The sequence below is a fragment of the Mus caroli genome, unplaced genomic scaffold (genome assembly GCF_978045245.1).
Source record: "Mus caroli unplaced genomic scaffold, Mus_caroli_1 scaffold_15, whole genome shotgun sequence".
Taxonomy (NCBI): domain Eukaryota; kingdom Metazoa; phylum Chordata; class Mammalia; order Rodentia; family Muridae; genus Mus; species Mus caroli.
In genome coordinates, this window is record NW_028227270.1 from 57712078 (window position 1) to 57828597 (window position 116520).

The window sequence follows — 116520 nt, forward strand, 5'->3', positions numbered from 1 at the left end:
ATATAAAGGATATTGAAGTTTGTAGTTCTTTCTCTTTCTCTTCTTCCCACATACTGGCCAGCAAGGTCTTTTAATTTTTCTAGCATTAAGGCTCCATCTTTGGAATTCTGATAAATGCTGAAGACCAGCTGAGACATATAGGTTCTACTGTTTTCTTCAAATCTCCGTTGGTACAGTCATTGATTTACTAGTGGGGCCACATTCTGTGAGCCATTCTAATCTATCCACTTTCTGCATACTTATAGAAATCCATGCTCTGAGTTCTGTTCATCTGGAAAACCTTTACTAATACAGATAATGCTTTTTCACCTTCTCAGGTAGGAAGATGTGCTGGCTAACAATAGTGCTCCATAGTGATTGGCATCCATCCCCTGCTTTTCTCCCAGGGTTGTCTGGAGTCTCATCTGTAGCAATTGCATATTAGCTGCGGTTTTCCTGATGTCAGTGTAAAATGAGAGAAGCAAACATCATATTTTATGACCCAAAAATCTCTCTTTAATTGTAATTATCCTTGGAACCTATAGTTCATTCTGCTCCAAGTTGAATACTGTTTTGTGCAAGGCGTGGCTCTTGATTCCTTGGTGGAGGGTGGAATGGAGTGAGGAGGAGGAGAACAGACGGCGGCCTTGGAGGAGCAGGAAGAAGAAATTCCTGCTGAGTTCTGGATGACAGAAAGATAGACTATTGTAGGACAGAACTGAAAGAAAGTCTTGCAGATCTGAAAAGCGTTAGCTCCTGGATAAGAAACCCGAGCTGGGAAGCCCTAAGCTGTGCGCCTTTAACGCACTCTAACCCAAAGGGAGGTGGTCATGTCAATCAAGTCTCACTAACCAATCAGAGCCTCCATATAGGCCGGGCTAAAGAAGTAGAGGCGTGTTCTCCCCTGCTCTCCTTTCCTTTGCGTTGCAAGCAGGTTGAAAGCTTGGTTTGATGTGTTTTGATCTCTGCTGACAGGGGCCTTAGGGAACTGCCAGCGATCTACAAGGTGGCGACATGGTGAGTGTGTGACCACTGCCCTTAACCTGAAGGAGCAGGGAGTTAAGCAGCTGGAGTCGGGGTGATGGGATGCAGGGGACCAGCCCTGGCCATTCTTGGTTCCTCTTCAGGCAGTGGAGGGGGAAGAGTGTCTGAGGTGACAAGACTTGGTTTTCAGAGATGTTTGGGGTTACTGTTTAGTATTAAGACCTTTGCCTATCTTAAGTCTCAGTCGCTTGGCAGCTGAAGCTGACCTGCCTGAGTTCCTCTGAGGCAAGGCTGGACGCTGCTATCTCCAGTATTTAGAGTCTCCTCTTAAAACAGCAGGGGATTAAGTGAGTAGCCTTTGTTCTCTCTTCACAGAAACTGGGCTGCTCTAACTTCCAGCTGCTAGTTGAAGTCACAGGAAGAAAAGCGGGACACTTTTAAATATCTCTTTAATCTTTATTTTCAAGTTCTTCTAAAAAGATTCCTATGAAAGTTCTCCAAGGAAAGGGAGTGGGTGATTAAGTAAAGGAGTCATTGCTAGAGCCTTTCCCTCTTGTCCAGATGCCTCTTGCTTGCTAAGCTTGGGGGAAGTTTGGAGCAATAAACTTCTCTTAAACCAGGAGAAGAGAGTCACCCTCACAGAAGGAAAGACTTTTACACAAGCAAATATGGATAAACTCACATAAATTCATAATACAAATTCATACACTTTTGAGAGGTTAGTTTGATCCAATGTATGTTGAATTTCCAACTAGAGGGGACTCCTTTGCAGATGTGTCCAATCCACTTGCACAGTTACTTCAGCTCAGAGTGTTGAGAAGCTGTGTGTTAGGTTGTATCTCTCGGCAGCAAACATTGCACATAGGGGTGAGATCAAACTGTATCTTCTTTTTTTCGGTGCTTTTTGTTTTTTGTTTTGTTTTGTGTTGTTTTGTTTTTGGATTTTTTTTGAGACAGGGTTCCTCTGTATAGCTCTTGCTGGCCTGGAACTCACTCTGTAGACCAGGCTGGCCTCGAACTGAGAAACCCGCCTGCCTCTTCCTCCCAAATGCTGGGATTAAATGTTGGGATTAGTGCGCCACCACTGCCTGGCCTAACTTTATCTTCTTTTTTTTGTTTGTTTGTTTTTTTTGTTTTTTTTTTTGTTTTTTGTTTTTTTTTTGTTTTTTGAGACAGGGTTTCTCTGTGTAGCCTTGGCTGTCCTGGCACTCACTTTGTAGACCAGGCTGGCCTCGAACTCAGAAATCCGCCTGCCTCTGCCTCCCAAGTGCTGGGATTAAAGGTGTGCGCCACCACGCCCGGCCCTAACTTTATCTTATGTCATTATCTCTGCCAGGGAATAGCCTGCAATTTTTCAAAATCACTCTCCTTTACCAATAACCAGACCAGCGCCAAATGGTTTCTCAGCTCTCTCCTTTATAGAAGATTCTGATGCTAGGAATATTTGCTCAAAGGCGCATACATCCTGCTATCTATTATACTTTTAATATGTATTATACATTGAAGTGTGCTGAGTGAGTCAAAGTCAGCTGGGTGTCTGTTTCAGACCCTGTCTCAAACACAGGAAATAATCAAAATTGTATTTGTGATAGGCTTGCAGACTCCAGTTTTTTTTTTTTTTCTTTTACAAATTAATATTAAGGTTAAAATTAGATTCCAAGTTAAAAGTCACCTTTTTTTTTTTTTTTTTTTGTGACTTGTTCTTTATTTGTAGTTTTGTGGTTTCCACATCAGAAATGGATTCCAGAGTTCCTGGTATGTTCTGTTTACTGTGTGATAGTGAAGTAAGTTACTATCTGAAAAAGATTCCACTTTTGTAAGCACATGCTATGTACCTAGGCCTTGAGCTTGACTATAAAAGCACTCCCCTGCTTTTTAATAAATCGATTTCTCTTTATTCAAATTACGGCCTGCTCACTGCCTTCCTCCCAGTCACCCCCTGCCCCCATAATTCTTCCTCCAGTCCCCCTTCCCTTTCTACTCTGAGTGGATGGGCCACATTGTATTACCTAGATTTCCTAGTACAATGTATTTCGTAGGACTCATGTAATATCTTGGTTTCACAGTAAGTTCAAATTTTTATTCAGATTCTTGATTGCCTGGTGTGTGGACCCAAAAAATGGGCCTGTCAGATTGATTACCTCAGTGTTCATTCTTTTTTTTTTTTTTTTAAGATTTATTTATTATTATACATGAGTATACTGTAGCTGTCTTCAGACACACCAGAAGAGGGCATCAGATCTCAGTACTGGTGGTTGTGAGCCACCATGTGGTTGCTGGTATTTGAACCCAGGACCTTAGGAAGAACAGTCAGTGCTCTTACCTGATGAGCCATCTCGCCAGCCCTCAGTGTTCATTCTTAATATTACATACTGTCAAAGCAGTGAAGTTATCTACTTCCTTTTGTCCTCTCTTTCTGGGCTGTGACTACATAACTTTTCAAAGTTCCTGAACTAGAATTCTGAGCATTGAAGGTGTATAATGTGTGCCTTCAGCACACTCCAACCCTAAGGAGCATGCTTATATCACTCAAGAATCACTGGCCGGGCTGGTGAGATGGCTCAGTGGGTAAGAGCACCCGACAGCTCTTAGCTCTTCTGAAGGTCCGGAGTTCAAATCCCAGCAACCACATGGTGGCTCACAACCATCCGTAATGATCTGACTCCCTCTTCTGGAGTGTCTGAAGACAACGACAGTGTACTTACATATAATAAATAAATAAATAAATAAATAAATAAATAAATAAATAAATAAAATCTAAAAAAAAAAAAAAGAATCACTGGCCAATCAGGGCGTCCGGGCAGGCCAATCAGGAGAATAGGAGGGTTCTTCTGAGTACTTTCTGCCATAATGGAGGTTCAGGTCTATGCTAACCTGAAAGAGCAGGGGCATGAACCATTGAAGCTGGGGAAGTGGGCACTTTCGTTGGTTGGCTGAGAACCAGTGGTCAGATGTGCTGAGCTATCTCTCCTGCCCCAAGTTAAACACTTTAAAAAGTTGCCTTGGATGAATGGATGGATGGGTGATTGGATGGGTGGTTGGATGGGTGGTTGGATGGGTGGGTGGGGCAGAACCTTCAAACAGTCTTATTCTGAGGTTAGAAAAGATCAGCAGGCATATTCATATTAGAACCTTAACTACAGTGCTGTTAGTTGATGTTTCCTTGATATTTTCTGTATTTGTGTTCTCTGTCCTTTATGTATGGGAGAGCTGTGGCATGGATCTATCTTTTAAAACTCTTTTCTAGATCTTACATTATGGACTAGAAGATAGTTTTGCTCTGTAAATCTCCATCAGCCTCAGTGGCTAAACTTGCAAGGTCCTGTCCCCCAGTAAATTGTTCAAAGTATAACTTGGGGGCTGAACCTAAAAGGACTTATTGATGACATCATATGTGGAATTCATACTGTTTCCTAGGCTGGGTCTTCTTTGGGCATCAGCCCGAGCTGAATAAGTGATCTCTCCCTGGGAAAGATGTTAATTCCACACCAGCTGTACCTCCAGGCTTTAAATAATGTTTCTGAGATAAGCTTTCCTATGTTGAGTCAGGTAGCATTCATTCCACTCTGTTTTTTCCCAGGACAATGACATTGTTCTCCTATTGACTAAACCAACTAAATACTTAAGTCTAAATCACTACCACCATTGTGTTTTTAAATTACTTGCTGAGTCATGTATGTAATCAACTTTTTTATTACAGTAAGAGGAACAGGATTTGCATGACGGGCATGGCTTCTGCATTCACACCAGAAGAGAAGGGATTTTATGCGATCCCTACTGGGGACACAGTGTAGGCAATCAGCTGCTGGAGTTGCCATTATGAACAAGACCTGATTATGGCAGGGAGGTGATTTTTAATTGTGGATCATGTATTAATCACGTTCTGTGATGAAGACAGCCTATATTTTGGGTGTTTGATTTGTGAATGTCAGTTAAGCCAATGAGTATTCAATTTGCACGTAGGGCACTGTTCTACAGATACATGTGCAATCTTCCCTGACATCATTACGTCAGCTCAGGAACTGAAACCCAGGCCAGTGGGTGTAGTTGCGTGTGTCAAGATACAGGTGTGAGCAGCTACGAGTCCACATAGAGAGGCCAGTTCAATAGTGTTCATTAATGCTATTCCTGATGGGAGGGTATGGGCAGCTCGTTTTGAATGTCAGTATGGCTATGCGGTTTTTTTTAGAAATATTTAAGTTTGAAAATAATCAAGTGAGTTCCAGGACAGCCAGAGCTATACAGAGAAACCCTGTCTTGAAAAGCCAAAAAAAAAAAAAAAAAAAAAAAAAAAGCAGCATAGAGTAGAATTGCTGATGGAAAAGACTTTCCAGTGATAAGAAAATGGGAAGTCACATTTAGTTGAGGGAGGGACTGCCTCCTAAACACCCACAGAGAAGTAGTATGGTAACCAAGCATCTGAGAGACTAGGATGCTGGGATACACAGGATTGTTCATCAGGATTGTGGGGGAAATATTGCTCCAGGTCATAACAAAGGAGACAACCCTGATTAACAAATAGGCCCTTTCCCAGGTCACAGACCAGCCCTTTAACAAGCTGTTCAATGAAGTATTGCAGGCTCACAACCAACACTAAAGCCTGGTGTCCCATAAAGGACCATTTTTCTTCTTGATAAAGCATAGTTCTGCCACATGGTCAAGACATCTGTCAACACCATTTGGAAAGGAAAAACACTGTTGTGGTGAGGACTGTCCTGATCAAGCAAGGCTATCCCTGAGGCCTTCATAGATGGAGAATGACATAGCCTCCTCTCAAACTCAGCAACATTCTTGGTTGGGCCTCTAACAGCCTGGGGCCTAGGCCTTGGGATCCTTGCCTAAGGCCATGAGGTATTGACAAAGAAACATAGAAAAAGATCTCCTTCTCTAAAACCAGGTATATTGTTGGAATAGCTGGTAATGGTCTGGGTCCAGAGCCTGTGGAGAGGGGTGGTTTCTTATCCTGAGAATCTAATAGTTCCTACCACATAGGGCTGATGATGTCAATCACAAACCACCGTAGGCAGGCACAGTAATATTGATGAGATTACTTGTGCTCTCCTTGAGCAGCAGTGTTTGATTAGATTCTTCCTTTGTCCCATTGTATGCTAGTTTCCGCTGACAGAATTTAGAAGGTGTGACAGTCCAAAGATTGTCTTGAGGATCAAAAGAGACTTTGGACATTTGAACACTGTGTATGCTGTTGAAGATTTTACGGGTCCATGAAGTGAGAATAAATGCATTTTTATCAAGGAATGACCATGAGCCTATAGTGACCAAGGTCAGAGCATAATAAGGTGTTCAAAGAGGTTCCAGATAGAATGTTGGCTCTAAACTCTTCTTGGTGTTCTTCCTTTTTGAGAATATGGAGGCTTTTGTAAAAAGAGTCTTACTAGATGCATTTCCTTTTTGACATGGAATTTAAGTGTCTATAGACTTAATCCATTTCCTCTTTTTTCTGTTTATTGGGTTTTGATTGAAATTCATCCTTCAGCTTCCTTTTCATATCCTTCCTTCCTTTCATGCTTTCCCCATAGTCGACTCTGTCTTTAAATTGCCTAAGATGCAGTGGAAGCAATAGCTAGCTAGGCAGTGTTAAGTTATTTGCCTAATGTTTTCATTCTTTATTTTTGTTTTCTGTCTTTGAAGATAATTTTTCTTTGTCGCCCTACCTAGTAGGCCTGTATACCAGCCAGGCCTGGAACATAGAGATCAAATTGATTCTGACTTCAAATGTTGGGACCAAATGTGGGCCAAATAGCCTGGCCTGTTTTATTGACAGATGGGCCTGTAATGTGTGTGTATTTGTATGTGTGATGTCAAGCATATGCTTTTGTGCTGAGCTTTATCCACCTCCTGGTTTTTGAAGTTTCACAGACATTACCATCCTATTTTCCAGCATGGCATGTATGCATGGCATTAATACTGCTTAGACTTCTCAGTCATTGGATGACAGGTGCTGACCTTTCTACCTGTTGTGTTTGTAGTGACTTATGTTGGGAAGACTATGAGTCTTTTGCCTGTATGCACAAATATATACCTCATGTGTGCCCATTCCTCACAATAGTCAAAAGATGGCCTGAGACCTCCTGAAAGTGGAATAATGGATAGCTGCGGAACCCCTGTAAATATAGGGAACTGAGCTCACTCTTTGTAGGACCAGCAAGAGCTCTTCATGTTGCACCTAGTTTTTATTTTTTTGTTTTTGTTTTTTTTGTTTTTTTTTTTGTTTTTTTTCGAGACAAGGTTTCTCTGTGTAGCCTTTGCTGTCCTGGAACTCACTCTGTAGACCAGGCTGGCCTCGAACTCAGAAATCCGCCTGCCTCTGCCTCCCGAGTGCTGGGATTAAAGGCGTGCGCCACCACGCCCGGCTGCACCTAGTTTTTAAACTACCCTTCTTAAGCTCTGGACAGGCTGGGCAGTGGTGATACATGCTTTTAATTGTCGCATTTGGGAGACAGAGGCAGGCGACTTTCTGAGTTCAAGGCAGCTGATCTATAGAGTGAGTTCCAGACAGCCAGGTCTATACAGAGAAACCCTATCTCGGAAACAAAACACAACAAAACAAAAAGATCTGGATGAAAGTCTTACGCGTGCTCATGCACACACACCCACACACATGCACATACATACACACATTAATATTTTTACCTTGCCTTGTGGCTCAGTGTCTTGCCTTTTCCAGCCTCCCACAACTAGTGTGTCCTTTCCTTTAGTCCTTGATCAACCCTCTCAATCTGCCCTCAGCTTTGTTGCCCACTTACCTTTTCCTTGCACAACACCCTAATTCTGCTGTCAACTTAGTTGTATTTTGAACCTCCCACCTGGGGAAGTGGCCAATGATCACTCACTGGGGATCACACATGGCTGGTGACTGTCTTTTCCTCTAAAGCATGATAGATCTCCCTTTCCTGCCCCATGCCTCTCTTTCCTCTCCTTCGGGAATCTGGCAGTCCTTCCACCCATGCATTGACTGCTGTCAACCATACTGATTGATCAAAAGCCAAGTAAAGACAAGGACCTTCAGAGTTTAGAGGCAGAGTCCCAGTCTTAGCATTAGAACCATGCCCTAAACTTTATTGCTGAGTTACCTCTCCTACCATATGTTGTTTACCTCTAATCAACATTAGTGTTGCCAATATTTTCTTATGTCCAAGTGGAACTGTTAAACCATATATTCCCTTTTGGTAATATCTTATTAATGTTATAGTATGAACTGGTGTACCTCAGGTTCTGGAAGTTGAATACAGAACTGTATTTTATGTATCACTCTCAAAAGAGTTTAAGTAAAGGGTTGGAGAGATGGCTTAGCAGGTAAGAGAATTAACTGCTCTTCCAAAGATCCTGAGTCCAATTCCCAGCAACCACATAGTCGTTCACAACCATCTGTAATGGGATCTGATGCCCTATTCTGATATGTCTGAAGAAAGCTACAGTCACATATACATGAAATAAATAAATAAAATATATTTTTTAAATAAGAACTTAAATAAAAGCACATAAGTTCATTCTATATTTCTGGTTTGGTTGGTTAATTATGGCAGGAGATACAGGGTCTTACTATGTATCTTTGGCTGTCTAGAACCAATTGTATATATCACACTGACATCCATCTCAATGTTATACTTCTGCTTATGTCTCCTGACTGCATTGTTAGAGGCATAAACCAATAGACTCAGCATGTTTATTGATTTATATATATATTAATTGTTAATACAATTTCTTTGGTGTGTGCTAAACAATATTGTTCTTGTAGAGCTTGTCTCTGTATATGTGTAATTGAACATTCTTTGAAAAGGCTACATCCTATTTAAAGGGTTGAGAAATGACAGGGGTGACAGGGCTGGAGAGATGCCTCAGCGCTTAAGAACACTGATTGTTCTTACAGAGGTCCTGAGTTTAATCCCAGCAACCACATGGTGGTTCACAACCACCTGTAATAGCTATCCAATGCCCTCATCTTGAGTGTCTGAAGATAGCAACAGTATACTCACATATATGAAATATATAACTCTTAAAAGAAGAAAAAAAGAAATGACAGGGGCGAACCTTATTATTAAGTTTCCTTCTGATATGACTTGGTTGTTACAGTAGAACTTGGGTGTGAGTAAATAAGTGGGACAGGCCCCAGAATTATATGAACACATTGCCTATGAAGAATAGATGCCCGATGTTGTTTCTATTGTGCTTTCCTTTATACACGTTTATGGGATGCTCTAGAATGCAGTGACATATGAGGACGTGCATGTGAACTTCACTCAAGAGGAGTGGGCTCTGCTGGATCCTTCTCAGAAGAAGCTCTACAAAGATGTCATGTTGGATACCTACAAGAACCTCAATGCTATAGGTAAATTTGTGACTTCCCTTTCCTGTTTTAAAATTCAAGAAAACAGTTTTTTCTTTTGATGCACTTCTGTAGTTTCAATAAAAATGAAGGAAGGATTTGGTGAATAAATCATGCATGACTATAAGGTTCACTGAAGATAGTAACTTACATTTTGCTAAATCTTAAGGCATACTTTTTCTGTTTTAGGCTTTAATTGGGAAGCCCAAAATATTGAAGAATATTGTCAAAGTTCTAGAAGACACAGAAGGTAATTTTCATGTGCAAGCTCATACAAATCTGCCTCTAAAGATATGTTAATGTGTGCTGAAAACTGATAAGAAAAGGAACAGTGTAAATTAGCACAGCTTTAAGTGTATTGATGATTGTTACATTCCAACAAAACCATCCTCTTTAAAATCCTGTATCTGATTTTTTGCAAGGCCTTCCTTTAAGAAAGAGGACAAGCGCTCGGCGTGTTGGTTCACACCTGTAATCCCAGCACTCGGGAGGCAGAGGCAGGCAGATTTCTGAGTTCGAGACCAGCCTGGTCTACAAAGTGAGTTCCAGGACAGCCAGGGCTGTACAGAGAAACCCTGTCTCAAAATCCAAAAACAGAAAAAAAAAAAAAAAAAAAAAAAAAAGAAGAAGACAAGGAAACAATGCCTTAATGTATAGTGCTACATAGTACAACTGCCAGTCTCTTTCTGCTTACTTTGGAAAAGCTACACAAATTGAATAGTTGATAAATATGTGTCCTAAAGCTTCTAAGAAGCAATAGTCTATATTTAAACTGGTTGTACTCATTTATATGCAGTGTCAGTGCTAAGTTTAGTTAGAAGGGCAGCAGTTGGGAGGTGAGTAGGAGGTTTTGCAGTAACTTTAATTCATATTTCATATGTCTATGAGAACAATGAGTCAAACTTTGTGAATGCAAACTTCAACATTTTATTTATTGGACTTCCTTTCATAAGTATATAATATTTTATAATGGATACATACCATGTATACCAAACAGATATCCCAAAAAACTATGTCTGTCTGTCTTTCTCTCTCTCTCTCTCTTTCCCTCGCTTTCCTAAAAGTATTAGAAGATATATAGTGGGTTGCAGTTATAGAGTAGACTTTTTGAACATAATATAAGTTAACAGTTCATTACATTTCCAAGTTTGTTGGCAATACATCAGCAACCCCATTCTGTTGAAAATTCTCTTGAGTCCTAGGGATATAGAAATGCTCCTATTTCTCCTGGTTCACTTTGCAAATATACTATGAGCCACAGTTCAATAAAATTTGGAATACACTTAGTGCGTTAAAGCTCTGAATTCCTCCACTTTTCTTCAAGTATGGGAACAACGTTTTATAGAAAAAGAATACGTAAAACTGAGCCATGTAATCAATATTCATACCCTCTCAGGTGTCTCTGACAATGAAAAACAACCCATAATGAAGGGGAACAGCATTAATGTAAGCAAAGTGATAAAAGGTCTGATGTCTCTTTACATTTAGACAAATAGTAATATTAAATCCTAGAGATGAAAGTATTCTGGGACTTCAGAGATGGCTCAACAGTTAAGACCACCAACTGCCCTTCTGAAGGTCCTGAGTTCAAATCTCAGCAACCACATGGTGGCTAACAACCATCCGTAATGAGATCTGACTCCCTCTTCTGGAGTCTCAGAAGACAGGACAGCTACAGTGTACTTTTATATAATTAGTAAACAAACAAACAAACAAACAAACAAACAGAAAAACAAGAAGAATGTATTCATCCATGTGGTAAAGCTCTCACATGTGCCAATTCTCTTCTCAGGTGTGAAAGGAGTCAGAGTGCAGAGAAACCCTCTGAATATACTCAACGTGGTAAAGCCTTTGCTTTACATGATCACAGTCATGCTCAAGGGTATGAAAGGATTCATACAGAAAAGATACCCTCTGAAGATATTCACTGTGTCGAAGACTTTTTACCTTATACAAGTCTCCAAGTACATAAAAGAACACAAAGTGGACAGAAACCCTATGAATGTAATCAGTGTGGTAAAGGGTTTAGAACGCCTAGTTGTGTTAAAAGGCATGAAACAATTCATACTGGAGAGAAACCCTACAAATGTAATCAATGTGATAAAGCCTTTTCACATAAACATAGTCTCCAAAGACATATAAGAATGCATACTGGAGAAAAACCCTACAAATGTAATCAATGTGATAAAGCCTTTTCCCAATACGGTCATCTCCAAATTCATAGAAGCACACATACTGGAGAGAAACCCTTCAAATGTGATGAATGTGATAAAGCCTTTTCAAAACACTTTCACCTCCAAAATCATAAAAGAACACATACTGGAGAGAAGTCTTACAAATGTCATCAATGTAACAAAGCCTTTTCACAACACAGTAATCTTCACATTCATAGAAGAAGACATACTGGAGAGAAACCCTACAAATGTAATCAATGTGATAAAGCCTTTTCCCAATTTGGTCCACTCCAAATTCATAGAGAAACACATACTGGAGAGAAACCCTACAAATGTAATCAATGTGATAAAGCCTTCTCCCAGAAACGTAGTCTCCAAACACATATAAGAATACATACTGGAGAAAAACCCTACAAATGTAATCAATGTGATAAAGCCTTTTCCCAATACGGTCATCTCTATATTCATAGAAGAATACATATTGGATAGAAACCTTTCAAATGTATTGAATGTGATAAACCGTTTTCAAAACAATTTTGCTTCCAAAATAATAAAAGAACACATACTGGAGAGAAGCCATACAAATGTAATCAATGTGACAGCCTTTTCGCAACACAGTTATCTTCAAATTCATAGAAGAAGACATACAGGAGAGAAACCCTTCAAATGTAATCAATGTGATAAAGCCTTTTCTGAGAATCGTCATCTCCAAACACATACAAGGATACATTCTGGAGAAAAACCCTACTAATGTAATCAATGTGATAAAGCCTTTTCCCAATACAGTAATCTCCACATTCATAGAAGAACACATACTGGAGAGAAACCCTAGAAATGTAATGAATGTGATAGAGCCTTTTCCCAATATATTCATCTCCAAATTCATAGAAGTACACATATAAGAGAGAAACCCTTCAAATGTAATGAATGTGATAAAAGCTTTTCAAAACACTTACCTTCAAAATCATAAAAGAACACGTACTGGAGAGAAGCCTTACAAATGTAATCAAAGTGACAAAGCCTTTCACAACACAGTTATCTTTAAATTCATAGAAGAAGATATACAGGAGATAAATCCTACAAATGGAATTAGTGTGACAAAGCCTTTTCCCAACCTTGTAACCTCCAATCTGTAGAAGAATTTATACTGGAGTGAAATCTTATGAATGTAATGAATGTGACAAGCCTTTTCCCATCATTATAATCTACAAATTCATAAAGTATCCTGTCCCGCAGGATTCAGTTATTCGAGGGTGCGAGGGGAACCACAAACCTGGAAGGAGATGGGAGCAAGAAAAAGAAGAGTAGGAGACCAGGAAGGGTACCTATCGAGGTCTCGTTTATTGTGCTGAGGTGCCTTCTTTTTAAAGCATACATCGTGGGGAATATGGGAGGGGTCGAGGGAGAACTATACAAAGAACAAAGAAGTGGGCATCTGCTGACATGGGGGCCGAAGTCAGGCGCCAGGCAGTGGGCACTCTGCATCTTATCTCTGGAACATAGATCCTCCTTAACAGCCTTGGGTGTCAGGCTGGACTCATGTCCTTGGATGCCATGGGAACTCAGGAAGAGATAGGAAAGAGGGGACTGTTATTCAGTTTTTACAGCCTCAGGTGCCAGTAATGGAATAGGGAGGAAGGGGAGTGATAACCAGTTCTTAGCTCGAGGCCATTTGCCCTGTTAGGGAGATTGTGAAGGGCTCACGTTCTCATGGGATTGTCTCTGACATCTCCCCCTTCTGAATTAAATTTAATAAGGCCACACTTAACTGAGGTGATCAAATAATTTTCTCATCCTTAGATGAGTGGGCATTACCATGGCTGGGGGGACATTGACCGGATTCCTCCCGTGGGTGCTGTCACAGACCCACACTTGTGGCTCTTGGTATCTTTTGGGGAGGGGAGGCAGAGCCTTAGAAAAATTCTTTACTTGTAATTGAAACTAGATACCAACCTCGTCTAAACCGGGTTTGTCTCTCAGGAAACTCAGAAACGGTCTATTTGGACCTTCCCCTGCAATACTTAGTTTGCACCAATGTTGGGCCCATACTGGATTTGTATTTATCTCGAACCAGCATGCACAATTCTGAGTTTTGTGCAGCTCCCGTCGGAGAATTGTCAACCTCAGACTCAGTAAGGCCTTTATAAGAATTATGCCAATTGTAACACCATAATTTGTGGCTCTCAATCTATACTAGGAGCTGGAGGTCACCCTTCTCTGTCCCTATTGTCTCCAAAGCCTGAGGAACCAAGGGGACTCTGCATTAGCAGCAAGGGTGGAAAACTGGAGACGAGTCGTTTCTGCCTCGATGGGAGGAGGATCTTCTCCGTCTGAGTCCTGGATATCCAGCTGATGGTAGTGGACTGCAACCGGCTTACTTAAAGCAGCTTCAATCTGTGACTTAACAAAACTGGTTAATTTTCTAAAGGCCCAGGGGCCAAAAGACAAAAGCAGCAAAATACCCAAGAAAGGTCCCAAAAGTGTGGGAAGCAAGGTGGTGACCCAAGGAGAAGTAGAAAACCAATTTTTATACCAATATTCTTGTTTCTCTCTGTTGCGTTTTCTCTCTTCTATACTAGCTCTAACTTTGTCTATGCTATCTTGATCTAAGCCAGTCTTGTCAGAGTAAAAACAACATTCTTTTAATACCTGAAATTTCTGTCTTTGTAGCCTTAATATTTGTTATATCCTGTCTTATTGTTGAGACCACTACTTTTAAGACATTAACCTTTGCCTCCAAATTTTTTATCTACAATAAGTTGCTAATATTCTTATACATATCAATAACAAAATGACCAGTATGCAGCTGTTGATCTAAAGCTGTGGTAGATATTGAAGTTAAAATTGCAATTAAAGCAGTAAATCCTAAAATTGCTCATTTGACCTTTTCTAAGTTTGCATTCCCGGATTTTTAAACTAAGGATCATTTCTTAACTCTAACAGGCAGCAAAATATAAGCAGGTCTCTTTAACAAAATCACAACAGCAGATTCCTTATCTAAATTAGGATCTACACAATTAGTTAATTGACAACAATTACAATGAATATGAAAAGACTTGTCAAGATTGGTGATCTTAACTCTTAAAATTATCTAACAATAGAGCATATAGTTAAGGTACAAAAGCTTTCACAGTTATAGGGGAGTTGGCCTGAATGGCCAAAAACAGTGTCTCTGATGAAATCTTGTTAAATACACTGTAGCAGTCTCTCTGCTTCATGAGTCCTCATTTATAGTTGTCCTCAAATTGACACCAGGTTGGTTCTCCTTGCTGTAGCCCATGGTGAAGATAGGAAGTTTCTTCATCTTGTTTGCAAGTGGCTGCTCTCCCTGATTCCTCTTTCTCTGTGCACTCAACACAGCTTTCTTGTCATCACTGCAAGGGCACTCATGAACTCACAGGTCAGTCTGTCACACGAATCATTCTGGAAGCTAGCATGCTTCTGCAGCATTCTGTGGATAAAACAGAAACACTGTCCCCTTTCCCCCATAATAACCTTCGGTTCAGGATCATGCCATGTGTCAATGAGTGGATCCTTTTCATCTCACCTAGACATGATTATGTCTAGTTTTAAGATACTATAAGGCATTTATTAACTTCTTTGACATCTAAATTTCAAAATTCTTAAAAATAAAAGTATGATTTAAATAATGTGCATGGGGGTATAATTTCTCCACTTTTTTGTTTTAAGAAGATAGAGTTTTTAAAGTTATATAATACCTTGTCTTTGAGAATTATAAAGTTGTTGACAAAACCACTTAAATACTGGACTGTTATAGTCGGTTTTAATATAACATGGACAGTGACTAATTACACTTTCAATTGTTTTTCTTGAAGAGAGATTGTAACTAGAATGCTTGAAAAGTTATAGTCACATTGTATAATTTATTTATTTATTAATCAGAAATAAGAGAAAGTTTTAAAGTTGTCTCTGTAAATAACTATCTTCTAGGGAAAAACAGCTTGAGTAGTGAGTCTAAAACCCAAATAATTATAAGGATCCTGAGTTTGTATCTTTTTAGGAGCTATCTGTAATCTTGATCAGTTAAAGCTTTATGTAAACCTCTATAACACAAAGCAAATCTTGGGGGTCTTTTCCAGGCAACCCAGGACAATTTCTTAACTGCCCAAAAACAATCTTCTTAAAGGAACAGTATTTTTTCTTATAAGTTGCATAAGCAATTGTAAGCTCTGAGATATAATATTGACTATTAATATACAACTTAAAGTTTGATTGTTCAACATTTTAAAACACCATCTGCAGTACACAGTTTAATTATCTGTGCTGAAACAGGAGAAAACTCAAAAGAATAAGCGTGTGATTCAATTCACATATACTTTTCTCTCATATAAAGGCTATTTTTTAAACACAGTAAATGGGATGCATGCATGCATGAATTTATAGAAGATATTGGAGCATGCATGAAAATAATTTTTTTAACTATCTTAGGATAATGATTATCAATTTTACTTAATATGATGGTATGCAATAGATCAAACATCAATATTCTGCAATAACCAAATTAATGGCTGTTTGGAATAAGGAACAGACACTTATACATATAAGCAAACTCTGTACACTCTAACTTTATATAAAGTAGGCAAGTCAAATCGCAATGTCTTGATAAATTCCACAGCCTGATTGACCTTTTATAAACTTTGAATTTAAATTTTATTTAGAACAACATCTGGCTAGGTCTGTAACAAGGCTCTAAGAAGTGACACACAAGCCATGCTGAGGCTGCTTCTCTCTGAGCTCGGCCTCAACCCAAATGTAAACTTTTCTCAATCTGAACACTCTGCCAGAGTCCTGGCCCAACGATTATCCCTATGTTGAAGTATCTTTAAAGACCTGTTTTCTTGTGTTTGTTCATGTTGTTTAGAATGACTCTAACCCGGAGTTCTCAATTTTAAGCTAACTTTCTGTTACAAGCAAAAGGCTGCCTGCCCCTTTAAGAGCTCCGTTTGCAATCGGCCCTCAGCAGGGCTTTTTCAGCTATACTTGACTCCCAGCCACAGTGCTTATCAGTTTATGCTGTACAAACTGAGACTGCTTTTTAAACAAGTTAAACTAAATCAAAGGATGGACAGCCAGCAGATAGTTTTAACCATTTATAATTTTTTCAACATGAAACACAGAACAACAATCATTTAAACAACCAAACAGAAACAAATATGAATTGACAGACATATGGACAATTTGGTGCACCAAAAACATACAATAGACAGACAGGGAATAGAACTTGATGTCTCAAAGGGACCCAGATATCCTAACCAGAGCTAAGAATATCTCTATAGGAGCCAGAGAGGAAGCAGGACGTCTCCTATTTTCCTTTTGTCCCTAGGAGAGCTCTGAAATAGCTTACTTTCATTTTTTCTCTTTTTTACTAAAAGATCCCAAACAGGGGATAACTGCTTTTTTGAAAATTATTTTCTCTCTCTCATGTTCAGACTCTAATTTTTTATTTCTTTCTTCTGGGAATTTTGCCAGAGAAGGGAGAGGAGGCACAGTGGCTGCTTCTGATATTTCAATAAGAAAAGACAGTTGCAGGGACTGCATCGGGACCCAAATTACCTAGTTTATCATTTAAATCTCTACCTACCTTTCACCATTTTTTACAGTCTATCTCTGCTTCATCTATAATAAACCATGGACATACCTGGTCTATGAAAATAAAAAGTCTATCTAATCATTCTTTTTAACTCGTACTCCTCTTTCCCTGAGAGCTATCTTTAAACCTTTGATGAAGGCTGCCTCTTTAGATAGCTTATTTCCCATAACCTGAAGTGGAGATGACTCAACTCACGAAGGACTTCTTGCTCTTCCGTGAGCAGCGGAAGGTGTCCTTCACTACTTCTAAATTCTTGGGGTCGCTAAGAACTTCTCTGCAACTTCCACCGATTAGGAATTACTATTTAGACCTCGCCCCACGTTGGGTGCCACTTATTCTGTCCCGCGGGATTCAGTTATTCGTGGGTGCGAGGGGAACCACAAACCTGGAAGGAGATGGAAGGAAGAAAAAGAAGAGTAGGAGACCAGGAAGGGTACCTATCGAGGTCTCATTTATTATGCTGAGGTGCCTTCTTTTTAAAGCATACATCGCGGGGAATATGGGAGGGGTCAAGGGAGAATTCTACAAAGAACAAAGAAGTGGGCATCTGCTGACATGGGGGCTGAAGTCAGGCGCCAGGCAGTGGGCACTCTGCATCTTTTATCTGGAACATAGATCCTCCTTAACAGGCTTGGGTGTCAGGCTGGGCTCATGTCCTTGGATGTCATGGGAACTCAGGAAGAGATAGGAAAGAGGGGACTGTTATTCAGCTTTTACAGCCTCAGGTGCCAGGAACAGAATAGGGAGGAAGGGGGTGATAACTAGCTCTTAGCACTAGGCCATTTGGCCTGTTAGGGAGATTGTGAAGGGCTCACTTTCTCATGGGATGGTCTCTGACAATGAAGGACATACTAGAGAGAAACCTTACAAGTGTAGTCAGTGTGTGAAAGTCTTTTCAAAACATGGTCTCTTCAAAAGAATAAAAGAATACATACTAGAGGGAAAAGCTACAAAGGAAATGGATGTGAGCAACCTTTTTCAACACCATCATTTCTGAATGTATAAGTGAACATACTGAAGAGAAAGACTGTGAATGTGATCATAGTCTAAATCATCATGAACACATTTGTAGGGGCCAGAATCCTTCTGAGTATAAGCAATGTGGTAAAACCTATGCTGTGCAAAGTTATCTCCTAATGCAGGAAGAAGCACATACAGGAGAGAGAGAAAGAGAGAGAGAGAGAGAGAGAGACAGAGACAGAGACAGAGAGACAGAGAGACAGAGAGAGAGAGACAGAGAGAGACAGAGACAGAGAGAGACAGACAGAGAGAGAGACAGAGAGAGAGACAAAGAGAGAGACAGAGAGAGCTAGACATGACTTGATGAAGTAAACTCTGAAATTCAACCACTGTGACATATTTTCTCCAGCAGGCAGACATTTCCTACATCTCCCAAAATGACACTACTAACTGAGACGTATTGATTTCTCTGCCATCCATCCTCTATGCTTGCTTTTTGTTATATAAGCCAACTCATGATGTGGATAAGCGTTAGATGCCACAAACCCTGGGTTATAGTAGTCAATGTTTATAGAAGAAGAACATCATGAGTAAAATTTTCTTGCTCATCATTTTCTTTTAATTTTATTTATGTGGTTTGCCTGCATCTTTGGGTGACTATGTGCATATCTATGCTGATTTCCAAGATTATTAAGTTTTTGTATCTTCTTATGGCAGAAGATACAGGAAAATGTCCAAACCTGACTCTGTCCCTGGGAATGAAGTTTTCTTTTTTTTTTTTTTTTTTCGTTTTTCGAGACAGGGTTTCTCTGTGTAGCCTTGGCTGTCCTGGCACTCACTTTGTAGACCAGGCTGGCCTCGAACTCAGAAATCCGCCTGCCTCTGCCTCCCAAGTGCTGGGATTAAAGGCATGCACCATTGTTCAGAGCTATTAAGACAACACAATTGTCCTGATCTCTGAATTGGGCCTCTCCCCCCGAGAAGAAAAGGGGTCAAAAGCGGGCCACCAACACACCGATTCCGAGAACAACCACAGAATGTTCCAGCCCTAAGTCATCGGTGATGTCCTGACCACACCCTGATACCACCAAGTTCCTGCTTCCCCCTGTAACTGCCTAAAGAATGTGCAATTCTATTGCCCCACCCCTCCCAATGATAAGTACTTCTCCTTTTGCTTGTATTGCCCCACCCCTCCCGCTGATAAGTATCTGTACTTCCCCTTTTGCTTGTGCATTTAAACCATGGGCCTGGCTAATACATTGGGGTCTTGATGCAATTCAGAACGTTTCCGTGTCGTTATTCGCACAAGACCCTTGTCTCTCTCTACCCCCCATTTGGTTCTTAGGAGAAGGTCCCCTCGAGACCCTCGAATAACTGGATCTGCTGGACGGGTCACACCATCACCACCTGGCTCAAAGGTAGACTTCTATTTTTATTCTACAGATGGTAAAACTGAGGGTCACAGAGTTAAGTGACTTCTGAATATACTTAATTGGAACTGTTCATCCTTCACATGCTGTAATTCTAATGCATTAGTAATTGAAGTAGAAGCCACCTAAACCAGCCATGGTTGCACATGCCTATATTCATGGTGCTTACAGAGTGAGGACACCAGGATTTCATAGACATCCAAGTTAAAAGTGGTCAACAGGGTGTGTTGCAAGGTCCAGAGAGCCAAGGCAGACTGTGATTCTCTCAGGACAGTAGCAATAGTCTTCCTTGCAGCTCCAGAAGTTGGGGGTCATGACACCAGTAAGTGTTATCTGAGATGTTTACCACTCTAAGATTTCTCTTCTTCATGTTTTTTTGCACAGGATATCCTAGGTCACTTCAATGGCAGATTCTCCCAAGAGTCAAAAAATTATCCTCAGGCTGGGATGAGCTTCCTCATGGCATATTCAATGCAAACTATTCATCCCTGAAAAAACAAATACACAGTCAAGGGAAATGCACACAGCAGGTTTTCTTCATGTATTTGTGAATTATTTTTCATCCTTAACAAAGAAGATATTGGAACACTTTTGGGAATGGATAAAGAATACAAAATGAAGAAGAAAATAATGCAATATTTTTACTTAACATGTACAAAAGTACAATTTAAATAAGCACCTTGTCAGACAGACAGCCTAGCAGTTAACATAAACTGGATATTGTTACAGTAGACAGAGGTTCCATTCCCCAAACTACCTGGTTGTTAACTATTATTGGGAAGTATTTGCTGTTGCCTTCTGTTCTCAAACACATGCATGCAAAATAAAATTAAAATACATATAAAATAAAATTTAAAAAGTATAGCTCAAAAACCTGGAATTCTCCACACTGAAGACTTTGCCATGAGATAGACAGCCGTCGGGCTAGTTGGAATGTAACTCTTTCTTGTCCTGAACTGATGCGTCCATTGCCTTCCTCTGAACCAGCTCGCTCAGGAGGGAAAGATGCTTTTCTTTGAGGTTAGAGTAGCTCTGCAGAATTGTTCATGTAAGAGCAGCAACCTCAGTACTGTAAGGTGACTTTTCCAATATTCTCTATTTGTGTTTTGTGTTCCTTGTGTGTGAGAATTGTGGCACTGATACATCTTTTAACTCAATCTTTGAAATCCTACTTTATGGTTAAAATGTGGACTTGAGTTATAAATCTCCATGTATCTCTGTGGCTAGACTTGCAGACTCCTTTCCCTATTGCTGTGGTTCAAAGGATAACCTGGGTCCTAAACCTTAAAAAGAATTAAAATGGATCTTGAGTGTCAGGGAGATAAACAGCGGGGGGTTCTTTAAGCACGATGTCTCACTGGGCACAGGATCCCAAGGCTTGTGGCATTGGGGGGGGGTGGTACTTGGACTAAGAGTCCTTCTGGGACCAAGTTCCTGGCGGGCCCCTCGCGGCCAGGGCGTGGGCGGTGCCCCCCCTCCCCCGGAGGAGCTGCCGGTGCCCCCTCCCCTTGGATGTGGCTGAACTGAAGCACACACGCAGGAGACTCTGCAGGATCCGAGGCCCTGAGCATAGGATCAGTGAACTCTAGAGCCTGAAGAATTTGTGGTAGAAAAAGTACTGGACCATCGTGAAGTGAACGGGAAGGTGGAGTATTTCCTGAAGTGGAAGGGGTTCATAGTGATTGGCATCCATCCCCTGCTTTTCTCCCAGTGTTGTCTGGAGTCTCATCTGTAGCAATTGCATATTGGCTGCGGTTTTCCTGATGTCAGTGTAAAATGAGAGAAGCAAACATCATATTTTATGACCCAAAAATCTCTCTTTAATTGTAATTATCCTTGGAACCTATAGTTCATTCTGCTCCAAGTTGAATACTGTACTGTGCAAGGTGTGGCTCTTGATTCCTTGGTGGAGGATGGGACAGAGCGAGGAGGAGGAGAACAGGCGGCGGCCTTGGAGGAGCAGGAAGAAGAAATTCCTGCTGAGTTCTGGACGACAGAATATCAGATAGACTATTGGAGGACAGGAGTGAAAGAAAGTCTTGCAGATCTGAAAAGGGTCAGCTCCTGGATGAGAAACCCAAGCTGGGAAGCCCTATGCTGTGCGCCTTTAACGCACTCTAACCCTAAGGGAGGTGGTCATGTCAATCAAGTCTCACTAACCAATCAGGTCCTCTGGATTGGCCCGCCAATAGAAGTAGAGGCGTGTTCTTCCGTGTACCTTGTTTCCCCTGCTCTCCGTTCCTCTCCGTTGTGAGCAGGCTGAAAGTTTGGTCTGATGTGTTTTGATCTCTGCTGCCAGGGGCCTTAGGGAATTGCCAGCGATCTACGACGTGGCGACATGGTGAGTGTGTGACCACTGCTCTTAACCGGAAGGAGCAGGGAGCTAAGCAGCTGGAGTCGGGGTGATGGGATACAGGGGACCAGCCCTGGCCGTTCTTGGATTCTCTTGAGGCAGCGGAGGGGGAAGAGTTTCTGAGGTGACAAGACTTGGTTTTCAGAGATGTTTAGGGTTACTGTTTAGTATTAAGACGTTTGCCTATCTTAAGTCTCAGTCGCGTTGCAGCCCAGGCTGACCTGCCTGAGTTCCTCTGAGGCAAGGCTGGAGGCTGCAATCTCTGGTATTTAGAGCCTCCTCTAAAAACAGCAGGGGATTAAGTGAGTAGCCATTGTTCTATCTCTACAGAAACTGGGCTGCTCTAACTTCCAGCCTGCTAGTTGAAGTCACAGCAAGAAAAGTGGGACACTTTTAAACATGTCTTTAATCTTTATTTCCAAGTTTTTCTAAAAAGTTTCCTATGAAAGTTCTCTAAGGAAAGGGAGTGGGTGACTAAGTAAAGGAGTCATTGCTAGAGCCTTTCCCTCTTGTCCAGATGCCTCTTGCTTGCTAATCTTGGGGGAAGTTTGGAGCAATAAACTTACTTAAACCAGGAGAAGAGAGCCACCCTCACAGAAGGAAAGACTTTTACACAAGCAAATATGGATAAACTCACATAAATTCATAATACAAATTCTTATACTTTTGGGAGGTTAGTTTAATCCAATGTATGTTGAATTTCCAACTAGAGGGGACTCCTTTGCAGATATGTCCAATCCACTTGCACAGTTACTTCAGCTCAGAGTGTTGAGAAGCTGTGTGTTAGGTTACGTCTCTCGGCTGCTAACATTGCACATAGGGGTGAGATCTAACTGTATCTTCTTATGCTGTTCTCTCTGCCAGGGAATGGCCTGCACTTTTTCAAGATCACTCTCCTAATAACCAGACCAATGCCAAATGGCTTCTCAGCTCTCTCTTCTATAGAAGATTCTGATGCTAGGAATCTTTTCTCAAAGGCTCATACATCCTGCTATCTATAATACTTTTAATATGTATGATACATTGTAGTGTGATTAGGGAATCAAAGTCAGCTGGGCAACTGAATTAGACCCAGTCTCAAACACAGGAAATAATCAGGAATGTATTTGTGATAGGCTTGCAGACTCCAGTTTTTCTTTCTTTAACAAATTAATCTTAATGTTACAGTTCTATTCCAACTTAAAAGTCACCTTTTTTTTTTTTTTTTTTTTTGACTTGTTCTTTATTTGTAGTTTTGTGATTTCAACATCAGAAATGGATTCCAGTTTTCCTGGTATGTTCTGTTAACTGTGATAGTGAACTAAGTTACTATTAAAAGAGGAAAATTGCTGAACTCTTCCTGAACTCTTCACCCCAGAGTACACTCCTGAACTCTTCACCCCAGAGTCCGACCCCCTCCCAACTGAAAACTGTTCCAAGAACATTTTTTAGATAAGGGTCTCCTGGAACAAACCTAGTCCTACCCCTCCTAACTGAGGACTGTTCCAAGAACATTTTTGAGATAAGGGCCTCCTGGTACTACCCCAGAATGTTCCAATAGATCGGGTACATTGCCAAATATAGGACACGACCCCTTGGTGACGCAAACTTGTACTTTTCCTGCCCCACTCCTCCCCTTGGCTTTTTTTCTATATAAGCCTGTGAAAAATTTGGGTCGGGGTCGAATCTCCTCTACACCATGCTTGGTGTATGAGTTTCTGCCCCAGAGCTCTGGTTTATGTGCTTTTTATGTGCTTTCTTGTTGTTGCTTTATTAAATCTTACTCTCTACATCTTAAGTTCGGTCTCAGTGTCTTCTTGGGTACGCGGCTGTCCCGAGGCTTGAGTGAGGGTCTGCCCTCCGGGGGTCTTTCACTATCTGAAAAAGATTCCACTTTTGTAAGTACATGCTATGTACCTAGGCCTTGAGCTTGACTATGAAAGCACTCCCCTCCTTTTTAATAAATCGATTTCTCTTTATTCAATTTATATCCTTCTCACTGCCTTCCTCCCAGTCACCCCCATCCCTCAATTCTTCCCCTAGCTCCCCCTCCCCTTCTCCTCTGAGTAGATGGGCCACATTGTATTACCTAGATTTGGTGGAATCATGTAGTATCTTGGTTTCACAGTTCAAATTTTTATTCAGATTCTTGATTGCCTAGTGTGTGGACCCAAAAAATGGGCCAGTCAGACTCTTGTCAATGGTCTAAAATTGATTGCCTCACTGTTCATTCGTAATATTATGTACTGTCAAAGCAGGGAAGTTATCTACTTCCTTTTGTCCTGTCCCTTTCTGGGCTGTGACTACACTACTTTCAAAGTTGCTGAACTAGAATAAGTAAAATTATTTACCACATTCACTCAAGTGCTTTTGGGGAGGTCACCCATGAGGTTGTTGTAACATTGGTAGTAGATACTAACGTTTGCTCTGTGTGTGACAATCCATTCACAGAGATTGTTTGGCTGTTCCTGTCTTCCTTCTGTTACTCCTGTTCATCTTGGAATAAGCTCTCACCTGGTGATAGGTAGCTTTCTGAAGCAATGTATAGAATGGGACTCCTATCATCTAAGTGCCTCACTGTTTATACAAATATCAGGCTGTGCTTGATCATACTTTTCAAGGAAGTCTGCTCGTTCGGAGCAGTTTTGCCTTGTTTTGTTATTCATATTTCCACAAATTACTTTGAGATGTTGTTTTGAGAGATTATATCTACTACATCTTGGGACCGTCCTCCATCTTAAAGAAAAGAAAAAAAAAGGCTGACAACTTGACCTACAGGAGTACCCATGTCCCACCCGTGTACCAGCAAGGACCCCACTGTTTATCCTTGGCCAGAGTTCCTCCCTCGCTACTTCCAAGCAACAGTTAATCAAAGATAGTCTGATTGTTTCAGATGTACTTTCAGACTTATGGTGATTGTATATGGTCTTGCCTTAGCACCCACCTGTTGGCTTACAATAGTTATTCTAATAGATATTTGTCAGACTGGACATCCTCCTTCACCCCCTCACTCTGTTTATTTTCCTATAAAATCTTGTCCTGCTGAGATTTGGGGCTCATCCACCTTTCCTTCCTGTCCTACTGTGTCAGAGTTGGGTTGGAGGAGAACCCAAGCCTGAGTTGTGATTAAGCGGCCCTTATTCTCTTACATCAGAAATGCCTCCTTGGTGGTTTTTGGGGTTAAGGTCCTGTGCTTTCTGGCACAGGAACTCCAAGGCCACCAGGACCCAACACAGTAGGTCTCAATGCCAGTAATGTCTGTGTCTATGTGCCTGTGTGGTACCACAATAATTCTATTCTAAATAATTCTCTACTTCTGTTCTGAAGAAGCCTAAAACTTTATATTTCATGGAAGAAATGACAAAAGAGGATGTGGAATCTCGCTGCAGCAGATGTGCTGGTTCCTCATAGCCATGGGGCCTTGAGAGATGTTCCAAAGACCCCAGTGAACAGAACGTGCCTGGTGTTAATTTCTGGAAAAGACTGAGTGGATATAGAACTTCGTCATATGGTGTCTTGTTCATTTTTGATCTTTGTCACTTCTGTCCACTCCTTTTTCTGTTTTTTCTTAAGGGGCAACTTTGATTTTGAGGGACTGACAATGTTGAGATTAGAAAACCCACCCATTTGACTTAACTTCCCTCCTGGACCTCCCCTATTCTTTATGGGGCTGAGAGTCCCAGGCTGCAGAACAATAGTATGAACTAACCAGTACCCCCAGAGCTCCCTGGGACTAAATCACCAGTCAAAGAAAACACCTGGTGGGACTCCTGGCTCCCCTTACGTATGTAGAATAGGATGGCCTTGTAGGTCATTACTGGGAGGAGAGGCCCTTAGTTCTGTGCAGGTTCTGTGCCCCAATATAGGGGAATGCCAGGGCTAGGAAGTGGTAGTGGGTAGGTTGATGAGCAGGGGGAGAGGTGATAGGGGATTTTTAGAGGGGAAACTAGGAAAGGTAAATAAAGAAGATAACTAATTAAAAAAAGATTTTTTAGATAATTATTAATTGTGTAGAGTTATTTCCTTATCAAAACACATATTAATGCTAGAGCAGCTGTATTTCCAGCCTAGAAATATGTTTTTAGAAAAGTTTTCCCACACATACTCCAGTGTTCTTGATCCCAGTTGCTGCTCCTGGGTGAATGACATTGTTTTCTTGATTAAGCTAGCTAAATTCTTAAATGAACTGCCTGCACCACCACTGAGTTTTAAACTTATCAGTTTGAGTCATGTCATCAACTTTCCACTGCAGTAAGGGGGAAAGGATTTGCATGTGGAGCATGGCTTCTGCCTTCAGACCAGAGTGGGACAAGATTCTTGTGTAATTCACGGAGAGAAATAGTGCAAGCAAACAACCGTTAGCTTCACTGTCTTAGTCACAGTTTGTATTCCTCCACAAACATCATGACTGAGACGCAAACTGGCCAGCTTCTTAGAGTACATGCCCATAAGGCCCATTTAAACTTTTAAACAATATTTTGTGATTATACTTATGGCATTTCCACCATCCATCTTCTGCCTCCAAATCCTTCCATAGGCGACTCATTGTTTATCATCTAAGACCTCTTTTTGCTTGAACAATCGTTACTGTTTAAATGTGACCTATGTCTGCCTGCAGGACTTTCCAGCTATGATTTGAGTTAATGACTGAAATGGACTAATGGAGGGTAATAGAATGCACACACAAGGTACTCTGTCCCTTGATTGAATAAGAAGATGTTTTCTGGGAGAGTGGAAGAATTTTTTAATAACTCCAAATTTCCCAGACTAGGGCCCTGTCTGCCCCTATTGTGGAAGTACAGGGCTAGGTAGGTCTGTGCTGTCTGAGTCATTTGTTCTCTGTTCATGCAGTAGCCATGTTGCTTTTGTCCTGAGGTACAGCTGAGTGACTCTAGGTTGTGATGAATTCTGGGGAGACCTAGTCATTAGAAGCAACATTAAAAGGGACGTTGTGGAATCCTGCTGGGATTCTCCTGTGATGCAGCACGAGTGGTCTGTGAGGTAGACCACAAGCAATAGTGTGCTGAGTGTGGCAGCAACTGTTTGGGACAGGAAATTCCATGACCAGGAAGAGCAGGTAGGCTGAGCTATCAGAATCTGTTCTGCAGGGACTGGGATGGACTGTGAGTCAGACAATGGTTCTATTCGTACATGTGGTGAACTGAGCAGAAACCCTTGGCCTCTCAGCCTTCCTGAGATTGGATTTCCTGGGGAGAGAGAGGTTCTGCAGTCCTGGCAGTGGGAAACTAGGGTGATTATAAAATTACTATACAGTGTTCACACTTAGACATTGTTTTGTCGATGTAGTGGAAAGGCAATTCTACAGAATAAATTTCTGTTTTCTAGGGTTTCTGACCATTGCATTCCACAGACATGTTTGTGTGATAAATTTTACAAATAATTTCAAAACTGAGACATGAGGTGTTGGGGATCAGGCTTGGAAGAAAGATCAGTAGTAGCTGGAGGGTGAGAAATATAACAGATTAGGGTCCAATTTGAGTCATTATTGTGGACATTGAGAAGTCTGTGGTGTTTTAATTTTCTACACATAAAGTCTTTGGTGACACTGATGAAGTTCACATTTCACCTCTCAGTTGCCTTAGGTTCTTGGTGAAAGCTTTACTAAACTGAGGTGCTGTTTTTTGCATTTCAAATGCTGTCCCATCCTAGATCTCCCCTCCTTGTCATAGAGACCTTTTCCATTGCTTCTTCTGGCCCCAGGTATCTTCCCCCCTTTGCTCATCAAGTCTTCCCCAGATTAGGTGCATCAGATCCCACATCAGGCTACAGGTTTAGGGACAGCCCCTGCTGCTGGGGGCGTACCAGCTTTTGGGGGTTTACAGCTCAGGTGGGTGGGACCCAGCATTGCATGAGGGGCCAAAAGACTGATGATCTCTGGCCTTGTATCTTTCTCCAATTTTACTGGATGCCATCAGCTAATGGCTTCTAGAGACTTGACACTCTCTTGCTCATATTGTGGCTGAAAATGGCTAGCTTCTTTCCTCTTTATCTCGCTGTGCTTTCTTTTTACTTTATAAAACTCTATGCTTTATTAATTGCTGTATCTTCACTTTATAACTCTGTATTACTATTGTGTGCTTTATTAAGCCCTGAAAACTTAACTCCTTCTCAACTTTATGACTGTCCTGTGCTTCATGCCGTGCTGGGGAATCTTAACTCTTTCTTACAATCTTGTGGTAAAATCTAAATTCTTTCTCATTAGTCTGTGGTACATTAAGTGCTGGAGAAACTATTCTTTTTTTTTTTTTTTTTTTTTTTTGGTTTTTTCGAGACAGGGTTTCTCTGTGTAGCCCTGGCTCTCCTGGAACTCACTTTTTAGACCAGGCTGGCCTCGAACTCAGAAATCCACCTGCCTCTTCCTCCCAAGTGCTGGGATTAAAGGCATGCGCCACCATGCCCAGCTCAAAACTATTCTTTTTTTTTTTTTATTTATATTTTTTTATTTTTTGGTTTTTTCGAGACAGGGTTTCTCTGTGTAGCCCTGGCTGTCCTGGCACTCATTTTGTAGACCAGGCTGGCCTCGAACTCAGAAATCCGCCTGCCTCTGCCTCCCGAGTGCTGGGATTAAAGGCGTGCACCACCACGCCCGGCTCAAAACTATTCTTTATTAACTCTTTTTCTCTGCTATGTCTTAGCATTGCTATAAACTTAATTCTTTATTATTTCTACATAAATAAACACTAATATCTGGGGATTAAAAGCTGCTGGTTAGCCTGGGGAGTATTAAATACAAGTTTTTATTGCTAGAAGCTACTTTCTGGTCAGGGAGTTTGTTAACTCTCTTCAAGAGAGAGAGAAGAGGAGAGGAGAGGAAAGGAGTCACTCACACAGACACATATACACTGGGCAAAGTGGAAAATAGCTACACCCATATATTTGGATGAAGGATGGATGAATAGATCGATGTATGGATGTGGGAAGCCACATGTGCCGTTGTAGAGTGGTGCAGGCTTCTGCTGGCCACCACGCATAAGTTTGAGCAAACGACCAATGCTTACTTATGCAGTAAAGTTTTTCACCAAAACACTGCCTGGCCCGGGCATGATAATGAGGCTCTGCAAAGTACTAAGAGAATAACCAATCAGATGTGAGACATGCAAATGAGGTATGCTAATGAGGTTCTGTGAGATACTGAGAGAAAGTAGCCAATCAGATGAGGAACATGCAAATGAGGTATAGTGCATAACCAATCCGGGTGTGAGACACTCCTCTCCTAGGCCTATATAAGCAGCACCAGTTCTGGGCTCGGGGTCTATTCGCCTCTACAATCTAGCTCTCCCAATAAACGTGTGTCGAAGGATCCTGTTGCAGCTTCGTTCTTGGACGCCCGCAAGAGATGGATGGATGGACGGATGGGTGGGTGGGTGAGTCAGAACCTTCAAACAGTCTTATTCTGAGGTTAGAGAAGGTCAGCAGACATGATTACGTTAGAACCATAACCACAGTGCTATTAGGTGATGTGTCCTTGATATTTTCTCTATTTGTGTTCTCTGTCCTTTATGTATGTGTGAGTTGTGGCATGGATCTATCTTTTAAAAGTCTTTTCTAAGCTGGGTAGTGGTGGCACACGCCTTTAATTTCAGTACTTGATAGGCAGAGGCAGGGAGATTTCTGAGATCAAGGCTAGCCTGGTCTACAAATTGAGATCCAGGACAGCCAGGGCTATACAGAGAAACCCTGTCTTGAAAATACAAAACAAAACTAAACAAAAAAACAAATAACAACAAGGCCGGGCGTGGTGGTGCATGCCTTTAATCCCAGCACTCGGGAGGCAGAGGCAGGCGGATTTCTGAGTTCGAGGCCAGCCTGGTCTACAGAGTGAGTTCCAGGGCTACACAGAGAAACCCTGTCTCAAAAACCAAAACAAACAAACAAACAAAAAATAACAAAACAAAAATAACAACAAAACCTTTTTTCTAGATCTTACATTATGGACTAGAAGATAGTTTTGCTCTGTAAATCTCCATCAGCCTCAGTGACTTGCAATGTCCTGTCCCCCAGTAAATTATTCAGAGTGTAACCTGGGGGCTGATCCTACAAGGACTTATTGATGACATCATATGTGGAATTCATACTGTTTCCTAGGCTGGGTCTTATTTGGGCATCAGCCAGAGGTGAATAAGTGATCTCTCCCTGGGAAAGATGTTAATCCACACCAGGTGTACCTGCAGGCTTTAAATAATGATTCTGAGATAAGCTTTCCTATGTTGAGTCAGGTAGCATTCATTTCCCTCTGTTTTTTCCCAGGACTTTGACATTGTTCTCCTATTGACTAAACCAACTAAATACTTAAGTCTAAATCACTACCACCACTGTGTTTTTAAATTACTTGCTGAGTCATGTATGTAATCAACTTTTGTATTACAGTGAGAGGAACAGGATTTGCATGACGGGCATGGCTTCTGCATTCACCCCAGAAGATAAGGGAGTTTATTGCGATCCCTACTGGGGAAACAGTGTAGGCAATCAACTGCTGGAGTCGCCATTATGAACAAGACCTGATTATGTCAGGGAGGTGATTTTTTTTTTTTTTTGGTTTTTCGAGACAGGGTTTCTCTGTATAACCCTGGCTGTCCTGGAGCTCACTTTGTAGACCAGGCTGGCCTCGAACTCAGAAATCCGCCTGCCTCTGCCTCCTGAGTGCTGGGATTAAAGGCGTGCGCCACCACGCCCGGCTAGGGAGGTGATTTTTAATTGTGGATCATGTATTAATCACGTTCTGTGATGAAGACAGCCTATATTTTGGGTGTTTGATTTGTGAATGTCAGTTAAGCCAGTGAGTATTCAATTTGCACGTAGGGCACTGTTCTACAGATACATGTGCAATCTTCCCTGACATCATTACGTCAGCTCAGGAACTGAAACCCAGGCCAGTGGGTGTAGTTGCGTGTGTCAAGATACAGGTGTCAGCAGCTAGGAGTCCACATAGAGGCCAGTTCAATAGTGTTCATTAATGCTATTCCTGATATGAGGGTATGGGCGGCTCGTTTTGAATGTCAGTATGTCTATGCAGTTTTTCAATTTTATTTAAGTTTGGAAAAAAAAATCAATTATTGAGAGGCAGGTGGATTTCTGAGTTCGAGGCCACCCTGGTCTACAGAGCGAGTTCCAGTACAGCTGAGACTATAGAGAGATACCCTGTGTACTGGCTATTTTTGTGTCAACTTGACACAGCTGAGTTATCACAGAGAAAGGAGCTTCAGTTGAGGAAATGCCTCCATGAGATCCAACTGTAAGGCATTTTCTCAATTAGTGATCAAGGGAGAAGGGCCCCTGTGGGTGGGATCATCCCTGGGCTGGTAGTCTTGGGTTCTATAAGAGAGTAGGCTGAGTAAGCCAGGGGAGGCAAGCCAGTAAAGAACATCCCTCCATGGCCTCTGCATCAGCTCCTGCTTTCTGACCTGCTTGAGTTCCAGTCCTGACTTCCTTTGGTGATGAACAGCAGTATGGAAGTGTAAGCCGAATAAACCCTTTCCTCCCCAACTTGCTTCTTGGTCATGATGTTTGTGCAGGAATAGAAACCCTGACCAAGACACCCTGTCTCAAAAAAAAAAAAAAAAAAAATCCTGGGCTTGGTGGTGCACGCCTTTTTTTTTTTTTTTTTTTTAATATTTTTAATTAGGTATTTTCCTCATTTACATTTCCAATGCTATCCCAAAAGTTCCCCATACCCTCCCTCCCACTCCCACTTTTTGGCCCTGGCGTTCCCCTGTACTGGGGCATATAAAGTTTACATGACCAATGGGCCTCTCTTTCCAGTGATGGCCGACTAGGCCATCTTTTGATACATATGCAGCTAGGGACAAAAGCTTCAGGGTACTGGTTAGTTCATGTTGTTGTTCCACTTAGAGGGTTGCAGTTCCCTTTAGCTCCTTGGGGACTTTCTCTAGCTCCTCCATTGGGGGCCCTGTGATCCGTCCAATAGCTGACTGTGAGCATCCACTTCTGTGTTTGCTAGGCCCCGGCATAGTCTCACAAAAGACAGATATATGAGGGTCCTTTCAGAAAAATCTTTCTAGTGTATGTAATGGTGTCAGCGTTTGGAAGCTGATCATGGGATGGATCCCTGGATTTGGCAGTCTTTAGATGGTCCATCCTTTCGTCACAGCTCCAAACTTTGTCTCTGTAACTCCTTCCATGGGTGTTTTGTTCCCAATTCTAAGAAGGGGCACAGTGTCCAGACTTCGGTCTTCGTTCTTCTTGAGTTTCATGTGTTTCTCAAATTGTATCTTATTTCTTGGGTGTTCTAAGTTTCTGGGCTAATATCCACTTATCAGTGAGTACATATTATTTGAGTTCTTCTGTGATTGGGTTACCTCACTCAGGATGATGCCCTCCAGGTCCATCCATTTGCCTAGGAATTTCATAAATTTATTCTTTTTAATAGCTGACTAGTACTCCATTGTGTAAATGTACCACATTTTCTGTTTCCATTCCTCTGTTGAGGGGCATCTGGGTTTTTTCCAGCTTCTGGCTATTATAAATAAGGCTGCTATGAACATAGTGGAGCATGTATCTTTCTTACCAGTTGGAACATCTTCTGGATATATGCCCAGGAGAGGTATTGCGGGATCCTCTAGTAATACTATGTCCAATTTTCTGAGGAACCGCCAGACTGATTTCTTGAGTGGTTGTACAAGCTTGCAGTCCCACCAACAATGGAGGAGTGTTCCTCTTTCTCCACATCCTTGCCAGCATCTGCTGTCACCTGAATTTTTTATCTTAGCCATTCTGACTGGTGTGAAATGGAATCTCAGGATGTTTTGATTTGCATTTCCCTGATGATTAAGGTTGCTGAACATTTTTTCAGGTGCTTCTCAGCCATTCGGTATTCCTCAAGTGAGAATTCTTTGTTTAGCTCTGAGCCCTAATTTTTACTGGGGTTATTTGATTTTCTGGCGTTTACCTTCTTGAGTTCTTTTTTTTTTTTTTTTTTATATATTTTTATTACATATTTTCCTCAATTACATTTCCAATACTATCCCAAAAGTCCCCCATAGCGCCCCCCACTTCCCTACCCACCCATTCCCATTCTTTTGGCCCTGGCATTCCCCTATATTGGGGCATATAAAGTTTGCAAGTCCAATGGGCCTCTCTTTCCATTGATGGCCGACTAGGCCATCTTTCGATACATATGCAGCTAGAGACAAGAGCTCCAGGGTTCTGGTTAGTACATCATGTTGTTCCAACAATAGGGTTGCAGATCCCTTTAGCTCCTTGGGTACTTTCTCTAGCTTCTCCATTGGGAGCCCTGTGATACATCCAATAGCTGACTGTGAACATCCACTCCTGTGTTTGCTAGGCCCCGGCATCGTCTCACAAGAGACAGCTATATTTGGGTCCTTTCAGCAAAATCTTGCTAGTGTATGCAATGGTGTCAGCGTTTAGAAGCTGATTATGGGATGGATCCCTGGATACAGCAGTCTCTAAATGGTCCATCCTTTCATCACAGCTACGAACTTTGTCTCTGTAACTCCTTCCCTGGGTGTTTTGTTCCCAATTCTAAGAAGGTGCACAGTGTCCACACTTTGGTCTTCATTCTTCTTGAGTTTCATGCGTTTATCAAATTGTATCTTATATCTTGGGTGTCCTAAGTTTTGGGCTAATATCCACTTATCAATGAATACATATTGTGTGAGTTCTTTTGTGATTGTGTTACTTCACTCAAGATGATGCCCTCCAGGTCCATCCATTTGGCTAGGAATTTCATAAATTCATTCTTTTTAATAGCTGAGTAGTACTCCATTGTGTAAATGTACCATAATTTCTGTATCCATTCCTCTGTTGAGGGACATCTGGGTTCTTTCCAGCTTCTGGCTATTATAAATAGGGCTGCTATGAACATAGTGGAGCATGTGTCTTTTTTACCGGTTGGGACATCTTCTGGATATATGCCCAGGAGAGGTATTGCTGGATCCTCCGGTAGTACTATGTCCAATTTTCTGAGGAACCGCCAGACTGATTTCCAGAGTGGTTGTACAAGCTTGCAATCCCACCAACAATGGAGGAGTGTTCCTCTTTCTCCACATCCTCGCCAGCATCTGCTGTCACCTGAATTTTTGATCTTAGCCATTCTGACTGGTGTGAGGTGGAATCTCAGGGTTGTTTTGATTTGCATTTCCCTGATGATTAAGGATGTTGAACATTTTTTCAGGTGCTTCTCTGCCATTCGGTATTCCTCAGGTGAGAATTCTTTGTTCAGTTCTGAGCCCCATTTTTTAATGGGGTTATTTGACTTTCTGGAGTCCACTTTCTTGAGTTCTTTATATATATTGGATATTAGTCCCTTATCTGATTTAGGATAGGTGAAGATCCTTTCCCAATCTGTTGGTGGTTTTTTTGTCTTATTGATGGTGTCTTTAGCCTTGCAGAAGCTTTGTAGTTTCATGAGGTCCCACTTGTCAATTCTCGATCTTACAGCACAAGCCATTACTGTTCTATTCAGGAATTTTTTGAGTTCTTTATATATATTGGATATTAGTCCCCTATCTGATTTGGGATAGGTAAAGATCCTTTCCCAATCTGTTGGTGGACATTTTGTCTTATTGTCAGTGTCTTTTGCCTTACAGAAGCTTTGCAGTTTCATGAGGTCCCATTTGTCAATTCTCGATCTTACAGCACAAGCCATTGATGTGCTAATCCGGAATTTTTCCCCTGTGCCCATGTCTTCGAGGATTTTCCCCACTTTCTCCTCTATAAGTTTCAGTGTCTCTGGTTTTATGTGGAGCTCCTTGATACACTTAGATTTGACCTTAGTACAAGGAGATAGGAATGGATCAATTCGCATTCTTCTTTCTACATGATAACCACCAGTTGTGCCAGCACCATTTGTTGAAAATGCTGTGTTTTTTCCAGTGAATGGTTTTAGCTCCCTTGTCAAAGATCAAGTGACCATAGGTGTGTGGGTTCATTTCTGGGTCTTCAATTCTATTCCATTGGTCTACTTGTCTATCGCTATACCAGTACCATGCAGTTTTTAATCACAATTACTCTGTAATATAGCTTTAGGTAAGGCATGGTGATCCGACCAGAGGTTCTTTTATCCTTGAGAAGAGTTTTTGCTATCCTAGGTTTTTTTGTTGTTCCAGATGAATTTGCAGATTGCTCTTTCTAATTTGTTGAAGAATTGAGTTGGAATTTTGATGGGGATTGCATTAAATCTGTAGATTGCTTTTGGCAAGCTAGCCATTTTTACAATGTTGATCCTGCCAAACCATGAGCATGGGAGAACTTTCCATCTTCTGAGATCTTCCTTTATTTCTTTCTTCAGAGACTTGAAGCTCTTATCATACAGATCTTTCACTTCCTTAGTTAGAGTTATGCCAAGGTATTTTATATTATTTGTGACTATTGGAAGGGTGTTGTTTCCTTCATTTCTTTCTCAGCCTGTTCATTCTTTGTGTAGAGAAAGGCCATTGACTTTTTTGAGTTAATTTTATATCCAGCTACTTCACCGAAGCTGTTTATCAGGTTTACGAGTTCTCTGGTGGAACTTCTAGGGTCACTTATATATACTGTCATATCATCTGCAAAAAGTGATAATTTGAATTCTTCCTTTCCAATTTGCATCCCCTTGATCTCCTTTTGGGTTCGAATTGCTCTGACTAGGACTTCAAGTACAATGTTGAATAGGGAGGGAGAAAGTGGGCAGCTCTATCTAGTCCCTGATTTTAGTGGGATTGCTTCCAGGTTCTCACCATTTACTTTGATGTTGGCTACTGGTTTGCTGTAGATTGCTTTTATCATGTTTAGGTATGGGCCTTGAATTCCTGATCTTTCCAAGACTTTTATCATGAATGGGTGTTGGATTTTGTCAAATGCTTTCTCATCATCTAATGAGATGATCATGTGGTTTTTGTCTTTGAGTTTGTTTATATAGTGGATTACATTGATGGATTTCCGTATATTAAACCATCCCTGCATCCCTGGAATAAAACCTACTTTGTCAGGATGAATGATTGTTTTAATGTGTTCTTGAATTCGGTTAGCGAGAATTTTATTGAGTATTTTTTGCATCGATATTCATAAGGGAAATTGGTCTGAAGTTTTCTATCTTTCTTGGATCTTCCTGTGGTTTAGGTATCAGAGTAATTGTGGCTTCATAGAATGAGTTGGGTAAAGTACCTTCTACTTCTATTTTGTGGAATAGTTTGTGCAGAACTGGAATTAGATCTTGTTTGAAGGTCTGATAGAACTCTGCACTAACCCCATCTGGTCCTGGGCTTTTTTTGGCTGGGAGACTATTAATGACTGCTTCTATTTCTTTAGGGGATATGGGACTGTTTAGATCGTTAACTTGATCCTGATTTAACTTTGGTACCTGGTATCTGTCTAGTAATAATAATACCTGGTATTTCTCCATTTTGTCCAGGTTTTCCAGTTTTGTTGAGTATAGCCTTTTGTAGAAGGATCTGATGGTGTTTTGGATTTCTTCAGGATCTGTTGTTATGTCTCCCTTTTCATTTCTGATTTTGTTAATTAGGATACTGTTCCTGTGCCCGCTAGTGAGTATGGCTAAGGGTTTATCTATCTTGTTGATTTCCTCAAAGAACCAGCTCCTCGTTTGGTTGATTCTTTGAATAGTTCTTCTTGTTTCCACTTGGTTGATTTCGCTCCTGAGTTTGGTTATTTCCTGCATTCTACTCCTCTTGGGTGAATTTGCTTTTTTTGTTTTAGAGCTTTTAGGTGTGTTGTCAAGCTTCTAGTGTGTGCTCTCTCTAGTTTCTTTTTGGAGGCACTCAGAGCTATGAGTTTCCCTCTTAGGAATGCTTTCATTGTGTCCCATAAGTTTGGGTATGTTGTGGCTTCATTTTCATTAAACTCTAAAAAGTCTTTAATTTCTTTCTTTATTCCTTTCTTGACCAAGGTATCATTGAGAAGAGTGTTTTTCAGTTTCCATGTGAATGTTGGCTATCCATTGTTTATGTCGTTATTGAAGATCAGCCTTAGTCCATGGTGGTCTGATAGGATGCATGGGACAATTTCAATATTTTTGTATCTGTGGCGGCCTTTTTTGTGACCAATTATATGGTCAATTTTGGTGATCATACCATGAGAACAAGGTATATCTTTTTGTTTTAGGATAAAAATGTTCTGTAGATATCTGTTAAGTCCATTTGTTTCATAACTTCTGTTAGTTTCACTGTGTCCATGTTTAGTTTTTGTTTCCACGATCTGCCCATTGATGAAAGTGGTGTGTTGAAGTCTCCCACTATTATTGTGTGAGGTGCATTGTGTGCTTTGAGCTTTACTAAAGTTTCTTTAATGAATGTAGCTGCCCTTTCATTTGGAGCATAGATATTCAGAATTGAGAGTTCCTCTTGGAGGATTTTACCTTTGATGAGTATGAAGTGTTCCTCCTTGTCTTTTTTGATAACTTTGGGTTGGAAGGAAGTTGATTTTATTCGATATTAGAATGGGTACTCCAGCTTGTTTCTTAAGACCATTTGCTTGGAAAATTGTTTTCCAGCCTTTCACTCTGAGGTAGTGTCTGTCTTTTTCCCTGAGATGGGTTTCCTGTAAGCAGCAAAATGTTGGGTCCTGTTTGTGTAGCCAGTCTGTTAGTCTATGTCTTTTTATTGGGGAATTGACTCCATTAATATTAAGAGACATTAAGGAAAAGTAATTGTTGCTTCCTATTATTTTTGTTGTTAGAGTTGGCATTCTGTTCTTGTGGCTGTCTTCTTTTAGGTTTGTTGAAGGATTACTTTCTTGATTTTTCTAGGGCGTGGTTTTCGTCCTTGTATTGTTGTTTTTTTTTTTTTTTTTTTTTCTGTTATCCTTTGAAGGGCTGGATTCGTGGAAAGATTATGTGTGAATTTGGTTCTGTTGTGGAATACTTTGGTTTCTCCATCTATGATAATTGAGAGTTTGGCTGGGTATAGTAGCCTGGGCTGGCATTTGTGCTCTCTTAGTGTCTCTATAACATCTGTCAAGGATCTTCTGTCTTTCATAGTCTCTGGTAAAAAGTCTGGTGTAATTCTGATAGGCCTGCCTTTATATGTTACTTGACCTTTTTCCCTTACTGCTTTTAAAATTCTATCTTTATTTCGTGCATTTGTTGTTCTGATTATTATGTTTCTGGAGGAATTTCTTTTCTGGTCCAGTCTATTTGGAGTTCTGTAGGCTTCTTGTATGTTCATGGGCATGTCTTTCTTTAGGTTTGGGAAATTTTCTTCTATAATTTTGTTGAAGATATTTGCTGGCCCTTTAAGTTGAAAATCTTCATTCTCATCAACTCCTATCATCTGTAGGTTTGGTCTTCTTGTTGTGTCCTGGATTTCCTGGATGTTTTGAGTTAGGATCTTTTTGTGTTTTTTATTTTCTTTGATTGTTGTTCTCTATGGAATCTTCTGCACCTGAGATTCTCTCTTCCATCTCTTGTATTCTGTTGTTGATGCTCGCATCTATGGTTCCAGATTTCTTTCCTAGGATTTCTATCTCCAGAGTTGCCTCACTTTGGGTTTTCTTTATTGTGTCTACTTCCCTTTTTAGGTCTTGGATGGTTTTATTCAATTCCATCACCTGTTTCGTCGTGATTTCCTGCAATCCTTTAAGGAATGTTTGTGTTTCCTCTTTAAGGTCTTCTACCTGTTTAGCTGTGTTCTCCTCTATTTCTTTAAGTGAGTTATTAAAGTCCTTCTTGATGTCCTCTACCATCATCATGAGATATGCTTTTAAATCCGGGTCTATCTTTTCGGGTGTGTTGGGGTGCCCAGGACTGGGCTTGGTGGGAGTGCTGCATTCTGATGATGGTGAGTGGTATTGGTTTCTGTTAGTAAGATTCTTACGTTTGCCTTTCTCCATCTGGCAATCTCTGGAGTTAGTTGTTTTAGTTGTCTCTGGTTAGAGATTGTTCCTGTCCGGATTCTGTTAGCCTCTATCAGCAGACATGCGAGACTAGCTCTCTCCTCTGAGTTTCAGTGGTCAGAGCACTCTCTGCAAGCAAGCTCTCCTCTTACAGGGAAGGTGCACAGATATCTGCCTTTCGGACTTCCCTCCTGGACGAAGATGATGGCCCAATACAGGACCTGTCCCAGAAGCTGTGTTGCTTCAGCCTGTCACAGAGCTGTTAGCTTCTGTAGTCCTCACTCTCACCTGCACAGACTAGTCTCATAGGGATCCGGGAACCAAGATGGCTCCCGCTGATGCTCAGGCAAATCCCTCCCAGCCGGGCGGACACCTATCCTCTGGCAGGACAGGTGCCCAGATGTCTGGAGCCTGAAAAGGGGGCTGTCTCAGAAGCTCTGTGGCTCCTGCTTGTCCCAGAAGCTGTTAGCTTCAGTAGTCCACACTCTCACCTCTGCAGACCAGTCTCAGTGGAGTCCCAGATCCAAGATGTCTCCCGCCCATGGTGCACGCCTTTAATCCCAGCACTTGGGAGGCAGAGGCAGGCAGATTTCTGAGTTTGAGGACAGCCTGGTCTATAGCGTGAGTTCCAGGACACCCAGGGTTATACAGAGAAACCCTATCTTCAAAAACCAAAAACCAAAAACCAAAAACCAAAACCAAAACAAAACAAACAAACAACTACTGGTTCCCTTTTCAATGTAATTTCTGTAAATTCATTACTGCTCTGATCTGTTACTATTTGCAATTCTGTGGTGTTTCCCACGTATAAAAATTTCTTTTATTTTATTACAAGGGCAGTTTAGGACAAGGTCTCTTGATGCCTAGGCTGGCTCAAGCTATGTAATTGATAACTGCTTTGAACATCTGGTCCTGTCCCTAAGACCACATGATGGGAAGACAGTGCTGCATCTCTTCTAGCCTAGGCTTTGAAGGGGAAAATTTCCCTGGTTTGGCAGTACTTGACCTTAGCAATGAGAAGTGAGGTAATCAATTTGACCTGGTCGATAATCACCTTGACTGGCCATTACTCTGGCTGCAGAAAAGGCAGTCATGAATCTGGATAAAGAACTGAACTTATTGTCAACTGTAATTAACACTACTTCAAGTAATTCAAATTACTGTATTAAAACAAGTTGACTTAGCTAAAACTGGAACAGTTGGGCATTGTGAAAGTGGTGTTTGTTTGTTTGTTTGTTTGTTTTTTCTTGACAGGGTTTCTCTGTGTAGCCCTGGCTGTCCTGGAACTCACTCTTTAGACCAGGCTGGCCTCCAACTCAGTAATCCGCCTGCCTCTGCTTCCCAAGTGCTCGGATTAAAGGCGTGCACCACCATGCCCAGCTAGGGAGAACCCTTCTTCCTTCTGGAGCTTTTGAATTGACAAAAACAGTCTTTAATCTAGGCTACAGCTTCTGGCAGCATCCTACATTTATAAAGGATATTGAAGATGCTCTCTCCTTCTCTTTTTATGCTTGCCATACTGTGGCAAGAGAGATCAGTTGATTTTTCTACCATTAGAGGTTCCATCTTTGGAATTATGGTATATGAGGAAGGCCAGTTGAGACATACAGGCACTACTATATCCTTCAACTTTCCATTGGTATGCAGTTATTGGTTTCCTAGTTGGACTACATTCTGTGAGCCATTCTTTTTTTTTTTTTTAAAGATTTATTTATTTATTACATGTAAGTACACTGTAGCTGTCTTCAGACACTCCAGAAGAGGGCGCCAGATCTCGTTACGGATGGTTGTGAGCCACCATGTGGTTGCTGGGATTAGAACTCTGGACCTTCGGAAGAGCAGTCGGGTGCTCTTACCCACTGAGCCATCTCTCCAGCCCGAGCCATTCTTATATATCCACTTTCTACATACATAGAGAGATCCACACTATCTGTTCTGTTCAAGTGGAAAACCTTTACTAATAAAGATATTTGTTTTGTCTTTTTCTCTACACACAGCAGGTAAGTATAAGGGCAGTAGAAGACTCAGCAGTAGGGATAGCCATGATTATTGCGTTTCAGATAACAGTTACTAGGGATGGTCCACGTGCCTCTACCCTGGCCCTATAACTCACATCTAAACACTGAGCTTCAGGTTCTCTGAACTAATTCATTCACTTCTTTGTTAATTTAAATTTTTGTTGTTATTAATCTATGTAAGTCTTTTATTGCGTGAAAAAACTCTGTGACCTGGGCAGGTCACTTAGGAAGCATTTTTCTTGGGGTGATCTGAGTTTAGATACCACCACCCATGTTTACTACCTGCAACTCCAGATCCAGGGGGTCTAACACCCTCCTCTCTGGTGTGCCACTCGCACATACATGGAAAACATCCTCTCTCACAAAAAATCATACACATGAACATAGGGACAGACATGTCTTCAAAGGTGCTAATATCTTATAATGCAAGGTAACCAAATCAAGCAAGCTTATGTGTATAATAGAAATCATACAGTGTTTTTTAACCTGGTATTTTATATTTTTTTAGAGTTTCCATTTCATAAATGTAGTACACACTTTTATAATTTTATATTATCAGAATGCTTAATCTCTTCAGTTGTTTGGATTAGCCTTCATTCCCAATCCATCTCATATTATTGTCAAAGCAGACGATAGGAATGAACAGGAAGAGTGCTGCCCACTGAGTTTGTAATTTTCATTCTGATTATAATCTTGCAGTTCTTATTTAAATGACCATGTTAGATTCAGAGGCCTGTTTATGTTTCCTTTTTACAGTGCTGCCGTCTATGTTGTATGATTCGTTAATTATAATCTAACTATACTGTTGTTTCTCTAGGAAATAATAAACCTTCACCTCTTTTCTTCTTCTTCTGATAATTTACTATCAGTTCCTTGAGTTTTTGCTGGTTTGGGAACTTTCTGTGGAGAAACAGTGTTAGCTTTCTCTTCTTGACCTAAAAAGGTTGCTTCTCCTCCTCTCTTGGAAAATCTGTGTTTTCCAGTCCTTGCAGTCATCAATGTTTGGAATTTTAATCCTTCAGCGACTGATTTGGTATAGGGGTTTTTAAATTATTTTCATATATTATTGTCTCTGTCTCCTAAGTTACTTAATTTGTCAGCATTTCAGAGCCTACAATCATTTAAGAGAACTACAGTTGAGGCAGTACACAGTCAGAATGGTTGTTTGCTAACTTGGTGAGAGATTGTGGCATTGACCCTTGACTAGTGAAGGTTCATCCACTGAGTGTGGAAGAATCGCTAAGTGAGTAGGCCTTCCCTGGATGAGCAAGAGAGAAAGCCAGGAAACAATATTTACTCATGGTTTTTGCTTTTATACTTGAAGTTGGTTTTCTATCATAAGATTCCCAAATAATGGAAGGAGGTTTTTGTTTTTTTTTTTTAATAGGATATTTTGTGTATTTCAAATACATAAAACATTTCAAATGTTATATCTGTTGCCCATTTCCCCTCTGGAACCCCCTTTTCCCATACTCCCTCTTCCTGCTTCTATGAGGATACTGCCCCTTCCACCCTCCCACTCCCATTTCACCGCTCTGGCATTCCACTACACTGGGGCATGGAGCCTTCACAGGACCAACGGCTTCTCCTCCTATTAATGCCATACAATTCCATCCTCTGCTCCACATAGGGCTGGAGCCGTGGGTGCCAACATTTGTATTCTTTGTTTGGTGGTTTAGTTCCTAGGAGTTCTGAGGTATCTGGTTGGTTGATATTGTTGTTCTTCCTATGGGGTTGCAAACCCCTTCAACTGTTTCAGTCCTTTCTCTAACTCCTCCATTGTGGTCCTTGTGCTCAGTCCAGTCGTTGGCTGTGATCATCTGCCTCTGTATTTGTCAGGCTGTGGCATTGCCTCTAAGGAGACAGGTATAATAGGCTACTGTCAGCAAGCATTTCTTGACATGCACAGTAGTGTCTGGGTTTGGTGTCTGTATAGGGGATGTATAGCTGGGTTCTCAGGTAGTACTATGTCCAATTTTCTGAAGAAACTTGAGACTGACTTCCAGAATGGTTGTACCAGCTTGCAATCCCACCAACAATGGAGGAGTATTCCTCTTTTGCCAAATCCTCACCAACATCTGCTGTCACTTCAAATTTTGATCTTAGCCGTTCTGACTGGTGTGAGGTGGAATCTCAGGGTTGTGTTGATTTGCATTTCCATGATGACTAAGGATGTTGACTATTTTTTAGGTGCTTCTCATCCACTGAATATTCCTCAGTTGAGAATTCTTTGTTTAGCTATGGACTCTATTTTTTTTTTTTTTTTTTTTTTGGTTTTTCGAGACAGGGTTTCTCTGTGTAGCCCTGGCTGTCCTGGAAATCACTCTGTAGACCAGGCTTGCCTCTAACTCAGAAATTCACCTGCCTCTGCCACCCAAGTGCTGAGATTAAAAGCATGTGCCACCATGCCTGGTGGCTCTGACTGCATTGTTAAATGCATAAACCAGTAGACCCAGCATGCTTATTGATTTTTATATGTAGTAATTGTTAATATTAGTACAATTTCTTTGGTGTGTGCCAAACACTATTGCTCTTGTAGAGCTTTTCTCTTTATATGTGTAACTGACATTTTTACAAAAGGCTACATCCTCTTCAAAGGGCTGAGAAATGACAGGGGTGACAGGGCTAGAGAGATGCCTCAGCACTTAAGAAAATGATTGTTCATGCAGTGGTCCTGCGTTTAATTCCCAGCAACCACATGGTGGCTCACAACCAACTGTAATAGGGATCCAATGCCCTCATGTGGGAGTCTGAAAATAGCAACAGTGTACTCACATATATGAAATACATAACTCTTAAAAAAAGAAAAAAAGAAATGACAAGGGTGAACCTTATTATTAAGTTTCCTTCTGATATGACTTGGTAGTTTCGGTAGAACTTGGGTGTGAGTAAATAAGTGGGACAGGCCCCAGAATTATATGAATACATTGCCTATGAAGAATAGATGCCCGATGTTGTTCCTATTGTGCTTTCTTTTGTACACGTTTATGGGATGCTCTAGAATGCAGTGACTTATGAGGACGTGCATGTGAACTTCACTCAAGAGGAGTGGGCTCTGCTGAATCCTTCTCAGAAGAAGCTCTACAAAGATGTCATGCTGGAAACCTACAGGAACCTCAATGCTATAGGTAAGACTGTGAATTCCCTTTCCTGATTTAAAATTCAAGAAAACAATTTTTCTTTTGGTGCACTTCTGTAGTTTCAATAAAAATGAAGGAAGGATTTGGTGAATAAATCATGAATGACTAAAAGGTTCATTGAAGATAGTAACTTACATTTTGCTAAATTTCAAGGCATACATTTTCTGTTTTAGGCTTTAGTTGGGAAGCCCAAAATATTGAAGAACATTGTCAAAGTTCTGGAAGACACAGAAGGTAATTTTCATGTGCAAGCTCATACAAATCTGTCTCTAAAGATATGTTAATATGTGCTGAAAACTGATAAGAAAAGGAGCAGTGTAAATTAGCACAGCTTTAAGTGTATTGATGATTGTTACATCCCAACAAAACCATCGCCTTTAATGTCCTCTATCTGATTTTTTGCAAGACGTTCCTTTAAGAAAGAGGACAAGGAAACAATGCCTTCGTGTGTATCCCCATTTGAAACATAGCCCTATTGATGCTCCATAGTACAACTGCCAGTCTGTTTCTGCTTACTTTGGAAAAGCTACACAAATTGAATAGTTGATAAGTATGTGTCCAAAAGCTTCTAAGAAGCAAATAGTCTATATTTAAGCTGGTTGTACTCATTTTTTAGCACTGTCAGTGCTAAGTTTAGTTAGAAGGGCAGCATTTGGGAGGTGAGGAGGAGGTTTTTGTAGTAACCTAAATCCATATTTCACATGTCTGTGAGAACAATGAGTCAAACCTCGTGAATGCAAAATTCAACATTTTATGTATTGGACTTCCTTTCATAAGTATATAATATTTTATAATGGATACACACCATGTATACCAAACAGATATTCCAAAAAACCATGTCTGTCTTTCTTTCTCTCGATCTTATCTTTTGTCTCCTGTATCTATTAGAAGATATATAGTAGGTTGCAGTTATAGAGTAGACTTTTTGAACATAATACAAGTTAACAGTTAATTACATTTCCAAGTTTATTGGCAATACATCAGCAACGTCATTCTGGAGAAAATTCTCTTGAGTCCTAGGGATGTGGAAATGCTCCTATTTCTCCTGGTTCACTTTGCAAATATACTATGAGCCACCGTACAGTAAAATTTGGAATACACTTAGTGCGTTAAAGCTCTGAATTCCTCCACTTTTCTTCAAGTACGGGAAGAACATTTTATAGAAAAAGAAAACCTAAAACTGAGCCTTGTAATCAATGTTCATACCTTCTCATGTGTCTCTAACCATGAGAAACAACCCATAATGAAGGGGAACAGCATGAATGTAAGCAAAGGGATAAAAGGTCTGATGCCTCTTTACATTTAGACAAAGAGTAACATTAAATCCTAGAGATGAAAGTATTCTGGGACTTCAGTGATGGCTCAGCAGTTAAGAGCCCCAACTGCCCTTCTGAAGGTCCTGAGTTCAAATCTCAGCAACCACACGGTGGCTTACAACCATCCCTAATGAGATCTGACTTCCTCTTCTGGAGTGTCAGAAGACAGGACAGCTACAGTGTACTTACATATAATAAGTAAACAAACAAACAAACAAACAGAAAAACAAGAAGAATGTATTCATCCGTGGGGTAAAGCTTTCACATGTGCCAATTCTCTTCTCAGGTGTGAAAGAAGTCATAGTGCAGAGAAACCCTCTGAATATACTCAACCTGGTAAAGCCTTTGCTTTACATGCTCACAGTCATGCCCAAAGGCATGAAAGGATTCATACAGAAAAGATCCCCTCTGAAGTTATTCACTGTGTCGAAGACTTTTTACCGTACACAAGTCTCCAAGTACAGAAAAGAACACAAACTAGACAGACACCCTATGAATGTAATCAATTCAGTAAAGGATTTGCAATACCCAAAAGGCATGAAAGATTTCATACTGGAGAGAAACCCTACAAATGTAATCAGTGTGATAAATCCTTTTCACAACATAATCATCTTCAAAGTCATAGAAGAACACATACTAGAAAGAAACCCTACAAATGTAATCAATGTGATAAAGCCTTTTCTGTGACATGGCATCTCCAAAAACATATAAGGATACATACTGGAGAGAAACCCTACAAATGCAATCAATGTGATAAAGCCTTTTCTCAATACTTTACTCTTCAAACTCATAGAAGAACACATACCGGAGAGAAACCCTTCAAATGTAATCAATGTGATAAAGCCTTTTCTGTGAAATGTAATCTCCAAAAACATATAAGGATACATACTGGAGAGAAACCCTACAAATGTAATCAATGTGATAAAGCCTTTTCTGAGAAATATATTCTCCAAAAACATATAAGGATACATACTGGAGAGAAACCCTACAAATGTAATCAATGTGATAAAGCCTTTTCTGAGAAATATCAACTCCAAAAACATATAAAAATACATACTGGAGAAAAACCCTACAAATGTAATCAATGTGATAAAGCCTTTTCCCAATATTGTCATCTCTACATTCATAGAAGAACACATGCCGGAGAGAAACCCTACAAATGTAATCAATGTGATAAAGCCTTTTTTGAGAAATATACTCTCCAAAGACATATAAGGATACATACTGGAGAGAAACCCTACAAATGTAATCAATGTGATAAAGCCTTTTCTAAGAAATGTAGTCTCCAAAAACATATAAGGATACATACTGGAGAAAAACCCTACAAATGTAATCAATGTGATAAAGCCTTTTCCCAATACTGTCATCTCTACATTCATAGAAGAACACATGCCGATGAGAAACCCTACAAATGTAATCAATGTGATAAAACCTTTTCACAACACAGTACTCTTCAAACTCATAGAAGAGCACATACCTGAGAGAAACCCTTCAAATGTAATGAATGTGATAAAGCCTTTTCCCAATACAGTAATCTCCACATTCATAGAAAAACACATACTGGAGAAAAACCCTACATATGTAATCAATGTGATAAAGCCTTTTCCCAGCATTATAATCTACAAATTCATAAGAGAAGACATACTAGAGAGAAACCTTACAAGTGTATTCAGTGTGTGTAAACCTTTTCAAAACATTTTCATCTTCAAAAGAATAAAAGAATCCACACTGGAGAAAAAAGCTACGAAGGAATTGGATTGTGAGCACATTTTTTACAACGCCATCGTTTCTGAATGTATAAGTGAACGTACTGAAGAGAAAGACTATGAATGTGATCATAGTCTTAATCGTCATGAACATATTTGTAGGGGCCTGAATCCTTCTGAGTATAAGGAATGTGGAAAAATCTATGCCAGGCAGTTATCTCCTAATGCAGGAAGGAGCACATACTGGAGAGAGAGAAAGACAGAGAGATACAAACAGAGACCGTATAAATATACACAATGTGGTAAACCTTAGCATATCACAGTTATCTTTGAAAACCTAAAAGAGCACATGATACATCTCAGAATATATAAAAGAAGACACTGAAGAGAGAAACTGTGTGTGAATAATGTGGTAAGGCCTTTGCAGCTGACATTGATCTTATCATGTATAAATTAACACAGACTTACCACAAACCACATCATGTATAAATTAACACAGACTTGTAAGAAATCTCATAAAAATAAGGAATGTGGTAAAGCTTGTGTGTGGACCAGTTGTTTTTTTTTTTTTTTTTTTTTTCTTGAGAAAAATCCATGCTGCAGGGTAACCCTGTAAATGGAGCCACTGTGGAAACATTTTGTACATCACAGTATCTGTATGTGAGAGTAAAACCTTTAGCAAGTACTGGGTCGGCTAAAGTTTGCATGTCACAGAGAAACCCTGTCTCAATGAAACCAAGAGAGAGAGAGAGAGAGAGGGAGGAGGAGGAGGAGGAGAGAGAGAATGTGTTAGGACTAGACATGATTTGAGGAAGTAAACTCTGAAATTCAACCTCAGTGACATATTTTCTCCAGCAGGCAGATATTTCCTACATCTCCCCAAATGACACTACTAACTGAGAAGTATTGATTTCTCTGCCATCAATCCTCTATGCTTGCTTTTTGTTATATAAGCCAACTCATGATGAAGAAAAACTCTGGATAAGCCTTAGATGCCACAAACCCTGGGTTTGAGTAGTCAATGTTTATACAAGAATAACATCATGAATGAAATTTTCTTTGCTGGCCAACTTTGTTTAATTTTATTTATGGGGTTTGTCTGCATCTTTGGGTAAGTATGTGCATGTCTATGCTGATTTCCAAGATTATTAAGTTGTTGTATCTTCTTATAGCAGAAGATACACCAAGATGTCCAAACCTGACTTTGTCCCTGGGAATGAAATTTTCTTAATTACTTGGCCATGTCTCTAGCCATCTAAATAATTAAAGTGTTTTATATCATCATGATGTCAGGAAATAGAAAAGAATCTTATACAAGAGAAAACCCTATCTGTGTTGATGACCTTGTTATAGCCTGTAACATCACAGATGTTTTCCATATCAGGGACAACATCCTGTTTCTTCTCTTCCTCATCAGAGCCTTGAAGGAAGGAAATTATTTCCCATGGTCCCTCGAGTGTAGTAGTAGAGATCACCAACTGTGGTGGTGGATTTATTTTCAAACATTTGGAATACATATTAAAGTTTTTTCTATGTCTTTCTTTGTTTTTTTGGTTTTTTTTTGTTTTTTTTTGGTTTTTTTTTTTTTTGTTTTTTCGAGACAGGGTTTCTCTGTATAGTCCTGGCTGTCCTGGAACTCACTTTGTAGACCAGGCTGGCCTCGAACTCAGAAATCCGCCTGCCTCTGCCTCCCGAGTGCTGGGATTAAAGGCGTGCGCCACCATGCCCGGCTTCTATGTCTTTCAAATCCATTTACAGATGTTTATTATGCAGTCCTTGACTTCCTTCTGTGATTTCTGTTCAGCTTTAATCCCACTTTCTTGTTGATAGTTACTCTTCTACTGCAATGAAATGAACTGGATACTCATCTTCTAAATGGTCCATTGTTTATTTAAATATGAGGGCAGTGAGATCATACATTTCCAGAAAGGTTGCTGGTGAAAGCGTGGTGGGCGCTGCTTTGTGTTTCATTTTCTCGCAAATTCCACTGAGAGTTGGTTGTTGTGCATCCTAGCTTTGGTGTCAGTCATTAGTCAGGGTTATCCTTTACTCTTCTTCTTCTTCTTCTTTTTTTTTTTTTTTTTTTGGTTGTTCCAGACAGGGTTTCTCTGTATAGCCCTGGCTGTTCTGGACCTCACTTTGTAGACCAGGCTGGCCTCGAACTTAGAAAGCTACCTGCCTCAGCCTCCCAAGTGCTGGGATTAAAGGCGTGTGCCACCACGCCCGGCTTATCCTTTTACTCTTGATAGTTATGTGCCAGCCTTCTGAGTACAAGTCCAAAGATAGAAGATATATACTCAGAGGTTCCTGTTTTGTCAACACGCTTTAGTCATATTAAAATTAAAATGCTTCTTACATGAAAATAGAAAGAACAACAATACCTTAGGTATACACCCAAAGCATCCTATTCATCTATCTCATAGAAATTTAATAATTTAGAGTAGTCAGGAATCAACTACATGTCTCACACATAGATGGGCATGGTGCCAGATAACACTTTTTTTTGTTGTTGGCTTAATGAGGCTGAGTGGTTCAGCCTAGCTGGTTAGAGCAGTTAGGACACAGTCCCTAGTCTTAACACTATTAACATAAGTCTCCCATCATATGTAGATTTCCTGCCTAAAAGCCACTCTCTGCAAACTAAGAACAATATTATTTTGGTTTAGGATGGCATCTGTTATAATTCACCAATACTAGGATAGACTTCTATTTTTATTCTACAGATGGTAAAACTGAGGGTCACAGAGTTAAGTGACTTCTGAATCTACTTAATTGGAACTGTTCATCTTACACATGCTGTAATTCTAATGCATTAGTAATTGAAGTGGAAGCCACCTAAACCAGGTATGGTTGCACATGCCTATATTCATGGTGCTTACAGAGTGAGGACACCAGGATTTCACAGTCATCCAAGTTAAAAGTGGTCAACAGGGTGTGTTGCACGGTCCAGAGAGCCAAGGCAGACTATGATTGTCTCAGGGCAGTAGCCATAATCTTCCCTGCAGATCCAGAAGTTGGGGGTCATGACATCAGTAAATGTTATCTGAGATGCTTACCACTGTAAGTTTTATTCTTCATGTTTTTTGTGCAAGATATCCTAGGTCACTTCGGGATCAGATTCTCCCAGAAGTGAAAAAAATTCTCAGGCTGTGATGAGCTTCCTAATGGCATATCCAATGCAAATTATTCATCCCTGAAAAAACAATTATAGTCATATTTTAAATGCACCCAGCAGGTTTTCTTCATGTATTTGTGAATTATTTTTCATCCTTAACAAAGAAGATATTGGAACACATTTGGGAATGGATAAAGAATAGAAAATGAAGCAGAAAATAATGCAATATTTTTACTTAATATGTACAAAAGTACAATTTAAATAAGCACCTTGCCAGATAGACAGCCTAGCACTAAACATAAACTTGATATTGTTGCAGTAGACAGGAGTCCCATTTCCGAAACTACCTGATTGCTAACTATTATTATTGCGAAGTATTTGCTGTTGCCTTCTGGTCTCAGAGTATACAGAGCCCAGACACATGCATGCAAAATAAAATTAAACTACTTATAAAATAAAATTTAAAAATTATACCTCAAAAAACTGGAATTCTCCACACTGAAGTCTTTGCCATGAGATAGACAGTCTGGCTGGTTGGAATGTACCTCTTTCTTGTCCTGCATTGATGCGTCCATTGCCTTCCTCTGAACCAGCTTGCTAGCCCCATTCTTTTTTTTTTTTTTTTTTTTTTGAGACAGGGTTTCTCTGTGTAGCCGTGGCTGTCCTGGAACTCACTCTGTAGACCAGGCTGGCCTTGAACTCAGAAATCTGCCTGCCTCTGCCTCCCGAGTGCTGGGATTAAAGGTGTGTGCCACCACGCCTGGCTTGGATGTCCTCATTCTTAATAGCTGAGTAGTATTCCATTGTGTAAATGAACCACATTTTCTCTATCCATTCTTCTGTCGGGAGACATCTAGGTTGTTTCCAGCTTCTGGCTATCACAAATAAGGCAGCTATGAACATGGTGGAACATGTTCCTCTGTGGCATGGTTGGGGGCATCTTTTGGCTATATTCCCAAGAGTGTTATAGCTGGGTCTTCAGGTAGATCGATTTCCAATTTTCTGAGGAACTCCAGATTGATTTTCAGAGTTGTTGTACCAGTTTGCCATCTCACCAGCAATGGAGGAATGTTCCTCTTTATCCATATCCTTTCCAACATGTGTTGTCACCTGAGGTTTTGATCTTAGCCATTCTGACTGGTTAGGGTAAAATCTCAGGTTCCTTTTGATTTGCATTTCTCTAATCACTAAGGACTTTGAACCTTTCTTTATGTGTTTCTCAGCCATTCTAGATTCCTCAGTTGTGAATTCTCAGTTTAGTTCTATACCCCATATTTTGATTGGGTTGTTTGGTTTTAAGGTAATTATCTCCTTCAGTTCGTTATATATTTTAGATATTAGCCCTCTATCAGATGTGGGGTTAGTGAAGATTATTTCTCAATTAGTAGATATCTGATTTGTCTTTTCGACTATTTCCTTTGCCTTACAGAAGCTTTCCAGTTTTATGAGGTACCATTTATCAATTCTTGATCTTAGAGCATGAGCCATTGGAGTTCTGTTTAGGAAATTCCCCCCTGTGACACTGAGTTCATGGCTCTTTCCCACTTTCTCATCTCTTAGATTCAGTGTATCTGGTTTTATGTGGAAGTCCTTGATCCACATGGACTTGAGCTTTGTACAAGGTGACAAATATGGATCTATTTTCATTTTTTAAAAACAGATAGCCAGTTAGACCAGCACCATTTATGGAACATTCTTTCTTATTCCGTTGTTTATTTTTGGCATCTTTGTCAAAGATCAAGTGTCAGTAAGTGTGTGAATTTATTTCCTTTGTCTTCAAATCTACTCCATTGATCAACATGTCTGTTTCTGTACCAATACCATGCAGTTTTTATCACTATTGCTCTGTAGCAATGCTTGAGGTTTTCTATTTCCAGGTTTGCCTCTATTTGTGTTTTCTTTATTGTTTCTCCTTCTAATTTTTTTCTTGGACCACTTTATGCAATCCCTTCACCTGTATGGTTGTGTTTTTCTGTATTTCTTTAAGGGATTTATTATTTCCTCTTTAAGGGCTCTTTCCTGTTTACCTGTGTTTTCCTGAATTTCTTTCAGTGAGTTATTTTTATTCTCCTTAAAGAAATCTATTTTGTTCATGAGATAGGATTTTAGGTTAGCTTCCTAATTTTCAGGTGTGTTGGTGTATTCAGGGCTTGTTTTGGGAGAATTGGGTTCTGATGGTGTCCACTTTTATTGGCTTCTGTTTCTTATGATCTTTTGCTTGCCTTTCTCCATCTGGTTATCCCTGGTGTTTGCTGGTCTGGGTGACTCTGTCTGCAGTCTGCTTCTTTTGTCCAAGGGTTTCTTCAAGTCTCCTGATAGGCCTGAGGCCCTTGCTGTAGCAGACCTCCTGTGGGATGTTCCAACTGGGATAGGGCATCTTCAGAGGGACAGAGAAGCTCTTGATCTGTTGCCCTGGCTGCACTAGATCTCCTGAGAGGACTTCAGACTATTGGGTCTTCAGAGGAGCAGTCCCACTGTTGTCCTGTGTGAAGCTGTTCTCCAGGGTGGCCAGTAGCCTGTGGTTTCTGTTTCCCTGTGTACAGCAGACCTCCAGGGAGGCTTTCAGTCTGTTGGGTCAGTTGCCCTGCATGCTATAGAGCCCCCAGGAGGTCTTCAGATGGTGGTGCCCAGTTGCCCTTTGTAGAGAGGAACCCCTGAGATCCCTTCCAGCTGTTGTGTATTCAGGGGATCACACAAGTTGGCTATCAGTTGCTCAGTTGCCCTGTGTGTAGCAGATCCCCTGGGATGCCTCAGGCTGTAGTGTCAGTTAGCCTGAGTGCTTTGGATCTCCTGGGATGTCTCTGGATGTGGTGTCAAAGACTTAAGTGAAACAGATCTCCTGGGATGCCTCAGGATATGTTGCCTTCAGGAGAGCAGACTAGCTGGTACTCTGTCCCTGCAGAAAGGACAGGATGAAGGGGAGATATTTTTTTTTCTTAATTAATCTTTGCATTGTGTATTGCATATTCCCCTCCCTCACAAGGCATATTAAGTCTAGAACAGCTGTATTTTCAGCCTTTTAGGAACATATTTCTGACAGGAGGTATATTGCCTCCCAGGGCCCTGATCCCAGTCTTTTGCTTCCCAGGACAATGGCCTTGGTTTCCTCTTGATTAAAGTTTCTAAATTCTTAAGTTAAAGAGTACTAGCACAACAACAGTTTTAAAATTACCCATTTGAGTCATGTAATGACCTGTCCATTGCAGTAACAGGGAACGGGTTTGCATGTGGAGCATGGCTTCTGGACTCAGACCAGAGTAGGAGGAACAGAGTCCTGTTTACAGTGCAGAGTGAAAGAGGGTAGGCAGTAGCTAGATCATAGACTAACTCAAGATAAAGGCACTCAGCTTCTCACCAATATGAAGGAGGACCTGATTTTCACAGGTAAGGTGACTTTGTAATTTACTAGCCTATGTTAATTTGTACATTGTAATATAAACACACAAGACTGGTGGATGTACAATTTGAAGTGTTTAGGTTGATCAGGGTTAGGGTTAGGATGTGGATATGTGCAGTCCTCATTGACATAGTTAGTCAGCTTAGATTTTTGAGACACAGGCCATTCATTGGCTGCAGCTGTGTGTGTCAGGTTACAGGACTCAGCAACTACCAATCCACATACGGCCAAGATCAAAAAGTATTTTGTTAATACCATGGCCTCTGCCAAGGAGTGCCTGTTCTTTTTTCAATGTCAATAAACCTATGTGTTATATATCTTCCCCCAAAGTCTATTTTTGGCATTAATTTATAAATTTCATTTTTCTAGAGAATCATAGACTAACCAACTTTAGCAAAGTGGTTGGATATAAAACTAACTTAAATCAGTAGCCTTCCCCTACTCAAAGGATACACAGGCTGGGATAGGAATTAGGGAAATGACACCCTTCACAGTAGTCACAAATAATATAAAATACCTTGGTGTAACACTAGCTTAGCAAGTGAAAGATTTGTAAAACTTTCAAGTCTCTGAAGAAAGAAATCAAAGAAAACCTCAGAAAAATGCAAAGATCCCCCATACTTGTGGATTGGCAAGATTAATAAAGTAAAAATGGCCATCTTTGTAAAAGTAATATACAGATTCAATACCGCCCCTTTCAAAATTCCTACTCAATTCTTCATAGAGTAAAAAAGCAACTTGAAATTCATTTGGAATAACAATAAACTCAGGCTCCTGAAAACTATTCTCAACAATAAAGAACTACTGGAAGAATCACCATCCCTGACCTCAAGCTGTAATGAAACTGCCTGGTATTGGTACAGTGACAGGCAGGAAGATCAAGGGAACCACCTTTGTAAGAATCAGCCACATAAAATTCCTTGTTCATTGAAACACTTGGTTTTAGGATTTCATCACAACAGATCTAGCTTGCTAGTCAGAAAAATAAAATGCTAAGTAAAACATGAATTTGCTGTTTGACAGAACCTAGAAATGTTGTCATTTCCATTTAGGTTGAAAATATAGGATCTTTAAATGGCAAAGACATTGAGATCTATATTTATCTTAATTGTCTGTCCTCATAGAACCCAGAAGATTGGCCTGTTACGAGTAATGCATACAAAGTAAAACAATGCCATAAGTTTTCAGTGGGAAAGAGACTCCATGAAAAATTGAGCTACAGGTCATTCGTGTGATATTTTGGACTTAAAACCTTCTCATTTTGACTATGCTCTGGGATATTGACTAAGGTAGGATTAAAAGTTAAGGGGCTGACTTCCTAGATTGAATAATAAATCTTTATGACAGTTATTACTAAAAACTCATTCACAAAAAAGTGAAATAACTCAACATGTGGGTTAGAAACAAAAGCAAATTTGTTGGGTATATAGAAGAATGTCAGGTAGTTTGAGATGGCCATCAAGTGGTGAAAGAAATACATAAATTGAAATGCAAGAACATTTTTTTAAATCACCATTAAAGAAAAGGTCTTTTGCTAGGCAGTGATAGCACACGCCTTTAATCCCACTTGGGAGGCAGAGGCAGGTAGATTTCTGAGTTTGGGACACCCAAGGCTACAAAGGCACACCCTGTCTCAAAAAAAAAGGGAAGGAAGGAAGGAAGGAAGAAGGAAGGAAGGAAGGAAGGAAGGAAGGAAGGAAGGAAGGAAGGAAAGAAAGGAAGAAAGAAAGGAAGAAAGAAAGGAAGGAAGGAAAGGTCGTCTTTCAATGGACTGGAAATCTTAAAATGTGCCATGAGAATAACACTCTTTCCTGCTAAGTCTCTAATTAATGGTGGGAGTAGTCAAATGATTCCTAGTCCCAGTAAATAACTTCATGAAAAACCTGCTACAACTGTGGTTCACCTCCAGTGGCGTCAATCCCAGTTTAGAAGCCAAACTCAGTATAACCACTTATGTCTTGTGAGTTCTGGAAACAAGAATGATGAAAAATCTTAGGTCAAAGATGCTTGATCTCTGCTTTCAGTTCAACATTGTTCCAGGTTTTGTCTTCCTAAGCATCAGACCCCCAATGTCAAAAAAATGGGTAAGTTCATTGCTTGAAGCTATGAGGATGAATACTTAGTTGCATTATCTGAACTCAGGATAGTTTTTTTGTTTGTTTGTTTGGTTTTGGTTTTGGTTTTTTGTTTGTTTGTTTTGGTTTTGGTTTGGTTTGGTTTGGTTTGGTTTGGTTTGGTTTTTCGAGACAGCGTTTCTCTGTATAGCTCTGGCTGTCCTGGAACTCACTTTGTAGACCAGGCTGGCCTCGAACTCAGAAATATGCCTGCCTCTGCCACCCAAGTGCTGGTATTAAAGGTGTGCACCACTGAACTCAGGATGTTGAGATACATAAGGGACGAGACATCTGCTATGGAGAGCTGCATATAGAGAGGAGAAGTAACAAACCCAACAGAACTAGGAGAAGTTGCCCCTTATAATTGAAGCCACATGTGTCTGAGACAGAGCAACAGGACTTGCTGATTTTCCTGCTGGCTTCTTGCTTTGCTCCATCTACCCACTGTACTCATTCCTGTCTATTGGAATGGGAAAGGGCATTCTGTGCCATTTTATGTTATGAAAATATAATTTGTTTTCAGAATTTAGAAGATGTGACAATCCAAAGATTGCCTTGAGGATCAAAAGAGACTTTGGACATTGGAACAGTGTATATGCTGTTGCAGATTTTAAGGGTCCATGAAGTCAGATTCAAGGCAATGTTATCATGGAATGACTGTGACCTGGTGGGTAGTTAGGTGCATCAAAGAGCTTCCAGATAGCATGTTGGCTTTAAACTTTTGTCTCTTTGTGGTGTCCTTCCTTGATGAGAATATGGACGTTTTTGTAGAAGAAGCCCTACTAGATGCTATTCCTTATTGAGATGGGATTTGAGTGTCTATTGGCTTAATCCATTTCCTCTTCTTTCTGTTTATTTGGTTTTGATTGAAAGTCATCCTGTAGCTTCCTTTAAATATCCTTCTTTCCTGTCATGCCTTCCCCATAATAGACTCTGTCTTTAAATTGCCTAAGATGCAGTGGAAGCAATAGTTAGCTAGTCAGTCTTAAGTTATTTTACTTAACTAATGTTTTCATACTTTATTTGTGTTTTCTGTTTTTGAAGATAATGTTTCTCTGTCGTCCTACCTAGTAGTCCTGTATGCCAACCAGGCCTTGAACATAGAGATCAAATTGATTCTGACTTCAAATGTTGGGACCAAGTGTGGGCCAACTAGCCTGGCCTTTTTTTATTGACAGATGGGCCTGTAATATATGTGTATTTCATATGTGTAATGTCAAGCATATGCTTTTGTGCTTAGCTTTATCCACCTCCTGGTTTTTGAAATTTTACAGACATTACCATCCTATTTCTCAGCATGGCATGTACGCATGGCATTAATACTGCTTAGACTTCTCAGTCATTGGATGACAGGTGCTGACCTTCTTTCTAGTTGTTGTTTTTGTTGTGACTTATGTTAGTAACACTATGAGTCTTTAGTCTGTATGCATGAATATACACCTCATGTGTGACCAGTCCTCACAGTAGACAAGAGATGGCCTGAGACCTCCTGAAAGTGGAACAAGGGAAAGCTGTGAAATCCCTATAAGTAGAGGGAATTGAGTTCACTCATTTTAGGAGCACCAAGAGTTCTTCATGTAGCATGTAGCCTTTTAACTACCTTGCCTTAAGTTCCAGACAGGCACACATCCAGCTCCTGCTCTGGATGCTTTGGATCAGCAGATGAAAGTCACACAAACAGAGACACATTAATATTTTTACCCTGCCTTATGGCTCAGTGGCTGGACTTTTCCAAGCTTCTCACAACTAGTGTGTCCTTTCCTTTACTCCTGGCTCAACACTCTATATCTCCTTAGAGATAGCTTAGTTATCTAGTTACCTTCTCCTTGCTTAACATCTTAAGCCAACCATCTGCTTAATTGTCCAGTTACCTTCTCCTTGCTCAACAAACTAAAGATGCTCTGAACTTAGTTGCATTTCTAATTTCCCATCTGGGGAAGCTGCCAATGAACACTCCAGTGGAAATCTCACATGACTGGTGACTCTCATTCCAAAGCTTGGCAAATATCTCTTTCCTGTATTCTGCTTCTCTTTCCTTACCTTTGGGAACCTGAAAGTCCAGCCTCTTTCACCCACCCATTGCCTGCTGTCATCTTTCTTTCTTTTCTTCTCTTTTTTTTTTTAAGACAGGATTTCTCTGTGTAGCCCAGCTGTCCTGGAACTCACTCTGTAGACCAGGCTGGCCTGGAATTCAGAAATCCACCTGCCTCTGCCTCCTGAGTGCTGGAATTAAAGAAGGAGTATGCCACCACGGCCCTGAAGGCTGCTGTTATCTTTATTGATTGATCAAAAAGCAATTGGGGAGAAGGACCTTTAGAGTTTACCTGCAGGTTCCCAATCAGAGCTTCAAAACAACCACATACATTTCACAGCTGAGCTATGTCTCCTGCCCTATGTTGTTTTCTTCCATCCAATTGTAACTCTTTAAACATATATTCCCTTTTGCTAACATCCCATTAACAATATGTATTGAGCCAGTGCACTACAAGTTTTTGGAAGTTGAATACAGACTGGATTGTATGTACCATTCTCTTAGGAATTTAAGTAAAAACACATGATTTATTTCTCTCTTCCCAGTTTGGTGGTTAATTCTGGCAGGGAATGCAGGGTCTTGCTATGTAACACTGGCTGTCCTAGAACTCATTGTTAACAGCACAGTGTCATCTGACTCAATGTGATACTTCTGCCTCTGTCTCCTGACTGCACCGTTAAAGGCATAAGCCAATAGACCCAGCTTGTTTATTGATTTTCATAGTTAGTAATTGTTCATACAGTTTCTTTTTTTTTTTTAAAGATTTATTTATTTATTATATGTAAGTCCACTGTAGCTGTCTTCAGACATTCCAGAAGAGGGCATCAGATCTCATTACGGATAGATGGTTGTGAGCCACCATGTAGTTGCTGGGATTTGAACTCAGGACCTTTGGAAGAGCAGTCAGTGCTCTTAACCACCGAGCCATCTCACCAGCCCGTTCATACATTTTCGTGGATGTGTGGTAAGCACTATTGATCATGTGACGCTTGTCTCCTCTTTATGTCTATTAATTGATGTATCTCTAGAAAGGCTACATCCTACTCAAAGGGTGAGAAATGACAGAGGTGAACCTCATTATTAGGTTTCCTTCTAAAATGACTTGGTAGTGATAGTAGAACTTCTGTGTCAGGAAATCATTTTGTCTCTATTGTGCTTTCTTTTGTAAAAGTGTATATAATGCTCTAGAATGCAGTGACTTATGAGGATGTGCAGGAAGAATTTGCTTTGCTGGGTCCTTCTCAGAAGCAGCTCTACAAAGGTGTCTCTAGCTGCATATGTAGCAGAGAATGGCCTAGGTGGCCATCAATGGGGGGTGGGGGGGAGAGGCCCTTGGTCTTGCGAAGATCATATACCCTAGTACAGGGGAATGCCAGGGCCAGGAAGTGGGAGTGGGTGGGTTGGGGAGCAGGGCAGAGGGAGGGTATAGGGGACTTTCAGGTAGCATTTGAAATGTAAATGAAGACGATATCTAATAAAAAAAGCATAAAAGAATTCATATTGTAGAGAAAGCTTATCAATGTGTCTTAGATAATATAGAGAAGTCTAAGAATTTCCTGTGTCTTCATTGTCATGACCATATGTGTATTGGTGAGAAATCCTCTGAATATAATCCATGTGGTAAAGCTATTGCCCAGTACAGGTATCTCTAATGCTGAAAGGATTCCATACAGGAGTAAGGGAGACACGTGATGAATGCGCTCAGTGTGGTAAACCTTTGCATATCACAGTCAAATACATAAAAGAGTACAGAGTGGAAAAAAACCCTACAAATGTAATAAATATAATAAAGTGTTTTCATAAAACTCAATATACATAAAAAAAACACAGATGAGAAAAACCCTATAAAAATATTCAATCGGGCTAGAGAGATGGCTCAGAAGTCAAAAACTCTGACTGCTGTTCCACAGGTCCTGAGTTCAATTCCCAACAACCACATGGTAGCTCCAATACCCTCTTCTGGTGTGTCTAAAGACAGCTACAGTGTACTCCTATAAATAAGAATAAATAAATCTTTATTTAAAAAGTATTCAATGATGTAAATGGGACACATGCTGGAGAGAAACTTTGTGATCTATGCTATAAAACAATTGCATGTCATAATTTTCTCTTAATGCATAAAAAAACCACATGAGAAATATCTACACTGCAGGGAAACCCGATAAATATAGACACTCTAGTAAAATTTTGAACCTCACAGTAACTTTATGCAAGAGTACAATCTTTGTAGATTTCCAATCAATGTTATAGTTAAACTTTGATCAGTGGAGGTCTGATGGGATAAATGAGAGGTATTTCAATGTTCTGTATCTGTTAAGGCTTGCCTTGTGACTGAGTATACAGTTAATTTTGAAGAAGTTTCCATGAAATGCTTAGAAAACTTTATAATTTTTTGATAAGGTGATACATTCTGTACATGTCAGTTAGATCCTTTTGATTTATAAACTGTTAATTTCATTGTTTCTGTTTAGTTCCTCTGTCAATGTCCTGTCATTTGGCGAGTCAGTGGTATTGAAGTCTCCCACTATTATTTGTGGATTTGATGTGTGATATAAGCTTTAGTAATGTTTTGTTTACAAATATTTGTGTCCTTGCATTTGGTATACAGATATTTAGAATTCAGATACATCTAGGTAGATTTTTCTTTCAAAGATCAATCAGTGTCCATCCCTGTTTCTTTTGATCACATTTGGTTGAACGTCTACATTATTACATATTAAAATGACTGCTCCCGCTTGTTTCGAGGGTCCATTTGCTTGGAAAAGCTTTCTTCACTCCTTTCATCTGAGGTAGTGTCTATCTTTATTACAGAGGTGTGTGCCCTTTCTGTAGCAGATGATGGATCCTGTTTATTCACCCACATTGTTAGCCTGTTTCTTTTTATTAGGAATTAATACCATTGATTTTGAGAGGTATTAATGACCAATTACTGTTATTTCCTGTGATTTTGATGGTGGTTTTGGTATGGGAGTCTGCCCATGTGTAGGGAGGTGTCTGTGTGTATCTGTGTGTGCCTTCTTTTAGACTTTCTGGTGTGGAGTTAGGTGTTTCATATATTTTCTAGGGTGTAGTTACCATACTTGTGTTGGAGATTTCCTTATAGTTCCTTTGTAGGGCTGGATTAGTGGAAAGATACTGTTTAACTTTGATCTTGTAACGGAAGATCTTGGTTTCTCTATATATGGTGTTTGAAAGTTGAGCTAGCTATAATAATCTGGACTGGCATCTCTGATCTCTCAGTTACTGTAAGACAGTTACTCAGAAGCTGGGCATGGTGGTGCACACCTTTAATCCCAGCACTTGGGAGGCAGAGGCAGGTGTATTTCTGAGTTCGAGGCCAGCCTGGTCTACAAAGTGAGTTCCAGGACAGCCACGGCTATACAGAGAAACCCTATCTCAAAAAACAAACAAACAAAACAAAACAAAACAAACAAAAAAACAAAAAAAGACAACTGCTCAGGCCCTTCTGACTTTGTAAAGTCTGCGGAGAAGTATGGTGTAATTCTAAGAAGTCTACATTTATATGTTACTTGGCCTTTATCATTTGCAGCTCTAAATATTCTTACTACTGTACATTTAAGCTTCTTGTATATTTATATGCATTTTTTTTCTTTTCTTTCTTTCTTTTTGTTTTTTGGTTGTTTGTTTCTTTCTTTCTTTTGAGACAGCTTTTCTCTGTATAGCCCTGGCTTCCCTGGAACTCACTCTGTAGACTGGGCTGGCCTCAAACTAAAAAATCCACCTGCCTCTGCTTCCCAGGGGCTGGGATCAAAGGTTTGCTCCACCAGGCCCAGCTGCATTTCTTTCTTCAGTTAGGGAAAATTTTTCTATGCCTTTGTTGACAGTTCTCTGAGCCTTTGAGTTGGGATTCTCTCCCTCCCCCTGCCCCTTCCACCCCTCTCCCCACAAGGCAACATTTCCTTAAACTTCCCAAAAGATACCACCAACTGAGAAGGATTAATGTCTCTAACTTCCAGCCCACATGTTTGTACTATGTTACATGAACCAATTCATGATGAAGAAAAACTCTGTGGGTAGGCCTTCAGATATCTCAACTCCTGGGTAATAGGAATGAATGTTTGTAAAGAAGAACATTCATGAGGACAAAATTATTTGTTCAAGAAATTTGAATTTTGCCTTTGAGACAATGAATGTGAATGTGAATGTCTCTGTGAGAGGAAGTGCATGCTGAGTTCCAAGAAGATTAAAGCACTGGCTCTTCTTTAGCAGGAACTAGAGGACATTGTCAAAACCTGAATTTGTTCTCAAAACTGTCCTTTACTGCTTCTCTATGTCTATAGCACTGTATTTATTTTCAAGTCTTTTTATACCATCTTAATATCGGTAAGGGGGATAAAACGTATACAAGAGAAAAAGCTTATCCATGTAATGACTTTGTAAAACTGTAGACATCACAGTTGTTTTCAATTTCAAGAACAGAATATCTTGTTTCAACTCTTCTTCATCATAGCCTTGAAGGAAGGAAATTATTTACCATGATCACTCAAGTATTTTTGGAGAGATCGCCAGTAATGGATGTAGATTATATTTTGAAACATTTGTAGTAGATATTTTTGTTGCTCTGTGTGTGGCAAGTCCATCAAAGAAGTTTCTTCAGCAGTTCCTGTAGTCCTTCTCTGGCTACTCTTCATCTTGGAATATGCTTTTACCTGGCGATAAGTACTTTTCTGCGGCAACGTATACAATGAGATTCCCATCATCATCATCTAAGTGCCTCACTGTTTATATAAATATCAGGCTGTGTCTGATCATACTTTTCAAGTAAGGATACCTGGGAAAGGACTGTGGGCTGTTTGGCTAGGTTTTCATGTACATTTTTTTTTAATCAAATTCCTTTGAGTTGTTGCTTGTTATGCAGCCTGACTTGGAGGTCTGCTATTAGACAGGGCTACATTTTAACTCTTCACTCTCATGTGACAACCTTGTAAGGACAAGTTCAAGAGTAGAAGATGTACCCACAATGTGCTCTGTTTTGTCAACAGTTTTTAATAATATTAATGTTAAAATGCTTAATACATGGGACTATGATAAACATGTGTGTATCCAAAGCATAATTTTCAACTGTCTCTCACACATGTAATAAAGTAGGATAATTAACAATCAAATGTGTATCTTATAATATAGCTTTCTGTGCTATGGATATATATGTATTATTTGATGACCCATACTTCTTCATGACTGAATTAAGTATCCTTTTGGAACTATGTACAGATACTACATTATGTAAGAACAATAAAATTTCATTTTTTTTGTGATGTATGTTTGTGTGTGTGTGTCTGTGTGTCTATGTGTATGTGTGTCTGTGTGTAATATGCTGGTGGGTTTTTAGGCCAACACAGATATTTGGAAATGGAAGACAACTTTATAGAGTCTACATTTGGCCATCCTGACCTCAATCAAGGTCAGATTGCTAGTTTTGCATACCACAAATGTTTTACACTTAGCCTTCTTGCTGATCCTCAAATAAGATTAGATAAAAGATTCCATCAGTAAAACATGTTCTTCTTTTCAACATACAAACATATTGTCATCAAAGGATAATAAATCTATTTTGCCAATGAAAAGTGTATACTGTTGTTCCCTTTTTCTGCAATGTGTTAGTTTATTCTTGGAGTAAACACTTCTTTCTTAAAATTAATTTATTTATTATTATATGTAAGTACACTGTGGCTCTCTATAGATGTACCAGAAGAGGGCATCAGATGTCATCACGGGTGGTTGTGAGCCACCATGCGGTTGCTGGGAATTGAACTCAGGACCTTCAGAGGAGGAGTCATAACACCCAGAGTAAGCACTTCTTTATAACAATTTTCTCAGAATCACAAATGAGTGGCAGAGAATTGTTTTAATGGGTAAAGTCAGTTGCAGCTATGCCTGGAAACCTGAGTTTAATCTCTTAGAAACTCATATTACTTGTACAAATTTTCTTGTGTTTCTACAGTTAGGCTCTGGCATATGCACACTCACACCCCAGCACTTACATGAATATATTTTAAGCCCAAATAAGGGACACTCAGAGCCTAATGGCTCCTTGGGTTTTATCTCTAGACCTCACCTAGTAGACGCAGATAACAGATATCTGTAAGGTCTTCTCTCACTGCCAGCTACACACCATGGCACAGGTATATATCCGCAAACACCATAGCATTTGTATGGTGAAATTAGCAAAGCAAAGAAAATCACAAAATTATTGGGAACATATGAAACGATTCACAGTTGAAATTATTGTTATTATCTGATTTCATATGAGCCCGCAAGGACACATGTCAGTTAATGTGATTTTTGTTTCCTGTAAGGAGAGAAAAGGAACATGCAAGCCTGAAGATTGATTTGTCTGAATAGAATCATATTCTGCTTTCTTGATGTACTTAGGAGTCCTGAGTGGTGGTGACTCTGAATGACATCAAGTTTTTTTGTTTGTTTGTTTTGTTCTTTTGGTTTTTTTGGGGGGGAGGGTGGGTCTTAGGAACCTGAACCTCAAACAGAAGTCACTGTAAGGCTACATGCATGAGACATTTACAAACGAGCCATGGATTAGGGATGAACAGTTTAGAGTCCAATGCTTGGAGTGTACCTGAGAACCAGCTGTCTCCTATTTTACTCTCTGTATCCACTCAGCTGTGGTTGGTCAGCCCCTCTGTGTCTTCCACTCTTCGTTTTTTCTTGGCAGCTACCTCTAGTTGTCAGTGACAGCACCCTGCAGGAACCCTTTGGCACTCTCCCATTGTTCGTTAAAGCTCCCCAGTCCTCACTGTGTCATTCCTGCCACATGCCAGTATGGTAGGAATTGTATATTCTAAAGAAACATACATATTGGGGCTGGTGAGATGGCTCAGTGGGTAAGAGCACCCGACTGCTCTTCCGAAGGTCCAGAGTTCAAATCCCAGCAACCACATGGTGGCTCACCACCATCCGTAACGAGATCTGACTCCCTCTTGTGGAGTGTGTGAAGATAGCTACAGTGTACTTACATATAATAAATAAATCTTTAAAAAAATATATATATAGAAAAAAAGAAAAGAAACATACATATCTAAAGTGACATTCATAGCCTCCCTTTGGCTAATGTCCAGTTAAACAGTGCATCCCATTCAATTAGAATTTCCCTGGAATCTCAGCTGGAAAAAGACTGATTCCTCCAGATGAGAACTTCTCTGCTGAATAAACATTTAGCCATTATCTGAATACTATAATGGAGAGAATGGAGCTGAAAATCAGGAATACATTTACAGACGGGAAAATAGTCAGTGTATGGATTGAGCATATTACTAAGTTGTGAACATAAAAACATGGTAGGTCCCCAAGGATGGATTCATTACCTTATGTCTTCACCAGTGTTCCAGATTAGGCACACTAAATAAATATGTTAACATATTTTCAATTTTCATTAATATTTTCTTGTGTTCTTTCAGTTATTATTGTTTTATTTTAAAGAATTATCTGACTATTAATTTCAGGCTCACCTGGAATCTAGTATGTGGAATAGGTTGTGTGGAGACATCAGAGATCAGGCAGTGGTCCTAACTCAAGTAACAGAAGAAGGCTCCTATCAAATGCAGCCCTCCTGCCTCACTGTCTTCCAAACACAAGCAGTATTGTTTTTGCTTTTTCACAGCATCTGTTAACACTCACCAAAGAACTAGGGCAGAGTTCATTCCTTTTTCTATAAGTGGTGAAAACCAGGCTCACAGAGCTAAGTCGTATCTGATTATACTTCAGTGTAACTGTTCATCTTATTCATCCTGTAACTGTAATGACCAGCTACGTGAAGTGGAAGCCAACTAAACCAGGCATGGTGATACAGGCCTGTATACATGGTGCTTAGATAGCACTGTTAAAATTTCAAGATGACAGTGGTTAGCGTGGTATGGTGGGAGATCCAGAGAGCCAAGAGAGCCTGTGAGTGATTGGCTCAGGCCAATATGGATAGTTTTCCCTGCAGCTGCAGAACTGCAGGGCCACGACACCTGTAACTTTTAGCACACATATTCACCATGCCAAGTGCTCTATTGTTGATAATGTTTCCTGTCCTAGATAGCCTAGGTTACTTCAGGGTCAGAATGTACTGTGAGTGGGAAGGTTATCCTCAGGCAGTGATGAGCTCCCTACTGTCATTTTCAATGGAAATGTTCATCCCTGAAATATACACACAAGCAACAGAAATGGATACTGCCAGAGTCCAGCATGGCCTTGGTAGGGACAGCAAGACATGGTTCCTGTTCCTAGGACAGGACCAGAAGGCATGGGCCACTTGGAGTCAATGAATGCTGGGGAGGTAAGGCTTGTTTGTATTATATTGTACATGTTCTCACGTTCCTCCTTGAGGAGTCTCCTCCCTGTTAATGTTAATGACTCCAAGATAATCAGAGACAGAATTAGGCTGGGAAGAAAAGGTATGGCTAACATCCATCAAAATGATAAATGATGAATCAAGAAAGACCTAAGGCTGTTAAAAAGAACTTTAAAGTCATGAGTTTAAAAATATATCATTTCTGAACTACCCAAAAATATAAAAATGCTATATAAATTGAATAAGGGTCTTCACAGATCTAAAGGAACATAGGCAGATATACTATGAACCAGCTTATCAGAAAGATTCAAAGACAGGCAAATGCAAATGCAGGCAGATTCCTGAGTTTAAAGTCAGCCTGCAACAGAGAGAATTTAGGTCCTGGTGTGGTCAGAATGGAAATCTCAGGACAAGGTCTCACCTAGGTCTCACCCAGCTAAAATTTATGCTCTGAAGACAGACTTCTGAATTCTTTTGCAGTGCTAAAAAGAAAAAAAAAAAAGTGCTTGTTGTCAAGGTTCTGGTGATACTGGATGCTGATTCATAGGATAATCAAAAGCAACCCTACAATAAAGAATTAAATTGATGTGTAAATTAAAACCTTGGCTTTTGGTCTGCTTTAGATCGACTAGCAAAAAGCTGCAGCACTTCCTTTTTAGATTTTTTTTTTTTCCTTTAGCAAGACCTGAGCAGTCTGCCGTCTGGACATATCTCGAAAACCTAAACAGTTCTTGAAAAAAGAATTTTCGGTGGGAATTTCTGATATTGTTTGGAAAATCTATGGAGAGAAAACACAACTCTTTTTAGAAATTTTCTAGCTCTTTTAAATTCTTTCAAAAGCAGATATCTAGAGAACATTTCACATTGAGACAAAAGAAGATGCCTATTTCTCAGCACCTCACAGAAAATTCTCCAAAATTAATCATATAATTGGAGACAAAATTCTCAACAGAAGAATCTAGAATATCTGAGAAACACTTAAAGAAATGTTGAAACTCCTTACTCATCAGGAAAATGCAAATCAAAACAACCCTGAGATTCCTCCTAAACAGTCAGAATGGCTAAGGTCAAAAACTCAAGTAAGAGCACGTGCTTCCCAGGGCTGGTGAGATGGCTCAGTGGGTAAGAGCACCCGAACGCTCTTCCGAAGGTCCAGAGTTCAAATCCCAGCAACCACATGGTGGCTCACAACCATCCATAATGAGATCTGACTCCCTCTTCTGGAGTGTCTGAAGACAGCTACAGTGTACTTACATATAATAAATAAATCTTAAAAAAAAAAAAAGAAAAAAAGAGCACATGCTCCCAAGGGTGTGGAAAAAGGGACCACTCCTCCACTCCTGGTGGGATTGTAAAACTGTATAACAACTCTGAAAGTCAATCCAGCCATCCTCAGAAAATTGGAAGTAGTTGTACACACAGGTACTCTGTCCCTTGATTGAATAAGAAAATGTGCTCTGGGATTCTTTCTTTTCTTTTCTTTTTTTTTTTTTTAAGATTTATTTATATATGTGAGTACACTGTCTTCAGACACACCAGAAGAGTGCATCAGATCCCATTACAGATGGCTGTGAGCCACCATGTGGTTGCTCTGGAAGAGCAGTTAGTGCTCTTAACCGCTGAGCCATCTCTCCAGCCCCAAGAATTTCTTTCTTTTTTTTTTTTTAATTTTTTTATTTTTTTAAATTTATTTATTTATTTATTTATTTATTTATTTATTTATTTATTTTTTTGGTTTTTTGAGACAGGGTTTCTCTGTATAGCCCTGGCTGTCCTGGAACTCACTCTGTAGACCAGGCTGGCCTCGAACTCAGAAATCCGCCTGCCTCTGCCTCCCGATTGCTGGGATTAAAGGCGTGCGCCACCACGCCCGGCCTTTTTTAAAAAGATTTATTTATTATTATATGTAAGTACACTGTAGCTGTTTTTAGACACACCGGAGGAGGGCATCAGATCTCATTGTGAGTGGTTGTGAGCCACCATGTGGTTTATGGGATTTGAACTCAGGACCTTCAGAAGAGCAGTCAGTGCTCTTACCCTGTGAGCCATCTCTCCAGCCCCCAAGAATTTCTTGATAACTACAAATTTCCGGAACTAAGGCCTTGTGTGGCCCTATTGTGGAAGCAGAGAGCTGGGCAGGCCTGTGCTGTCTGAGTCATTTGATCTCTTCTGGTCCAGTAGGAGTGCTGCCACAGTTTTGAGGCCCAGCAGGATGACACTAGATCGTGATGAACTCTGGGTAGACGTAGCCACTAGAAGCAACAGTAGGAAGTACCTTGTGTCTTCCTTCTGGGATTCAACTCTGATGTAGCACTAGGGAGCTGTGAGGTAGACCATAAGCTGAGTGTCGCAGCTCCTGTCCAAGAAGGTCACTTTCAGGACTAGACAGAGTAGGTTGGCTAAACTATCAGAATCTGACCTGTTGGGACTGGGATGGATTGTGAGCAGACTATGGTTCTGTTCATACATGTATGTGGTGACCTGGACCGAGGCCCTTGGCCTGTGAGCCTTCCTGAGTTTGAATTTGCTGGGGGGGTGGGGGTGGGGGAGAAAAGTTCTGCAGTCCTGGCAGTGGAAAGCTGTGGTTCTTACAAAATGACTATCCAGTTTACACACCAAGACACTGCTTTGTAGATGTAGGGGAAAGACAATTTTAGAAAAGGAATTTCTGGTTCTGAACATTGCATTCCAAAGATAATTTTGTGTGACAAATTTTACAAATAATTTAGAAATTGATTGACAGGATGAGATGGGGTCTACTTGAAAGAAAGATGAGTACTTGCTGGACGGTAAGAAATATACCAAATTAGGGTCTATTTTGAGTTATTATTGTGGGTGTTGGGAATTCTTTGTATTTTAATAACTATTTTAAATTGATCATTCTATTAGTTTACATCTCAAATGTTATCACCCTTCCTGGTTACCCCTCCACCACCATCACATTCCAAATCCTTCTCCCCCCTCACTTTGCCTCTATGAAGGTGCTCTCCCACCAATACACCCATTCCTGCCCCATACCACACCATCAGCCCCCTATGCTGGAGCATTAAACCTCCACAGGACCAAGTCCCTCCCCTCCCATTGATGGCAGACAAGGCCCATCTTCTGCTACATATGTATCTGGAGCCTTGGTACACTCCTTGGCTGGTGGTCAAGTCCCTGGGAGCTCTGAGTGGTCATCTCAGCCTACATTGTTCTTCCTATAGGTTTGCAATCCCACTCTGCTCTTCCAGTCCTCCCCCTAAGTTCCCCCAACCAGGGTCCAGAGCTCGGTGTGATGTTTTGCTGGGAGCATCCACATGTGCTCTCATCAGGTACTAGCAGAACCTCCCAGGAAGAGCCACACCAGGTTACTGTCTGCAAGAACCTCTTGGCTACAGCAACAGTGTCCAGAGTCGGTGTTTGGTGTCTGCAGAGGGAATGAATGCACAGTTGGAGTGGTCCCAGGATGGCCAAGCTTCAGTCTCTACTCCAATATTTGTCCCTGTCTTTCCTTTGGACAGAGACATTTCTGGGTTAAAAACTTTGAAATAGGTGGGTGGCTCCATCCTTAGACTGGAGGCCATGCCAATCTACTGGAGGTGGTCGCTACAGGTTCTATCCCTCCTTTGCTCTCATTTCAGCTAACGTCATCCCTGTTGGGGCTAAAGTTATCCCCATTGTGTCCTGGGGGCCTTTTGCTTCCCTGGCTTCTGGGATTCTCCAGTGGCTACCCCAGTTCCTCATCCCTCACTGGTACATAATATTATTTGATTTCCTGATCCTCTGTAATTCTCTCCTGTCCCCTCCAATACCTCATCCTGCCCTCTCCCCTTTCCTTCCCCCTCATCTCTACCTCCCAGGTTCCTATTTCTTCTACCTATTTCAACCATCTTGTTCCCTTTTCTATGCAGGACTGAAGCATCCACACCCTTGTTTTCCATTCCCCTTAGTACCATATGGTCTGTGTGTAAAAAACGGGTTAAGAGCTAAACAAAGAATTCTCAACTGTGTGATCTAGAATGGCCAAGAAGCACCTAAAGAAGTGTTCAAATTCTTTGGTCATCAGGGAAATGCAAAGCAAAACAACTCTGAGATTCTACCTTACAACAATCACAATGGGTAAGTTCAAAAACTCAGGTGACAGTAGATGCTGGCAAGGATGTGGAGAAAGAGGAATATTGCTCCCTATCTGGTAGGACTGCAAGCTGGTACAACCATTTTGGTAATCAATCTGTCAATTCCTGAGAAAATTAGATATACTTCTACTTGAAGACCAGCTATCTCACTTCTGGGCATACCCAGAACATGCTCCAACATATAACAAGGACACATGCTCCACCATGTTTTTTTTTTAATTAATTTTTATTAGGTATTTTCCTCATTTACATTTCCAATGCTATCCCAAAAGTCCCAAATACACTCCCCCCCCACCCCCGACTCCCCTACCCATCCACTCCCACTTTTTGGCCCTGGCATTCCCCTGTACTGGGGCATATAAAGTTTGCAAGTCCAATGGGCCTCTCTTTCCAGTGATGGCCGACTAGGCCATCTTTTGATACATATGCAGCTAGAGTCAAGAGCTCTGGGGTATTGGTTAGTTCATAATGTTGTTCCACCTATAGTGTTGCAGTTCCCTTTAGCTCCTTGGGTACTTTCTCTAGCTCCTCCATTGGGGGCCCTGTGATCCATCCAATAGCTGACTGTGGGCATCCACTTCTGTGTTTGCTAGGCCCCGGCATTGTCTCACAAGAGACAGCTATCTCTGGGTCCTTTCAGCAAAATCTTGCTAGTGTATGCAATGGTGTCAGCATTTGGAAGCTGATTATGGGATGGATCCCTGGATATGGCAGTCTTTAGATGGTCCATCCTTTCATCACAGCTCCAAACTTTATCTCTGTAACTCTTTCCATGGGTGTTTTGTTCCCAATTCTAAGAAGGGGCTCCACCATGTTTTTAGCAAACTTGTATATAATGACCAGAAGCTGCAGAGAACCCAGATGTCCCTCAAAAGGGGATTGACTAAAGAAAATGTGGTACATTTACACAATGGAGTACTACTCAACTATTAAAAACAATGACTTCATGATATTCACAGGCAAATGGATATAAATAGTATCATAAGTGAGGTAACCCAGACACAAAAGAACACACACTCTATACACTCTCTGATAAGTGGATATTAGCCCAAAAGCTCAGAATAGTCTATTAATTTTCAACACATAAAGCCATAGGTAACATTGGTTAAGTTCACAGCTTGCCTTGTAGAGGTTCCTTAAGTTTTGGTGAAAGCTTTTCTTTTCTTTTCTTTTCTTTTCTTTTCTTTTCTTTTCTTTTCTTTTTTCTTTCTTTCTTTCTTTCTTTTTTTTTTTTTTTTTTTTTTTTGAGACAGGGTCTTCTGTATAGCCCTGGCTGTCCTTGAACTCACTTTGTAGACCAGGTTGGCCTTGAACTCAGAAATCAGCTTGCCTCTGCCTCCGCAGTGCTGGGATCAAAGGCATGTGCCACCACACCTGGCTGGTGAAAGCTTTTCTAAAGTTAGGTTTTTGGTTTTGGTTCTTTTTTGTTTGGTTTGGTTAGGTCCTTTTTTTGTTTGTTTGTTTGGTTTTTTTTTTTTTTTTTTTTTTTGCATTTCATAGGCTGTCCCTTCTGCTGTTTCCCCCCTAGCTTCTTCCTGCCTTAGATACCTTTCCCATTGCTTCTCCTGGCCCTAGGTATCAAGTCTTCCCCAGATTAGGTGCATCACATATCACAGTAAGGCTACAGGTTTAGGGACAGCATCTTCTGCTGGGGGCATAACTGGCTTTTGAGGGGTTACAGCTCAGGCGGGTGGGTCACAGGGTTGGACGAGGCCCAAAAGCCTGATGATCACTGGCCTTGCAACTTTCTCCAATTGTACTGGATGCTGTCAGCTAATGTCTTCTAGAAACCTAACACTCTCTTGGCTTGATTCTTTTCTCCTTATCTTGCTGTGTGTTATTGTTATTTTATAAAACTCTGGGCTTTTTTCAATGCTGTATCTTTATTTTATAACTCTCTCTTCTATGCTTTATTAAGCCCTGACAACTTAACTCCTTATTAACTCCTTATTACAGTTCTGTGCGAAAATCTAAATTCTTTCTTACTGTTTGTGGTTCATAAAGTACTGGAGAAAAAACTCTTACTGTTCTGTGCTAAAAACTTAACTCTTGGGCTGGAGAGATGGCACTGACTGCTCTTCCAAAGGTCCTGAGTTCATATCCCAGCAACCACGTGGTTGCTCACAGCCATCTATAGTGAGATCTGGTGCCCTCTTCTGGGGTGTCTCAAGACAGCTACAGTGAACTTACATATAATAAGTGAATAAATCTTCAACAACAACAAAAAATTAACTCTTTATTACTTGTGCATAAATACGTGCTAATATCTGGGGATTAAAACATGCTGTTTCTCGTAAGGGTATTAAGTAAAAGAATTTATTGCTAGAAGGTTCTTGCTGGCCTGGGAGCTTGTTAACACTTTTAAACAGAGAGATAGGAAAAGAGTCACTCCCAGGCACAGATACACTAGGTGAAGTTGAAAATTGACCCGTCCAGCAGGTCCAGTTATTCGAGGGGACCTCCTCCTAAAAACCAAATGGGGGGCAGAGAGAGACGAGGGCCTTGTACGAATAACGACACGGAAACCGTTCTGGAATGTATCAAGGCCCTGAATCTATTGAAAAAGGTCTAAGGCTTAAATGCACAAGCAAAAGGGGAAGTACAGATACTTATCAGTGGGAGGGGTAGGGCAATACAAGCAAAAGGAGAAGTACTTATGGGAGGGGGGCAATAGAAATTCTTATTTAGCCGGGCGTGGTGGCGCACGCCTTTAATCCCAGCACCCAGGAGGCAGAGGCAGGCGGATTTCTGAGTTCGAGGCCAGCCTGGTCTACAAAGTGAGTGCCAGGACAGCCAGGGCTACACAGAGAAACCCTGTCTCGAAAAAACCAAAAAAAAATAAATAAATAAAAGAAATTCTTTCTTTTGGCAGCTACACGGGGAAGCAGGAACTTGGTGGTATCAGGGTGTGGTCAGGACATCGGCGATGGCTTAGGGCTGGAACATTCTCAGAATCGGTAGGGCTGGAACATCCTCAGAATCCGTGTGTAGGTGGCCCGCTTTGACCCCTTTTTCTTCTCGGGGGGAGAGGCCCAATTCAGAGATCAAGAGTTGTCTTAATAGCTCCCAACAGAAAATGGCGGTATTCATACATTTTAATGAATGGATGGATGGACAGATGGGGCAGAACACCCAAGTTACCAACTTTATTATTTTTTCTCTACTTTTTATACCTTCATAAACTAAAGTGACCCATCCAGCAGGTCCAGTTATTCGAGGGTCACGAGGGGACCTCCTCCTAAGAACCAAATGGGGGGTAGAGAGAGACGAGGGCCTTGTACGAATAACGACACGGAAACCGTTCTGGAATGTATCAAAGCCCCAATCTATTGAAAAAGGTCTAAGGCTTAAATGCACAAGCAAAAGGGGAAGTACAGATACTTATCAGTGGGAGGGGTAGGATAATACAAGCAAAAGGAGAAGTACTTATGGGAGGGGGGCAATAGAAATTCTTTTGGCAGCTACACGGGGAAGCAGGAACTTGGTGGTATCAGGGTGTGGTCAGGACGTCAGGGATGGCTTAGGGCTGGAACATTCTCGGAATCGGTGTGTCAGTGGCCCGCTTTTGACCCCCTTTTCTTCTCGGGGGGAGAGGCCCAATTCAGAGATCAAGAGTTGTCTTAATAGCTCCCAACATCTCCCCCGTTTTAATATTTTTATAAAGGCATATTGTATAATAAATTTGTAGCCACATTTTATCGATCGCTTAAACGTCTGTTTGCTCACCGGGTGATTCTCTTAAAACCAGGAAGGACACAAGGACAAGTCATCTATGAGGCTTGAATTAATGGTCCCGGTCTGTTGGGTACAACCTGGGCCAGCCAAGGGATTTAGGAACGAAGCAAGCTCCGTGGGTAGAGGTAGAGGTCTGATCCCCAGTGTGCAATGTTGGGGACATGTAAAGGATTGACTCTTAGGCCCACAGACTTCTACCCAGAGTAACCCTGACCTGCTCCCGTGCCGTTTTTTCCTGGGGGAAGGACCCTAGGGCACTCAACCTTCATGCAATCAGACATGCCTCTCAGAGACTGTCTAACAGCTTCCAGACTAATCTCTGTGCAGTGCTTAGTCTTACAACTCTCACGGGCGATGGCTTCAAGTTCCAATTTTTCGATGTGTCTAGCCTAGGATGACTGTTTAGTTTGCAATGTGGCGAGAATGTATATTACCATGTCGGAAGCACAGACTACAGCAATCTATAAATGATTTGTGGCATGAGACTAATGGCCGAATTTAGGGGGAGGGGAATGATCTTACTTAAGAATTTTATGGAAATTGAGTCTCTCTCCCCGAGAAGAGGGTGATGAAGCGGTATGCACGTCTGCCTCTTCTCCAGTAACCTGTTTGTTATCGCTGACGTCCAGCCGATGGTAATGAACTGAAACAAATGCGCTTGAAAGAGATGAATCAATTTGAGATTTAACAAATTGGGTCAATTTTTGAAATGCCCAAGGACCGAAGGAAATCAATAGTAGGAGTCTCAATAGGGGCCCCACAAGGGAGGACAACAAGGTTGAGAGCCAGGGGGAGGTTGAAAACCAGTTTTGATAGTCCACCTTTTCTCTAGGCCATTGTAAATACATGTGCATGGGTGTAACTCAGCTATAGTTCTATTTACTCTGGTTCCTCTTTAGGTCTTAAACTTCCTTAACAAAATGGGCAGTACATAGCTACTGATCTAAAGCTATGGTAGATACCTTTTTAAAGTTTGCATTCCCAGATTTTTAAACCAAGGATCATTTCCTAACTCTAATAGGCAGCAAAACATAAGCAGGTCTCTTACAAAAACATAACAGTAGATTCCTTATCTAAATTAGGATCTACACAATTAGTTAATTGACAAGAATTACAATGAATATAAAAAGACTTGCCAAGATTGGCGATCTTAACTCTTAAAATTATCTAACAATAAGCATATAGGTAAGATACACAAACTTTCATAGCTATAAGGAGCTGGCCTGAATGGCAAAAAACAGTGTCTCTGACGAAAGCATCTTGTACATTTTCTGTACCAGTCTTTTTGCTTCACGAGTCAGCTTTTTAAGTTGTTTTTGTTTTAAGTTGGCACCAGGTTGGTACTCCTTGCTGCAGCCCATGGTGGAGATAGGAAGTTTCTTTATCTGTTTGTAAGTGGCTGCTCTCCGATTTTTCCTCTTTTGTGCACTCAACACAGCTTTCTGGTCACCACTGTCAGGGCACTCACAGGTCACAGGTCAGCCTGTCACATTGGAAGCTAGCATGCTCTTGTAGCATTCTGTGGAAGAAACAGAAACATTCCCTCTTCCCCCCATATTAAGTATCTGAACAGGATCATGGCATGTGCCAATAAGTGGATCCTTTTTATCTGCCCTAGACACTATTATATCCAGTTTTTCCAAAAACAAAAATGTGATCCAAATAATGTGCACAGGGATATAATTCCCCTCTTTCTTTGTTTTTAAAGAAGGTATAGTTTTTAAAGTTTTACAATATCTTGTATTTGAGAATTATAAAATATATCTCAGTAACATGTGTAACATTAAATTGTTGACAAAACATTTCTTGGAGGTTTTGAAAATAAAAATTTTGAAGCAAATTTGTACCACAATTTTCCAGTATAACTAAAACTCTAAATATTAAAAATATTGTCTCTGAATCTTATGGAGCAACAATTATTCCCCAGAACTTTAAACTTTCCTTTAGAGGCATTGGCTAATAGAATACTTTTTACTTAGGAAACAATATATACTGAAAGATTTAAACTTTGTTTTTTGTATTGAAGCAGACAATAAAAAATTTTACATATTGTAAAGCTATGTTAGCCATACCTACAGGCAAAATTATCTAGTGATCACCAGTTCATTAAAAGCAAAACTCTTTGAATTTAAGCATTATTTTAAACATCTGAATAGATCTGTAACAAAGCTAAAAAGAAATTCTTTTGAACACAGGGGAAACTTTCTCAGGCACTGTTTGCAAGATAAAAGGTTACAAGCTTTTTGGGGGCTGCCTTGAGCCCTGCATTAACTCAAACGTAAAATATTTTTTAATCTGAGCATTTTGGCCTTCCTGTAATAAGGACCGAGTTTAGAGGAACAATTTAACTGTCTGTGCCTCTAATTTTTGATACTCTTTCTTAAAGATGATTACTCTTATAATTATCTTAATTACAATATATGGGTGAGTTAAAGATCTTAAATTTGAAATCAAACTGTAAGCTGCAGTCAATGGAACACTGGCAATTTTAACTATAATTTTTAAGTTTTTGTTGTAATATTAGAATATATCTATAACTTTTGGAAAGCAAGACCCAATTTTAAACAATTTATTCTCCTTAAAATCAATACTAGAAACATCACTATCGTGTTACGAAGTTTGGCTGTCAGTTCATGAGTGCAAATTTTAATGTTCTATTAAAGAGACATTGTTTTAAAATCTTATCTCTATAAGTCTACTTTCTAGGATAAGGATTACATAAAATTTTATCTCAATTTAGGAGTATCTTTAGAGGTTTAGTTTTCTGGGCTGGTTTATGCCAGGTGCTTTTGTTTGAAAATGACTCTAGCCCTGAGTTACTGCTTAAGCTAACTTTGTAACCAGTGTTATATCTTTTTAATCATACCCAAATATTTATAAGCCAATTCTCTATGACCAAGATATGCAGATTATATTTATACCTTTAAGACCAGTCAAGAACCAAATGGAGTGGCTACACCAATCTTATAAATTTAGATCAATCAAAGAATTTTACTTTTTATAGCTATACTTATAAGATAAAAAAAAAAAAACACTTTGTCATTTGTTAAACACAATAATCACAAAATTACAGGGAATTTTTTAGGAAAAAACAACTATCAGCTTATTTGCCTTAGAACTAAGAGGTTGTAGATTCCTTTTTTTAAAAAACAAGTTTTTTAGCAGGACCTCCCTTGCTGTTCTTGATTTTTGGCTAAAGGGAGGGGCCTCTCAGCCTCAGTTGTGCAAACTGAGAGTGATTTAACAGGTAAAGTTTTAACCATTTTTTTTTAAACATGAAACATAAAACAGCCAGTCATTCAGACAACGAAACAATCATTCAGACAACGAAACAGAAAACATACATGAATTGACATGTGATTGGTGCACCAACCATAGACAATAGAAAGAGGGTAGAGAATTTCTCCTGTAGGGGCCAGAGAGAATAAAACAGGGCGTCCCCCGATTTCTCTCTGTCCCTGGGAGAGTTTCTAAAATCTATTTTTTTATCTCTTCCTTTTTTCTCTTGCTTGTAAGAGGCAGCTTGTCAAACCAAGATTAAAATCCAAAATTTTCTAACAATTTCTGGCAAGCATCCAAAACTTCTAATTTATTTAATCTGAGGGCAATTTTTTGAGAAAACACACAATCTCTATACACTAAATGTCTTAAATAGCCTAAAAGTTTATCATGCTAAATCTTTTTTGAAGCCATTATCAGTCTTCACTTAGTCAAATATTTTATAGCCATCTGCAAGAACGCTCTCTATTTTTTGCAACCAACAAAAACACCATTGACAAAATGAAATATATGTTTTAGGAAATGATTTTTTATCTTTTAATAAAACCTAATCTATGAATTTTGACACAATGTGGGATTGGGGAGTTGTAAATAAGATAACAGTATGAATTGAGCTATATTTTGACCTTTATGAAGTCTCTTTAAAACCCATTTTTATTTACTCTAAACGTATTATTGCAAATCTCTAGCAAGGGCCTTGGCGGAAGCATGTCTGGGCCCAACACACAACTTCTTACCCCAGAGTTCTGTCAAGGTAAGCTGAACTGACTTGAAGGGAAGCTGCCTAGTATCTGAAAGCGGGGTAAAATTTTCAAATAAGGCTATGTCCTCATAAAAGGGCTGGGAAGCAGAAAAGCACATCCAACAATCTTCAAATTCTGACGCATTATCTCTTTGTGTCTTATCCAACGAGGCTAAAGCAGAAGCATTCAATATAGACCACAGTAAATCAGTGGAAGAGGGGGGCCTCCCCGCAGGAAGAGTGGGCTGAAACAGGGTCATAGCACGCCCTAGGGCAGGAACAGGGTGGCGGGTACCTGCAAGTCCTATGGATGCTTTATAATTGTTAGGGGTGGTTTTAAGAAGCTGAACCTTAAATGTCAGGCCATTGTCATAGTTATCTTGATACAATCTTAGGCCCCAGGTGAGAGGGCTAGAACTTTCCTAAGCCTCTAAATTCCTCCCTTTAACAGTAAATTTTATGATCAGTGGATTACACCATCTCTTAGTGGGCTGTAAGGGCCAGGCTGCAGGCCAATGTGTTGAGGAAATTACTGTCGCATCTGTCCCGGTATCCAGGAGCTCTTGAAACTGTTTGTCCTCTAGAAACAAAGTCAGCATGGGCCGTGAATCAGTTATTTTCTGTACCCAGTAGACTTCTGAGGATCCCGGGGAGGATGTTCTTCGCTCTTCTTTCATATAAGGGAAATGGCTGAATAGTGGGAGTGGTAAGGCTTGGGCTATGTGCTCTCTAGCCCTAAGGGTAAGTGTCCCTGCATGGCGGAGACTAACCACTGTAGGAATCACCGTTAGGCCTTGTAAAAGTCTGGACACTCAGCCGATGATGAGAAAGTCTTTTGGGGAGGGGGTCCAAATTTACCTGTGTTAACTGCTGTTAGTTGAGGCATATAATGATCAGGTGTGCCCCAGGCGGCATCTGCACCCAATGTGAAGACACAGATGTCTACTAACTCGGGCCAATGGGGCTCGGCAACAATCTTGGAGCTGGAGTTAGAGCAGCCCTAATAGCCAGGTTAATAGGCTTAGAAACTTGTTGAGAAAACACATCTACCTTATTACAGAGCTTGATCATACCATTTAAATCTAAACTCTTGGTTTTACCTCTTAGGGCAGCCCTACATGTCGAATTTGCGTTTTTAAGAGCAAGTTGTCAGACTAACAGACCCTCACTTTCTTCAGGTCCTAAAATTCTCTCAGCTGCTTCCTGCAATCTGGCAATGCACTGCGCATAGGACTCTTGGGGCCCTTGTATAATCTTGGTTAGGGGCATAGTTAGCGCCCCTGCTGCAGGGACAGCGCACCAAGCTCTTAGGGCCGCTTGTGCCATCTGGGCGAGGACACCAGGGGAGAGCCCTAATTGTTTTATGTCTATAGCGAAATTGCCTTTACCACAGATTTTATCAGCAGTCTAGGAGGCTGTCTTTCACAAACTCTGACTTTCAAGTTAAATATTGGCCTCTAGTGAGGACAGACTGAACAACTTTATTCTATTCATTGGGTATCAAGTAGCCTTCTCTTGCTAAACCTTCTAATATAAATACTGTGTGCAGGCAGGTTAGTTTCACTTTTGTGAGATGGCGATCTTTTCTAAAAAATCTTTAGTAAGGGCTAGGAGGCGAGCACCTTTTCCGCCCTCTTCGACCTGTTTAAGGAGATCTCTGATGATTCCCCAATTGTTAAAAAGGACTCAGGGACATCTTCTCCTTGTTTTATCAAAGCATTAATATCTTTGCCTACTTTATTCTAAGTACCATTCAATACCAGCCATGGACATCTCTCGTCCACAAAACAAAAACATTTTATTAAATCCTTTTTCTTTTCTTTTTTTTTTTTTTTAAACTCTTATCCCTCTCTCCTTAAGAGAACCCTTCATCTCTTCACCTAAATTCCCTATGGTTGATGGGACAACAACTGAATGCCTAGGCTTACCTCCCGACGAAGTGGCGGGGGACTGTCCCACTGTCTCACTGTCTGCGCGGTACCTCTTTAATCCATTGTCCGAAGGGCGGTCGTACCTCGTGCCCCACGTTGGGCGCCACTTGACCCATCCAGCAGGTCCAGTTATTCGAGGGTCACGAGGGGACCTCCTCCTAAGAACCAAATGGGGGGTAGAGAGAGACGAGGGCCTTGTACGAATAACGACACGGAAACCGTTCTGGAATGTATCAAAGCCCCAATCTATTGAAAAAGGTCTAAGGCTTAAATGCACAAGCAAAAGGGGAAGTACAGATACTTATCAGTGGGAGGGGTAGGATAATACAAGCAAAAGGAGAAGTACTTATGGGAGGGGGGCAATAGAAATTCTTTTGGCAGCTACACGGGGAAGCAGGAACTTGGTGGTATCAGGGTGTGGTCAGGACGTCAGGGATGGCTTAGGGCTGGAACATTCTCGGAATCGGTGTGTCAGTGGCCCGCTTTTGACCCCCTTTTCTTCTCGGGGGGAGAGGCCCAATTCAGAGATCAAGAGTTGTCTTAATAGCTCCCAACACTAAAGTTCCTTAAAAGATTGCCTCATATATAAAATGTTACAAAAAGGAGAGTTTCAGCTGGGCATGGTGGCACATGCCTTTAATCCCAGCACTTGGGAGGCAGAGGCAGGCAGATTTCTGAGTTCGAGGCCAGCCTGGTCTACAGAGTGTGTTCCAGGACACAGGATAGCCAGGGCTATACAGAGAAACCCTCTCTCAACAAACCAAAAACAAACAAACAAACAAACAAAAAAGGAGAGTTTCAGAAAGCTATGCTCATTGTATTTCCTATTTGAAAGACTTTACTTAGTTTTAGTAGGAATGGGCACAGCCTATAACAAAAAAATTCTTCCCTAGATTATTTTAATCAAATCAAGAACTCCATAAAATCATTAATTGTTCTAAAAGCATTAATTCATCAAAGTTCATTTTCATGTGGATCTGAAGGAAATTTACCCAATAAGATTTGCTGATGCCTATGAATCATTAAACTAAGTAATAGTGATAAAAATGCATATCATCTGCCAGAAACCATCCTGGTGTGAAGTGTCTTGTGACCTTTCTTCTAAGAGCTCACCCATCTTATGCGACGCAAAACGAGGTGGGCTGCATATAGGAAGGACTCCTGCTTGACTTAGCCTTTCCTAGATGGCTCCTGACATTCAGATCCATTTGTTGGGGAGCCTAGAGGGAGAGTAAACCGCACTTCTGCTACATATGTACCAGGCACCTCCTTCTAGCCCATATGTGCATGTCTTAGTGTGCCAAAGGCGTGTGCCACCATTGCCCTGCAAGCTGGAACTTTTGAATTGACAAAAAAAGTCTTTAATCTAGGACACAGCTTCTGGTGGCAGTGTACATATATAAAGCATATGGAAGATGGTAGCTCCTTTTCTTTTTCTACTTGCCACATTCTAGCTAGCAAGATCATTATATTTTTCTGGCATTAGAGGCTGCTTCTTTGGACTCCTGGTATATGCTGAAGACCAGCTGAGACATAAAGGCACTACTGTAGTCTTCAACTTTTCATGGGTACAAATTAATTGCTTCACTAACTGAACCACGTTTTGTGAACCATTCATATATATCTCCTTTCTGTATACATAGAGAGATCCATGCTATAAGTTCTGTTTGTGTGTAAAACATTTGCTAATACAGATATGCTCACTAACCTTCCCCCTGAGGAATACATGTTGGCTAACAATAGTGCTCCATAGTGATTAGCATCCATCTCCTGCTTTTCTCCCAGGGTTGTCTGGAGAATCATATTGAAAGGGCAAAATAAACCCCATTTGTCTCCATTTAAGGAGCTCTTTTGTTTCCATTTGAGGACCAGTCCTGATTTCAAAAAGGTGCCAGCTACAGGAATAAGCTGTAAATCCCAAAAGCAAGTCATAAGACACCAGGTCTAAGAACAGACCATAAAATCCAGAAGAAGATGGTAGAACCCCCTTCCAGAGACCAGACTGGGGATAACCACAGAAATGGGGAACTATCTCAGAATGGTCCATCTGGGCTAGGCAGGCCTATTTCATCATATGGTGAAAAGTTCATGACATAGGAATGCAGATCACTGACAACCTGTGACCCCCGAGCCCCTACAAATAAAATTTAAGACTGCCCTATCTTTCTAGAGAGTTCCATTTTTTTCCTATAAGCAAGTGTTCATGCTTTTGTCTAGGGTTGCCATTTCAAAGAATGCTGTTTGTTTCTGCAAAACAAGTGCTTTTTTTTTTTTTTCATACTATCTGAATCTGGGGTCTTACTTCAGCGATTTTTGGACCCTTACAGTACATAGCAGTTGAATATTAGCTGCAGTAATCCTGACAGTGTAAAATCACGATAACAAATATCATATTATGTGTCTTAAATTGTCTCTTTAATTGTTAATAGGCATGGAACCATTCTGCCTATGGGTCATATAGTTTACTCTGCTCCAAGGTGAACAGTGGACTGTGCAAATTATACATCTTGAGTCTAGGAGGAAGAGGAGAGGCAGAGAGGGGATAAGGAAAAGAGCAGGACTAGGAGGAGGATGGGGAGGAGTAGGAAAAGAAGAAGGAGATGAGGAGGAGTAGAAACAGAAAGGGGAGGAGGAGGAGGACTAAGATGATTATGAGGAGGAGGAAGATATTCGTGCTGAGTACTGCAATACAGAAAGATAAACTATTGTAGGACAGGGAAACGCCATACTGAAACAAAAGTCTTGCGGATCTGGAAAAGACCAGCTTCTGTACTTAATTCCTGGGCCAGGAAAGCATTAGGCCTGGGCCTTCAGTGCTCATGTCACTCAAGATTGCCTGCCAATCAGGGCCTGCCAGAAAACCATCCAATCAGGAGAAGAGGCGGGTTTTCCCGGGTGATTTGTTTAGTGCTGCAGATTCATCTCCATTGTGGAGCAGCCTTGAATGGTTGGTGTGACTTCCTTTGACCTTTGCTGCTGGGTGCCTTGACGGAGTGCCTGCGAGCTATTGAGTCTCATCATGGCATGGTGAGCATGGGAACACTGCCCCTAAACGGAAGGAGCAGTGGTCTGAGAAGCAGGAGTCTTGGTAGTGGGTCCTCCCCTGGGTTAGGTGGAAACTAGCAGCCACCTGTGAGGTTCCATGAGGTCTTAGCCACTAGATGTACTGAGTGGTGGCATCTGAATAACTTCGTCATGGGAGCTTTATCTGCACAAACCATTGGAACAAGGGCTTGCATATAGCAACATCCTTAGTGGATGCCAAATTTGGAGAGGCCCATTATCTCTTGTGTCCTGGCTGTTTAACATCCACTTGGAATTAATTTTGTGGTGGTTGTAAATCCCATCGTTCGGGCTGCGTAGCACTCCAAATTGAAGCCGTGATAAGAAGAGTAGAATCGATGATGTACAGGATTTTCTCTCTTTCTTGAGACAGGGTTTCTCTGTGTAGCTCTGGCTATCCTGGAACTCACTCTGGAGACCAGGCTGGTCACGAACTCATAATCTGCCTGCCTCTGCCTCCGGAGTGCTGGGATTAAAGGCGTGCGCCACCATGCCCTGCGTAAAGGATTTTCAAATGCCTAGGAAATAATAAGTCATACCTAGTAGAATTTAGCAGAGGTAGGGACTGCCTCTAAAATACTTTACAGGTAAGTAGTATGCTAAGCCAAGCATCCGAGAGATTAGGATGCTGGGATACACATGTTTGTTCATCAGGATTGTCAGGAATCCAGAGCTCCAGGTCATATGAAAGGAGACAACCCGGATTAAAAACAGCCACATTAACAAACAGCCACTAGGCCTATCCCCAGATCAAAGGTGAGTACTTGAACAATCTGCTCAGTGGAGCATTGCAGGGTCACAACCAACACTTAGGCCTGGTGTGCCGTAAAGGATCAGTTTTCTTCTTGAGAAAAGCATAGTTTTGCTACATGGGCAAGACATCTGATGAAACCATTTGAAAAGGAAAAACACTGTTGTGGTACGGACTGGCCCGCCCAAGCAAGGCTTTCCATGAGGCCTTCATGGATGGAGAATTACATAGCTCCTTCCCAAATCCAGATACATGCTTGGCAGAGCCTGTAACAGCCTGTGGTCTAGGACTCAGGAACTTTCCCTAAGGTCGTGAGCTATTTATTTAAGAACAAAAACAAAGCTGGGCATGGTGGCCTACGCCTTTAATCTCAGCACTTGGGAGGCAGAGGCAGGCAGATTTCTGAGTTCGAGGCCAGCCAGGTCTACAAAGTGAGTTCCAGGACAGCCCGGGCTATACAGAGAAACCCTGTCTCGGAAAACAAACAAACAAACAAACAAACACACCTAAAAAAACAAAAACCAGAACTGCTTCCCTTTAACTAGGCATATGCTTGAGAGAGCTGCTAATGGTTTGGGGCTTGGTCCTGTGGAGAGGGGATGTCTCTGCTCTTGAGATTCCAAGAATTCCTCCCACTCCCATGTGGGGCTGATGATATCAGTTGCAAACCACTGTAGGCATGGTTAGTAATGTTGAAGAGAGTATCCTGTTCTCAGAGAGCAGCATTGTTTGATTAGATCCCTCTTTAGTTTGTCCCATTGTGTGGTAGTTTCTGCTGACTTCATAGAAGCCTCCCATTTCTTTCTATTTTCACCTGTAGGTAGTATACAAGCTGCCTTAGTATAAGTCTTATCTCCTGGCCAACCAGGAGATATATACTTTCTACCTCCTACTTTTTGTACCTTTTCCCTCGTCTGAGGCCTTCCACTTAGGACTATGTCAGTGAAGAATGGCCTGCTCTTTGAGGGTATTGGTTTCTGAAGAAATTATTAGTGAAATATATTGGCAGTGTAAATCTACCAACCACCAAGTGGCTAAACCAAGTAGTGCCTGCTCTATCCTTAAAGTGTTCACAGTTGCCAGGGGTGGTGGCACACGCCTTTAATCCCAGCACTGGGGAGGCAGAGGCAGGTGGATATCTGAGTTTGAGGCCAGCCTGGACTATAGATTGAGTTCCAGGACAGCCAGCACTATACAGAGAGACCCTGTCTGCAAAAACCAAAACAAAAAAATAAAAAACAAACAAACAAACAAAAAAACAAAAAACAAACCAAAAAAAGTGTTCACAGTATAACCTAGGGTGTAAACCTAAAAGAGACATAAGGATGACAGAGTATATGGGATGCAAATCTCTTCTGGCCTGGCTCCTCTTTGACCATTAATCAGAGCTAGATGAGTGGTATTGTTACAGAGATTTATTTTTCTTAATGTTTTGTTGTCTGATTTCTTCCCTGGGAAGACATGTTAATTCTAGAACAGCTGTATTTTCAGCTCTTTAGAAAAATGTTTCTGACACAAACATTTTTGTGCCCTCAGGGGAAATGGCACTGATAGAAGCCTGCTGCTCCCCAGGGCAATGATCTTGATTTCCTCTTGATTAAAGTTTCTAAATTATTAAGTTAAATGGTATTAGGACAACAGAGATTTAAAGTTACGCTTTTGAGTCAAGGAATGAAATGTGCATTGCAGTAACAGGGAAAGGATTTTCATGTGGAGCATGGCTTCTGCCCTCAGACCAGAAAAGGAGGAACAGTGTCCTGTGTGTAGAGCAGAGTAAAAGAGAGAAGGTGATAGCTAGATCACAGACTAACTCAAGTTTGAGCCAACCAGCTGCAGGTCTCACCATTATGAAGAAGGAGCTGATGGATGCAGGGTGGGTGATTTTAAAATTTCCTAGCATGTATCAATTCATGCATATTAGTGAAAATACACATGATTGGTGGTTGTAAGATTAGGAGAGATTGGGTTGATCCAGTGAATATTGAATTTCCAGTTAGGGTACTGTCTGTCCTTTGTGGATATCTCTGGTCCTCAATGACATGGTTAAGTCAGCTCAGATTTTTGAGACACAAGCCATTCATTGACTGCAGCTGTGTGTGTCAGGTTACAGGACTCAGCAACTACCAATTGACATAAGGGCAAGATCAAAAAGTATTTCATTAATGCCATTGCCTCTGCCAGGAGATGGCCTGCTCTTTTTCAAAAACAATATACCTATGTCTTTTTGGAGATATATATATATCTTTCCAAAAAGTTCATTTTTGTCAGTACATGTTAAATTTCATTTTTTAAAGATTCTCAGCCTAATCCTTTATTTGTTTCAATTCTCCAATGTTTCTTTTTTATTTTTTAAAGATTTATTTATTTTATGTATATGAGTACACACTTTAGTTGTACAGATGGTTGTGAGCCTTCATGTGATTGTTGGGAATTGAACTTAGGACCTCTGCTTGCTCTGACCAATCCCACTTGCTCTGGCCAAAGATTTATTTATTAGTATAAGTTCACTGTAGCTGTCTTCAAACGCACCAAAAGAGGGTATCAGATCTCACTATGGGTGGTTGTGAGCCACCATGTGGTTGCTGGGATTTGAACTCAGTACCTTTAGAAGAGCAGTTGGTGCTCTTACCCACTGAACCATCTCACCAGTCCCCTCTCCAATGTTTCTTCATTACTAATATTTTTATTTTTCCCCAATTACTTTATTTATCTCTGTTCATAGCAGTATCTTCTGTATCACATGCGTGACTTATCCTATTTAATTGAGAATTACTTTGAACAGTCCATCTTGACTCTGCCACCCAGTTCCTGGAAGACAGTCCTGTAACACCTTCCAGGATATGCTATGACTGGTCAATGGGAAGGGAAACAGAGCAGTGCAGGACTGTTTACTGAGGTCTCTGTGCTTAATTACAAATAAAGAAGAACTTTTGTAAGAATGGACTGCACTGTTCTCTAAGGAAATATAGGCCTATCCAGAAAGCTCTCATATAAATAGTTATAATTGACATATGGTTCTGAAAGACTCCAGGACTCCCAAGGGGAGACACTCACTCAAGCCTCGGGGCAGCCGCGCACCCAAGAAGACACTGAGACCGAACTTAAGATGTATAGAGAGTAAGATTTAATACAGCAACGACAAGAAAGCACATAAAAAGCACATATACCAGATATCTGGGGTCGAAACTCATGCAGCAGGTGCAGAGGAGATTCGGCCCCTAGCCCAAATTTTCACAGGCTTTTATAGGAAGGAGGCAAGGGGGGAGCAGGGCAGGGAAAATACAGGTTTTACGTCACTAAGAGATTCAGCCAAGGGTTTTTTCCAAAGTGCTTTTGCAACCGCGTCCCACACTTTGGCCATGTACTTGATTCATTGGAACTGAGGTTTTTACTCACACCCTTATCTCAAAAATGTCCCTGGCACAGTCCTTAGTTGGGAGGGGTTGGACTGGGTTCGTTCCAGGAGACCCTTATCTCAGAAATGTCCCCGGAACAGTTTTCATTTGAGAGGGGGTCTGACTCTGGTGTGAGAGTTCAGAATGTACTCTGGGGTGAGAAGTTCTGGTGGTCAGTAATTTTCTTCTTTCAGTTCTCTGTATTTTTTCATATTTTTAAATTTTTTATTTATTTATTTTATGTATATGAGTACACATATGTATATGTGGTTGTTAGGTATTAAATTTAGGATCAAGACTCATTTGGTCCTATTTTTGGGTTCAACACCAGGCATTCAAGAATCTGCATAAAAAAATTGAATTTACTGAAAAATCTAATTACCGTAGTTTCACTAGTCCTACCAAAAATAGTATCTAGGTACTGATTGTGGTTGTGGCTAATAAGACAGGTTTGTTTTTTTTTGTTTTTTTTTCAAGTTTTAAGATGATCCTCCTGAGAGACTAGGCCTGAGTAATACTTGGTGTGCTCTAATACACTTCCCTCCTCTCTGGAGAACATAAACACCAAGCCTTTTCCACTTTTTTTTTTTTTTTTTTTTTTATGTTTATTGGCTATCTGTATTTCTTTGGTCTGTTCATTTCTTTTTTTTTTTTTTTTTTTTTTTTTTAGGTTTTTCGAGACAGGGTTTCTCTGTGTAGCCCTGGCTGTCCTGGCACTCACTTTGTAGACCAGGCTGGCCTCGAACTCAGAAATTCGCCTGCCTCTGCCTCCCGAGTGCTGGGATTAAAGGCGTGCGCCACCATGCCCGGCTTGCCTTTTCCACTTTTAAAACTATATTTTTCCATTATACTTACAGCATTTCCACCATCTCTCTTCTGTCTCTGAATTCCTTCATAGACAATTTATTGTTTTTCATGAGAGATATTTTTCCTTGAACAATAGTTACTGTTTGAATGTGACCTGTGATTTCCTGCAGGACTTCCCAACTATGAAGCAAATTGATGGCTGAACAGGAATATAGGTGTGGAATAGAATGTACACATGATGTACCCTGCTCCTTGATTGAAGAGGAAGACATGCTCTGGGAGACTGCAAGAATTTGTTCATAACTACAAAGTTTCCAAACTCAGTTCCTGTCTACCCCAATTGTGGCTATGCAGAACTCAATATGCCTGTGCTGTCTGAATCCTTTCATCTCTCATCATCAAGTAGCTGTGCTGCTATTGTCCTGAGACCCAGCCTGGTGACCCTAGATAGTGATGGACTCTGGGCAGAGCTAACAATCAATAGCAACAGTAGGAGGTACCTTCTGGGATCCTTCTAGGATTCTCCTTTGATGTAGCACTAGTGATCTGTGAGGTAGACAACAAGCAACACTATTTTTTTTTTTTTTTTTTTTGGTTTTTCGAGACAGGGTTTCTCTGTATAGCACTGGCTGTCCTGGAACTCACTTTGTAGACCAGGCTGGCCTCGAACTCAGAAATCCGCCTGCCTCTGCCTCCCGAGTGCTGGGATTAAAGGCGTGCGCCACCACGCCCGGCTACAAGCAACACTATTAAGGACAGTAAATTCCATGACTATGAAGAGCAGGTTGACTGACCTATCACAATCTGATCTGCTGGGACTGGGATGGATTGTGAGCTAGACTATGGTTCTGGTCATACATGTGGTGACCTGGGCAGAGGAAAGCTTTCCCACTAAGTACCTCCCCTAAGTAACTGAGAAAACAAAAGGAGTGAAAATAAAACATGGTTCAGAACAGAACTGTGCATCTGACCCTGGGAGGGAATTGTGAGTTAGTACATAGAATAAATTCTGATTGCTGTAGGTTAAGAATTTTGACACATAGCACCTCAAAATTAGTTAAAACTTTGTGTTTTTGTTTTTGTAGTTGATTTTTTCTGCGGAAACTTAAAGACCAGGAAAAACCCAAACCCCCTAGCAAACAGAGTAGAGGCAAGATGTAGGTTAGCCAGTTCAGTGACTCTGTTCCAGGACAGATAATTACACAAGCTGCTTCAGTGACCTTGTTTCAAGAACTGGCAGACCACAAAAGTTAGATTAAAACTTGAACAATCTTGAGAAGCAGGGAGTTTCCCCTTGTGATTTTTTCACTGGTATTTTTGGTATTTTCCAATAAAGCCCTCCCTACCCACTTGGGTTGTGGTTTTTTTTTTTTTTTTTTCCTCTAAATACCTCTTCTCCAACCCCTGCGTGGGATTCGAGGAGTCAGCCCCAGTACACTGGTTCCTGTCAATAAACCTCATGTGATTGCAGCAAGGACAGTCTCTCCTGAGTTCTTGGGGGGATCGCTTCCCCTCTTCAGGAATCTTTCAAAACCATACATTTGATTCTTTACATCACATGTTGTCATTGCTGACTGAAAGAGTAACTCAAACATGCTTTGTTCCCTTGTAGTATAGAAGTATATATTTATACCATTAACTTTTGAGCTATGGGCATATGACAGGACCCACAGAAAAGCTCTCATTTATGGAAATACCCAAGAAAATGCCAGGTGACAGCTCATATGTAACTATTTAGACCTTAGGATTTTGGGGAACTATAGTTATAGATCAAGGTGAGCTGCCATGGACATGCTAGGAATGAAGGCTGGTTCTCCAGTTGGTACTCTTAACAACTAAAAGATCTCTCCAGCCCTACTAACCCACATTCAATAAAGTAAAATATAATACCATACACAAGGTATTTTGGACAAGAGGAACAGCTTTGAAAAGAGCTGCAAGCACATAGTGGAGTTGGCCTAAAAGTGAGACTATGTGTGCTTCAGAGGCAGAGGTGGAAGACTAGACATGCCTAAGTATATTGTAGTCAGGCAATTTCATTATCTCAAGAAGCTGAAAAATAAGCTTCATGATTTTATATTTTTCTGCTGGATTTGGTGTTGCTTTGGTCTATTCCATCGTTGATACGCTTTGATTCTTTGTGGAATAATATTGTTTATTCTTAGCATTGTATGTTGGAAACATAACACTCTCATTGATGGTCATGGAAGAGTGTGGTTGGGTAAGAGACAGAATTCATTCTCTAGGCATTGAAGCAAGATGTGGCGTTTAAATGGGAATGTTGCCCTTTGCTCCTATGTTGCATACTTATTTTCCAGTACCTGGAAGTCTTTCAGAGGAGTAAGGGAAAAGTATAGGATGATCATTGTGGGGAATTTGGGTGACAGCTACCTCTATATCTAAGGTGGGAGAGGTTTGCCACCATAAAAAATAAAAAGCTCACTTTCAGCTTTTGGATTAAAGGTAGGTACTTTATCTGCTTCACAGAGAAGAGGGCCTATCTTATTTTCATCATGATCTGCCATTTGTGCTCCCCAAGTCCTATTGCTTATCAAAGAGTGGAACTCTTAAGTAGGAGAATTAGCCCCAGGCAATGAGTTCCCTATTTGGCTAATCAATGCAAGTCAGTCAGTCCTTGAATCATATAAACATAACCAATAAAAATGCAGTCAGCAAGTTTTATTTATGTATTTGAGTCTTCATAGTCACACATATATGTCACAAGGAAGAAACTGGCAGGGAAGAATTTAGGACGGAGAAGGGAGAAGTAAGGGGATAAATGGTTGAAGGATATTTGAATATGGTTCATAGAAAACCTAATTGGTATTGAAATATCCAAGCTTAGGAAGATACTGCCTTTTCAGATGCAGCTAGATGTGTCTTGGAAAGGTGTATTTTGGGTGTGCCTCTGAAAGCCAAAGCCTCAATACAAGAGAATGCTAAGGAATGGAAAGTGCCTGCCCATTTTGAGGCAAATTACTTGGGAGAGGTCTTGAGGTCTTTTTTCAGTGACTTGGGGCAAAATCAGCTTGGATGGCATTGAGGTGCTCTTCTGTAAAGGTGAAGTTTCAGCTCCCTACAGACTTGACCGGGGTCCTCCCACCACTACCTTCTCCTGGAGCTGACCTGCTGCAGCCTGCCAAGGATGTAGTCAGGGAGATACAGCCTGGTTTTATAGCAATAAGACATTTGAGCTTTCTCCTGGTGGGCACTCTCTTTGGACTCTGTCTCTATAGCTTGACTTAGAATAGCATTGTGGAAGCAGAGTGGTAAGAAATAGCAGGGCACAGATGAGGCAGGATTTGAAGAAAAGATCAAAGGAGCCCTCCTGACCTGCGGTGAGCTCAAGAGAAAGGTAGACTATGTAAACGGGCATAGAGAAAGAGATTTCTGAGCATCTAGCAGTTTAGTTGTACATTCAAGCTTGTAAGTAGGCATTTTGCATACAGTTAAGAAAATGAAGTTTGTTCACTAGGCTAGCATGTTTTTACCAAACCTTCCACCTCATTTGACATTATTGGGAATATATATTAGAAATATGTAAAAAGGTAAAGGTTACATGAAGTATTGTATTATGTTCTAATTTAAATGCATAAAAATTTATTTTACAAGAAAAATATAATAAATACAGATATAGTTATGAGCATTGGATGTTGTTCCAGGTGATGCAGGTTGCATTCTAAAAAACCTCATGGCTGTAATTCAATTGCTGTAACTGCAATTCACAGGGATATAATGCCCTCTTCTGACCACTGTAGGTAATGCACACAGACATGACCCAGCAAAAGACTGACATAAGTAAAATGAAAATAATGCATATAATATGTAATTTTCTACAGAGATCTCACAGCCTTGAGACACACAGCATTCCGGATGCACTTCTTTTGGTCCTACAGAGAATCACCTGTGGCTTTCCTCTGAACCAAGTTGCTGAATAAGAAAAGCAGCCTTATTCTGAGGTTAGACTAGCTCAGCAAACCTGCTCACTTAATAACGGTAACCACAGTGCTGTTAGGTGATGTTTCCTTGATATTTTCTGTTTGTATTCTCTGTCCATTGTATATGGAGAGTTGTGGCATTGATATATCTTTTAAATTTAATTTTAGATCATACATTATTGACATGAAGGTTGTTTGACTCTGTAAATCTCCATCTGCCTCTGTGACTATTGTTCAAACTATAAGCTGTGGCCCAAACCTAAGAGAGACTTAGGTATAACAGCATATTTGGAACTAAAAATTCTGTTCTAGGCTGGCTCTTCTTTGGGCATCAGTCAAAGATGAATGAGTGATCATTTCCTATGAAAGGATGCTAATTCTACCTGTTATACCTCCAGCCTTTTAGAAATTCTTTCTGAGACAAGGTTTCCTATGGTGAGTCATGTAGCTCTCATTCCACTCTGTTATCTGTCAGGGCAGTAACATTGCTATCCTATTGTTTAAACCAACTAAATTCTTTTTTTGTTTGTTTGTTTTATGGAAGTATTTAAAAATAAAATAAAATATTATCATCATAGTAAAGACAAAAAGATCCTAAAGGTGATAAAGTTCCTTTTTAAAGGGTACTGGGGAGGGGGGAGTTGGGCAAAGTCAGTCCATGCGAAAGGTAGATTGACTCAGTGTGAGAACTGCCTGTGGTCTGCTGGCTTCTTTTTTTTTATTATTATTAGGTATTTTCCTCATTTACATTTCCAATGCTATCCAAAAAGTCCCCAATACACTCCCCCCTCCCACACTCCCCTACCCACCCACTCCCACACCTTGGCCCTGGCATTCCCCTGTACTGGGGCATATAAAGTTTGCAAGTCCTATGGGCCTCTCTTCCCAGTGATGACATACTAGGCCATCTTTTGATACATATGCAGCTAGAGTCAAGAGCTCTGGGGTACGGGTTAGTTCATAATGTTGTTCCCCCTATAGGGTTGCAGTTCCCTTTAGCTCCTTGGGTACTTTCTCTAGCTCCTCCATTGGGGGCCCTGTGATCCATCCAATAGCTCATTGTGAGCATCCACTTCTGTGTTTGGTAGGCCCCGGCAATGTCTCACAAGAGACAGCTATATCTGGGTCCTTTCAGCAAAATCTTGCTAGTGTATGCAATGGTGTCAGCATTTGGAAGCTGATTATGGGATGGATCCCTGGATATGGCAGTCTTTAGATGGTCCATCCTTTCTTCACAGCTCCAAACTTTATCTCTGTAACTCTTTCCATGGGTGTTTTGTTCCCAATTCTAAGAAGGGGCACAGTGTCCACACTTTGGTCTTCCTTCTTTTTGAGTTTCATGCGGTTAACAAATTGTATCTTATATCTTGGGTATCCTAAGTTTTTGGGCTAATATCCACTTATCAGTGAGTACATATTGTGTGATTTCCTTTGTGATTGTGTTACCTCACTCAGGATGATGCCCTGCAGGTACATCCATTTGCCTAGGAATTTCATAAATTCATTCCTTTTTTTTTTTTTTAAGATTTATTTATTTATTATATGTAAGTACACTGTAGCTGTCTTCAGATGCACCAGAAGAGGGCATCAGATCTCATTACAGATGGTTGTGAGCCACCATGTGGTTGCTGGGATTTGAACTTTGGACCTTCGGAAGAGCAGTCAGGTGCTCTTACCCACTGAGCCATCTCACCAGCCCCCAAATTCATTCCTTTTAATAGCTGAGTAGTACTCCATTGTGTAAATGTTCCACATTTTCTGTATCCATTCCTCTGTTGAGGGGCATCTGGGTTCTTTCCAGCTTCTGGCTATTATAAATAAGGCTGCTATGAACATAGTGGAGCATGTGTCCTTCTTACCGGTTTGAACATCTTCTGGATATATGCCCAAGAGAGGTATTGCTGGATCCTCTGGTAGTATTATGTCCAATTTTCTGAGGAACCACCAAACTGATTTCCAGAGTGGTTGTACAAGCTTGCAATCCCACCAACAATGAAGGAGTGTTCCTTTTTCTCCACATCCTCGCCAGCATCTGCTGTCACCTGAATTTTTAATCTTAGCCATTCTGACTGGTGTGAGGTGGAATCTCAGGGTTGTTTTGATTTGCATTTCCCTGATGATTAAGGATGTTGAACATTTTTTCAGGTGCTTCTCTGCCATTCAGTATTCCTCAGGTGAGAATTCTTTGTTCAGTTCTGAGCCCCATTTTTTAATGGGGCTATTTGATTTTCTGGAGTCCACCTTCTTGAGTTCTTTATATATATTGGATATTAGTCCCCTATCTGATTTAGGATAGGCAAAGATCCTTTCCCAATCTGTAGGTGGTCTTTTTGTCTTATTGACGGGGTCCTGGTCTGCTGGCTTCTTACTGATGTGTTTAAAGATCTTGGACTTCTCCACTTTCTTTGTTTTCTGGTTGCAGAATCCACTACCACCGCCTCTCTTCTTAAGCTTGCCATCATGGTTGCTTACATTCAGATCAACAAAAGGAGGGACCTTAAAACCAAAGACAGTGCAACCTGAGGCAAATTTAAGTTGTTGACATTAAAGATCTGCTTGAGAGAGTGAGAATCATATGCTTGTATGTAGGATTTGTATGCTTCCTGGGCAGACTTGTGGAGAAAGTAGTTCTTTTTTTTTTTTTTTGGTTTTTCGAGACAGGGTTTCTCTGTGTAGCGAAAGTAGTTCTTCGATCAGTTTTTCCAGTTGAGACTGGATATCAGAAATTTAGACCAGGAGAAGTCAAACTGATTCAATGGAACCTTGGACTGTTTCAAGTAACGAAGGAAACCCAACTCTTCAGGGCGCAGGTTGAGCAAGGCGTGCCTTCTTCCATTCAGGCCCCTGTCTGTTCTACCGACACGATGGATGTATTCCTTGGGGTCATCGGGAGGGTCGTACTGAACAATCCAGTCCACTTCAGGGATGTCCAGCCCTCTGGCTGCCACATCAGTACACAGCAGTATTCCTGAATCCGCATTGCAGAACTGGAAGAACGTGGTTGTTCGCTTATTTTGCTTTTGCTTTCCATGGATGGCCAAGACGGGAAGGTCAATGTAGTTCAACAGCTCATAGTGGTATTTCACAGACATACAAGATGAAAAGAAGACCATCACTTTCTTCTTCCAGTTCTTCTTAAGGAATGTGAAAAGCAGAAGGAACCTCTTCTCAGAGGGACAAGCAACATAGCCCTGCTCAAGGCCATCCACTGTGGCAACCTCTTTGTCGTCATAAACACCCACGTACAAAGGCTCCTTTTTCAGAGAAATTCTTGCCAAGTCTTCAACTTTTCGAGTTTGTGTGGTAGAAAAGAGCATGGTTTGCCTACATGTTGGCAAAAGGTTAATAATTTGCTTTAATTCTTCTTCAAACCCAACATCCAAGATACGGTCAGCCTCATCAATAACCAGACACTGCAGGTTCTTGTACATAAATCCTGGCGTGCTCTGCATGTGGTCCAGGAGCCGGCCGGGCGTGGCCACGATGATGTTGATCCCATTGAGGAGCTTCTGCACTTCAGCAGACATGTTGCTGCTGCCCATGATCAACCCATAAGTGTGAACGTGGTGCGTCATCAGCTCCTTGAGAACACCAAAGGTCTGCATGGCCAGTTCTCTGGTAGGAGAGAGAATCAGGACTCCTGTTCCATTCCTGGGCATGAACTTTAACTTGACAATGAGCTCGATCACAGGGATGAGGAAAGCGAGGGTTTTGCCACTGTCGGTTTTCGCAGCTGCCAGAAGATCCCTGCCTTCCAGAAGTGGCCTGATACTTTTATGCTGGATCTCCGTCATGCGCTTGAAGCCCGTTTCTTCTATGGCCTTCAGGGTGTTCTCATTGACGAGGTTAGACAAGGAAGCAAATGAAGTGTCCTCAAAAGCACCTGTCAGTCCTAGGGGCAGGCTGGGCACCTCGCTGTCATCTGCCCTTTCCACATCATCTTCCGGTTCCTCACAGGCCTCAGCACTTTCTTCAGTTTTCGCTTTTTTTGTATCGGGCCCGGCATCATTTGCCATTTTCCTCTTTTTCTTCTTTTTCTTTTTTACCTCTGAATCAGGAGGCGGTGTTGGTGCTGCTTCTCCGTTGGCCAAAGTCATAAGTTTCTGAGGTGACTTTTTAAGTTTGGTATTTTCCACGGTCTCCTCAGGCATGCCTCCACTTTGTGCTTCTGCTGCGCCCACAGGCACAGAACGTTTCAGGGCCTTTTTCACTTTTCCACCTTTTCCTGTTTCTTTAGGCACATCTCCATTTTGAGGCTGTGACAGGCTTGTGTCTGATGCTTCTTGCAGCTTCAGGTTCTGCTGCTGCAGCTTGGCGTTCCGCTTCTAGATCTTCTTGCGCAGGAGTTTCATCTGCAACTGTGACATCTTGCTGGCTGCCCTCGTTTTTTCTTTTAATATTTGTTTATTTATTATACACTGTAGTTGTCTTCAGACACACCACAAGAGGGCGTCAGATCTCATTACCGATGGTTGTGAGCCACCATGTGGTTGCTAGGATTTGAACTCAGGACCTTTGGAAGAGCAGTCAGTGCTCTTAACCGCTGAGCCATCTCACCAGCCCCCACAACTAAATTCTTTTTTTTTTTTAAAAAGATTTATTTATTTATTATATGTAAGTACACTGTAGCTGTCTTCAGACACTCCAGAAGAGGGCGCCAGGTCTCGTTGCGGATGGTTGTGAGCCACCATGTGGTTGCTGGGATTTGAACTCTGGACCTTTGGAGGAGCAGTCGGGTGCTCTTACCCACTGAGCCATCTCACCAGCCCACAATCTGAACAAGGTGGAGGGATAACTGCCCCGAAGTGCTCTGAAGGTGAGTCCAAGATCCCTCCTCCATTCTTCTGCATGGAGGCCTCCCTTTCCCCTTCCTCTCCACTTCAACACCATCTCCAGGAGGCCCTTTTCCTGAAGTTGCCAGGAAGTCTGGGCCCTTTCTTCCCAAAGTGTGCCACCAGGGGAGCCTCAGGACGTAACCCTGGGCAGCCATCCAGACTTCAGGGGCCCTGGATATAGGATGGGATGGAGAGGCTGGGCCAAGCAGGACATGGACCCTGCCTTATCCATCATAGCCCACTGTGAACTGGGCTGGGGGCGGGGGGGAATCCAACCTGGACATATCCCTCACCACGCCCCTATTTCCTTCCAATGGAATGTAACGCGATCTCTATTTAATAAAGGAAGGCTTTGTTGGTAGGGGAAAAAAAAAACAACTAAATTCTTAAGTTAACATCTGTACCACCACTGTGTTTTAAAATTATGCATTTGAGTCATGTAATCAACTGTTTATTGAGTCAATAGGAAATGGATTTGCATGAGGGGCATAGCTTCTGCATTCTGACCAGAATAGGAAGTAGTTTATTGTGTACACTAATGGGGGAAACAGGGTGGGTAATCAGCTGCTGGAGTTGCCCTAATGAAAAGTGCCTGATGCTGGCATGGAGGTAATTTTATAATTTTCAGTGTGTCTTAATTCATGTTGGGTAAATGAAAGCAGACTAAATTGGTGGGTTTATGATTTGTGATGTCAGTTAAGCCAGTGAATACTCAAATTTCAGTTAGGTTACTACTGTCCTATGAGATATGTGCAATCCTCATTGACACAATTAAGTCAGCTCACAAATCTAAAACACAGGACTTCACTGGCTGTAGTTGTGTGTGTCAAGTTACAGGTCTCAGCAGACAACAATCCACATAGAGGCAAGGTCAAACAGTATTTGAAAGATGGTATTCCTTCTACCAGGCAATGGACTATTCTTTTACAAAGTCAGAATGGCTATGTGTCCTTTCAATAATATTTATGTTTATAAAAAGTCAATTATTGGTTCCCTTTAAATGCAGCACTGCTCTGAACTCTTACTTGTATCCATTCTGTGATGTTTCCCAGGCACAAGAATTTCTTTCCATTTCTTTTACAAGTGCTGCTTAGGACAAGGTCTCCTGAAGCCCAGGCTGGCTCATGCCATGTAATTGAGACTTGCCTTGAACATCTAACCCTGTCTCTAAAGCCACATGATGGGAAGACAGTCCTGCATGTCTTCTAGGCTAGGCTTTGAAGGTGAAAGTTTTCCTTGTATGGCTGTACTTGACATTAGCAATGAGTAGTGAGGTCACCAATTTTCCATCTTGATAGTCACCTTGACTGGCCATTACTCTGGTCTGCAGACCAGGAAATTAATAATCTGGATAAAGGGGCTGGTGATATGGTTCAGTGGGTAAGAACACTGACTGCTCTTCCCAAGGTCCTGAGTTCAAATCCCAGCAACCACATGGTGGCTCACAACTATCCATAATGAGATCTGGAGTGTCTGAAGTCAGCTACAGTGTAATTATGTATAATAATAAGAAATAAATCTTTGGGCCAGAGCAAGCAGGGACTAAGTGAGTGGGGCTGACCAGTGTGAAGCAGAGGTCTGAAAAATTCAATTCTCCACAGCTACATGAAGGCTCACAACCATCTGTACAGCTACAGTGTACTCATACATAAAAAATAAATATATAGGGGCTGGTGAGATGGCTCAGTGGGTAAGAGCACCCGACTGCTCTTCCAAAGGTCCAGAGTTCAAATCCCAGCAACCACATGGTGGCTCACAACCATCCGTAACGAGATCTGGCGCCCTCTTCTGGAGTGTCTGAAGACAGCTACAGTGTACTTACATATAATAAATAAATCTTTAAAAAAATAAAATAAAATAAATATATAAATCTAAAAAGAAAGACTCAGGATAAAAACTGAACTTCCTGCCAACTGTTGTTGCCACCAATGCAATTATTTCAAATGACTGTAGTTACAGGAGTTCAGTTACTTAAAACCAAACAGATGGGCACTGTGAGGGTTTTTATTATTTTCACCAATTAACATGGGAAAACCCTTCTTTAATCTGGAGCTTTTGGTTGACAAGAAAAAAATCAATCTAGGCCAGAACTTCTGCTGTGAGCCTACATATATAAAGGATATTGAAGTTTGTAGTTCTTTCTCTTTCTCTTCTTCCCACATACTGGCCAGCAAGGTCTTTTAATTTTTCTAGCATTAAGGCTCCATCTTTGGAATTCTGATAAATGCTGAAGACCAGCTGAGACATATAGGTTCTACTGTTTTCTTCAAATCTCCGTTGGTACAGTCATTGATTTACTAGTGGGGCCACATTCTGTGAGCCATTCTAATCTATCCACTTTCTGCATACTTATAGAAATCCATGCTCTGAGTTCTGTTCATCTGGAAAACCTTTACTAATACAGATATGCTTTTTCACCTTCTCAGGTAGGAAGATGTGCTGGCTAACAATAGTGCTCCATAGTGATTGGCATCCATCCCCTGCTTTTCTCCCAGGGTTGTCTGGAGTCTCATCTGTAGCAATTGCATATTAGCTGCGGTTTTCCTGATGTCAGTGTAAAATGAGAGAAGCAAACATCATATTTTATGACCCAAAAATCTCTCTTTAATTGTAATTATCCTTGGAACCTATAGTTCATTCTGCTCCAAGTTGAATACTGTTTTGTGCAAGGCGTGGCTCTTGATTCCTTGGTGGAGGGTGGGATGGAGTGAGGAGGAGGAGAACAGACGGCGGCCTTGGAGGAGCAGGAAGAAGAAATTCCTGCTGAGTTCTGGATGACAGAAAGATAGACTATTGTAGGACAGAACTGAAAGAAAGTCTTGCAGATCTGAAAAGCGTTAGCTCCTGGATAAGAAACCCGAGCTGGGAAGCCCTAAGCTGTGCGCCTTTAACGCACTCTAACCCAAAGGGAGGTGGTCATGTCAATCAAGTCTCACTAACCAATCAGAGCCTCCATATAGGCCGGGCTAAAGAAGTAGAGGCGTGTTCTTCCGCGTACCTTGTTCCCCTGCTCTCCTTTCCTTTGCGTTGAAAGCTTGGTTTGATGTGTTTTGATCTCTGCTGACAGGGGCCTTAGGGAACTGCCAGCGATCTACAAGGTGGCGACATGGTAAGTGTGTGACCACTGCCCTTAACCTGAAGGAGCAGGGAGTTAAGCAGCTGGAGTCGGGGTGATGGGATGCAGGGGACCAGCCCTGGCCATTCTTGGTTCCTCTTCAGGCAGTGGAGGGGGAAGAGTGTCTGAGGTGACAAGACTTGGTTTTCAGAGATGTTTGGGGTTACTGTTTAGTATTAAGACCTTTGCCTATCTTAAGTCTCAGTCGCTTGGCAGCTGAAGCTGACCTGCCTGAGTTCCTCTGAGGCAAGGCTGGACGCTGCTATCTCCAGTATTTAGAGTCTCCTCTTAAAACAGCAGGGGATTAAGTGAGTAGCCTTTGTTCTCTCTTCACAGAAACAGGGCTGCTCTAACTTCCAGCTGCTAGTTGAAGTCACAGTAAGAAAAGCGGGACACTTTTAAATATCTCTTTAATCTTTATTTTCAAGTTCTTCTAAAAAGTTTCCTATGAAAGTTCTCCAAGGAAAGGGAGTGGGTGATTAAGTAAAGGAGTCATTGCTAGAGCCTTTCCCTCTTGTCCAGATGCCTCTTGCTTGCTAAGCTTGGGGGAAGTTTGGAGCAATAAACTTCTCTTAAACCAGGAGAAGAGAGTCACCCTCACAGAAGGAAAGACTTTTACACAAGCAAATATGGATAAACTCACATAAATTCATAATACAAATTCATACACTTTTGAGAGGTTAGTTTGATCCAATGTATGTTGAATTTCCAACTAGAGGGGACTCCTTTGCAGATGTGTCCAATCCACTTGCACAGTTACTTCAGCCTCAGAGTGTTGAGAAGCTGTGTGTTAGGTTGTATCTCTCGGCAGCAAACATTGCACATAGGGGTGAGATCAAACTGTATCTTCTTTTTTTTGGTGCTTTTTGTTTTTTGTTTTGTTTTGTGTTGTTTTGTTTTTGGATTTTTTTTGAGACAGGGTTCCTCTGTATAGCTCTTGCTGTTTTGGAACTCACTCTGTAGACCAGGCTGGCCTCGAACTGAGAAACCCGCCTGCCTCTTCCTCCCAAATGCTGGGATTAAATGTTGGGATTAGTGCGCCACCACTGCCTGGCCTAACTTTATCTTCTTTTTTTTTTTTTTTTTGTTTTTTTTTTGTTTTTTTTTGTTTTTTGAGACAGGGTTTCTCTGTGTAGCCTTGGCTGTCCTGGCACTCACTTTGTAGACCAGGCTGGCCTCGAACTCAGAAATCCGCCTGCCTCTGCCTCCCAAGTGCTGGGATTAAAGGCGTGCGCCACCACGCCCGGCCCTAACTTTATCTTATGTCATTATCTCTGCCAGGGAATAGCCTGCAATTTTTCAAAATCACTCTCCTTTACCAATAACCAGACCAACGCCAAATGGCTTCTCAGCTCTCTCCTTTATAGAAGATTCTGATGCTAGGAATATTTGCTCAAAGGCGCATACATCCTGCTATCTATTATACTTTTAATATGTATTATACATTGAAGTGTGCTGAGTGAGTCAAAGTCAGCTGGGTGTCTGTTTCAGACCCTGTCTCAAACACAGGAAATAATCAAAATTGTATTTGTGATAGGCTTGCAGACTCCAGTTTTTTTTTTTTTCTTTTACAAATTAATATTAAGGTTAAAATTAGATTCCAAGTTAAAAGTCACCTTTTTTTTTTTTTTTTTTTTGTGACTTGTTCTTTATTTGTAGTTTTGTGGTTTCCACATTAGAAATGGATTCCAGAGTTCCTGGTATGTTCTGTTTACTGTGTGATAGTGAAGTAAGTTACTATCTGAAAAAGATTCCACTTTTGTAAGCACATGCTATGTACCTAGGCCTTGAGCTTGACTATAAAAGCACTCCCCTGCTTTTTAATAAATCGATTTCTCTTTATTCAAATTACGGCCTGCTCACTGCCTTCCTCCCAGTCACCCCCTGCCCCCATAATTCTTCCTCCAGTCCCCCTTCCCTTTCTACTCTGAGTGGATGGGCCACATTGTATTACCTAGATTTCCTAGTACAATGTATTTCGTAGGACTCATGTAATATCTTGGTTTCACAGTAAGTTCAAATTTTTATTCAGATTCTTGATTGCCTGGTGTGTGGACCCAAAAAAATGGGCCTGTCAGATTGATTACCTCACTGTTCATTCTTTTCTTTTTTTTTTTTTAAGACTTATTTATTATTATACATGAGTATACTGTAGCTGTCTTCAGACACACCAGAAGAGGGCATCAGATCTTAGTACTGGTGGTTGTGAGCCACCATGTGGTTGCTGGGATTTGAACCCAGGACCTTAGGAAGAACAGTCAGTGCTCTTACCTGATGAGCCATCTCGCCAGCCCTCAGTGTTCATTCTTAATATTACATACTGTCAAAGCAGTGAAGTTATCTACTTCCTTTTGTCCTCCCTTTCTGGGCTGTGACTACATAACTTTTCAAAGTTCCTGAACTAGAATTCTGAGCATTGAAGGTGTATACTGTGTGCCTTCAGCACACTCCAACCCTAAGGTGCATGCTTATATCACTCAAGAATCACTGGCCGGGCTGGTGAGATGGCTCAGTGGGTAAGAGCACCCGACAGCTCTTAGCTCTTCTGAAGGTCCGGAGTTCAAATCCCAGCAACCACATGGTGGCTCACAACCATCCGTAATGATCTGACTCCCTCTTCTGGAGTGTCTGAAGACAACGACAGTGTACTTACATATAATAAATAAATAAATAAATAAATAAATAAAATCTAAAAAAAAAAAAGAATCACTGGCCAATCAGGGCGTCCGGGCAGGCCAATCAGGAGAATAGGAGGGTTCTTCTGAGTACTTTCTGCCATAATGGAGGTTCAGGTCTATGCTAACCTGAAAGAGCAGGGGCATGAACCATTGAAGCTGGGGAAGTGGGCACTTTCGTTGGTTGGCTGAGAACCAGTGGTCAGATGTGCTGAGCTATCTCTCCTGCCCCAAGTTAAACACTTTAAAAAGTTGCCTTGGATGAATGGATGGATGGGTGATTGGATGGGTGGTTGGATGGGTGGTTGGATGGGTGGGTGGGGCAGAACCTTCAAACAGTCTTATTCTGAGGTTAGAAAAGATCAGCAGGCATATTCATATTAGAACCTTAACTACAGTGCTGTTAGTTGATGTTTCCTTGATATTTTCTGTATTTGTGTTCTCTGTCCTTTATGTATGGGAGAGCTGTGGCATGGATCTATCTTTTAAAACTCTTTTCTAGATCTTACATTATGGACTAGAAGATAGTTTTGCTCTGTAAATCTCCATCAGCCTCAGTGGCTAAACTTGCAAGGTCCTGTCCCCCATTAAATTGTTCAAAGTATAACCTGGGGGCTGAACCTAAAAGGACTTATTGATGACATCATATGTGGAATTCATACTGTTTCCTAGGCTGGGTCTTCTTTGGGCATCAGCCCGAGCTGAATAAGTGATCTCTCCCTGGGAAAGATGTTAATTCCACACCAGCTGTACCTCCAGGCTTTAAATAATGTTTCTGAGATAAGCTTTCCTATGTTGAGTCAGGTAGCATTCATTCCACTCTGTTTTTTCCCAGGACAATGACATTGTTCTCCTATTGGCTAAACCAACTAAATACTTAAGTCTAAATCACTACCACCATTGTGTTTTTAAATTACTTGCTGAGTCATGTATGTAATCAACTGTTTTATTACAGTAAGAGGAACAGGATTTGCATGACGGGCATGGCTTCTGCATTCACACCAGAAGAGAAGGGAGTTTATGCGATCCCTACTGGGGACACAGTGTAGGCAATCAGCTGCTGGAGTTGCCATTATGAACAAGACCTGATTATGGCAGGGAGGTGATTTTTAATTGTGGATCATGTATTAATCACGTTCTGTGATGAAGACAGCCTATATTTTGGGTGTTTGATTTGTGAATGTCAGTTAAGCCAGTGAGTATTCAATTTGCACGTAGGGCACTGTTCTACAGATACATGTGCAATCTTCCCTGACATCATTACGTCAGCTCAGGAACTGAAACCCAGGCCAGTGGGTGTAGTTGCGTGTGTCAAGTTACAGGTGTCAGCAGCTACGAGTCCACATAGAGGCAAGTTCAATAGTGTTGATTAATGCTATTCCTGATGGGAGGGTATGGGCGGCTCGTTTTGAATGTCAGTATGGCTATGCGGTTTTTTTTAGAAATATTTAAGTTTGAAAATAATCAAGTGAGTTCCAGGACAGCCAGAGCTATACAGAGAAACCCTGTCTTGAAAAGCCAAAAAAAAAAAAAAAAAAAAAAAAAGCAGCATAGAGTAGAATTGCTGATGGAAAAGACTTTCCAGTGATAAGAAAATGGGAAGTCACATTTAGTTGAGGGAGGGACTGCCTCCTAAACACCCACAGAGAAGTAGTATGGTAACCAAGCATCTGAGAGACTAGGATGCTGGGATACACAGGTTTGTTCATCAGCATTGTGGGGAAATATGGCTCCAGGTCATAACAAAGGGGACAACCCTGATTAACAAATAGGCCCTTTCCCAGGTCACAGACCAGCCCTTTAACAAGCTGCTCAATGAAGTATTGCAGGCTCACAACCAACACTAAGGCCTGGTGTCCCATAAAGGACCATTTTTCTTCTTGAAAAAGCATAGTTCTGCCACATGGTCAAGACATCTGTCAACACCATTTGGAAAGGAAAAACACTGTTGTGGTGAGGACTGTCCTGATCAAGCAAGGCTATCCCTGAGGCCTTCATAGATGGAGAATGACATAGCCTCCTCTCAAACTCAGCAACATTCTTGGTTGGGCCTCTAACAGCCTGGGGCCTAGGCCTTTGGATCTTTCCCTAAGGCCATGAGGTATTGACAAAGAAACATAGAAAAAGATCTCCTTCTCTAAAACCAGGTATATTCTTGGAAGAGCTAGTAATAGTCTGGGGCCAGAGCCTGTGGAGAGGGGTGGTTTCTTATCCTGAGAATCTAATAGTTCCTACCACATAGGGCTGATGATGTCAATCACAAACCACCGTAGGCATGCACAGTGATATTGATGAGATTACTTGTGCTCTCCTTGAGCAGCAGTGTTTGATTAGATTCTTCCTTTGTCCCATTGTATGCTAGTTTCCGCTGACAGAATTTAGAAGGCGTGACAGTCCAAAGATTGTCTTGAGGATCAAAAGAGACTTTGGACATTTGAACACGGTGTATGCTGTTGAAGATTTTACGGGTCCATGATGTGAGAATAAATGCATTTTTATCAAGGAATGACCATGAGCCTATAGTGACCAAGGTCAGAGCATAATAAGGTGTTCAAAGAGGTTCCAGATAGAATGTTGGCTCTAAACTCTTCTTGGTGTTCTTCCTTTTTGAGAATATGGAGGCTTTTGTAAAAAGAGTCTTACTAGATGCATTTCCTTTTTGACATGGAATTTAAGTGTCTATAGACTTAATTCATTTCCTCTTTTTTCTGTTTATTGGGTTTTGATTGAAATTCATCCTTCAGCTTCCTTTTCATATCCTTCCTTCCTTTCATGCTTTCCCCATAGTCGACTCTGTCTTTAAATTGCCTAAGATGCAGTGGAAGCAATAGCTAGCTAGGCAGTGTTAAGTTATTTGCCTAATGTTTTCATTCTTTATTTTTGTTTTCTGTCTTTGAAGATAATTTTTCTCTGTCGCCCTACCTAGTAGGCCTGTATACCAGCCAGGCCTGGAACATAGAGATCAAATTGATTCTGACTTCAAATGTTGGGACCAAATGTGGGCCAAATAGCCTGGCCTGTTTTATTGACAGATGGGCCTGTAATGTGTGTGTATTTGTATGTGTGATGTCAAGCATATGCTTTTGTGCTGAGCTTTATCCACCTCCTGGTTTTTGAAATTTCACAGACATTACCATCCTATTTTCCAGCATGGCATGTATGCATGGCATTAATACTGCTTAGACCTCTCAGTCATTGGATGGCAGGTGCTGACCTTTCTACCTGTTGTGTTTGTAGTGACTTATGTTGGGAAGACTATGAGTCTTTTGCCTGTATGCACAAATATATACCTCATGTGTGCCCATTCCTCACAATAGTCAAAAGATGGCCTGAGACCTCCTGAAAGTGGAATAATGGATAGCTGTGGAACCCCTGTAAATATAGGGAACTGAGCTCACTCTTTGTAGGACCAGCAAGAGCTCTTCATGTTGCACCTAGTTTTTTTGTTTTGTTTTGTTTTGTTTTGTTTTTGTTTTTGTTTTTGTTTTTGTTTTTTGTTTTTTTTTTGTTTTTTTTCGAGACAGGGTTTCTCTGTGTAGCCTTTGCTGTCCTGGAACTCACTCTGTAGACCAGGCTGGCCTCGAACTCAGAAATCCGCCTGCCTCTGCCTCCCGAGTGCTGGGATTAAAGGCGTGCGCCACCACGCCCGGCTGCACCTAGTTTTTAAACTACCCTTCTTAAGCTCTGGACAGGCTGGGCAGTGGTGATACATGCTTTTAATTGTCGCATTTGGGAGACAGAGGCAGGCGACTTTCTGAGTTCAAGGCAGCTGATCTATAGAGTGAGTTCCAGACAGCCAGGTCTATACAGAGAAACCCTATCTCGGAAACAAAACACAACAAAACAAAAAGATCTGGATGAAAGTCTTACGCGTGCTCATGCACACACACCCACACACATGCACATACATACACACATTAATATTTTTACCTTGCCTTGTGGCTCAGCGTCTTGCCTTTTCCAGCCTCCCACAACTAGTGTGTCCTTTCCTTTAGTCCTTGATCAACCCTCTCAATCTGCCCTCAGCTTTGTTGCCCACTTACCTTTTCCTTGCACAACACCCTAATTCTGCTGTCAACTTGGTTGTATTTTGAACCTCCCACCTGGGGAAGTGGCCAATGATCACTCACTGGGGATAGCACATGGCTGGTGACTGTCTTTTCCTCTAAAGCATGATAGATCTCCCTTTCCTGCCCCATGCCTCTCTTTCCTCTCCTTCGGGAATCTGGCAGTCCTTCCACCCATGCATTGACTGCTGTCAACCATACTGATTGATCAAAAGCCAAGTAAAGACAAGGACCTTCAGAGTTTAGAGGCAGAGTCCCAGTCTTAGCATTAGAACCATGCCCTAAACTTTATTGCTGAGTTACCTCTCCTACCATATGTTGTTTACCTCTAATCAACATTAGTGTTGCCAATATTTTCTTATGTCCAAGTGGAACTGTTAAACCATATATTCCCTTTTGGTAATATCTTATTAATGTTATAGTATGAACTGGTGTACCTCAGGTTCTGGAAGTTGAATACAGAACTGTATTTTATGTATCACTCTCAAAAGAGTTTAAGTAAAGGGTTGGAGAGATGGCTTAGCAGGTAAGAGAATTAACTGCTCTTCCAAAGATCCTGAGTCCAATTCCCAGCAACCACATAGTCGTTCACAACCATCTGTAATGGGATCTGATGCCCTATTCTGATATGTCTGAAGAAAGCTACAGTCACATATACATGAAATAAATAAATAAAATATATTTTTTAAATAAGAACTTAAATAAAAGCACATAAGTTCATTCTATATTTCTGGTTTGGTTGGTTAATTATGGCAGGAGATACAGGGTCTTACTATGTATCTTTGGCTGTCTAGAACCAATTGTATATATCACACTGACATCCATCTCAATGTTATACTTCTGCTTATGTCTCCTGACTGCATTGTTAGAGGCATAAACCAATAGACTCAGCATGTTTATTGATTTATATATATATATTAATTGTTAATACAATTTCTTTGGTGTGTGCTAAACAATATTGTTCTTGTAGAGCTTGTCTCTGTATATGTGTAATTGAACATTCTTTGAAAAGGCTACATCCTATTTAAAGGGTTGAGAAATGACAGGGGTGACAGGGCTGGAGAGATGCCTCAGCGCTTAAGAACACTGATTGTTCTTACAGAGGTCCTGAGTTTAATCCCAGCAACCACATGGTGGTTCACAACCACCTGTAATAGCTATCCGATGCCCTCTTCTTGGGTGTCTGAAGACAGGAACAGTGTACTCACACATATGAAATACATAACTCTTAATAAAAGAAAAAAAGAAATGACAGGGCGAACCTTATTATTAAGTTTCCTTCTGACATGACTTGGTTGTTACAGTAGAACTTGGGTGTGAGTAAATAAGTGGGACAGGCCCCAGAATTATATGAACACATTGCCTATGAAGAATAGATGCCCGATGTTGTTTCTATTGTGCTTTCTTTTGTACACGTTTATGGGATGCTCTAGAATGCAGTGACTTATGAGGACCTGCATGTGAACTTTACTCAAGAAGAGTGGGCTCTGCTGGATCCTTCCCAGAAAAAGCTCTACAAAGATGTCATGCTGGAGACCTACAGGAACCTCAATGCTATAGGTAAATATGTGATTCCCTTTCCTGTTTTAAAATTCAAGAAAACAGTTTTTTCTTTTGATGCACTTCTGTAGTTTCAATAAAAATGAAGGAAGGATTTGATGAATAAATCATGCACGACTATAAGGTTCACTGATGATAGTAACTTACATTTTGCTAAATTTCAAGGCATACATTTTCTGTTTTAGGCTTTAATTGGGAAGCCCAAAATATTGAAGAATATTGTCAAAGTTCTAGAAGACACAGAAGGTAATTTTCATGTGCAAGCTCATACAAATCTGCCTCTAAAGATATGTTAATGTGTGCTGAAAACTGATAAGAAAAGGAACAGTGTAAATTAGCACAGCTTTAAGTGTATTGATGATTGTTACATTCCAACAAAACCATCCTCTTTAAAATCCTGTATCTGATTTTTTGCAAGGCCTTCCTTTAAGAAAGAGGACAAGCGCTCGGCGTGTTGGTTCACACCTGTAATCCCAGCACTCGGGAGGCAGAGGCAGGCAGATTTCTGAGTTCGAGACCAGCCTGGTCTACAAAGTGAGTTCCAGGACAGCCAGGGCTGTACAGAGAAACCCTGTCTCAAAATCCAAAAAAAGAAAAAAAAAAAAAAAAAAAGAAGAAGACAAGGAAACAATGCCTTAATGTATAGTGCTACATAGTACAACTGCCAGTCTCTTTCTGCTTACTTTGGAAAAGCTACACAAATTGAATAGTTGATAAATATGTGTCCTAAAGCTTCTAAGAAGCAATAGTCTATATTTAAACTGGTTGTACTCATTTATTTGCAGTGTCAGTGCTAAGTTTAGTTAGAAGGGCAGCAGTTGGGAGGTGAGTAGGAGGTTTTGCAGTAACCTTAATTCATATTTCATATGTCTATGAGAACAATGAGTCAAACTTTGTGAATGCAAACTTCAACATTTTATTTATTGGACTTCCTTTCATAAGTATATAATATTTTATAATGGATACATACCATGTATACCAAACAGATATCCCAAAAAACTATGTCTGTCTGTCTTTCTCTCTCTCTTTCCCTCGCTTTCCTAAAACTATTAGAAGATATATAGTGGGTTGCAGTTATAGAGTAGACTTTTTGAACATAATATAAGTTAACAGTTCATTACATTTCCAAGTTTGTTGGCAATACATCAGCAACCCCATTCTGTTGAAAATTCTCTTGAGTCCTAGGGATATAGAAATGCTCCTATTTCTCCTGGTTCACTTTGCAAATATACTATGAGCCACAGTTCAATAAAATTTGGAATACACTTAGTACGTTAAAGCTCTGAATTCCTCCACTTTTCTTCAAGTATGGGAACAACGTTTTATAGAAAAAGAATACGTAAAACTGAGCCATGTAATCAATGTTCATACCCTCTCAGGTGTCTCTGACAATGAAAAACAACCCATAATGAAGGGGAACAGCATTAATGTAAGCAAAGTGATAAAAGGTCTGATGTCTCTTTACATTTAGACAAATAGTAATATTAAATCCTAGAGATGAAAGTATTCTGGGACTTCAGAGATGGCTCAACAGTTAAGACCACCAACTGCCCTTCTGAAGGTCCTGAGTTCAAATCTCAGCAACCACATGGTGGCTAACAACCATCCGTAATGAGATCTGACTCCCTCTTCTGGAGTCTCAGAAGACAGGACAGCTACAGTGTACTTTTATATAATAAGTAAACAAACAAACAAACAAACAGAAAAACAAGAAGAATGTATTCATCCATGTGGTAAAGCTCTCACATGTGCCAATTCTCTTCTCAGGTGTGAAAGGAGTCAGAGTGCAGAGAAACCCTCTGAATATACTCAACGTGGTAAAGCCTGTGCTTTACATGATCACAGTCATGCTCAAGGGTATGAAAGGATTCATACAGAAAAGATACCCTCTGAAGATATTCACTGTGTCGAAGACTTTTTACCTTATACAAGTCTCCAAGTACATAAAAGAACACAAAGTGGACAGAAACCCTATGAATGTAATCAGTGTGGTAAAGGATTTAGAGCGCCTAGTTGTCTTAAAAGGCATGAAATAATTCATACTGGAGAGAAACCCTATGAATGTAATCAGTGTGGTAAAGGGTTTAGAACGCCTAGTTGTGTTAAAAGGCATGAAACAATTCATACTGGAGAGAAACCCTACAAATGTAATCAATGTGATAAAGCCTTTTCACATAAACATAGTCTCCAAAGACATATAAGAATGCATACTGGAGAAAAACCCTACAAATGTAATCAATGTGATAAAGCCTTTTCCCAATACGGTCATCTCCAAATTCATAGAAGCACACATACTGGAGAGAAACCCTTCAAATGTGATGAATGTGATAAAGCCTTTTCAAAACACTTTCACCTCCAAAATCATAAAAGAACACATACTGGAGAGAAGCCTTACAAATGTCATCAATGTAACAAAGCCTTTTCACAACACAGTAATCTTCACATTCATAGAAGAAGACATACTGGAGAGAAACCCTACAAATGTAATCAATGTGATAAAGCCTTTTCCCAATTTGGTCCACTCCAAATTCATAGAAAAACACATACTGGAGAGAAACCCTACAAATGTAATCAATGTGATAAAGCCTTCTCCCAGAAACGTAGTCTCCAAACACATATAAGAATACATACTGGAGAAAAACCCTACAAATGTAATCAATGTGATAAAGCCTTTTCCCAATACGGTCATCTCTATATTCATAGAAGAATACATATTGGATAGAAACCTTTCAAATGTATTGAATGTGATAAACCGTTTTCAAAACAATTTTGCTTCCAAAATAATAAGAGAACACATACTGGAGAGAAGCCATACAAATGTAATCAATGTGACAGCCTTTTCGCAACACAGTTATCTTCAAATTCATAGAAGAAGACATACAGGAGAGAAACCCTTCAAATGTAATCAATGTGATAAAGCCTTTTCTGAGAATCGTCATCTCCAAACACATACAAGGATACATTCTGGAGAAAAACCCTACTAATGTAATCAATGTGATAAAGCCTTTTCCCAATACAGTAATCTCCACATTCATAGAAGAACACATACTGGAGAGAAACCCTAGAAATGTAATGAATGTGATATAGCCTTTTCCCAATATATTCATCTCCAAATTCATAGAAGTACACATATAAGAGAGAAACCCTTCAAATGTAATGAATGTGATAAAAGCTTTTCAAAACACTTACCTTCAAAATCATAAAAGAACACGTACTGGAGAGAAGCCTTACAAATGTAATCAAAGTGACAAAGCCTTTCACAACACAGTTATCTTTAAATTCATAGAAGAAGATATACAGGAGATAAATCCTACAAATGGAATTAGTGTGACAAAGCCTTTTCCCAACCTTGTAACCTCCAATCTGTAGAAGAATTTATACTGGAGTGAAATCTTATGAATGTAATGAATGTGACAAGCCTTTTCCCATCATTATAATCTACAAATTCATAAAGTATCCTGTCCCGCAGGATTCAGTTATTCGAGGGTGCGAGGGGAACCACAAACCTGGAAGGAGATGGGAGCAAGAAAAAGAAGAGTAGGAGACCAGGAAGGGTACCTATCGAGGTCTCGTTTATTGTGCTGAGGTGCCTTCTTTTTAAAGCATACATCGTGGGGAATATGGGAGGGGTCGAGGGAGAACTATACAAAGAACAAAGAAGTGGGCATCTGCTGACATGGGGGCCGAAGTCAGGCGCCAGGCAGTGGGCACTCTGCATCTTATCTCTGGAACATAGATCCTCCTTAACAGCCTTGGGTGTCAGGCTGGGCTCATGTCCTTGGATGCCATGGGAACTCAGGAAGAGATAGGAAAGAGGGGACTGTTATTCAGTTTTTACAGCCTCAGGTGCCAGTAATGGAATAGGGAGGAAGGGGGGTGATAACCAGTTCTTAGCTCGAGGCCATTTGCCCTGTTAGGGAGATTGTGAAGGGCTCACGTTCTCATGGGATTGTCTCTGACATCTCCCCCTTCTGAATTAAATTTAATAAGGCCACACTTAACTGAGGTGATCAAATAATTTTCTCATCCTTAGATGAGTGGGCATTACCATGGCTGGGGGGACATTGACCGGATTCCTCCCGTGGGTGCTGTCACAGACCCACACTTGTGGCTCTTGGTATCTTTTGGGGAGGGGAGGCAGAGCCTTAGAAAAATTCTTACTTGTAATTGAAACTAGATACCAACCTCGTCTAAACCGGGTTTGTCTCTCAGGAAACTCAGAAACGGTCTATTTGGACCTTCCCCTGCAATACTTAGTTTGCACCAATGTTGGGCCCATACTGGATTTGTATTTATCTCGAACCAGCATGCACAATTCTGAGTTTTGTGCAGCTCCCGTCGGAGAATTGTCAACCTCAGACTCAGTAAGGCCTTTATAAGAATTATGCCAATTGTAACACCATAATTTGTGGCTCTCAATCTATACTAGGAGCTGGAGGTCACCCTTCTCTGTCCCTATTGTCTCCAAAGCCTGAGGAACCAAGGGGACTCTGCATTAGCAGCGAGGGTGGAAAACTGGAGACGAGTCGTTGTTTCTGCCTCGATGGGAGGAGGATCTTCTCCGTCTGAGTCCTGGATATCCAGCTGATGGTAGTGGACTGCAACCGGCTTACTTAAAGCAGCTTCAATCTGTGACTTAACAAAACTGGTTAATTTTCTAAAGGCCCAGGGGCCAAAAGACAAAAGCAGCAAAATACCCAAGAAAGGTCCCAAAAGTGTGGGAAGCAAGGTGGTGACCCAAGGAGAAGTAGAAAACCAATTTTTATACCAATATTCTTGTTTCTCTCTGTTGCGTTTTCTCTCTTCTATACTAGCTCTAACTTTGTCTATGCTATCTTGATCTAAGCCAGTCTTGTCAGAGTAAAAACAACATTCTTTTAATACCTGAAATTTCTGTCTTTGTAGCCTTAATATTTGTTATATCCTGTCTTATTGTTGAGACCACTACTTTTAAGACATTAACCTTTGCCTCCAAATTTTTTATCTACAATAAGTTGCTAATATTCTTATACATATCAATAACAAAATGACCAGTATGCAGCTGTTGATCTAAAGCTGTGGTAGATATTGAAGTTAAAATTGCAATTAAAGCAGTAAATCCTAAAATTGCTCATTTGACCTTTTCTAAGTTTGCATTCCCGGATTTTTAAACTAAGGATCATTTCTTAACTCTAACAGGCAGCAAAATATAAGCAGGTCTCTTTAACAAAATCACAACAGCAGATTCCTTATCTAAATTAGGATCTACACAATTAGTTAATTGACAACAATTACAATGAATATGAAAAGACTTGTCAAGATTGGTGATCTTAACTCTTAAAATTATCTAACAATAGAGCATATAGTTAAGGTACAAAAGCTTTCACAGTTATAGGGGAGTTGGCCTGAATGGCCAAAAACAGTGTCTCTGATGAAATCTTGTTAAATACACTGTAGCAGTCTCTCTGCTTCATGAGTCCTCATTTATAGTTGTCCTCAAATTGACACCAGGTTGGTTCTCCTTGCTGTAGCCCATGGTGAAGATAGGAAGTTTCTTCATCTTGTTTGCAAGTGGCTGCTCTCCCTGATTCCTCTTTCTCTGTGCACTCAACACAGCTTTCTTGTCATCACTGCAAGGGCACTCATGAACTCACAGGTCAGTCTGTCACACGAATCATTCTGGAAGCTAGCATGCTTCTGCAGCATTCTGTGGATAAAACAGAAACACCGTCCCCTTTCCCCCATAATAACCTTCGGTTCAGGATCATGCCATGTGTCAATGAGTGGATCCTTTTCATCTCACCTAGACATGATTATGTCTAGTTTTAAGATATTATAAGGCATTTATTAACTTCTTTGACATCTAAATTTCAAAATTCTTAAAAATAAAAGTATGATTTAAATAATGTGCATGGGGGTATAATTTCTCCACTTTTTTGTTTTAAGAAGATAGAGTTTTTAAAGTTATATAATACCTTGTCTTTGAGAATTATAAAGTTGTTGACAAAACCACTTAAATACTGGACTGTTATAGTCGGTTTTAATATAACATGGACAGTGACTAATTACACTTTCAATTGTTTTTCTTGAAGAGAGATTGTAACTAGAATGCTTGAAAAGTTATAGTCACATTGTATAATTTATTTATTTATTAATCAGAAATAAGAGAAAGTTTTAAAGTTGTCTCTGTAAATAACTATCTTCTAGGGAAAAACAGCTTGAGTAGTGAGTCTAAAACCCAAATAATTATAAGGATCCTGAGTTTGTATCTTTTTAGGAGCTATCTGTAATCTTGATCAGTTAAAGCTTTATGTAAACCTCTATAACACAAAGCAAATCTTGGGGGTCTTTTCCAGGCAACCCAGGACAATTTCTTAACTGCCCAAAAACAATCTTCTTAAAGGAACAGTATTTTTTCTTATAAGTTGCATAAGCAATTGTAAGCTCTGAGATATAATATTGACTATTAATATACAACTTAAAGTTTGATTGTTCAACATTTTAAAACACCATCTGCAGTACACAGTTTAATTATCTGTGCTGAAACAGGAGAAAACTCAAAAGAATAAGCGTGTGATTCAATTCACATATACTTTTCTCTCATATAAAGGCTATTTTTTAAACACAGTAAATGGGATGCATGCATGCATGAATTTATAGAAGATATTGGAGCATGCATGAAAATAATTTTTTTAACTATCTTAGGATAATGATTATCAATTTTACTTAATATGATGGTATGCAATAGATCAAACATCAATATTCTGCAATAACCAAATTAATGGCTGTTTGGAATAAGGAACAGACACTTATACATATAAGCAAACTCTGTACACTCTAACTTTATATAAAGTAGGCAAGTCAAATCGCAATGTCTTGATAAATTCCACAGCCTGATTGACCTTTTATAAACTTTGAATTTAAATTTTATTTAGAACAACATCTGGCTAGGTCTGTAACAAGGCTCTAAGAAGTGCCACACAAGCCATGCTGAGGCTGCTTCTCTCTGAGCTCGGCCTCAACCCAAATGTAAACTTTTCTCAATCTGAACACTCTGCCAGAGTCCTGGCCCAACGATTATCCCTATGTTGAAGTATCTTTAAAGACCTGTTTTCTTGTGTTTGTTCATGTTGTTTAGAATGACTCTAACCCGGAGTTCTCAATTTTAAGCTAACTTTCTGTTACAAGCAAAAGGCTGCCTGCCCCTTTAAGAGCTCCGTTTGCAATCGGCCCTCAGCAGGGCTTTTTCAGCTATACGTGACTCCCAGCCACAGTGCTTATCAGTTTATGCTGTACAAACTGAGACTGCTTTTTAAACAAGTTAAACTAAATCAAAGGATGGGCAGCCAGCAGATAGTTTTAACCATTTATAATTTTTTCAACATGAAACACAGAACAACAATCATTTAAACAACCAAACAGAAACAAATATGAATTGACAGACATATGGACAATTTGGTGCACCAAAAACATACAATAGACAGACAGGGAATAGAACTTGATGTCTCAAAGGGACCCAGATATCCTAACCAGAGCTAAGAATATCTCTATAGGAGCCAGAGAGGAAGCAGGATGTCTCCTATTTTCCTTTTGTCCCTAGGAGAGCTCTGAAATAGCTTACTTTCATTTTTTCTCTTTTTTACTAAAAGATCCCAAACAGGGGATAACTGCTTTTTTGAAAATTATTTTCTCTCTCTCATGTTCAGACTCTAATTTTTTATTTCTTTCTTCTGGGAATTTTGCCAGAGAAGGGAGAGGAGGCACAGTGGCTGCTTCTGATATTTCAATAAGAAAAGACAGTTGCAGGGACTGCATCGGGACCCAAATTACCTAGTTTATCATTTAAATCTCTACCTACCTTTCACCATTTTTTACAGTCTATCTCTGCTTCATCTATAATAAACCATGGACATACCTGGTCTATGAAAATAAAAAGTCTATCTAATCATTCTTTTTAACTCGTACTCCTCTTTCCCTGAGAGCTATCTTTAAACCTTTGATGAAGGCTGCCTCTTTAGATAGCTTATTTCCCATAACCTGAAGTGGAGATGACTCAACTCACGAAGGACTTCTTGCTCTTCCGTGAGCAGCGGAAGGTGTCCTTCACTACTTCTAAATTCTTGGGGTCGCTAAGAACTTCTCTGCAACTTCCACCGATTAGGAATTACTATTTAGACCTCGCCCCACGTTGGGTGCCACTTATTCTGTCCCGCGGGATTCAGTTATTCGTGGGTGCGAGGGGAACCACAAACCTGGAAGGAGATGGGAGGAAGAAAAAGAAGAGTAGGAGACCAGGAAGGGTACCTATCGAGGTCTCATTTATTATGCTGAGGTGCCTTCTTTTTAAAGCATACATCGCGGGGAATATGGGAGGGGTCAAGGGAGAATTCTACAAAGAACAAAGAAGTGGGCATCTGCTGACATGGGGGCTGAAGTCAGGCGCCAGGCAGTGGGCACTCTGCATCTTTTATCTGGAACATAGATCCTCCTTAACAGGCTTGGGTGTCAGGCTGGGCTCATGTCCTTGGATGTCATGGGAACTCAGGAAGAGATAGGAAAGAGGGGACTGTTATTCAGCTTTTACAGCCTCAGGTGCCAGGAACAGAATAGGGAGGAAGGGGGTGATAACTAGCTCTTAGCACTAGGCCATTTGGCCTGTTAGGGAGATTGTGAAGGGCTCACTTTCTCATGGGATGGTCTCTGACAATGAAGGACATACTAGAGAGAAACCTTACAA

The 116520-nt window shown here is 40.7% G+C and overlaps 3 protein-coding genes and 1 pseudogene across 3 annotated transcripts; 3 read left to right on the top strand and 1 right to left on the bottom strand.

The window, feature by feature from the left end:
* The first annotated feature begins 897 nt into the window (after positions 1–897).
* Positions 898–15145, top strand: LOC147000929 (uncharacterized). Its single transcript, XM_085831020.1, has 4 exons — positions 898–996; positions 9184–9310; positions 9497–9557; positions 11100–15145. Exons 1-4 carry the CDS (start codon positions 994–996, stop codon positions 11968–11970), a joined length of 1062 nt encoding a protein of 353 aa, XP_085687146.1. The 5' UTR covers positions 898–993; the 3' UTR covers positions 11971–15145.
* A 5850-nt stretch (positions 15146–20995) lies between these two features.
* LOC147000930 (uncharacterized) lies at positions 20996–47362 on the top strand. Its single transcript, XM_085831018.1, has 4 exons — positions 20996–21823; positions 43664–43790; positions 43976–44036; positions 45405–47362. The coding sequence occupies exons 1-4, from the start codon at positions 21821–21823 to the stop codon at positions 46597–46599; spliced, it is 1386 nt and encodes a 461-aa protein (XP_085687144.1). The 5' UTR covers positions 20996–21820; the 3' UTR covers positions 46600–47362.
* A 35140-nt stretch (positions 47363–82502) lies between these two features.
* LOC147000931 (ATP-dependent RNA helicase DDX18 pseudogene) lies at positions 82503–95919 on the bottom strand (annotated as a pseudogene).
* A 3461-nt stretch (positions 95920–99380) lies between these two features.
* Positions 99381–111403, top strand: LOC147000932 (uncharacterized). The gene is made up of 4 exons (XM_085831019.1): positions 99381–99496; positions 107678–107804; positions 107990–108050; positions 109572–111403. Exons 1-4 carry the CDS (start codon positions 99494–99496, stop codon positions 110524–110526), a joined length of 1146 nt encoding a protein of 381 aa, XP_085687145.1. The 5' UTR covers positions 99381–99493; the 3' UTR covers positions 110527–111403.
* Positions 111404–116520: the final 5117 nt, after the last annotated feature.

Bases quoted from the DNA above. Each gene is read 5' to 3' on its own strand.
- LOC147000929 (XM_085831020.1), top strand. The intron at 9,311-9,496 runs GTAAATTTGTGA...TTTCTGTTTTAG, and splicing joins CAAGAACCTCAATGCTATAG to GCTTTAATTGGGAAGCCCAA. The intron at 9,558-11,099 runs GTAATTTTCATG...TTCTCTTCTCAG, and splicing joins AGTTCTAGAAGACACAGAAG to GTGTGAAAGGAGTCAGAGTG.
- LOC147000930 (XM_085831018.1), top strand. The intron at 43,791-43,975 runs GTAAGACTGTGA...TTTCTGTTTTAG, and splicing joins CAGGAACCTCAATGCTATAG to GCTTTAGTTGGGAAGCCCAA. The intron at 44,037-45,404 runs GTAATTTTCATG...TTCTCTTCTCAG, and splicing joins AGTTCTGGAAGACACAGAAG to GTGTGAAAGAAGTCATAGTG.
- LOC147000932 (XM_085831019.1), top strand. The intron at 107,805-107,989 runs GTAAATATGTGA...TTTCTGTTTTAG, and splicing joins CAGGAACCTCAATGCTATAG to GCTTTAATTGGGAAGCCCAA. The intron at 108,051-109,571 runs GTAATTTTCATG...TTCTCTTCTCAG, and splicing joins AGTTCTAGAAGACACAGAAG to GTGTGAAAGGAGTCAGAGTG.